The sequence below is a fragment of the Saimiri boliviensis genome, chromosome 7 (genome assembly GCF_048565385.1).
Source record: "Saimiri boliviensis isolate mSaiBol1 chromosome 7, mSaiBol1.pri, whole genome shotgun sequence".
Classification (NCBI taxonomy): Eukaryota; Metazoa; Chordata; class Mammalia; order Primates; family Cebidae; genus Saimiri; species Saimiri boliviensis.
In genome coordinates this window covers 23,188,795-23,310,690 of record NC_133455.1, presented here as the reverse complement: position 1 = coordinate 23,310,690, position 121,896 = coordinate 23,188,795, and the positions used below count along the sequence as shown (strand labels likewise).

The window sequence follows — 121,896 nt, the reverse complement described above, 5'->3', positions numbered from 1 at the left end:
GTAAATACACTATGATAAGATGCACGCAACTAATATCTTAATCCAGAGTTTAAAGAAAGCTATTTGCTAAGCACAGAGGAAGAAAAAGATCACCATTACAGTAAAACTGCTGGATCCCCAAAGCTATGAAACACTGCATCTCACTAATGATGGCGTTATGGAAGAACTTTCTCAGACCTTTTACAGAGTATCTGGAAACATCAACTAATTGATGGGGAGCACGGCATTACCACAAAAACACTTGTAGAGCCTGTTTATTGCATAACTAGCAGGCACAAATTCCAAAACGATTTTACAACACTTAAAGGGCACAATAATTACAGGAATACAATGTACAATAAAAAGTACAGAATAATGAGTGACAGGGATCAAACATGTTGGAATAAAAGGCATCTCAGTTTTCCTATGCAGCATTTTCTTTTCTAAGAACACGTGTTACCTTCAACCAGAAGAAGGAAAGAAAGAAAATTACACTATTGGAAAGCTCATGGGTGCCACTGAGGACAAAAACAGGAGAGTTTTGCTCTCAGTTCTGCAACTAAATCGCTGGAGGAGCCCTGCACAGCTCCTGAGTTGTGCGTTTAGAGTTCCGATTACATGAAATGCTGTGTTTGATCTTTGGGCCCAATTCAATGTTCTTTGGCAAATAAGAACTATTTGCATTCCAAGGCAGATGACGATTTCTGTGAAAGGAGCTTAGGGGTAGAGCTTTTTCCTTCTGTTCAGCCAAGTGCCAGTTTCATAAAGTGCACCTCTGCCCTATTGGCTTCAGGGGAAGGGTGGCATACAGGGAGGAAGGGATCATTGAGAATATAGGGTAAAAAAATGACGTTACCAAACTCAGACATTGCTAGTGCAAGGTACGGAATCCACGTGCAAAAGGTGGCTGGAACAAATGTTCAGACAAGGTGCGTTTTGCCAACAGGAGCAGAGAATTCTGACACCAGATCTCAGATGAGGCTAAGGAAATGTGCGGGGCACATACGGAGAGGACGATGGCAGCCCTCCACTGGCTGCATGACTCCACTGGCTGTGGCGCGGGGGAGCTTCTGTTCGGAGTTTTGGCACCAGAGGCTAGCTGAGCACTCTTCTGAAATATTCTTACAACTTTGTTGGTCCCCATGTTCCTTGACTTTCTCTAGGGCCATAAAGACAACATCCTCTATTGCAGGTCCTTAAACGTTCCAAGGAAAACAGTGCTTCACCTCCTGCAGACAGCTCATCTTCCAGAGGCCTCTATAGAAACCTGTCCTCCCTGGGACAGCAGGGCCAGGGGTTGGCAAGAAAAAGGAGGGTCAGCGCCGGGCGCGGTGGCTCAAGCCTGTAATCCCAGCACTTTGGGAGGCCGAGGCGGGTGGATCACGAGGTCGAGAGATCGAGACCATCCTGGTCAACATGGTGAAACCCCATCTCTACTAAAAGTGCAAAAAATTAGCTGGGCATGGTGGCACGTGCCTGTAATCCCAGCTACTCAGGAGGCTGAGGCAGGAGAATTGCCTGAGCCCAGGAGGCGGAGGTTGCGGTGAGCCGAGATCGCGCCATTGCACTCCAGCCTGGGTAACAAGGGCGAAACTCCGTCTCAAAAAAAAAAAAAGAAAAAAGAAAAAGGAGGGTCAGCTAAGTACATGAAGTCTGCAGAAAAGGCTATGAGATGGTGCCTGAACTTAAGGTAGCATGTCCCGTTCTAGAAGGCATCCCCGGAGCATCCAACAGCAATGTGGCACTTAGGGCTGTGCGACAAACAAGTGGAAGAGTCTTTTGGAGATGTGGACCCTTTTCCCATGCTACTCACAGTGTAGCAAAATGCGACAAAAGCATCCACACACTGTGACTTGGTAAAGCAAGCACCGTTGGGGTGCTACTTTCGTGACAGCATACGGTCAAGCTATAAAGGTGTGCGTGAATCAGTCCTGTGAAAATAGAGGCTTAGTTATTAGGATGTATTGAGGCAACTTGTACTTTGATTCTTGTGTCTTCTTTATGTGAATGAATGACCACTATGAGACAGAACATGCGGGTAAAAACAGGAGGGACAGCAACGTAACGCGCAGGGTAGGCCGGCTCCCTTATGGGTAAGGCTCAGAGGCTGCTCCAGGCGTGTCTGGGGAAGCCAGGCCCTCACACTGCACAGCTTACAGGGCCCCGGGGCTGTAAGCTGGGAGCCTGGAGGCCACAGCTCACCTGCACATGGTCACTGAAAATGTTCAAATTGGTTGCCAACATTTATAAATGGAGAGATGGCACCAAAAAAAGAAAGAAAAAAAAAATCTAGGTTTCTTGTCTCTTGAAAAACCAAAGCTGTGGCTGCCCTAGGCCCACTTTTCCACATGGCAACAGGAATGGAGCTGGTGGCTACTGCCCCTACTGGGTAGGCCATGGGCTCCCCATAGTCCCATCTGTCCCGCTGCCCTGTACCTGGCTCCCTTCACTCATCCACAGCACCAGCCCTAGGTCAGGGTCTGAACCATACACAGAACAGCTCCAGTAAGCAGGAACAGGAAGATGCTTTAACATTCAGAAGAAAAAGGGGCTTTTTAGTAACTAAAAAACAATCTGAGCATGTTCCAGCACTTATATCTTACTCTTTCAGAGCTTTGGGGCAGCAGGCAGTCAGCTAGAGCATACTCTCTAGGGGATTATTGAAAGTTGATGTCTAATTTAAGTACTCGTGAGGTGATGGAGGAGACTCGTTGATGTCTAATTAAGTACTCGTTTTAAGTACTCGTGAGGTGATGGTGGAGACACTAAGTCAGATGACTGCATACAATACATCTTTCCTTATAAGAAGTCCTTAAAGATGATGAAAGATGCAAAGCAACTCATGTGAGCAAGCTATAAGTGGTTAGAGACGCAAGCTGACTGGATGAAAGGTACAACACAACATCAGCGAGTAGATGATTTTTCTTCCTACATTTCACGGCAGTGATTCCTGAATGTGTGGCACAAAATTAGTTCTGGCTTGTTAGACTGACACTTCTCTTTGCTGCAGGTTTTGAACAAACTGTTTGGCTTACAGGGGTGAGGGAGAGCACCTGACAATGGGTGGTGATGTGGGTGGAGCTCCTACCCTGAACATGGCTTCATGAGACGTGCTGTGGCAGGTGAATGCTTTATCTCATTCCATGGAGCCTTCAAGATGACAACAAAATATCAAGAGATAGGAGCTTGAGATAACAAAATTAAATGATAGAACATGTAACAGGGTAAAACAGAAGAAATTCATTGTGTCCGTAATTGATCCGGTAAAACAGGATCAATTCATTGTTTCCTCCCAAGAGAGATTGTGACACTAGTTTTAAAAAGTGGCAAAGTCCTTTCTCTACAGACATGCTTGGAGATACCCCAAACTTAGCTATTCTGAAGTAGGCTGGGAAATTCACTTATTGCACGATGCTTGGTAGGGAACAAATGATTTTTTTTTTTAGCCGAACTCTCTCAAGAAAATGTTTTACGAAAAATCTCATTTATAGTTTTAGGCATAGGCAGGGAGTTTGAAGGGACCACAAATTTTAGACAGTGAAACTATACTTTTGGATGTATGTGATCAACTCAACAGTTGTTGACAACACAGCCAAACATCAGAAACTAAATTGGCAAATAGGCACAAAATAAGGCAAGTGGGTTAAATTAATAGTTGAAAATTTGTTAGAAAACATGCAAAAATAATACTGAGTTTTCTTTTAAAAAGTTTTAAACCGTCATTAAATGTTTCTTTTTGTAGAAATCGGAAGAGTTCTGTGTCTGAATTTGAAATTGGACTTTAAAAAGCCTAGAAAAGCAAGGAGGCGGCGCCCTGCCTGTGTCAGTTGTTGTTCTCTTTGGTGGTGATGGTGACCAGCTGCTTGGCAGCCTTGGCGATGTCGTACGCACACTGGATGACCTGCTGTGTGACCAGCTGGACGTCTGTGGGTGAACCTGGGTCCCCTGGGAGGGTCTTCTTGCACTCTGACTGCAGTCGGTAGGCACTGGATGTCAGTAAACGAAGGGAAGTCCTCACCATGTCAGACTTGGGTTTCTAAAAGGAAAAAGATAGCTGTTCACCCTGAACTGCAGGGCAGTCATCCAAGAGCAGGGGACAAACTTTTTTCTAAAGCAAACCAAGCCAGAGTAAAAGGCAGTTTGGTCCTGCCTTTTCTCAATGGGGTTACTTTACACACTCCAAGCTTCGCAGCCCATAGCGTAAGAGATGCTGAAATATTCTGATTCAAAGATCAAAGTACATGCAGGGTAATTTTAGTAGTATGTGCTATTTTGAGGTAGTTCTTGAAAAATATTAGCCCATGTGGATAAAATATTCCAGAAAATCCTATAAATTTAAAAATTAAAAATTTGCCTTTTAGCACATGATCTGTACTTCCTTGTCTGATTAAATCAACATTCATGTAAAAGTAAAAGATTTCAAAGCTCTATACGACTGCAAATTTTAAAACTTCATGTACTACAAAAAGGCTAATATAATATATAGGTCATAAAGAAATTTCTTGCTATTTATTTAAAAGGATTTAAACCAAGCGAGTAGGAAGTGACTTACTTTGGGGAATAATGCTGCCATTTCTGTAACAGCTACGTGTATCCTCTCTGAGCAGGGAATATAACTGCAACAATATAGAAGAAGTTATTCAGTCACAGTAAAAATGATTCAGAGGCAAAGAGTACTCAAGTGCTAGAACAGCTTCTACATTCCCTTGATGAAGGGACTGGGGCTGCAGCCAGCTGGCTGTGCATCCCACATCAGTAGAGGGTGCACAGTCGTAAAGCAGGGCTCCCATTGCTTCCTGGAAGTTCAAGCTGATGAAAAGGCTCCAGGTATGAAATACGGCAACATAAACTCCTGGCCAGGTGAGGCCACACAACAGTACAGAAACATAATTCACCCTCCTTACATCAGTCATTTACTTCTCATGTGTTTCATTGTCCTAATTTCTAGAAAGAGAAAAAATTTCCATGCAAAAGTCCACAAAAATAAAAAGTAAAGGACTGAAAACATTCCTTAAAATTATAATTGGAGCCTCTCAAGTAGCTAGAACTTCAGGCATGCGCTGCCATGCCTGGCTGATATTTAAATAATTTTTTGTAGAGATGGAGTCCCACCCACTATGTTGCCCAGCCTTGTCTTGAACTTCTGGATTCAAGTGATTCTCTTGCCTTAGCCTCTAAAGTGCTGGGATTACAGGTGTGAGCCATGGTGTCTGGCCCTTTCCTCATTTTTTAAACCATGAAGTTGGCTTCTGAATAGACTGTCATAAGCAACTTATGTACTTCCCCTTTGTAATAAATCTAGTTTCAAAACAATTTTAATTAAAACTGTTGGCTGGGTGTGGTGGCTCATGCCTGTAATCCCAGCACTTTGGGAGGCCGATGTGGGTGGATCACCTGAGGTCAGGAGTTTGAGACCAGCCTGGTCATTATGGTGAAACCCCATCTCTACTAAAAGTACAAAAAATTAGCCGGGTGTGGTGGTGCACGCCCATAGTCCCAGCTACTCAGGAGGCTGAGGCAGGAGAATTGCCTGAACCCCGGAAGCGGAGGTTGCAGTGAGCCAAGATCATGCCACTGTATTCTAGTCTGGAGGACAAGAGTGAGATTCTGACTCAAAAAAAAAAAAAAAAAAGACTGCTTACATTTTAAATTAAACCATTTCTTTTCAATAAAATGGTTTATATTATCCAAAAATGCCTCCATGGGAAATCCTGACTTTTACCTTTGTGAGCAATTAGAATCATAAACCATGTAATAACACAAATTCCAATGCATAAGGAGTTACTTAACTTGTAAATATGAAGGGGCAACAACCAATCTGCTCACACAGATTTCAGAAAGAGAAAAAAGCAATGTCCACAGCTATCACTTGTATCATGCTTACTAACAAACTGTGTGTCTGTTCATATCACAGTGACTGAGACCCACACTGCAGAATTTTATATTCTGTTGGTTACGGTTTCATTTTTGAGAAATACAATTCACCCTTTCCTCCTGCTACACAGAGAAGGAATCTTTCCTAAGGCCATTTCTCAAAAGCTCACTCATTATGAACTATTTTGGGAAGTCCTCGACAAGACAGAAAAGCAAGCACACCCAGTTAAATGAGGAAGCCCTCCTCCTCTAACAGAAGGAGTCCATGTTCACAACTTCACACTGGTATCTTTCCTCAAAAAGGTTTTCATGCACATATGTCATAATCCCTGAATTGTATGTGTGTTTGTGTGAGGCCAGGAATGAAGCTGGAGGCTTAGGAGACAAGACTAGACTTCAGGAATGTCAGGGGCTGGGGCTGCTTGCATGGATTAAGAGGAAAAAGGCATTGATTTAATTAGTATAATTCAAGGTTATAAATAAAAGCATCTCAGGTATCTAAGTAACCAGCAATTTTATAGCATTGAGCAATTAATTAAATGTAAATTCTTTTTTTTTTTTTTTTGAGACAGAGTTTCGCTCTTGTTACCCAGGCTGGAGTGCAATGGCGCGATCTCGGCTCACCACAACCTCTGCCTCCTGGGTTCAGGCAATTCTCCTGCCTCAGCCTCCTGAGTAGCTGGGATTACAGGCACGCGCCACCATGCCCAGCTAATTTTTTTGTATTTTTTAGTAGAGACGGGGTTTCACCATGTTGACTAGGACGGTCTTGATTTCTTGACCTCGTGGTCGACCCGCCTCGGCCTCCCAAAGTGCTGGGATTACAGGCTTGAGTCACCGCGCCCGGCCAAATGTAAATTCTTTAGACCAATTCTGGTTTTAAACCAAAAGAATGAGCTAATGATTAAAATATCCACATCATTCTTTCATGATCTTTTTTTTTTTTTTTGAGACAGAGTTTCACTCCAGGCTAGAGTACAGTGACGCAATCTCAGCTCACCACAACCTCCACCTCCCAGGTTCAAGCAATTCTCCTGTCTCAGCCTCCCGAGTAGCTGGGATTACAGGCATGAGCCACCACACCCAGCTAATTTTGTATTTTTAGTAGAGAGGGGGTTTCTCTGTGTTGGTCAGGCTGGTCTCCAACTCCCAACTTCAGGTGATCTGCCCACCTCAGCCTCCTCCCAAAGTGCTGGGATTACAGGCATGAGCCACCATGCTTGGCCTACGGTCTTAAAAAAAATCAGATCATGAAATATGCTATCAAATTAATTTGTATATTTTATTTTTATTTATTTATTTATTTATTTTTTGAGACGGAGTTTCACTCGTTACCCAGGCTGGAGTGCAATGGCGCGATCTCAGCTCGCCGCAACCTCCACCTCCCGGGTTCAGGTAATTCTCCTGCCTCAGCCTCCCGAGTAGCTGGGATTACAGGCACGTGCTACCACATCCAGCTAATTTTTGTTTTTTTTTTTTTTTTTTGAGACAGAGTTTCACTCTTGTTACCCAGGCTGGAGTGCAATGGCGCGATCTCAGCTCACTGCAACCTCCGCCTCCTGGGTTCAGGCAATTCTCCTGCCTCAGCCTCCTGAGTAGCTGGGATTACAGGCACACGCCACCATGCCCAGCTAATTTTTTTTGTATTTTTAGTAGAGACGGGGTTTCACCATGTTGACCAGGATGGTCTTGATCTCTTGACCTCGTGATCCAGCCGCCATTACAGGCATGAGCCACTGCGCCCGGCCAATTTGTACGTTTTAAACAAAGAAAGGAAAAAAAGAAACTTCCCAATTGTACCAAGTACCATATTGCATCTTTGAAGCCAGAAATGGCCTCAGGGCAGATACTTATATTTCTGACAACCATCAGGGACAGCAATATAAAGCAAGTACAATTTTTAGTTTGAAATACAAGCACAGCACTTCTGAACTAGAGGAAATGAAAAGCAAAGCACATTGACAAATGGCGTCATGGTCCTTGGGAAGGAAGTATTAATTGTATCACGATTACATTAAATGCAGCCAAAAACTGTACTTTGGCTGGGAACGGTGGCTCATGCCCATAATCCCAACACTTTGGGAGGCTGAGGTAGGTAGATCACTTGAGGTCGGAAGCTCAAGACCAGCCTGGCCAACATGGTAAAACTCCATCTCTACTAAAAATACAAAAAAATTAGCCAGGTATGGTGGCACATGACTATAATCCCAGCTACTTGGGAGGCTGAGGCAGGAGAATCGCTTCAACCTGGGAGGCAGAGGTTGTAGTGAGCTGAGATTGTGCCACTGCACTCCAGCCTGGGTGACAGAGCAAGACTATGTCTAAAAAAAAACCAAAATCAAACAAACGAAAAAAACTCTTGTACTTTGGAAAGCCAAAGGACACTTTGCTTTCTGTAATCAAATATGAAGTCACTCACTGCTAAGACTATGGTCCTGAGCAAAGTGACTCTGCTTATAACTAGTGAGGTCCAAAAGTTGTGGTATGAAGAGGATGCCTGGGAAAGGAGGGAGGAATAAGCCAAACCATTATACAGTTTTTACAGAAGGAGGCTAAAAAGTTATGCAGGTTTCTCTTTTTCTCAAGGAGCTTCCAGCAGTCCTTCCAGAAAAACTCTTATCTTTCAATAAACATGGATTATTCCCCTCTTTCCTAGTGGGAGATAAGGACACTGGGAGATGTGCGAGCCATATAAAAAAGGGTAGAGAAAGGGGAAGTTGGCCCAGCAGTGTAAGGACTACCAAAGGGAATACAAAGGCCCAGATGCATGTCTGTGTGGAAGAAAACAGAGAAAAGACTAAACAGTACAGCATCCCTTGAACATGTTTTGGTTGTGCAAGGCGTAAAGAAAAGTCCTAAGCTTTCCTGAACTAATGGAAAGAATAAGATTATTCTTGGATTTGACTGAACTCTGCTGCTTTAGCTAATGTTTTATAAGTGTCTACATCCTGCCAACTATGGGAAGCTAGGATGTTACCCCAAGCAGTTTACAACTCACCAGAAGCTTTCAGAGAATTCACTCTCAAAGAACAAAAGGCTAAGTTGGAGCAAGAGCCAGTCCCTTCCTCAGGATAAGAATTAACTATAGGATATGCTTCTGGTCAGAGTAAGCAGCCTCTCCTCTCATGTGCAGAGAAGGATGTAGGTGATGATGAGATCAACTTTTCTTTCTTCCCTTTTTTTTAGATAAGAGTTTTGCTCTTGCTGCCCAGGCTGGAGTGCAGTGGCATGATCTCGGCTCACTGCAACCTCTGCCTCCCAGGTTCGAGCAATTCTCCTGCCTCAGCCTTCTGAGTAGCTGGGATTATAGGCACACGCCACCATGCTTGGCTAATTTTTATATTTTTAATAGATACAGGGTTTCACAATGTTGGCCAGGCTGGTCTTGAACTCCTGACCTCAGATGATCCACCCGCCTTGACCTCCCAAAGTGCTGGGACTGCAGGTGTGAGCCACTGTGCCCAGCCCAGGATACCTTTTGTGTCAGCAGCCTTGTTCCTAGTCAGGCCAGGGTGTAGCTGTGGCTGGCAGTGAGGTGTAAGGCAGCCCCTTGCCCCCTCCACCTAGAACTAGCACTGTCGCCACCCTAAATACGCCACAATCCTATTTCTAGAAGCATTTATTTTTGGAGTTCCGTAACAAGATTAAAAAAAAAAAAAGAAAATACCATGTAAATCAAACAAGACAAACCAAACCAAACTTGACGTTGTTCTTAAGCCTGTTATGTAGACTTAAATTTTCAATGACCTTGAAAACTTGAAGTCAGCATGCTGGGAACAGCTGTCATTGAGAATGTGGGCAGCATCCCCTTCTGGGTACCTAACACATGCTCTCCCAAAGCATGGTCTTCAGCCCTGCTTACCTGTCATGTTTATTTTCTTGGGCTGCTCTTAAGAGCTCCTGTATGTTTTTGGTGATCTGTTCGGTCTTCCTGATGACATCTTCCGTGCTAGGGAGAGTGGGGCTTGGGGCCACGTGGGGTTCTGCTGTGTCTGGTACCAAGCCATCGCCTGGCCATACCATACTTCTTTGCCGTCCCTTTCGGCTTGACCTGTGAACATTAAAGATGCAGTTAAACACAGGAGGGGCTTATCAGCTGCTCCTCTGCTTCTAGGAGCCACTTTGTATGCACTGGCTGAATGCCAGCTGAATGCAGGCTGGTCTCTTCGTTTCCTTTATCCTGTCTAGCAGGAGACTCAAGGTAAGGCTCCAAAATCTGCTATTTCATTCTACCACAGAGTTGGAAGTGTTGACTCTCATGGGAAGGGTGAAGGAGGGAAAAAAGGAGGGAAATACCTGGAGCAGGGATGGTGTATGGTTAATAAGCCATCCCCAGGTGGGCCAACTTCTTGGGTTCAAATGCAGAATGTAACCTAATGTTGTCTTCATGATGAAGTGGGGTAATGACTTTAAACACACTTCAGATAGCTAGAGATACATAATGTGCTGGTACAAAGAAAAAGGCCTTTAGGCAATAATGTGAGATGACAAGACAAGTAAACTATGAGCATATGCTTGAATATTTTAAGACTTTATAAGTCTGAAAATAGAGGAAAGGGGTGTGGGTGGTGAACTGCTTCTGCTGGCCCAGGCCTGCCAGGTCTCTGGCCCGGGGGAGTCCCTCCCCTGGTGTGTACGTCCTGCAGATGTACCCTATGCCATCTGGCTCCATGTCGTTGGGAGTGTTGTCATAGTCACTCTCAGGTGTGCTGTTCTGCTTCTCCAGCCTGGATGCCTATAAGAAAGAAGACGGGACCCTCATGAATTTGTAACATGAGACCCTTCTCAGGAGTCTTCCCCAGGAATCATTACCTGTTAGGCTACTGGCCTTCACACCCCAAATCTCATTTGGGACAGGGGCAAACTCTCTAGTGAAAATTTAGTAAAAGATGAACACTGGATCCAGAAATGGCTTCTTTCCTTCTTTGCACCATTTTCTTCTTAGCTCAGTGGCTACTCTGTAATCAGATCCTTGGTACAAACTAACAGAGACATGCAAGGCAACACACCTTCGTCTAGTTCTCAAATTTGTAACATAATGAAATACAGTTAAAATATAGGCAGAGCGTAGTGGCTCAGGCCTGTAATTTCTGTATTTTGGGAGGCTGAGGCAGGACGAATGCTTGAAGCTAGGAGTTTGAGACCAGCCTGGGCAACACAAAAAAAAATATATCAGCCAGGGATGGTGGCATGTACCTGTAGTCCCAGCTCCTTAGGAGGCTGAGGGGACTGCTTGAGCCCAGGAGTTCAAGGTTGTATTGAGCCATGATCACACCACTGTACTCCAGCTTGGGCAACAGAGTGAGACCTTGTCTCAGAAACAAACAAACAAAAAGACATGCCAGCACTTATATGACCACAGACCTTCAGTATTGGAAGCCACGTTCAGATTAAACCCCATATAAGAAAATGAAGGGCCAAAAAAGCTGGTGGCCCACCAAAGGCCACAAAGTCCGCAGAAAAACAGGACAAAGCACCAGGTTTCCTGCCTTCTGCTGCCTTCAATAGTTCATGTCTGGACTCAAATCTACCCCTTAAAATATAAAGATTTAGTACAACTGTGGAGATAAGAATTGGGATATAGATTCAAAAGAGGAATCCTAAAAATGTTTTGAACAAATGGCAGCACTGCTAAAAAGGATCTTTTAGGGTGACAAAATTTGAAGGGGACTATATTCCTTTGAGTGGGACTATGTTCTGAGTATTTCATAAAAACTATTCCCTCAGTATTTATTTTACCCATAATGTTTGAGAATTTCTTTGGAACAGATATCAATGGAGGCTAATTTAAAATCTAAACCAATTACCTTGTAAAATACAAATGTGAGCTATTTCTAGCTTTACTCCTTGAATTTCATCCAAGTTAATCAAAACATGTGACTAAGTAGAGTTTTATTGATGCTGCAATAAAATGTGGCTAAGGACATAGATATAGACTAAGAACTTTGTTTAAACATATGGAGACCCTGTAGCTTCATCCAAAAGAATGATACTTTTGAGTAAACTGGTCTAAGAAGCTCTACATGGCCAAGAGTGGTGGCTCATGGCTAAACGTTGGAGGCCAAGGTGGGCAGATCACTGGAGGCCAGGAGTTTGAAGCCAGCCTGGGCAACATGGTGAAATGTCATCTCTACTAAAAGTACAAAAATTAGCTGGGTGTGGTAGTGGACACCTATAGCCCCAACTACTCGGGAGGCTTAGGTGAAAGGATCTCTTGAGCCTAGGAGGCAGTGGTTGCAGTGAGATGAGATTGCACCACTGCACCCCGGCCTGGGTGACAGAGCTATACCCTATCTCAATTAAAAAAAAAAAAAAAAAGCCTCCATAAAGCCTGACTGTCACTCCTTCCTAGTAGGTACGGGCAAGGCAGCTGGCCCCACGTGGAGGAACCCCACTTACTCACGCCACACTTTGTTTGCTATCCCCATAAACTCTCCTTCTGCTCCCAGGCAGGGCACATGTTCTCCTTCTCTGTCGGTTGAGGTCTTCCATCCACACCTCCACACGTGCTCTGCTCAGTTCCCAGCCACTCAAATACAAGACACTTCCTATGGGCTCCTAAGATTCACTATGAACTCATGCATCCTGCAGCCACTCAAATCCATCTGGCAAATGATTAAATGTTGGCTTGGAACCATATGGGGAGTCTGTAAAGCTAGTTTCTATAGAATCTACAACTTTGATGATCCCTTTGTTTATATCTTCTACCAATAAGTAGTTCTGCTTCTCTTGCTGCATTGTTTTGATCTGGCTTTATGAAGTCAGTGAGTTTGGCTCCCAGAGGTCTGTAACAGGAAGATCATGGGCAAGCACTGTGGTCTTCCAGAGATGAGCTTAGAAAACCAAAAAGAAAGAAACGCTTTGGGAGGCCAAGGTGGGCGGATCACGAGGTCAAGAGATTGAGAACATCCTTGGCCAATGGGTGAAACCCCATCTCTACTAAAAATACAAAATTAGCTGGGTGTGGCGGCATGTCCTGATAGTTCCAGCTACTTGAGAGGTTGAGGCAGGAGAATAGCTTAAACCCACGAGGCAGAGGTTGCAGTGAGCTGAGATCACAACACTGCACTCCAGCCTGGCAGAAAGAAGAAAAGACAGAAAGACAGGGAAAGACGGGGAAAGAGGGAAAGACAGAAAGAAAGAAACAAAGAAAGAACCCCCAAACCCTTCATATCTTTCACAGAAAATACCTTTTTCTTTTTGAGGTGGAGTTTCACTTTTGTTGCCCAAGCTGGAATGCAATGGTGCAATCTAGGCTCATTGCAACCTCTGCGTCCTGGGTTCAAGCAATTCTCCTGCCTCAGCCTCCTGAGGAACTGGGATTACAGGCATGTGCCACCACACCCAGCAAATTTTGTATTTTTAGTAGAGATGGAGTTTCACCATGTTGGTTAGGCTGGTCTGAAATTCCTGACCTCAGGTGATCTGCTCACCTTGGCCTACAAGTGCTGGGATTACAGGTATGAGCCACCACGCCCAGCCAACCTTTTTCTTTTTTTTTTTGAGGCAGGGTTTCGCTCTGTTACCTAGGCAGAGCACAGTGGTGCAATCTCAGCTTGCTGCAACCTCGACCTCCCAGGCTCAAGTGCTTCTCCCACATCAGCCTCCCGAGCAGCTGGGACCACAGGCACGCGCCACCATGCTCAGCTAATTTTGTATTTTTTTTTTTTTTGTAGAGACGAGGTCTCACTATGTTGCCCAGCCTGATCTCAAACTCCTGAGCTCAAGTGATCCTCCAACTTTGACCTCCCAAAGTGCTGGGATTATAGGTGTAAGCCACCTGGCCCTAACTAACGTTTAACTTTTGTTTTGGTTTTTATATATACACTCACACATAGGTGTGTGTGGATACATACACACATATATGAATAGATAAAAAAACTTGCATTTAAGTAATTATACTGAAAAATTTGCCCAGAGCTGCTCCAGTGGAAAACAATCTAGAAACAGAATTAAACCCAGAAAATTCTACATTTTATAATGAATCTTTTTGCCTTCCCTGATGAAAATGTGATAATCACAAATCAAATGCACTACCCTCGATGATCAAAAGTACCAAGTTTCATTTAAACATTTTAGAAGAGTAGTGACTCATATACCTAATGAATACATTCAGTAAATGTTTCTCAAGTATGGAAAACAACATATAGCAGCAACCACCCAGGAAATCAGTTACTTACAGGTTAGTTAATTTCTTCACCGTTGTCAACAAAAGCATAGGTACAGAATTTCAGTGTAGCAGCATTTAATTGTATCAAAATTATTATAAACATGCAGAGCCAAAAGCTATTAGTTAAGAGTGCTGCTCTCCCAAAGCTGTTAATACGAAGGTTACCTTATAGCTGGTGCTGGTTCAATTTACTTAATAGATTTGCAGTTTTCTCTGAATAAAGACACGCCATAAAAATCTAGACTCATGATAAAGCTGTCAGGAACAATCAGGGTGATCAGTTTAAATGATTTTTATACAAAACTTTGTCTCAGTAAGCAGTCCTTGCAATGATTTTCAAATTTGCTACCATAACAAATTAAAAAACAAAACAATTTCACAGTAACCAAAAGAGGTTTGACTTACAAAATTTGTAATCAGATATTTAACTGTCTAACTGTCCTTTAGTTGTAATTCGGATTTTCTTTTCTTTCCTTTTTTTTTTCTTTTGAGATGGGAGTTTCAATCTTGTTGTAATGGTGCGATCTTGGCTTACTACAACCTTTGCCTCCTGGGTTCCAGCAATTCTCCTGCCTCAGCCTCCCAAGTAGCTGAGATTACAGGCACATGCCACCACACCTGGTTACTTTTGTATTTTTAGTAGAGACAGCGTTTCTCCATGTTGGTTGGGCTGGTCTCAAACTCCTCACCTCAGGTGATCCACCCGCCTTGGCCTCCCAAGTGCTGGACTATAGGTATGAGCCACTGCACCCAGCATAACTGGGATATTTTCATGAAAACATTACAGTTCAATTTCAGAACTGCTCAGGTGACTTTTTTTTTTCTTGAGACAGAGTCTCACTTTGTTACCCAGGCTGGAGTGCAGTGGTGTGACCTCAGCTCACTGTAACCTCCACCTCCCAGATTCAAACAATTATTGATTCTTGTGCCTCACCTTTCCAAGTAGCTGGGATTACAGGCATGCGCCACCACGCCTGGGTAATTTTTGTATTTTTAGTAGTTTTGTATTTTTAGTGGAGACGGTTTTGCCATGTTGGCCAGGCTGGTCTCAAACTCCTGGGCTCAAGTGATCCAGCTACCTCGGCCTCCCAAAGTGCTGGGATTACAGGTATGAGTCACTTAACTTTAAGTACAATTTATCAAGAATTCTTTTTTTTTTAATTTAGTATAATAATATTTCTTTTTTTTGAGATGGGGTCTCACTGTATTGTCCAAGCTGGAGTACAATACCACAATCATGGCTCACTGCAGCCTTGACCTCCAGTGTTGAGCTCAAGTGATCCTCCCATCTCAGTCTCCCAAGAAACTGAGACTACAGGTATGCATTACCACACCCAGGTAATTTTTTACATTTTTTGTAGAGGTGGGATTTTGCCATGTTGCCGAGGCTGGTCTTGAACTCCTGGGCTCAAGCAATCCACCTGCTTAGGCCTCCCAAAGTATGTGGGCCACTGCACTCAGCCAAGATTTCTTAATAGACTACTTCGCAAGTGAAGTAAAGAATTCCAAAGGGGTCAGGGCGCAGTGGCATGTGCCTGTAGGGTCAGGACGTGGCAGCACATCTCAGCAACTCAGGAGTCTGAAGCAGGAGGACTGCTTGAGCCCAGGAGTTTGAGGCTGCACTGCGATATGACCATGCCTGTAAACAGCTACTATACTTCAGACTGGGCAACATAATGAGACTCTATCTCTGAAAAATGAAAAAACAAATCCTGAAAGGGCCTTGGTGATCCATATGCCACTGGAAATAGGAAAGAAAGGTTCTCCACCATTCCTAGGTGTAGAGGGAATGGCAAAGGCCCAGTGCAAATCCCACCTTACCAATACCCAGCTTCCTCCTCTAACCTTAGTTACATTATCCTTCCATTAAAAAATAGATGGAGCCAGAATTGGGACAGGGATTTTTCTTTTTAAAGCCTACAGCACATGGTATTCTCAGGAGGTCTCCCATCCAAGTACTAACCAAGCCCAACCCTGCTTAGCTTCCAAGATCAGACGAGATCGGGCACATTCAGGGTGGTATGGCCTTAGACGGGACATGAATTTTCAAAGCCTGTGCTCTGTCCATGGCTTTCCCAGGATGTGGGTATGTACCACTCTTTGTGAATGAAAGTTTTGTTTTTTGTTTTTTGTTTTTTGAGATGGAGTCTCACTCTTGTTGCCCAGGCTGGAGTGCAATGGCATGATCTCGGCTCACTGCAACATCTGCCTCCTAGGTTTAAGCGATTCTCCTGCCTCAACCTCCTGAGTAGTTGGAATTACAGGCATGCACCACAATGCCCGGCCAATTTTTATATTTTTAGTAGAGACAGGGTTTCTCCATGTTGGTCAGGTTGGTCTCAAACTCTCAACCTCAGGTGATCCACCCGCCTCAGCCTCCCAAAGTGCTGGGATTACAGGCATGAGCCATTGCGCCTGGCCCATGAAGGTATTTTTTAAACGATAGTGCCTTTGGGAGCAGGGATTGTGCCACCTAAGTCCTTAGGACCCTTTCATTGACTTACCAAAAGGCTGTATATGCAGAAGTGCTTAATAAATACTGCCTGACTACTCTAAAAGGGGCTTATCTAAATCATGCACTGCTATTGAGACCGTAAATTATATACCAGTAGGTGGGGTTTAACCAATCCGTACAAGTGAACAGCTTTATGCTAACAGCTGCTTAGACAGGTCCAATGCCACGAGATATTACAATTCTGATTCAAGATGCAGGGACTTATAAACCTTGGTTTGTCAAGTATGGTGCTGACATAAAATGTGTCACAGGTTTAAAAAAAAAAGGTATAACATTTTAGTACTTCAGTGAGTCCACATATAGCAGTTTCAGTCTGACAACTGTAGCTCTGAACAAATTGAACAGATCTGTTCCATTATAATATCTAACCAGCAGCCAGCTAATTTTCTGGTTCGTTAAAAAGACAGTATGCTCAGAATAAATGCTGTAGGGTGATTTGCAAACTTTGTTAAATATGATGTGAACATGAGCACTGTGGGGTTAGAGAAAGGGAGGCGCCCCTCAATGGGTGAGCGTGTGTGTGTGCACAAGTGTGCACCTGATCCACTGTGAGAATCCAGGAGGGAAGCGCTGCCTCATGCAGGATGGAAGGGCAGTTAGCAAGGGACAAGGGACAGGAGGGCCAGAGCCCAAGCACAAAGCGCCCAGGAGCATGGCTCCTCCTCCAGAGCGCAGACCATTCAGAATGTACTTAACCCTTCGGGCGCTTTCATCCCTCGACCAGGAAAGTGTGGAGGGGAAGGAAGGCAGAGATGAAGAGGAGGTCACAAGCGCACTCCTCCCGATCTGGAATGGGAAAGAGAAACACACTTGGGAAAATACAAAACAAACCAAAACCTACCACCTCAGCACCTTCAGTAAAAGAATCCTAGAATACCACACACTATGTGACATGAGTGCTGTAATTTCAGTGACAGCTGGTGATAGGGCCCCCAGAGATGTTTAAACTCTTGGTGAAACACCTCCTGAAAATTACTCTAAATTTCATAAAGGCTGCTTTTCCATTAGGGAATAAAGATAATACCTAACATAATTTGTCAAACTTGTCAATAATTTTTTTTAATGGATAGTGTGAAAGGCCTGTTTCTTTTTGAATCAGGACTGATGTGAAATGAGAAACTATACAAATGATTCTAAGTTGCTATACACTATCAATCTAAGTTTTAGTACAGTTATAGAGCCTTCCTGATATGATATCCTTATATTCTAAATTTTTCTAAAATTAAAGAGTACAGTGAAAAATAACAAAGCTGCTTTTCCTAAATTTTGTCTTCAGGTATACAAAAATAAGATTCTTAACTTAGGCTGGGCATGGTAGCTCACGCCTGTAATCCTAGCACTTTGAGAGGCTGAGGCGGGCAGATTGCCTGAGCCCAGGAGTTTGAGACCAGCCTGGGCAACATGATAAAACCCCATCTCTACTAAAATACAAAAAAATTAGCTGGGCACTGCAGTGTGCGCCTGTAGTCCCAGCTACTCAGAAGGCTGAGGCAGAAGAACTGCTTGAACCCAGGAGGCAGAGGTTGCAGTGAGCCAAGATCACACACTGCACCCCAGCCTGAGTGACAGAGTGAGACTCTGTCTCAGAAAAAAAAAAAAAAGAAAAAAGATTTTTAACTTAGTTTAATGGCATTCCCTTTACATCAAATATATAAAATCAATTGACTTAGAATGTTAAACCAAATATCTTAAAAAGAATTTGGGATAACAAGACTCCCAATTACAGTAAAGTAATATTGTAATTTGTACCACAATGAAAATTGACAAAATTAAACTAGGGCTTAATTTACGAAACCTTGTCTTTGCTTTGCATCTACCTTGAGAATTTTTTTGAAAATTCTCATAAAATTTGACTAAAGAAATAGTAACTTTTGACACTCAAAAAGACAAAATATTACTCTGAAAAAGCATCACATGAAAAAGTTTAAACTTTGTGACATCTTGGGCAAAACATGTATTTTTATAATAAAGTAATCCAGAAGAAATACATTTGAAAACCTTACAACATAATATGTATCTCAAAGCAAAATAAGATTGTGAGAACCCTGCTACAGGACACAATCTCTGGAATTCAGCACTTCTAAGACTGATGTAGAGCATTACATCTCCTTTTCTGAGATGACAAAGCCACACTTCCCCCACCACAGGGGAGGAGCAGGGTGCAGAAGCGTACCTAGCAGCACACTGAGCGCAAGTGGAGAGGCTGCGGAGGCCTGGAGCCTTATAGACTCGCTTGGGTACCCTACCTGGGCCACAGACTCAAGGCCAGCTGCTTGAGGAGGAGCTGAAAAGGCATCTGAGATTCTAAAGGCTCCAGTCCTTAAAGGAACACATCCCTGTCTAGCTCCAAGAAGGAGACACTTCCTTCTGAAAGTGACCTTTATGATTTATTTTTGTTTTTGTTTTTGGAAGTGGGGAAGGAAGGAAGCTTTACTAAAAAAAGTTCACACAGTGGCTGCTTGAGAAATAATCATGGATACGGGGGAGAAAAAAAGGAGCGGTTCAGGCAAGAGCCAGAATCCCCAACTTGGTTAGGAAACCATCAGCTCCTGGCCCTGTGTGCTTGTGGGAACATCGCAAGCATCTGTTGACATGTTAATACAGCAAACACGATGGTACCTCTCTTAGCCCGATTTGGCAAAGCAGAGGTGTAGGGACCTGCAGGTTCAGAAGAGGGAACAGAGTAGTCAGGCTGCACAGAGTGAACAGCGGAAGCGCCAGTGGTGTTACTTACGTGCGTGGGGAAGGGCTGGAGTCTCGTCCTGCTCTCTTCGGGGCGGCTCGCTTCTCCCATTGGGAGATACGGTTTCTGACCTGATCCGGTCTCATACATGGACATGGGCCTACTGCCCCGGGCAGATGGACGTCTCTTTAAGGAAGAGTGGTTGGAAGTGTCTGTGTACTCAGAACCAGTTTGCACCTGATATATATTGGTTGTGGCCTGTTTCCTGAGGTTCGAATTTTCACTCTGGAGTGTTTGAAGCTGAAAGAAATGTTTGGCAGTGGGACTGTGTTTTTTTATAGCAAGCAGAAAAAGCAAACACCAAGTAAATGAATACAACTACCAGTTTTAAACAATAAGGACAGTAACAGCTAGCTGGGCTAAAAGTAAAAAGCCAGTACACACAAGGACCCTTTCTTCTGGATTGGGTGAGACATAGTCAACTCCCTTCATCACATAAACAAATTAAATAGCTTCATTTCTGAATCCAGAAAAGTTATGGTTTGGACTTCCTAAAAACAAAATGTCTAACCACTTAAAAATTTGTCATGGTGGGGCTGGGAAATGTTTGCAGGCAAGCTGTACTCTGGATTATTCTAAGGCTGTTTCAAGCAAGAGCTTGAGATCATTAAATCATCATTTAGGTCACTTGCTTTTCAGATGAGCCCCTAGCAATTTGCAAAGGCCAAAAATGACAGCAGACACCATGGAAGCAGCACAAAGATGACTAGGGTTGCTTTGCAAAGCAAGAAAGACAGTGAAGTTCAGCTTACGAAAAATCAGATCGGCTACTGCTTTCCAAAAAGCCAACAAGAAAAATTATAATCAACAAGTTTTTATTACATAATACTCTTGATATTCCAAACAACTCAGCACTTTGTTAAAAAAAAAAAAAAAAAAAAAAAGAGAGAGAGATAGAAACCAAATCATGGTACGTTTGCTATATTAACACATCACAAAGAGAACTGGAAACCTATTGATCTATGATCGACATCTTCGCATGGATGCTCCACGCAGCACGCTTGCTTCCGTCTGGTGAGTGATCATCTTTCGGCAAGGGCTGGAATATTTGGCCTTTCTCTCCTTTGGCTTTGTCACCCAAAAAACACGACCTCGGTGGTGTCAGCTTTGAACACGCTAATCTGCCTGGCACCACCCCATTTTAGGGACTGTCACTTGGAGGCCCTGAATGTTCCTTCCATTCCTCACATGCAGGCTGCTTCATGGTGCTGGATGGATTAGAGTTAAGGGGTCAGCAAGGAATCGTGTTACTCTTTGGCATCTGGCATTTTAAACACCATTAACTGCGTCCATTCTGCACAGGGTCCTTCCCTTCTGGTGCGCCTTCATCTTCCATGGGCATTTTATAAGCTGGGTGTGGTAATGAGTTCAGCTGTCTACTCTTTGACAGATACTGTAAAATCTGACCAAATTCCCCACCAGTGCCAAGGTTTAAGTCCACAAGCAACTGTCTGCACCAGAAGATCATTACTGTTTCAGTAGCAAACCCATTCAATGTTAGGAGTTACTTTCAATTATTTAGAGAGCACCAATCTGTGAAAAATACACCAATAGTAGTTGCTCCTCTTCATTAATTAGCATCTTTTCCAAGCAACTGTTAAATGTGAAAGATCAGATACAAATCATGCTCCTTTGTCAACTTGATGCATATTAAAAAAACTTTACCTAACTTTGAAATAAAATCAACACATCTTTGCTAAATAAACAAATTCCATATACTTTATATTAATCATGCCAAACCGCTGTGAAAGTGTGATTTACTGCCTCTTTCACAAAAAGACCACTCATTCTGTTTCCTTGAAGAGCAAGCCATTACAGAATGATAGACTGCTTTTATACCACAAAGGCTGGCAGGGTATAACTCATATCTGCAATTTCCTTTCCAGAGAAAGAACAGCTGCAAAGTGACAAAGCAGCCCTGAACGTTTCTACATTCCAGGATACAGACAGGCATGAAGTGCCTGTTGAAACTATTCATTAGAGAACCCAGAGCCTAGAGTGAAATGGTCAACGTTCAAAGACTGAGGCGTGTACCTGACACACGTCCCTCAATGGGGCACTGGTGCATCTGATCACATTTGTCTGTGTAAAAAGCCTCTGTGGCAGTTTTTTAGTTAAGGCCTTGAAATCTGAAACTTTATCCTAACACTTTTCATGCCTAGATTTTGTCTGAATGTGTTCTCATGAGCACAAGTTGCTGGTTTCAATTTCTAAAAATTTTGATACTCTGAATTTAGAGAGACAGTCTCAGATAAATTTTAATGATGTTTATCTTAATAAGAACCAGGCTACACTTTTTTGTTTGGAAGGAGTATAAGGGAAAATAAAAAGTTATAGACAATTCAATAGTTTCAAAAATCAAAAGCATTTCTTTTTTTTTTTTTTTTTGAGACGGAGTTTCGCTCTTGTTACCCAGGCTGGAGTGCAATGGCGCGATCTCGGCTCACCGCAACCTCCGCCTCCTGGGTTCAGGCAATTCTCCTGCCTCAGCCTCCTGAGTAGCTGGGATTACAGGCATGAGCCACCATGCCCAGCTAATTTTTTGTATTTTTAGTAGAGACAGGGTTTCACCATGTTGACCAGGATGGTCTCGATCTCTCGACCTCGTGATCCACCCGCTTCGGCCTCCCAAAGTGCTGGGATTACAGGCTTGAGCCACCGCGCCCGGCAAATCAAAAGCATTTCTAAGAACTGATGAGATAATCAATAAGCAATGGCAAATAATTTCACTTTGTATTTCTCAAAGAGGTTCAAGACATTTGCTTTCAGAGATATGAGGCTCTCTCTGGTGATTTCCAAAAATACCAAAAGAAGCATTATTAGATTTTAAAAGGTGATGTGCAGCAGATTGATTTATAGTGGCAAAATCAGCATGTTTCAGAAATAGTCACCTGGTCAAAATTACTAGTCCAATTAATGGGACAAACTATAATTCATTAAATAAAATATATTTCAAAGAAGGCATAGAAAGTGCAGGTCCTGCATGTTATGACAAAGGGGCTCTTGGTTTGTCTCATTTACAGTTGCACGGCAGTCCTAGACAGGGCTGGGAGACATAGAACAAGTCTGTTCATTTAAGGCTGACTAATCTTCAGGCATTCTTCATTCCCTGCTACTACAGGCTTTGGAGCCATTTATTTCAAAAAGTCTCAAAAATGCTCTAGAATTCAACATCAAAAGAATCCTAGGCCAAACCCCAGGCAAAAGTGCAAAGCAATTTCCTTCTCTAGTAAGTAGAGGGCATGGGCCCCTCTTTAGTTCTTCAACCTTCCTTTAGGAAGCAGCACTGAAAAGGGGCCAGGCACACATGGAGTATACCATGTCTTCAGGTCTTGAAAATGATTTGAAAACCTTACTTCTCAAATGACAGCCTAATATAGATTATATATTTCATTTTGTTTCTAGTTAAGGAAAGTGTCCAAATCTCATTTTAGAACTGAATGATGGGAGGATACCCACAAAGTCATGGGCAAAATTTGGAATTTTTTGAATTCCCTTCCTTAGCCTTCTCATAGAGTTGCATACACAATCCCTCTCCTACTAAAGGTATTCCTTGCTACCATCAGCCACACTCCTTTTAGGGATTAATATATTCATACAGGTCTGATCCTCTTGAAAGGTAATAAATGAAAAAATACTGAGCAAATGAGATTGTTTTATACCAGTGCGTATCTCCTGCTAGTACAAATGAAATGTTTTTTCTTATTTTTTGAGAACCTACTCTGTGGCAGGCCCTGCTGTAGGCTCTGGGGATAATACAAGTTAGTAGTAAAAACTGGTGAAAAATAAGGTGGGGATGTGGGATAGTGCTGCCAGGGTGGGGGCAGGGTTTGAATGCTGATAAACACATGTCCCTGCCCAGCGCTCTCATTGGCTCTGTCTCCACGGTGTGATCATTATTCCCTAGCAATGAAAAGAATCACATCCATGGAGTGCCATCCAGGTTTCCAGGAAGCACAGAATAGTGCAAGGGTTATTCTAATGGGCACAAATGCTTAAATAGAATGTTAGGTTTCTCCTACCTGGGGAACTTATTCTGGATATATTTCATTTCAAATATCCAAATACATCCTGCTTCAAAAAGACAACTTGGCCCAAAAGATTTGTAATAGACTGTTATGATAACAGTTTTTCTTCCCTCGGACCACATCACAGTGCCTGGGATTCTTCCTTATACTATGGGATTAAAGCGTCAACCGTCCTGGCATTTATTAACATGTTACCTTTTTCTGCATAATTCTCAGCTCGTCACTCAAGTTGTTATTCACCTTCATTAGCTGCTGTATCTTGGCCTCAGAAGCCACTAGAGCGTTTTTGACCTCCATAAATTCCTGTACAGTGACTGGTCCATCTGATAAATCTGAATCTAGGCTCTAAAAATAAATTGGGGAAAACGTTCACAATCTGAGACGACGAGAACATTAAAGTCTAACAGCTCAAGAATTTCAAATTCTGACCAAGCCAGCTGAATTGCAAAGTTGTCAAACCAAATCAAGGCCTCTGAGGGTCACTATCCTATTTAAAAAATTGGAAAGTCAGTATTTTCTAATGGAATAGGCAGTGGGGCTACACATCTGTGCTGACAATGAGTGTCTAAGGAGGTCTGTCCTGTCTTGTAAGCCTTTCTCTCGTTCACTCGTTTCGTTTTTATTAATTCTTTTATTAATTCATTCATTCCAACATTTTCACTGAATATTAGATAGTGTTCTAGGTGCTTGGGATATATCAGAAAAGACACAAAGATTCCTACTTCCATGGTGTTTATATCCCAACAGCATGATAGAGGAAAAAAATAAATATAAGTATATATATTGTATGATTGACGACGATGAGTGCTGTGGGAAAAGATAAGGCAGAGCAGGGCAGGGGACTGCATGTTAAGCGGGGAGCTGGGGTAAGCCTGTGAGTGGGTGAGAGGTGAGCAGAGCCCCGGGAAGTGAGGGGATCAGTCACATGGATCCAGAGGAAGAACATTCCAGCCTGCAGTGGAGCTCAGCTAGAGGGAGCAGGTGTGTGGGATGGAGCAGGCAGGAGGCCAGGCAGTTGACAGAGGGCCTGGTCACAGAGGGTCCTGGAATGACCTCGGCTCTCAATTAGTAAGCCAAGTGGCTTCCAAGAAGTCTGGGCAGAAGTATCCCCTGCATCTGCTAATGGGCGCCATCTTTCTCACAGTCATGTGGGCCAGAGAACTCTGAACACATCTTCTATAAGTCTGTCTCCCCATTTCAACCTTCTGACTTATTGCCAAGACTTTTCTATTCTACCTTCCCATTCATCCATTCTCAAATGATTGCCAAGCCCCCTCCATGGGTGAGTCCTGCGGATCAGCAGAGGGTGCACAGCCTGGGGCCCTGCCACCCTCTTGCTGGCTCACACTCTGGTGCCGAGGTCTCTCCCACCTGTACCATCCTAGCCTGGGTCCTGGGGTGGCCTGCATCAGCTCCTGTTTGGATCTCTCCCTCCATTCTCTAACCCACCAGAATAGTCCTCCCCAGACATGGCATCCTGGGCTCTGCACTGCCCACAAGGCCCATGCTCTTCCGTCTGGCGTCATACCCTTCTGGCTGCAGCTTCGAGTCCCATCCTTTTTAGGCTGTCCCTATGCATGACCAGCCTCCCCTTAGATGCCCTGATTTCACTTTCTTTCTGCCTCTTCCACATGCCCCAATCCCAAGCATCCCCTGAGGCACATCTTAAGGGCCGTCCCATGACACAGTCCTCCCTGATGCTCCCAGCCATAGGTTCTCTCTCTGCTCACTCCCTTAGCCTGTGTGTGCTTCATATGACACACATCACTTTGTGCCTCCTCCTGCAGTTCTCTCCTAAGCAGTGAGATCCTCACAGGAAAGGGTCGAGCCTCATTTAGGAGAGTAATATCCAGAGAAGTTACTCAGTAAACACTTGTGGAAAGAATATAACACACCAATCACTCCTCACAAGTTTTATAAAGTCTCAGCTGCAGCAGGGCTGTGATGCAGGGACAAGGACCCCTATTTTAAAACCATTTAACCTTGTTTCACCTTTGCTTGGCCTGAGCTAGTAGCAACCCAACCTCACTGCAGAGCAGCTTTGGCAGGGATAGCCCTCAGCTGATGCATGCATGCCCTTCTGTGGGACACACGGCCTCTCACCTTCTGCCGGTTTGCTTTGCTTGCAGTGGTTTCCAAGTCCGTGTCTTCATCTGATGCCACACTGTCATAGTCGGGCTGGTCGTTGTCTTGACTCTCAATGCTGTGCTGGTTATTGATTGTTCTCAGTATGAGCTCCACATTTTCTAATAATAAAAGCAAACAACTTTACTTCAGGCTTAAAACAATGCTTTTCTTCCAAAAGACTACCAAAAGGATTTCATTGGTTTAACCATTTAAATGACTTAAAGGACTTGAATGCTGTGGCTCTCTGTCTGTAATCCCAGCACTTTAGGAAGCCAAGGAGGATAACTACTTGAGGCTAGGAGTTTGAGACCTCCTAGGTAACATAATGAGACTCTATCCCTACAAAAAAAATTTTTAATTTTAGCCAGGCCTGGTGGTACACGCCTGTAGTCCCAGCTACTAGCTACTTGGGAGGCTGAGACAGGAGGATCGCTTGAGCCCAGGAGATTGAGGCTGCAGTTAACCATGATTGCACCACTGTACTCCAGCCTGGGCATCAGAGTGAGGCCCTGTCTCTAAAAGCAAAAACAAAGTAAACAAGGACTGAAAGAAAATGTTATATTCACACCAATATAGAGGTAACAGAAAACGTTTTCAACCAGGTGGACAGCTACATAGAGAGACTTCAGCATTCCTCTCATCTACCTGCCAAATATGAGCAAATTAAACAAATGGATTACGAAGAAACTGCTCAGATAAAGGAGGAAGGTTCCCAAGTTTCTAGAGATAGAACCTACCTTCAGGTCATGACAATAAGGCTGTAGGTAATGGAAGATAAAACTGTAATTTGATTAACACCTGTAACATGTTTACAAGGTAATGTCAATCAAAACAGAAAGCAAATTGTTAAACTGGAGCCCAGAACTGAGGCACTCAAAGAATAGGAACATTGGCATTTAGTCAGTCACCTGCATCTCAGTGAAAAGAGATAGAGGAGAATGAATAAAACGAATACACATGTGCATGTGAAAGGGAGTGTCTATTCCATAGGGGAGCAGGGATGATTCTACAGCCTCTAACACACTTTGAACAAAAGATTTCACAAACCACCCAAGTCTCCCTGATTTCTTTCAGGCAACTCAAACTAACCTCTAACTTCTGTTTCCCAGAGATGTTGAGGAAACAACGGATGGATGATAACTGAGTGATGAATTGTGGTTATTTAAAAGGAGTAGGTCCTAGCCTGGCATATCCCAGCACTTTGGGAGGCCAAGGCAGATGGATCACTTGAGGTCAGGAGTTTGAGATCAGCCTGGCCAACATGGCAAAACCTCATCTCTACTAAAAATACAAAATTTAGCCAGCATGGTGGTGCACATCTATAATCTCAGCTACTTGGAAGGCTGAGGCAGGAGAATCACTTGAGCCTGGCAGATGGAGGTTGCAGTGAGCCGAGATTGTGCCATTGCACTCCAACATAGGTGACAGAGCGAGAGTCTGTCTCAAAAAAAGAATAAAAATAAAAATTAAATAAATAATAGCTCCTATTTTAGCTTTCTAAATTAAAAGTTTAAAGCACATAAATATAATGATTACAGAAGTTATAGTCAATACAATTTAGAAACTAATGAACAAGTAAGATAATCACTTATAGCCGTTGTTATTTGTTGATCTATTTCTTTCTAGTTTTTTTTCTGAGTACTTATATCAATCCACACAGTCAATTCTTGTTATTCTTGGTAGTTATGCTCTAAAAAGTTGCTGTGAATTGGCCAATATTAAATTGGTGCTCCTGGGGAAAATAGAGAGTTAGGTTCCTAAGAGCCTCTGGTCACATTTTCATCAACTGATCAATACATAACCTTGTTCTATGTGTGTTTCTGTTTAAAGACACCTTATTTAACACATATTATTGATTCATTAATATTGAACTCATGGCTAACAGGACTATAAATCATGCCTGAATGATGCTTATTTAACAAACATTTTTCCATAGAGCATATCACAGCCTTCTTGCACTTAGAAACACTAGACATTGCTTCAGCCCTATGCTTGGAGGCCATTTTTTTTTTTTTTTTTTTTTTTTGAGATGGAGTCTCAGTCTGTCGCCCAGGCTGGAGTACAGCGGCATGATCTTGGCTCACTGCAACCTCCACCTTCTGAGTTCAAGCAATTCTCCTGCATCAGCCTCCAGAGCAGCTGGGGTTACAGGTGCATGCCACCATGCCCAGCTAATTTTTGTATTTTTAGCAGAGACAGAGTTTCATCATGTTGGCCAGGCTGGTCTCAAACTCCTGACCTCATGATCCACCTGCCTCGGCCTCCCAAAGTGCTAAGATTACAGGCATGAGCCACTATGTCTGACCTTTTTCTTTCTTTTTTTTTTTTTTGGAGATAGGGTCTCACTATGTCACCCAAGCTGAAGTGCACTAGCATAATCATAGCTCACTATAGTTTCTAACTCTTGAGCTGAAGTGATCCTCCTGCCTCAGCCTCCTGAGTATGTAGGACTACAGACATGTGCCAACACACCTAGATAATTTTTAGATTTTTTGGTAAAGATGGGGCCTTGCTATGTTGTCCAGGCTTGGACACTTTTGAGACAGTGTCACCCAGGCTAGAGTGTAGGCATGATCATGGCTCATTGCAGCCTCAACCTCCTGGGCTCAATAAATCCTGGGGCCATTTTTAAACAGTGAAATCACCAATGAAAAGCACACAAATGTGAATAGCATGGCACTAAATAGACCACTGACACTTGCTTATAACCTGAGTGCAGAAACAGGAAGTCAAGGAGTCTCCTCCCTGTTCAACCTCAGCTGTGAACATGTGCTTTTGGTGACTCAATTTTCTCGATGCTCTGGACATTTCTTAGAATAACCCTGAAAATGCTGTATTAGTTTTGAGGTTACAAATAAATTTTAGGAAGCAGATGAATTTGCAAATACGGAATGTGCACATAAGGATAAACTGTATATTTATACTTACAGGTGGTATCTCACTTGTACACATATATTTACATAAATATGTTTTCCATACAAAATTGGGGTTACACGAAACCTTTTAAAAACTTTATTACAAGGCTGGGCACAGTGCTTCACACCTGTAATCCCAGCACTTTGGGAGGCTGAGGCAGGCAGATCACCTGAGGTCGGGAGTTCGAGACCAGCCTGATCAAATGAAGAAACCCCATCTCTACTAAACATACAAAATTAGTTGGGCGTGGTGGTGCATGCCTGAAATCCCAGCTACTTGGGAGGCTGAGGTGGGAGAATCATTTGTACCCAGGAGGCGGAGGTTGTGGTGAGCCAAGATTGAGCCATTGCACTCCAGCCTGGGCAACAAGAGCGAAACTTCGTCTCAAAAACAAAACAACTTCATTATTTGGTCTCCTGGGGATGGCCAGGCACGGTGGCTCAGGCCTGTAATCTTGGCCAGGCACAGTGGCTCATGCCTGTAGTCTCAGCACTTTGGGAGGCCACGGCGGGCAGATCGCTTGAGGCCAGGAATTTGAGAATTGCCTGGCCAACATGGAGAAACCCCATCTCTATTAAAAAAATACAAAAATTAGCTGAGGCACAAGAATCACTTGAGTCTGGGTGGCAGACGTTGCAGTGAGCCAAGATCATGCCACTACACTCTAGCCTGGGTGACAGAGTAAGACTCTGTCTCAAAAAAAAAGAAAAAAAAAAAAATCAAACTTTATTACTTTATCTCATATAATTACTATTATAGTATAGATGTTTGTTCCCTCCAAATCTCATGTTGAAATGTGATCCACAATGTTGGAGGGGAGGCCTAAAGGGAGGTGTTTGAGTCATGGGGGTGGATCCTTCATAATGCTCCTCCCTTGGTAGTCAGCATAAGCCATCGCGCCCAGGCCATTTTAAGACTTTAAACTTATGCAAAGACTCTTTTCTCTGTGCCTTCACCAAAATCTAATAAACCTTTTCAGAACTTCCTTATTCCTGGTTGAACAGATAAAATCAAATTCTTGAATAGGCAAGAAGAATGAATGAGTTGTTATCAGTTAATGATTATTGTCTTTGGAGAATGTGATATTGACTGAAAACTTTTTTTTTTTTTTGAGACGGAGTTTTGCTCTTGTTACCCAGGCTGGAGTGCAATGGCGCAATCTCGGCTCACCGCAACCTTCACCTCCTGGGTTCAGGCAATTCTCCTGCCTCAGCTTCCTGAGTAGCTGGGATTACAGGCACGTGCCACCATGCCCAGCTAATTTTTTGTATTTTTAGTAGAGACGGGGTTTTACCATGTTGACCAGGATGGTCTCGATCTCTTGACCTCGTGATCCACCCGCCTCGGCCTCCCAAAGTGCTGGGATTACAGGCTTGAGCCACCGCGCCCGGCCGTGAAAACTTAATTTTTATGGTACATATTTCTTTTGCTTAAATGATTTACAATGAAAAATATCTAATTTCTATAATTTAAAAAAACCAGTATGGATGCAGTAACAGGGCTGAGGAGGAAGGACATTCCTAAGCATGCAGACAGGACCTGGGCTACTGAATGAGACTCAACAGGGCACCTGTGAAACAGATGTTCAGGGCTTTCCTTATAATTGTGTATCACAGTAATTCTCACTGAAGACACTTAAAAGTTTACAACAACAAATTTTAATTACGTTGAACTCAGTTTTGTAGGTAAGCAACAGCAGATATTATATGGTTTCAATCAAGAAGAGTTTATTTTCTTGTGTCCTGTAAACAAGATCTAAGTCAGACTTTTGGGTTAATTTCAGGATGCAATTTTATAGGAAAGGTAAATGACCCAAAATAAGACAGAGATCATATATAAGATAAATACGAGTAGCAGTTAGTAACTCTGAAATATTTTTAATTCACCAGGGCTCAGACAGGCAAACTATTTATCACAATATGCTACCAATACAACTTATAGGGGTAGGGGTTGATGGGAGGGAACCTAGAGGACAGGTCATAGGTGCAGTAAACCACCATGGCACATGTATACCTATGTAACAAGCCTGCACATTCTGCACATGTATCCTGGAACTTAACAAACAGAAAAACAAAAACTTACAGAACTTTAAGCTGTCATGTTGATGACTACTTTAATTAGTTTACAACTTTGAATTTAACACGTGAGTCCAATTTAGAAGGCCAAAAATGCAAATGTTTAGAGGTTTGAGCAGTTACCTTTTGAACCCGAGAGAGAACTGCCCTGCTGTCTCCTCTTGGCGTCACTGAGAATGTCAATGACCAGTGTGGCAAACTCATGGGCGTTGAACCGAGCTAACTTCTGTCTGCCCTAAAGGTGGGAAAATAATTAGAAATATTCCCCAGTGTAAAAATACATACATAAATAGTCACATAAAACTAGTCAGACTATTGACAGACTTCTGCAAAGACCTTCTTCTGGCATTATCAAAGTACAATTAATCCCGGCCATAATCAAACCAAGTCAATGCTTGTTTTTCCGTGTGAACAGTTTAAAACCATTTATATAAGAGAACTCCATAACATTTAAGTTCTCACAATGCATATCTATTTTGGTAAGCAAAAATAAAATGGTTCTACTGAATGTTTTTCTTCTATTATTGATTCAGTTTGGAAGTAGACCCAGTAATGAGAAATTAATTTTGAGGGGAATTTTTAAATTAATTTTGAGGGTGCAGTGGCTCATGCCTATAATCCCAGCACTTTGGGAGGCTGAGGTGGGAGGATCACTTGAGATCAGGAGTTTGTACACAAATTAGCCAGGCTTGGTGATGGGTGCCTGTAATCCCAGCTACTCAGGGAGGGTGAGTCAGGAGAATAACTTGGGTCCGGGAGGTAGAGGTTGCAGTGAGCTGAGATGGCACCACAGCACTCTAGCCTGGAAGACAGAGCAAGACTCCACCTCAGCCTCCCAAAGTGCTGGGATTACAGGCTTGAGCCACCACGCCTGGCTGTGTAGCCTGTTTTTAATGCTCTGTTATTATATATAGCAGTGCTTTGATGAAAATCACTGTGTATAAATCTATTTTTATTAGAGCTATTCTAAAATGAGAAATTCCCATGTAAAAGGATGTACTTCATTTTGAGGCTTCGGAAACTGGTAAACAAATTGCTTTTCTAACATCTACAGCAATTTAAAGTCCTATCTGTTGCAAGAGAAAGCCCATCTTACCGTATCCTTACCAGCTTGGAGTATCCTTTATTACATATTTTATTAATCTGACTGATAAAACTTGCACTAATGCCTTTAGGTTGCTTTCTTAGATCACTGCCAAGGTTAAACATTTCTTTTTTTTTTTTTTTTTTTTTGAGATGGAGTTTCACTCTTGTTACCCAGGCTGGAGTGCAATGGCGCGATCTCAGCTCACCGCAACCTCCACCTCCTGGGTTCAGGCAATTCTCCTGCCTCAGCCTCCTGAGTAGCTGGGATTACAGGCACGTGCCACCATGCCCAGCTAATTTTTTGTATTTTTAGTAGAGACGGGGTTTCACCATGTTGACCAGGATTGTCTCGATCTCTTGACCTCGTGATCCACCTGCCTCGGCCTCCCAAAGTGCTGGGATTACAGGCTTGAGCCACCGCGCCCAGCTAAACATTTCTTTACACTTATAAACCATTTAGATTTCTTCTGTGAATTGTTTCATATTCTTTCCCAGTCATTTATTTATATTCTATTGTTTTCTTTATATTCTATTGTTTTCTTATCATTTTGGGGGTTGTGTGTGTATATATGCATAAAGGATATTACATTTTAATAAATCAAAAAATTTAGAATACTTGTCCTGGGAATATGAAGTATCATGACATCAGCCATTCCCCAACTACTATTCCTAGTTACTTTCCAAACTGAGCCACTTGCCTGGTTCCGTGTTGATGAGTACTCAGGATTGACCGGAAGAAAGGGGACGACCGTTGTCTCGGTTACCAGGGCGCTGTGGTTTTGTGTGGCAAGCCAGACTAGCCAGAGGAAAGAACAGAAACAAACCTCATCACACCTGTGTGCCGCTGCTCCTGGGAGGTATAGCTCACGCATTACGAGGGGAAGCACTCTGAAGCCAACACACGCAAAGGCAAACGCTGACATTCGCACCATCAGGACAGCAGAAATTGGGCTAGTAAAACACTGAGGCTAGCAGCTCTTCACTGCCCACTGATAACAGAAGCTTATTAGATAAAGCCACGTCAAGTCACCTGCATCCGTCTCTCGCCTGTCAACTTCATCGTACACATCCATGGCAAGTTCTTCAAACAAATGATTACTTAGCTGAAAGTAAAAAATATCAGGGACACAAGGGACAACAATTAACACCAGGAGGACAAGAGGGAACTGCGACTCAGTCACCCCTTTATTGCCTACATCTTATCCAAAGCCAGCACTTGGTACATACCCACTGTTAAACTGACATAACATTTTCAAAATCGTACAGAGCCTCTAGAAATGTCTGCCAGCCACAGAAATCTCACTACTTTATGACACAGGACCGCTGCTATTCAGGAGCTAAGCGGCATCTAAAGTGCATCATCTCAGAAGCAGGTTCTAGTTCTCTACTCTTCTTGTATTATCTCCCTGTAAGCCTCCTTCTGCACTTACGAGTGCTTGTCAGTGCCCCAAAGTGTAATGGATTCTATACCCTTGCAAAACATCCAGGCGCAGTACTGCAGACCTGTAATCCCATCACTTTGGGAGGCTTCAGCAGGCCGATTGCTTAAGCCCAGGAGTTCGAGACCAGCCTGGGCAACATGGTGAAAACCCAACACTACAAAAAATACAAAAATTAGCTAGGCGTGGAGGTGCATGATTGTAATGTCAGCTATTCAGGAGGCTGAGGTGGGAGGATCACTTCAGCCCAGGAGGTCAAGGTAGGTGGATCACCTGAGGTCAGGAGTTCAAGACTAGTCTGGCCAACATGGTGAAACCCTGTCTCTGCTAAAAACACAAAAACTAGTGGGGTGTGGTGGCGCATGCCTGTAAACCCAGCTACTCAGGAGGCTGAGGCAGAATTGCTTGAACCCGGGAGGCAGAGGTTGCACTGAGCCAAGCTTGCGCCACCATATTCCAGGCTGGGTGACAGAGTAAGACCCTATCTCAAAAAAAAAAAAAAAAAAAAAAAAAAAAAAAAAAAAAAAGTGAAAAACATGCTATTTGAAAAGGATAAAATGTGCCTGTGCACAAAAACATGACCCAGACCTCAGCTGAGTTTCTTTGCTCTCTTTCTCAGGAGCAGTCCTACTGCTTAGTCTTCAAAAGGAAGCTTCCTAACAAAGCACAGCCTGACTCTTCAGCACACAACAACCACCTCAAGGCCTGCAGTGCCTCCCTGGGCACATGGAGGATAATCGAGGTCTTCCTGGCCCAGATGAGGCTGAGCCCCTACTGGGGTGGCTCCGGCTCTCTCTGCACTTTTCTGCCTCATGAAACACCTTGACACATGGTAGCTGTGATCCTTAAACTGACTGACATCTGCTTTGGAAGGGCAGATGCTGAATCTGTTCCATTCTCTATTGGGTTCCTTACATCTACACATGGTACCTCACACTTTAAGAGGGGCCAGAAAAGAGGCACTGACTGGCCAGAAGGTATTTAATGCAGCAATTTAAAATGCTGGCTACAGGTTGGGTGTGGTGGCTCATGCCTATAATCCCAACACTTCGGGAGGCAGAGACAGGAAGATCACTGGAGCCTGGGAGTTCAAGGCTGCAGTGAAGCAGTGAACCGTGATGGCACCACTGCACTCCAGCCTGGGTGACAGAAAGAGACTTTGTCTCAAAAAAAAAAAAAAAAAGAAAAAGAAAAACAAAACAAGTGCTGGTTACAGAGAACTCATAGGAACATGTTAAAACAGGTAAATTTTATTATTGAGTCAAAAAAGCCTGGTTATAAATGTCTATAATTATAATTGAGTTCCAGTTTTTAAAAAAGATATGCATCTAAAGTAAGAACTGAAAGAAATATACCAAAATATTGAGCCTGACTCCATTAAGAGTATAGCAATTGAGGATGGTCCCCACCCTGCCCCACTTCTCCATTTTCCAAATCTTCCCAAATGTGGTCGCACTATAATTAAAAACAAACTCCGGGAGCCTGTTGCTAGATAAGATGATGAAGGATTGGGAGCTTGAACTTGCTTCATAAATATCCAGTTTTTTCTTCTATGAGACTACAAGCTAATGTTATTATTACTAGCAACAACTACAATGGCCAATTGCTGATTAAGGGCTTACATTCCAGGCACTGTGCTAATAGTCTTGTACTTCATACTTATAACACCTCTATGAAAACAGGAACCACTATTGTCCCATTTTGCAGACAAGGAAACTGAGGCAGAGAAGATAGCAGCTTGCCTAAAGTCCCAAAGCTAGGAAGTGATGGACCTGAGATACAAGTTCACATCTTTCAAAATGCTAACATTAGGCCGGGCGCAGTGGCTCACACCTGTAATCCTAGCACTTTGGGAGGCCGAGGTGGGTGGATCACCTGAGGTCAGGAGTTCAAGACCAGCCTGGCCATCATGGTGAAACCCCATCTTTAAAAAAAAAAATGCTAACATTTACTCATTCAAGGAACACATTAGCTTTTATTATATTTCTCTTAGCTTTTCATCAGGAGGGAGGAAGGAAAAGAGAAAGGAAAGAAAGGATGGAGGGAGGAAGAGAGGGAGGGACAGGAGAAAGACACTGGAGGATAAACACTGACCTGGCACTGATAAGACAGTCACCTGTGAGAAGGAGACCACAGGGTGAGGGTCAACAAGTAATGGTGGCAGCCCACCCTGAGCAATTCTGGTCAGCAGCCCCTGCAGCATCCTTATCTCCCTTTTTTGTGAGAGGACACCAAGGCACAGAGAGGCTAGGAAGCTTGGCAGGGCCGAGATACATACTGACCAGTCTGACCCAGAGCCCCAGCTCTTTAGAGCTACACAGACTCTGTTCCAGGTCTTATTTCATGCCTGCCACATGGTAGAGATATTACAGGCATAATCTCAGCTTTCATGCAGCTTCCAGTGAAGCAAAGGTAGGATAGTCAAAGAAAACGTGGGTTTTTATCTAGATTTATTTATAATAAAATTTACTTACAGATTGTGAGTAATTAAAAGGAAATCACACAATATTTAGTGCTATCTGACTCCAAAGCTTATCATCTTGATCATCTTAGTCTACAATTTTTTTAAGGCAATAAAACACATAGACACATAAAACTGTAGATACAGAACACAGAGACACCAAACAAATTGCATAAAACACATTTATTTCATAATACAGTTAAATACTAGTAAGGATAAATTCATTTTATGTAATATTTAATACTGAGTATTATATGAAGTTTTGATAAAAAGAATTCTGTGAAAACAGAAATGAGGAGAAAGTCATAAATGAGGGAAGCTGCAATGTCAGTCAGGTTTTGGGAAAGCCACTACCTACACTGGTCAATTTCAGGAAGAGGACATGAATGTGGAGCTCATGGCCTCAGGGCGCGTTCACACACACACACACACACACACACACACACACACACACAGAGAGAGAGAGAAAGGGAGAGAGAGAAAGAGAGAGAGAGAGAGAGAGAGAGAGAGAACCAGATGTAGGGCAATCTCTGAAAGGTGAGAGTTGAATGATGCCCTTACAGGTACAAAAAGAAGTTAAGGATCTTGGTTCTGCTCCAAAGACCAATGGGAACAGCTGAGGAGTGTAGTTTGGTGGTTAAGGTGGTGAGAAGTACCCTGGTCAGGCTTCATGTGAGAGGACCAGACAAAGAGACGTCAATCCCACAGAAGTAGATTTCCCAGGGCCTTGGCAGAGGCTGAGGTGGACAGTCAAGAAAAAAGACATAGGCTGAAGGGAAGCTGTGGCCTGCAGAGCCGGCAAACTCTGAGCACACATTGGGAAAGACCACCAGCTTTTAACAGCAGAAATTTAAAAAGCGCTGATGAATGGCATGGGATGGGAAAGAGGGTTACAGTATGGCTGGATCCAAATGGCAATGAGTGAATCTATGGGACTCATTCCAGTATCAGCATTTACCACACTCTAGAACCCTACGTGGCTAAGGTAAGTCACCCCAAGAACGTGTGCCCTACTTACTCATAATGCTGAGAGGAACTAGGGAACTCTCCTGAGGAGAACAACTGCCTAATGCTAAAGGTGCCGTCTGCGTTTCTTATATGATAGAGAAAAATGAGATAATCTGAAGCAGAGCTGATTCATTGAACATACTGAACTTAGAAGTCCTTGTGGTCATCACTGCTGTATACTCAGTGGTCTGCTTCTAATTTAACAAATAAAATATGAAACAAAGTCATCAGGTGCAATAGGTAACCTGCACTGAGAGTGGGTATCAGCAGGGTGCACTGATTCTCATACTGGAGAAAACCAGTACAGAGAGGTACTCACAGACTGAAGTTTCTTCTTAGCAGCTTTTGCCAATTCAGACAAATCCAGGCTGCTGGGAAAATATACAAAGCTAATAAGCAAATAAATAAAGCCAGGTTTGTGAACTCTGTAAAAGTTTAAGACACTCAAGAAATAAAAATATTAATTACAGTTCATGGACCATGTTAGAACCAAGCATTCTACAGCCTGATAGAGCCAGTGAGAAGCTCTGAACAGAACAATCTGGTGAAAGTAACTCCTAGAAATACCACAATCATATAAACGTTAAAGAGAAAAAAAAAAATTGTCCACCAACTAAACAACAACAGCTATTGCCAAGTTACCTTCCAGGCACTTATGTGAGGAGTCACAATTTTTGAAGTATTAAAAAAGAAAAGCATGATATAAGAAAATACGCTGGGTGTGGTGGCTCATGCCTGTAATCCCAGCACTTTGGGAGGCCGAGGCAGGCTGATCACGAGGTCAGGGGTTTGAGACCAGCCTGGTCAACATGGTGAAACCCCACCTCTACTAAAAATACAAAAATTAGTTGGGTGTTGTGGCATGTGCCTGTAGTCCCAGCTACTCCGGAGGCTGAGGCAGGAGAATCACTTGAACCCCTGAGGCAGAGGTTGCAGTGAGCCTAGACTGCACCACTGTACTCCAGCCTGGGCGACAGAGCAAGACTCTGTCTCAAAAAAAAAAAAAAAAAAAAAAAAAAAAGAAAATACAAGGCCAGGTGCAGTGGCTTGTACCTGTATGAGCACTTTGGGAGGCCAAGGCAGGTTGGATTGCTTGAGCCCAGGAGTTTGAGATTGGCCTGGGTAACATAGCAATAACCTGTCTCTACCAAAGCAAAAAACCAAAAAACAAAAAGGGAAGATATAAAAGATCAGGATGGCAAGATTATATCTGGAATAGCAGTTAGTCATTTCAAACCTTTTGACAGTTTCTGTGCAAAGGTAACTTGCAAAATAAGGGTTTAAGGTTCATTCCTGTAGCAATGAACTCATCTGCTCTTATAGACCAGGGGTCAGTAAATTATGGCTTTCTTTTTGTTCAGTTGAGCTAGGAATAGTTGTTACATTTTAAAATGATTGAGGGGCAAAAAGAAAGAATAGTATTTCATAACATGAAAATTATGTGAAATTCAAATTTCAGTGTCCAGAAATAAAATTTTATTGGAATACACACACTCATTCATCTACAGAGTGTCCACAGATGCTTTCATCTACGACAGCAAAGTTAAGCTGTTGCAAAAGAGGCCATATTGCCCACAAAGCCTAAAATTTTTATTATTTGGCCCCTGAGAAGAAAAGTTTGCCAACCCCTGTCACAGATAAAGAATATAATCTGCATTGGAATCGAATCATTTTCTATGTGCAAAGAAAAAAAAAGAAAAAAAGAATATAATCTCCTATAATACAGAAGTATTCTGTAAATATAATCTATAGGCACATAAATACTGGCTAAAACAGTGACAATATCACTGGCTTCAATTTTCCTATTAGTCAAATTGCTACTTGTGCACTTTGAAACTTAAGTTTTATATGGTGGTTTACTTACAGCCGTCTTATTTCCAAATGGTATAGCCATAAAAGAGAAAAATGTATGGGCTTTGTTAAACACAAAATATAACATACTTAAACATAATATAGCCAAGGAAATATTAGCGATAGACAAAACAACTGGTATTTCAAGGGTCTTACCTGTCTGCCATTTGAGGTATTATAAAGTGCTGTCCATTTTTGTGATCTGAAACAGAAACCAAGTCAAAGTTTTGTTCACAGAAGTATTAAGATCTGTAAAGGAACATCACCATTATTTTCTGAAACTAAGTTTTACAATTAGTATTTTTGTATAATTACGAGTCATGTCGGAGAAAACAAGCTGCTAGACTGGCTACACATTCCTGAAGACCCACCCAGTAGCAAGACTCATAGCCTTGTTTCTTTCTGTTACAAAGATCCAAGCATCATTTAGCAGAAACCTATGCTCACCCCAATCCTTAAGATTAGTTTGCCCTCAGTGTAACTGATGATCTTTGGTCATGGAAAGTGTGCTGAGGGAGCTCAATCAGCTCAGAGCAGGCTTTCATTAGCCCACTGTGTGGGACAGTGGATGAACTCTGGGCCTCGCTCAAATGAATCTATTAGTACAAAACAGTCAGGGCTGGGGCAGGTGGCCTTTGCAGATCCAGAAAGGAACTCCATCTGCAAGGAAGCTTACTGACTCAGCCCTAATCTAGCTTCTGGAGGATACTGATCCATGTGCCAATGAATAAAGCCACTATCAGCATTCCTATGCGGGTTTTTCTGTCAACATAAGTCTATCTTTATTCTGGGTAAAAAACCCAGGAGTAGAAATGCTGGGTTGTATAATAAATGTATCTTTAACTTGGTAAGAAATTGCCAGACTTTTCCCCTCGAGTAGCGCTATCACTTTGTTTTCCAAATGGCAATGTGTGAGATTATAGCTGCTTCCTGTCTTCCTTAGTACCTGTACTGTGAGTTTTGTTTTTGTTTTTGAAAGTTTAATCATTCTAACAGGTATGCTATGACATCTCATTGTGCTAATGACTAATCATGCTATGCTTGTCTTCATGTGATTTTTTTTTTTTTTTTTGCCATCCCATATCTTGTCTTTGCCCAGTTTTTATTGGGCTGTTTTCTTACTGTTGAGTTTTAATTTTAATATTTATTTATTTATTGACAGAGTCTCACTCTGCCCCCCACAGCTGGAGTGCAGTAGTGTGGATCTCTGCTCACTGGCAACCTTCACCTGCTGGGTTCAAGTGATTCTCATGTCTCAGGCACCCAAGTAGTTACAACTACAGGTGTGTGTTGTTACCCCCAGCTAAATTTTTTATATTTTTAGTAGAAACAGGGTTTTGCCATGTTGCCCAGCATGGTCTCAAACTTCTAGGCTCAAGAAATCCACCCACCTAGGCCTTCCAAAGTGCTGAGATTACAGGTGTAAGCCATCATATCCAGCCTGAGTTTTAAAAATTATTTAAATATTCTGAATATGAGTCATTTGCTGGATATGTGATGTCCAAATACCTGTATTTTCTCAGTCTGTGTCTGGTCTTTTCACTTTCTTAACTGTAGTTTTCTCAGAACAAAAATGTTTCTTTTTTTTGAGATAGAGTTTCACTCTTGTTGCATAGGCTAAAGTGCAATGGTGCAATCTTAGCTCACTGCAACCTCTGCCTCCCAGGTTCAAGCGATTCTCTTGCCTCAGCCTCTCAAATAGCTGAGATTACAGGCATGCACCACCATGCCCGGTTAACTTTTTGTATTTCATAAGAGACAGGGTTTCACCGTGTTGGTCAGGCTGGTCTTGAAGTCCTGACCTCAGGTGATCCACCCACCTTGGTCTCCCAAAGTGATGGGATTACAAGTGTGAGCCACCGTACCTGGCCAAATATTTTCAATTTTGATGAAGTATAATTTATCAATATTTTCTTTTATGGATTCTGCTTTTGGTATCACATCTAAGAGTTTTTGGGGGTTTTTTTCCCCTTGCAGAGGCAAGGTCTTGCTCTATTGCCCAGGCTGGAGTGCAGTGGTGAGGTCATAGCTCACTGCAGCCTTGACTTTGTGGGCTCAAGTGATCCTCCTACCTCGGCCTCCAAAAGTGCTAGGATTACAGGCATGAGCCACCATACTCAGCTGATAGTTAACAGCTTTAATCCAAGACCACAAAGATTTTCTCTTATGTTTTCTTTTCTTTTTCTTTTTTTTTTTTTTTTGAGACAGAGTCTTGCTCTGTCACCCAAGCTGGAGTGCAGTGGTGTGATCTCGGCTTACTGTAACCTCCCTGTCTTGGGTTCAACCGATTCTCTTGCCTTAGCTTCCTGAGTAGCTGGGACTACAGGTGTGCACTACTACACCTGGCCAATTTTTTTATTTTTTAGTAGAAATGGGGTTTTACTATGTTGGCCAGGCTGCTCTCAAACTCCTGACCGCAGGTGATCTACCCACCTCGGCCTTCCAGAGTGCTGGGATTACAGGTGTGAGCCACCATGCCTAGCCCTCTTACGTTTTCTTCTAGAAGTTTTACAGTGTCAGGTTTTACATTTGGATCTATGATCTTTTCTAGTTTTTGGATAAGGTGTGAGGTTTAGGTTGAAGTTCACTTTCCTGCACATGGATGTCCAGTTGTCCCAATGCATTAAAAAGACAATCCTTCCTCCACTGAATTGATTACCACCTTTGCACTTTTGACAAAAATAAATTGAACATATTTGTGTGGGTGTATCTCTGGATTCTCTATACTGTTTCAATGACCTAAATGTCTGTCTCTTCATTGGCATCACAGTCTTGAGAACTGTAGTTTCACAGCAAGTCCGAAAAATTGGGTGGTGTACTTCCTCCCACATTATTCTCCTGCAAAATTGTCTTGGCTATTCTAGTTCTTTCACATTTCCATTTGAATTTTAAATTATTATTATTATTAATATTTTTGGAGATAGGGTCTTACTCTGTCGCCCAGGCTAGAGTGCAGTGGCATGATCATGGCTCACTGCAGCCTCAACCTCTCGGGCTCAGGTGATCTTCCCACCTCAGCCTCTTGAGTAGGTAAGACTACACGCATGTACCACCACACATAGCTAATTTATTATTTGTAGACATGCGGTCTTGCCTGCTGTCCAGGCTAGTCTCGAACTCCTGGGCTCAAGTGGTCTTCCTGCTTTGGTCCCCCAAAGTGCTAGGATTACAGGCATAGGCCACTATACCTGATCTCCATTTGAATTTTAGAATCAGTATGTCTATGTCTATGAAAAATCCTCAATTCAAGTAAATGTATACGTTTATTAATTTGTGGAGAATAAACATGTTACTGAGTCTTCCTATCAATAAACCCAGTATATCTCTCCATTTACTCAGGTCTTCATTAATTTCTTTCATCAGCATTTTTTGGGATATAGGCCCTACATGTATTGTGTATTTCGTTAGATTTATACCTAAGTATTTAATTTTGAGGGTTTTTTTTTTTTTTTTTTTTTTTTTGAGATGGGAGTCTCGCTCTGTCACTCAGCCTGGAATGCAATGACGAGATCTCAGGCTCACTGCAACCTCCGCCTCCCAGGTTCAAGCAATTCTCCTGACTCAGTCTCCCAAGTAGCTAGGACTACCGGCATCTGCCACCATGACCAGCTAATTTTTCTAAGTTTAGTAGAGACAGGGCTTCCCCATCATGGCCAGGCTGGTATTGAACTCCTGAACTCAAATGATCCACCCGCTTCAGCCTCCCAAAGTGCTGAGATTGTAGGTGTGAGCCATCATGCCTGGCCAATTTGGAGCTTTTTTCTTAGTGGTATTGTTTCTCTAGATTCAGTTTCCAATTGTTCACTGCTATTCTAAAGAAATATGATGGATTTTTGGCCGGGCGCAGTGGCTCATGCCTGTAATCCCAACACTTTGGGAGGCTGGTGGATCACCTGAGGTCAGGAGTTCAAGACTAGCCTGGCCAACATGGAGAAACCCCATCTCTACTAAAAATACAAAAAAATTAGCCAGGTGTGGTGGCACATGCCTGTGATCCCAGCTACTCAGGAGGCTGAGGCAAGAGAATTGCTTGAACCCAGCAGGCGGAGGTTGCGGTAAGCCGAGATCGCGCCATTGCACTCCAGCCTGGGTAACGAGAGCGAAACTCCGTCTCAAAAAAAAAAAATGTTGTATTTTTGGCTGTGGACCATGTATTCCTGCAATCTTGTTTAACGCAAGGTTCTCGAAACCTTTCTATAGGTTTCTTGTGATTTTCTGCATAGAAATCAACTCATTTGAATGGGGACGGTTTGACTTCTTCCTTTTCAATCTGTATGCCTTTTATTTATTTTTCTTGCCTCTTGGCACTGGTTAGGATTTTCAGTGTGATGTAGAAGAGGAATGGTAAGAGTGGACACCCTAGTCTTTCTCCCAATCTGAGAGTAAACACAGTCTTTCATCATTAAATAGATACTCTGTATCAGGTCAAGAAAGCCTTATCTATTCCTAGTTTGCTAAGATTTTTAAAAAACTGAATGGATGTTGAAGTTTGTTGAATGCTGCTTCTGCATCGACTAATATTATATACTTTTTCTTTTTTATTGTTAATGTGACAGATTACAATAACTGATTTTCTTTCTTTCTTTCCTTTTTTTTTTTTTTTTTTTTTTTTGAGATACTGTCTTGCTTTGTCATCCAGCCTGGAGTGCAATGGTGTGATCTCAGCTCACTGCAACCTCCACTTCCTGGGTTCTAAGCGGTTCTCCTGCCTCAGCCTCCCGAGTAGCTGGGATTACAGGTACACAACACCACGCCAAGCTAATTTTGTATTTTTAGTAGAGATGGGGTTTCACCATGTTGGCCAGGCTGGTCTTGAACTCCTAACCTCAGGTGATCTACCCACCTTGGCCTCCCAAAGTGCTGGGATTACAGGCATGAGCCACTGTGCCCGGCCTGATTTTTCCTTTCTTTCTTTTTTTACTGGAGACAGAGCCTTGTTCTGTTCCTCAGGATAGTGTACAGTAGTGTAATCTCAGCTCACTGCAACCTTTGCCTCCCGGGTTCAGGCAATTCTCCTGCCTCAGTAGCTGGGATTATAGGCACCTGCCAACATGGCTGGTTAATTTTTGAATTTTTAGTAGAGATGGGGTTTCACCATGTTGGCCAGGATGGTCTTGATCTCCTGACCTCGTGATCTGCCTGCATCAGCCTCCCAAAGAGCTGGGATTACAGGTGTGAGCCACCGCACCTGGCCTCTGATTTTTTAATATTGAATTAATCTTGCCTACCTGGAAATCTCACTTGGCTATGTTGTATTTCTCTCTCTTTTATTTTTTTGAAACAGGGCCTCAAGAAAAAACAAAAAAAAACTCGAGTACAGTGGTGTGAACATGGCTCACTGCAGCCTCGACCTCCTGGGCTCAAGCAATCCTCTCGCCTCAGCCTCCAGAGTAACTGGGACTACAGGTGCACGCCATCATGCCAGGTTAATTTTCTGTTGTTGCAGTTTCGTAGATGGAGTCTTGCTATGTTGTCCAACCTGGTCTCAAACTCTTGGCCTCAAGTGATCATCCCACTTTAGCCTTTCAAAGTGTTGGGATTACCACTGTGAGCCACAATACCTGGTCTGTATTATCATTATTTTTTCTTTTTCTTTTTCTTTTTTTTTAAGACAGAGTCTCTCTCTCTCTCTCTCGCCCAGGCTGGAGGGCAGTGGCACGATCTTGGCTCACTGCAACCTCTGCCTCCCGGGTTCAAGCGATTCTTCTGCCTCAGGCTCCCAAGTAGCTGGGACTACAGGCGCACGCCACCAGGCCTGGCTAAGTTTTTGTATTTACTACTAGTAGAGACGGGGTTTCACCATGTTAGCAAGGATGATCTCAATCTCCTGACCTTGTGATCTGCCCACCTTGGCCTCCCAAAGTGCTGGGATTACAGGCATAGCCACCACGCCCGGCCTATTATTATTATTTTTTAAGATGAAGTCTCACTCTGTTGCCCAGACTGGAGTGCAGTGGCACGATCTTGGCTCACTGCAACCTCTGCCTCCCAAGTTCAAGCAATTCTCCTGCCTCAGCCTCCCGAGTAGCTGGGATTACAGGCATGCGCCACCACACCCACTAGTTTTTGTATTTTTAGTAGAGACAGCATTTCACCACGTTGGCCAGGTTGGTCTCAAACTCCTGACCTCAGGTGATCCACCCTCCTCGACCTCCCAAAGTGCTGGGATTACAGGTGTGAGCCACCATGCCTGGCCTGGTCTGTATTATTTGAAAATTATCCTTTAATGTTTGTGTGGTATATAGTGATAACTCCATCTTTATTCTCTCCTTTTTGTCAGTATTGCTAGACATTTATGAGTTTTACCAATCCTTCTGAAAAACCAGCTCTAGTTTCATTGATTTTTCTCTACTGTTTCTTTTTCCAGTTTCATTAATTTCTGATCTTGCCGGGCGCGGTGGCTCAAGCCTGTAATCCCAGCACTTTGGGAGGCCGAGGCGGGTGGATCACGAGGTCGAAAGATCGAGACCATCCTGGTCAACATGGTGAAACCCCGTCTCTACTAAAAATACAAAAAAAAACTAGCTGGGCGTGGTGGTGCATGCCTGTAATCCCAGCTACTCAGGAGGCTGAGGCAGGAGAATTGCCTGAGCCCAGGAGGCGGAGGTTGCGGTGAGCCGAGATTGCGCCATTGCACTCCAGCCTGGGTAACAAGAGCGAAACTCCGTCTCAAAAAAAAAAAACAGCGCCGGGCGCGGTGGCTCAAGCCTGTAATCCCAGCACTTTGGGAGGCCGAGGCGGGTGGATCACGAGGTCGAGAGATCGAGACCATCCTGGTCAACATGGTGAAACCCCGTCTCTACTAAAAATACAAAAATTAGCTGGGCATGGTGGCGCGTGCCTGTAATCCCAGCTACTCAGGAGGCTGAGGCAGGAGAATTGCTTGAACCCAGGGGGCGGAGGTTGCGGTGAGCCGAGATCGTGCCATTGCACTCCAGCCTGGGTAACAAGAGCGAAACCCCGTCTCAAAAAAAAAAAAAAAAAAAAAATTTCTGATCTTTACTATTTGCTGCCTTCTGTATAGCTCAGGTTTAGTTCAGGTTTATTTTGCCTTTTTTTTTTTCTTTTTTAAAGTTTCTTAAGGGAGGAGTTTAGATTAACAATTTGGGGCCAGGCACAGTGGTTCATGCTTGTAACCCCAGCACTTTGGGAGGCTGAGGCAGGCAGATCATTTGAGGTAGGGAGTTCAAGACCAGCCTGGCCAACATGGTGAAACCTCATCTCTACTAAAGATATAAAAATCTTCCAGGAGTGGTGCTACATGTCTGTAATCCCAGCTCCTCGGGAGGCTGAGGCGGGAGAATCACTGGAACCTGAGAGGTGGAGGCTGCAGTGAACCAAGATGGCACCACTGCACTCCAGCCTGGGTGACAGAGCAAGACACAATCTCAAAAAATAATCCTAAGAGCCGGGCGCGGTGGCTCAAGCCTGTAATCCCAGCACTTTGGGAGGCCGAGGCGGGTGGATCACGAGGTCAAGAGATCGAGACCATCCTGGTCAACATGGTGAAACCCCATCTCTACTAAAAATACAAAAATTAGCTGGGCATGGTGGTGCATGCCTATAGTCCCATCTACTAGGGAGGCTGAGGCAGAAGAATTGCTTGAACCCAGGAGGCGGAGGTTGCGGTGAGCCGAGATCGTGCCATTGCACTCCAGCCTGGGTAAGGAGCGAAACCCCGTCTCAAAAAAAAAAAAAAAATCCTAAGAATAACTTGAGATCTTTCTTCTTTTCTAAGGCAAGAATTTAAGAATATAAAATTTCCTCTAAGCATTGCTTTGGCTGTGTCCCAGAAATTCTGATATGCTGCATTTTCATTTTCATTCAGTTGAAAATATTATTTCCCGGCTGGGCGCGGTGGCTCAAGCTTGTAATCCCAGCACTTTGGGAGGCCGAGGCGGGTGGATCACGAGGTCGAGAGATCGAGACCATCCTGGTCAACATGGTGAAACCCCGTCTCTACTAAAAATACAAAAAATTAGCTGGGCATGGTGGCACGTGCCTGTAATCCCAGCTACTCAGGAGGCTGAGGCAGGAGAATTGCCTGAACCCGGGAGGCGGAGGTTGCGGTGAGCCGAGATCGCGCCATTGCACTCCAGCCTGGGTAACAAGAGCGAAACTCCGTCTCAAAAAAAAGAAAAAAAAAAAAGAAAATATTATTTCCCTTGAGACTTCCTCTTAGACCCATGGATTAATTAGAAATGTGTTGTTCAGGGCTGGGCGCAATAGCTCGAACCTGTAATCCCAGCACTGTGGGAGGTCGAGGCAGGTGGATTACCTGAGGTCAGGAGTTTGAGACCAGCCTGGCCAACATAGTGAAGCTCCGTCTCTACTAAACATGGAAAAACTAGCCAGGTGTAATGGTGCGTGCCTGTAATCCCAGCTACTAGGGAGGCTGAGGCAGAGGAATTGCTTGAACCCGGGAGGCAGAAGTTGCAGTGAACTGAGATTGCACCATCACATTCCAGCTTGGGCAACAGAGCAAGACTCTGTCTCAAAAGAAAAAAAAAAAAAAAAAAAAAAGAAACATGCTGTTTGACTTCCAAGCACTTGGGTATTCCCCAGTTTTATTTGTACTAAGTATCTGTAGCTTAATACTATTATGGTCTGAAAACATACTTTATAGAATTCTAATTCTTTTAGATTTGCTAAGGTTTGTTTTATGACCCAGGATATTGTCTATCTTGGTGACTGTTCAGTATGTACTTTAAAAGAATGTGTATTCTAATGCTGCTGAGTAGAAGAGTCTATAAATGTCAATTAGATGTAGCTGAGTTTTCGTCTGGTTTAGTTCTAGATCCTTACTGATTTTCTATCTACTAGTTCTATTACTAAAAGATGAGTGTATAGTCTCCAACAATAATTGTAGATTTGACCTTCTCTCTTTTTAGTTCTATCAAAGTTTGCTTCATTCTTTTTTTTTCAGATGGCGTTTCACTCTTGTTGCCCAGGCTGGACTGCGATGGCACAATCTTGGCTCACTGCAACCTCCGCCTTCCGGGTCAAAGGATTCTTGTACCTCAGCCTCCTGAGTAGCTGGGACTACAGGCATGCATCACCACACCTGGCTAATTTTGTATTTTTAGTAGAGACAGGGTTTTACCATGTTAGTCAGGCTGGTCTTGAACTTCTGAACCTTAGGTGATCCGCCTACCTCTGCCTCCCAAAGTGCTGGGATTACAGGTGTGAGCGCACCCAGCTCCTTCATGTATTTTGAAGGTCTGTTGCTGCATGTGTACACATTTAGAACTGTTACACCTTCTTGATGAACTGACTCATTTATCATATTATGATAAATATGATATCATATTTATCTCTATCCCTACTATCCCTCTCTATCCCTACTAATATTCCTTGCTCTGAAGTCTACTTTGTCTGATATTAATACAGCCATCCTTGCTTTCTTTTCCTGAGCCTTTGCATGGTATATCTTTTTACACTTTTTGGTCTTAAAATTATTACCTATATGTTATAAAGTGGGTTTTTATAGATAGTATATTGTTAGGCCTTTTGGCTTTTTGTTTGTTTCTTGAGTCAGGGTCTTGCTCTGTCACCCAGGTTGGAGTGCAGTAGCATGATCAGCACTCACTGAAGCCTTAACCTCCTGAGCTCAAGTGATCCTCCCACCTCAGCCTCTTGAGTAGCTGAGACGACAGACATGCACTTCCATGCCTGGCTGGTTTTTTGTTTGTTTGTTTGTTCATAGGTTTTGAGGACAGTTTTACTCTTCTTGCCCAGTCTGGAGCACAATGGCGCAATCTCGGCTCACCATAACCTCTGCCTCCCAGGTTCAAGTGATTCTCCTGCCTCAGCTCCTGAGTAGCTGGGATTACAGGCATGTGCTACCACACCCAGCTAATTTTGTAATTTTAGTAGAGACAGGGTTTCTCCATGATGGTCAGGCTGCTCTCGAACTCCCGACCTCAGGTGATCCACCTGCCCTGGTCTCCCAAAGTGCTGGAATTACAGGCGTGAGCCACCACACTCAGCAACCTGGACAGTTTTTATAACATTTTTTGAGGGGATCTTGCTCTGTTGCTCAGGCTGATCTTAAACTCCTATGCTCAAGCAATTAGGAGAATTGCTTCAGGCTCCCAAAGTGTTGGGATTACAGGCATGAGCCACTGCTCCCAGCCCCTTTTGTTTTTTAATCCATTCTGACAATCTCTGCTTTTTATTGATGTGTTTGGGTCCTTAACATTTAATGTAATTATTGATTTAAGTCTATGATGTTATTATTATTATTACTTTTTTTTTTTTTTTTTTTGAGATGGAGTTTCGCTCTTGTTACCCAGGCTGGAGTGCAATGGCGCGATCTCGGCTCACCGCAACCTCCACCTCCTGGGTTCAGGCAATTCTCCTGCCTCAGCCTCCTGAGTAGCTGGGATTACAGGCACATGCCACCATGCCCAGCTAATTTTTTGTATTTTTAGTAGAGACGGGGTTTCACCATGTTGACCAGGTTGGTCTCGATCTCTCGACCTTGTGATCCATCCGCCTCGGCCTCCCAAAGTGCTGGGATTACAGGCTTGAGCCACCGCGCCCAGCTATGATGTTATTATTTATTTTCTATTTGGTTCTTTGTTTTTTGTTCTCCCCATCTCCTCTCTTCTTTTGAATCAAAATATCTTTTGATGATATGAGTAATTTTTCATTTTCATTTATCTCTAGCATTTTTGATCACATCTTTGTAGTCTTCTTTTGGTAGTTATGGTAGAAATTACTACATATATATACATACACACACAAACACACATATACACACACACACCTAACTTTTCACAGTCTACTTAGAAATACTATTTTACATTTCCAGTAGAAGGTAGAAATCTTACCATTATATTTCTTTTACCCTATCCCCTTTTATGTTACAGTTGTCAAATGTATTACATTGACATATGCTGAAAACCCTACTAGATGACATTATATCTTCTTTTTGAGATGGGAATCTCCCTCTGTTGCCCAGGCTGGAGTGCAGTGGCACAAGCTCGGCTCACTGTAACCTCGCCTCCTAGGGTCAAATGATTCCTCTGCCTCAGCCTCCTGAGTAGCTGGGATTACAGGCATGTGCCACCATGCCCAGCTAATTTTTATATTTTTAGTAAAGACAGGGTTTCACCATGTTGTTCAGGCTGGCTCCTCACCTCAGGTGATATGCCCACCTCAGCCTCCCAAAGTGCTGGGATTATAGGCTTGAGCTACCACACCTGGCCGAGGATATTATATCTTTAAGATAGGTATGAAAATTTCAACTTTTGTTTGTTTGCTTCTTGAGACAGGGTCTTACTCTGCCAGATACTTGCCATTTCTGTTGTTTTTCTTTCTTTCTTAAAGTTGCAAGATTCTTTCTGGTATCACTTCCCTTTCACCCAAAGAACTTTCTCTAGCTTTTCTATTAGAGCAAATAATTCTCTTATTTTTTTTCCCCCCCTCTTAGAATGTCCTTATTTTGCCTTCATTCCAAAGGTTATTTTCATTGGATATAGAGTTCTGGGTTGATAGCTCTTTTAGCACTTTATTTTTTTATTTTTATTTTTTGAGATGGAGTTTCGCTCTTGTTACCCAGGCTGGAGTGCAATGGCACGATCTCGGCTCACTGCAGCCTCCGCCTCCTGGGTTCAGGAAATTCTCCTGCCTCAGCCTCCTGAGTAGCTGGGATTACAGGCACGCACCACCACGCCCAGCTAATTTTTTGTATTTTTAGTAGAGACGGGGTTTCACCATGTTGACCAGGATGGTCTTGATCTCTTGACCTCGTGATCCACCCGCCTCGGCCTCCCAAAGTGCTGGGATTACAGGCTTGAGCCACCACGCCCGGCCTTTTAGCACTTTAAAAGTATTGTTTCTACTGGTCAGGCATGGTGGCTCATGCCTGTAAACCCAGCACTTCGGGAGGCTGAGGTGGGCAGATCACCTGAGATCAGGAGTTCGAGACCAGCCTGATTAACATGGAGAAACCCCGTCTCTACTGAAAACAGAAAATTAGGCAGGCTTGGTAGTGCATGCCTGTAATCCCAGCTATTCCAGCTGCTCGGGAGGCTGAGGTGGGAGAATCACTTGAGCCCAGGAGGCAGAGGTTGCGGTGAGCCAAGATTGTGCCATTGCAGTCCAGCCTGGGCAACAGGAGTAAAATTCCATCTCAAAAATAAATAAATAAATAAAAAATAAAAGTATTGCTTTTACCATCACAAAGAAGACAAGAAAAAAATGATAATAAAAAAGTAGGTCAGAAATGGTGGCTCATACCTGTAATCTTATCACATTGGGAGGCCAAGGTGGGCGGATTACTTGAGCTCAGGAATTCAAGACCAGCCTGTGCAACAACGTAAACCCTATCTCTATAAAAAATACAAAAATTATCTGGGCACAGTGGCGTGCACATCTGTAGTCCCAGCTACTGTGGGTAGTGAGGTGGGAGGATCATGGAGCTCAGGAGGCTGAGGCTGCAGTTAGTCGAGATCATGCCACTGCATTCCAGCCTACGAGATGGAGTAAGACCCTGTCTCAAAATAATAATAGTAATAATAATAAAAGTATTATTTAATTTCCTTCTCATCTCCATGGTTTCTGATGAGATATCTGCAATCATTCAAATCACTGTTTTTCTATATATGTTACATGCCACTTTTTCCTGGCTGCTTTCAAGACCTTTTCTTCAACTTTAGTTTTCAGTAGTTTGGTTCTGATGTGTCTCAAGTGTGGATTTGAGTTTATCCTCTTTGGAATTTGCTAAGTTTCTTGAATCTGTAAGTTTATGTCTTTCACCAAATTTAGAGTTACTGGCGGTTATTTTGTTTTTTGTTTTTTTGTTTTTGAGACAGAGTCTTGCTGTGTTGCCCAAGTTAAGTGCAGTGGTACCATCTGGGTTCAGTACAACCTCCACCTCCCAGGGTTTAGGCGATTTTCCTGCCTCAGCCACCTGAGTAGCTGGGATTATAGGTGCGCACCACCATGCCCAACTAATTTTTATAATTTTAGTAAAGATGGAGTCTCACCACGTTGGCCAGGTTAGTCTCAAACTACTGACCTCAAATGATCCACCCTCCTTGGCCTCCCAAAGTTAGGAGATTACAGGCATGAGCCACCAGGCCCGGCCCAAATTCAGAGGGTTTTTTTTTGCAATATTTCTTTAAATACTTTTTCTGCATACCACACTCTTTCTCATCTCTTATTGGGAATCCAATGACATAAATGCCAGACATTCTAGTATTTTACCTAGTATAACAGGTCTCTGAGGCTCTGTTCAGTTTTTTTTCTTCCTACTTTTTTTCTCTGTTGCTTAAATCAATTAATTTCTAGTGATCTATTTTCAATTTATTGACTTCTCTTTGTCATCTCTATTCTATTAAGCCCATCCAGTGAGTTTAAAATTTTTTACTTATTGTATTTTTCAGTTCTAAGTTCCTATTTGGTTCTCTTCTGTAACTTTGATTTCCCTGATAGGATTTTCTATATTTCTGTTTGTTTCAAGAATGTTTGCTCTTACTTCTTACAGCATGGTCTTACTACCTGCTTTAAAATCTTTATCTGATAACTTCAACATTGTGTCATCTTGGGGTTGTTATCTGTTGATTGCCTTCCCTTACAAGTACATGAGAATTACTCGTATGTCAAGTCATTATGGATGGTATCTTAGATATTGTGAATGTTATGTTTTAAGACTCTGGGTCTTCTTTATGCAGAATGTTAACATTTTTGTCTTAGCAGGCAACTGACCAGGTTAGGTTCTGCCTCCTGAGCAGAAGGTGAGAAAATAGAAAAAGAAAAGCAATCAGGATCTCCCCTCATCCTCCTGGGTCAGAGATTTAGGAAGCTGTACTGCCACTGCTGCAGCTGCTATTGCAGCCACAGGCTTGCCTATGGGCTGGGTTAGAGAGATCAGAAAAACGAAGGAGGAGGAGGAAAAAACCCCAGGTAAATCCCCTTCCTCTCTGTCCTGTAGGAGTCCCATTTCCTGCTCTTTAACCAGAAAAAGGCTTTTTTTTTTTTTTTTTTTTTTTTTTTTTTTAAGACGGAGTCTTGTTCTGTCACCCAGGCTGGCACGCAGGGTCGCAATCTTAGATCACTGCAACCTCCGCCTCCCGTGTTCAAGTGATTCTCCTGCCTCAGCCTCCCAAGTAGTTGGAATTACAGGTGCCCACCACCACACCCAGCTATATTTTTTTGTATTTTTGGTAGAGGTGGGGTTTCACCATGTTGGCCAGGATGGTCTCAATCTCCTGACCTCATAATCCACCCACCTTGGTCTCCCAAAGTGCTGGGATTATGGGAGTGAGCCACCGTGCCCAGCAGAAAAAAAGAGTTTTTTGCATTCATTACGCACTTCCAGGTTTCAGGCTGTCAATAAAGTTCTATCACAATTAAGACGAAGAGGACACTCACCACCAGCTTGATGGCACTTTGACTTCACTAATCCACCAACTCGAATTTACTTTTCAGAGTCCTTAGCTAGCCAATCCAAGCATTTGGCCCAGGTTTGTTAGTTCTATTTAGCAGGAGGGTGGGGTGTGCTTACTCCATCTCACCCAGAACTGAAACTACACCAGAGGCTCTTAACTCTATTGTACAACCAGGATGGAGAACCACTGCCATACATGTATGTAAAAGTGGTACATCAGGAGTTGGCCAGTATTTTCTGTAAAGGGCCAAATGGTAAATACTTTAGACTTTGTGGCTATCTGGCCTCTGTTGCAAAAGCTAAACCTATTCAACTCTGCTATTGTTATGTGAAAGCAGCCACACACAAGATACAAATAATTGGGCATGGCTTTCTTGCAATAAAACTTTATTCATTTATTTTTTAGAGAGATGGGGGCCTAGCTTTGTCACTGCACCCAGGCTGGAGTCCAGTGGCACAATCATAGCTCACTGCTGTGTTGAATTCCTGGGTTCAGTGATCTTTCTGCCTCAGCCTCCCAAGTAGCTGGGACTACTGGTTCACACCACCATGCCTGGCTAATTTTTTAAAAAAACTTTTTGTAGAGATTGGGTCTCACCCCTCTTGCCCAGGTTGGTCTCGAACTCCTGGGCTCAAGTGATCCTCCTGCCTCAGCCTCCCAAAGTGCTAGGATTACAGACAAGAGCCACTGCACTCAGTCAAAGCTTTACGTATTTATTTTTTTGATTTTTTTGAGACAGAGTTTTGCTCTGTCACCCAGGCTGGAGTGCAGTAGTGTGATCTCAGCTCACTATAACCTCCACCTCCCCAGTTCAAGTGCCTCTCTTGCCTCAGCTTCCCGAGCTGGGACTACAGGTACGTGCCACCATGCCTGGCTGATTTTTTGTATTTTTAGTAGAGATGGGGTTTTACCACATTAGCCAGAATGGTCTCTATCTCCTGACCTCACGATCTGCCCACCTTGGCCTCCCAAAGTGCTGGGATTGCAGGCATGAGCCACCATGCCTGGCCTATTTTTATTTACTTTTTTGAGACAGAGTCTCACTCTGTTACCCAGGCTGAAGTGCAGTGGCATGATCCAAAACTCTATTTAATAAAACAGGCAACAGGCTAGAGTTTTAGTTGGCTAATGGCAAAGCATACTTCTGGACTTTTTTTTCCATTTAAAAGGTTATTGCTTTGCTCCTGCATTCCTAGTCCCACCATGTTTAGGAACTGTGGTACACATTCAATTTTGCTTCGATTATTCAATCTGATTCTTGAAAGTCATTTCTCTAGAGCTAAAGTTTTAAAAATGAAAAATCCAAAGATATTTCTCCAACTTTCATCTTTTACATGTAACTGACAATTCTGCAGTTATCCTTTCAAATTAAAACCCATATTCACAGCTTTCTCAGGGATACGTTAAAGCAGAGGAGGTCATAGAAAACAGTGTTCCAACTTGTTTTTCTTTTTTTTTGTTTTACACAAGCCTTAACATTAGCACACAGCCAACTTGTTTTTTTAGAACTTTCCTGACTGCAGACATGGAGAGGTCATTCTCTGTCCACTCACCTGGTTTCCTGCCACAGAGATAGAAGGCTAGTCTGTCTGTCAGCTCATACTGTATTTCCACAAGGCGCTCTGCCAACTCATGGTGCCCTCCTTGCCTACCAAAAGAAAACAAAGTACCATTTATATTGCTCACTATTCACTGGCTTTAAAACAGAGAAATACAAAGACGTCTCCTTATTCTCTGAATAGGTAATAAAAGAGAAAAGAAAAAAAAGAAAAAGAAAAAGAAAAGATGTCTCCTAAGACACCTGAGCAGTTTATCACACAAGGCTTTTTAGGATAATCAACCTTGCTATGAAGGTAGATTTCTGAAGTCTACTTTACATCCCACTTTTATAAACTGTTTTCACCATCTGAACTATCCCCTTTCCTTTATTTATTTTTATATTTTATTTTTTTTTTGAGGCGGAGTTTTGCTCTTGTTACCCAGGCTGGAGTGCAATGGCGCGATCTCGGCTCACCGCAACCTCTGCCTCCTGGGTTCAGGCAATTCTCCTGCCTCAGCCTCCTGAGCGGCTGGGATTACAGGCACGCGCCACCATGCCCAGCCAATTTTTTGTATTTTTTTTTTTTTTGAGATGGAGTTTCGCTCTTGTTACCCAGGCTGGAGTACAATGGCGCGATCTCGGCTCACCGCAACCTCCATCTCCTGGGTTCAGGCAATTCTCCTGCCTCAGCCTCCTGAGTAGCTGGGATTACAGGCACGCGCCACCATGCCCAGCTAATTTTTTGTATTTTTAGTAGAGACAGGGTTTCAACATGTTGACCAGGTTGGTCTCGATCTCTCCACCTTGTGATCCACCCGCCTCGGCCTCCCAAAGTGCTGGGATTACAGGCTTGAGCCACCGCGCCTGGCAATAATTTTTTGTATTTTTAGTAGAGACGGGGTTTCACCATGTTGACAAGGATGGTCTTGATCTCTCAACCTTGTGATCCACCCGCCTCGGCCTCCCAAAGTGCTGGGATTACAGGCTTGAGCCACCGCACCTGGCCTCCCCCTTTCCTTTATTAAGGCACAAAATGGAATACTTAATAAGAAATTCAAAGACTTATGAGAGGGAAGGATAAAGAATGACTTATCTAATGAGGTAAAAAAAATTAAATTAATCAATGGTTTAGCATAGAGGGTCTCAAAAATTAACTAGCATGTTTCTAGAAATATATAATGTGCAGGCCCTACCTTGGAAATTCTGAATCAGTGAGGACTTATCTTCAATTGCATAACAGAAAATATTAAGTTTACCTTTCAATATCCATGAAATAAATATTTAGGCCACTTAGAATTCTTTTAGTAACAAGGCATACAAACAAATTATAATGATATTATATGCAAGGTACAACTATGAAAATTCTAAGGTAAGTGATAATAAATACCACTTATCCAGGGCTCTCTTCCAAGATCAAGTATATTTTGTGGTTTTTGTCCTTAAAAGTAATGGCAAGGCCGGGCGCGGTGGCTCAAGCCTGTAATCCCAGCACTTTGGGAAGCCGAGGCGGGCGGATCACAAGGTCAAGAGATCGAGACCATCCTGGTCAACATGATGAAACCCCGTCTCTACAAAAAATACAAAAAATTAGCTGGGCATGGTGGCGCCTGCCTGTAATCCCAGCTACTCAGGAGGCTGAAGCAGGAGAATTGCCTGAACCCAGGGGGTGGAGGTTGCGGTGAGCCGAGATCGCGCCATTGCACTCCAGCCTGGGTAACAAGAGCGAAACTCCGTCTCAAAAAAAAAAAAAAAAAAAAAAAGTAATGGCAAAAACTGCAATTACTTTTGCACCAACCTGATAGTTTCAGCCAGCTTCACTTCCCACCATGCAATGCACTCACAACACCCTCCAACCTACCACACAGCTTTGAGTTGTGAGAGGCACATCTTATTCTTTCATTTTTTAATATCTGTGAAATCAGGAAATATCCTACAATTGATGATGCACCATAATGTAACTGGCTGGGCTCTTTTCTTTTTAGCGCTATGTGAAATAATGAAGCACTGCGCAATACTATACTCCTGCTGTTATTCCCAAATCCACTCTGTTCTTTCCAGTCAGGTCTCCTGCTGTGCTGAACATGCTTTGTCCCTCCCTGCATCCTGATCTTGACTCCTGCCTTTTCTCCTACCTGGAATGCTTTAGCACCTCCTTCACACACTCAAATCAAACCCATTCTTCAAGATCAGCTGAAGAAATTTCTTAAATGATTTAGACCACAATGAAGAAACCCTATATATGTTTTTTAAGACCAATTATCCATTTAGGCAATGAATCACATACGGTCTTGCCTCCTTGAACTCTTTCAGGCATTTATTAATCATCTTTTCCCAGAGAGTAAATTCTGGGAAGGCAGAGTTTTGTTATTCACCCATTTTATCCTCTGTGAAGCAGAGTATTGTGCTTCACAGTAAATAAAGGTAATTTGGAAAAAGAAGGAAAGATGATTGATTTTTGGTTATTTAAATTATATTCAAGGCTGCGCTCAGTGGCTCACGTCTGTAATACCAGCACTTTGGAAGGCCGAGTCAGGTGGATCACCTGAGGTCGGGAGTTTGAGACCAGCCTGACCAACAAGGAGAAACCGTGTCTCTACTAAAAATACAAAATTAGCTGGGCATGGTGGCGCATGCCTGTCATCCCAGCTACTCCGGAGGCTGAGGCAGAAGAATCACTTGAACCAAGGAGGCAGCGGTTGTGGTGAGCTGAGATTGCGCCACTGCATTCCAGCCTGGGCAACAAGAGCAAAACTCTGTCTCAAAAATAAATAATAAAATAAGCGATATTCAAGACTAACCTATAGATTTTTTTTTCAAAGACTTTATTGATAATAAAGAAAAACAAAGAATTTTACAGTGAGCATTTTTTTTTTTTAATTGGAGACAGAGTCTTGCTCTGTTATCAGGCTGGAGTGGAGCTCGGTGGCATGATCTTGGCTTATGGCAACCTCTGCCTCCCAGGTTCAAGTGATTATCCCACCTCAGCCTCCCAAGCAGCAGGATTACAGGCACCTGCCACCATGTCTGGCCAATTTTTTTTGTATTTTTAGTAGAGACAGGGTTTCACCATGTTGGCCAGGCTGGTCTTGGACTTCTGGTTTCAAGTAACTCATCTGTATTGGACCCTCAAAGTGCTGGGATTACAGGTGTGAGCCACTGCGCCTGGCCTAGAGTGAGCACTTAGATGTCTACTACCCCAACCTTACAATTAACATTTTACTATACTTGTTTAATCACATAGCTATGTATAGATTTGCTTTTAAGTTCAAGCAATAACTAAGAGTATTAAAAATTGAAGAGTGGCTGGGAGCGGTGGCCCACACCTGTAATCCCAGTACCAAGAGGCCAAGGCGGGCAGATCACCTGAGGTTGGGAGTTTGAGACCAGCCTGATCAACATGGAGAAGACCCGTCTCTACTAAAAATACAAAATTAACTGGGCATGATGGCACATGTCTGTAATCCCAGCTATTCAGGATGCTGAGGCAGGAGACTCCCTTGAACCCAGGAAGCGGAGGTTGCAGTGAGCCGAGATTGTGCCATTGCACTCCAGCCTGAGCAACAAAAGCGAAACTCTGTCTCAAAAAAAAAAAAAAAAAAAAAAAAAAAAAAAAAAAATTGAAGACTGCATTCTATAATTCTTGATAGTTGATTTGGAATCTAACTACAGCTCAAATACCACTGCATCATAAAGGATCAAGTGAAAGACTGGAAGTTTAGCATGCTGGTTCATGATTCTAGCCTGCCTCAACTTTGTCAAGCTGAGCTTATATGTGTTTGGAATGTATTCATCTGTAAAATAAAATGACGTAGGCCGGGCACAGTGGCTCACACCTGTAATCCCAGCACTTTGGAAAGCGAAGGTGGGAGGATCATCTGAGGTCAGCAGTTCAAGACCAGCCTGACCAACACGGTGAAACCCTATCCCTACTAAAAATATATAAAATTAGCCAGGTATGGTGGGGGGCACCTATAATCCAAACTACTCCAGAGGCTGAGGCAGGAGAATAGCTTGAACTCAGGAGGCAGAGGTTGCAGTGACCTGAGATCACGCCATTGTACTCTAGCCTGGGTGACAAGAGCAAAACTCCATCTCAAAAAATTAATAAAATTAAATAAATAAAATGAGATAAATCTTTAAAGGGATTAAATGTTTTTTTTTTTTTTTTTTTTTGAGATGGAGTTTCGCTCTTGTTACCCAGGCTGGAGTGCAATGGCACGATCTCGGCTCACCACAACCTCTGCCTCCTGGGTTCAAGCAATCCTCCTGCCTCAGCCTCCTGAGTAGCTGGGATTACAGGCACACGCCACCATGCCCAGCTAATTTTTTGTATTTTTAGTAGAGACGGGGTTTCACCATGTTGACCAGGATGGTCTCGATCTCTCGACCTTGTGATCCACCCGCCTCGGCCTCCCAAAGTGCTGGGATTACAGGCTTGAGCCACCGTGCCCGGCCAGGATTAAATGTTAACATACACAATTTAGCTACCCAACAAGGAATCATACCCAACCAAAAAATCTCAGAGAGAAGTAGTAAGAATGTAGGTCTCTTACCTTGCATAATCAACAGGAGTTTTCCCACTAGAATCCTGTGTGCCTGGGTCTGCTCCATATACTGCCAATAATTCAGCCTGTAAAATCTGCCCTGCCTTGGAGGCAACATGGAGTGGGGTGTTTCCTTTTTCCTAAGAATCATAAATAAAAAGTAGACAAAAGAGCACATTAAATAAACTAAAGGCTACACAAACACAACTCACTTAGTTTCAACATCTGAAGCAATTCATGATTTCTTACAGGATGAAAGAAGTTGGCTTGTGCTCCTAAAGATAACAGTCTCAAACAGGTTTCAAGATTCCCTGTTCTCACGCTTGAATGGAGTTGCTGAAAAACACACAAACAAAAAAGAAATCGTGGTTAGAGACATAAAGAATGATGTCCTAGGGCAGCTGACAGACCATTTTAATATACATTACATCAGTAACACATAATTATTTGTCTCAGTAAAGTGCATGGACTAGTCTCTCCTTTGCCAGTCACAACCGTCCCTGGACTCTAAGGTGGGGTCAGGCCACTTTACTGATAAGGAAACTAGGGCTGTGAAGCCTGACCTGCCCAAATGCATGACTTGTCTAAGAAGTGGCAAAACCAGAACCTGAGTGAGAGGCAGGACTGTGTGAAGAGGTGACTGTGTGTGGCTCTGACGTCTGATAGACCTTAATTTCAAACTATACCCACTTCAAGCTGTGTGACCTTGAGAAAGTTCTTTAAATAATCTGAACCTCGGCCAGGCATGGTGGCTCAAGCCTGTAATCCCAGCACTTTGGGAGGCCGAGGCGGGTGGATCACGAGGTCAAGAGATCGAGACCAACGTGGTCAACATGGTGAAACCCCGTCTCTACTAAAAATACAAAACATTAGCTGGGCATGGTGGCGCGTGCCTGTGATCCCAGCTACTCAGGAGGCTGAGGCAGGAGAATTGCCTGAACCCGGAAGGCAGAGGTTGTGGTGAGCCGAGATCGCGCCATTGCACTCCAGCCTGGGTAACGAGCGAAACTCTGCCTCAAAAAAAAAAAAATAATAATAATCTGAACCTCACTTTCCTCATCTCAAAAATGTCAACAATGGTAGGATGCAGTGCTCATGCCTGTAATCCTAGCACTTTGCAGGGTCAAGGTGGAAGGAACACTTGAGCCCAGGGGTTTGAGACTAGCCTGGGGAGCATAGCAAGACCCTGGCTCTAGAAAAAATAGAAAAATTAGTTGGGTGTGGTGGCACACACTTGCAGTCCCAGCAACTAGGGAGGCTGAGGTGGGAGGATGACCTGATCCTGGGAAGTGGAGGCTGCAGTGAGCTATGATCATGCCACTGTACTCTAGCCTGGGTGACAGAGCAACACCCTGTCTCAAAAAAAAATTTTTTTTAAATAAAAGGTGGTATTTTTCTTTTTTTTTTTGACGGGGTTTCGCTCTTGTTACCCAGGCTGGAGTGCAATGGCGCGATCTCGGCTCACTGCAACCTCCGCCTCCTGGGTTCAGGCAATTCTCCTGCCTCAGCCTCCTGAGTAGCTGGGATTACAGGCACGTACCACCATGCCCAGCTAGTTTTTTTTGTATTTTTTAGTAGAGACGGGGTTTCACCATGTTGACCAAGATGGTCTCGATCTCTTGACCTTGTGATCCACCCGCCTCGGCCTCCCAAAGTGCTGGGATTACAGGCTTGAGCCACCGCGCCCGGCCGGTGTTTTTCTTTTTTAAAAAAGAAAGGGTCTGGCTTGCTTTGTTATCCAGGCTGGAATGCAGTGGAACAATCATGGCTTACTATAGTCTCAGTATCATGGGCTCAAGCAATCCTCCCACCTCAGCCTCCTGAACAGCTAGAACTACAGGCGCCAGCCACCATGTCCTGCTAATTTTTTATTTTTCAATACAGGTAAGGTCTCACTATGCTGCCCAGGCTGGTCTTGAACTTAGGAGCTTAAGTAATCCTCCCAACTTGGCCTCCCAAAGTGTTGGGATTACAGGCATGCGCTACTAGGCCCAGCCCTATTTACAGGGTTATAAGGAATTAGTGATATAATAAAGTGCTCAAAGAATACAAATGCTGTAATAGTAACAGTTATTATTAGTAGTAGTTACTGTAATTAGGGCTTTAGGACTTCAAATTCTACACTATGTAAGCTATAGGATCCTGCCTTATACCATACCCTCTCTACCACATTATTCTTGGCCTGTATAATATACTTTAATAAAGTCTTTCAGGGTGGGAAAAGGTCTGTGATATACTGAATTCTGTATTACTGCAGAAAATCTCTTAAACATTCAGAAGATGAGCCGCCTTCCTTCAAATCTAACCTAGAATTGTCCAAGATGCAGTAACCCTTATCACAGGAATGAAGAAATCTACTCTAACATCTATTTCTAAGTTTTGTTTACTTTTTAAAATAGTTTTGGTTTTTTAAACACAGGGTCTCATTATGTTGCCCTGGCAGGACTGAACTCCTGGGCTCAAGCAACCCTCCCACCTCAGCTTCCCAAGTAGCTACTGCTACAGGCATGTGCCACTGTGCCTGAGTAATTCTTAAAACTTTGTTAAGAAAAAAAAAAAACCTAATACATACCAAGTCTCATTAATCAATGGAAGTAATAAGTATATGCATTTTTACACAAAATGTCAAATTCTAAATTCTTTAGCCAGATTCTGCTGGAGATTAAAAAAGAAAAAACAAAGGCCAGATGCAGTGGCTCATGTCTGTAATCCCAGCATTTTGGGAGGCCAAGGCAGGCATATCGCTTGAGACCAAGAATTTGAGATCAGTCTGGACAACATGGTAAAACCCCATCTGTACAAAAAAATACAAAAATTAGCCTGGCTTGGTGACACATATCTGTGATCCCAGCCACTTGAGAGGCTGAGATGAGAGAATCATTTGAGTCTGGAGAGGTTGAGGCTGCAGTCAGCCATAATTGTGCCACTACACTCCAGCCTGGGCAACAGAGTGAGATCCTGTCTCAAACAAAACAAAGCAAAACAAACCCCTTAAAAAGTAATTTAAAAAATTTTCTTTTCTTTGATACAAAGTCTCACTCTGTCTTTCAGGCTGGAGTGCTGTGGTGTGGCTCACTGCAACCTCCATCTCCCTAGCTCAAGAGAGTCACAGCTGAATTCTACCAAAGAAGAACTAACATCCTACTGAAATTATTTCAAACAATCAAAGAGGAGGGGCTCCTCCCTAACTCATTCTGTGAAGCCAGCATCAGCCTGATACCAAAATCTGGCAGACATACAACAAAAAAGGACAACTTCAGGCCAAAATCCATGATGAACACAAATTAAAAAAAAAAAAAAAAACAAACAACTCTCAACAAAGTATTAGCAAACAGAATCTAGCAGCACATCAAAAGTTAACCTAGGCCGGGCGCGGTGGCTCAAGCCTGTAATCCCAGCACTTTGGGAGGCCGAGGCGGGTGGATCACGAGGTCAAGAGATCGAGACCAACCTGGTCAACATGGTGAAACCCCGTCTCTACTGAAAATACAAAAAATTAGCTGGACGTGGTGGCGCGTGCCTGTAATCCCAGCTACTCAGAAGGCTGAGGCAAGAGAATTGCCTGAACCCAGGAGGCAGAGGTTGTGGTGAGCCGAGATCGCGCCATTGCACTCCAGCCTGGGTAACAAGAGCGAAACTCCGTCTCAAAAAAAAAAAAAAAAAAAAAAAAGTTAATCTACCATGATTAAGTAGGCTTTTTTTTTTGCTGACATTCAAGGCTGGCTCAACATATACAAATCAATAAATGTGATTTACCCCATAAACAGAAGCAAAAGCAAAAACCACATGATCATCTCAATAGATGCAGAAAAAGTTTTCTTTTCATTTTTTGAGACAAGTTCTTGCTCTGTTGCGCAGGCTGGAGTGCAGTGTTGTAATCTCAGCTCACTGCAACCTCTGCCTCCTGGGCTCAAGCCATCCTCCCACCCCAGCCTCCCAGGTAGCTACAGGTGCGTGTTACCATGCCTGGCTAATATTTGTATTTTTTGTAGAGATGGGGTTTCACCATGTTGCCCAGGCTGGTCTTGAACTCCTGAGCTCAAGTGAGCTGCCTGCCTCAGTCTCCCAAGGTGCCGGGATTACAGGGGTGAGCCCCTGCACCTGGCCAAAAAGTAGTAATAAAAAAATCTGAAGAGTAAATCCTCATGCTCTGTGTGAGTAAGCATTTAACCAAGGCAATCCTTTGAAAATAAATATGCACATTTCTTATAGCATCTCTTAAAAACATGCAAAGGCCCACGGAAAGACAACCACCCCACTCATTTTATAAGTATGATAAACCATTCTGTGTACTATAGCTTTGAGTCATACATTGCTTTCTGAAGATCATACCCACTGTTCAACCTGGAAAACTGAAGAAGTAAGCCCTCTTTCTTGAATACTTTTTCTAGTCCTTATTAGAAAGAAACAATTGTCCTATAAACTTTCTTGTCTCTTCTAGAAACAACTCTGAGATGGTTCCTGTTTCAAAGTTAATCAAACAAAAAACTTACCAAAATATAATTTAAAAGCCATATTGGAAAAACACAAATAGCTTTCCAGAGACTTACTTTTCTTCTTTGCCCTTTACCTCCACTACATGAATGGCTGCCAGCTGAATTCAGAGTAAAGATAAACCAATTGAAAAAAAGCTATTAATTACTTAATGTGCAGAAATTTTGTTTTCCTTTATTTAAAAACTTTTTCAGCCTGGGCAACATAGCAAGAACCCGTTTCTATGAAAAATAAAAAATATTAGCTGGGTGTGGTAATGTGCCTGTAGTTCTAGCTACTTGGGAGGCTGAGGCGGGAGGACGGCTTGAGCCTGGGTGGTTGAGGCTGCAGTGAACACGATCGTACCACTGCACTCCAGCATGGGCAAGAGAGCAAGACCTGTCTCACAACAAAAACAACAAAAAAACCACAACCAAATCTTTTGCCCCCCCAAATAAAACAGTATGCTGCCTCGGCCAGCTCTTTTAGGGATTTTGAAAGGTGCGACCCACCTTGCTAAGATCTTTGGCAGTTACACTATCGTCATCCCGGCAGGGCAAGCGATGGACAAATGCTAACATCTGATACTTGGCTCTGATGAATTCTGCTTTATTGGGACTGGTTCAAAAACAAAAAAGAAAACAGTTCACTAGTTCAGATACGACAATCCCCATTCTTTGTAATGTAAAAAGAGGAGGAAGTGACCCACATCCCCCACTGATAATAAAATGAACAATGTTCAAGGAAGCTTAAGCAAGGTTTAAGACCTGAGGTCTGAAAACATGCATTACTCATTATAATGGCTGGGACTGCAGAGTACCTACCTGCTTTCTATAGTGGCTCTCTTTTCTAACTGCCTAACTAACCGAGCAACTTTGGGAGAAAGCAGCATTTTAGTCCCATTTTATAGGTGAGGCAACAGGCAGACAGGTGCCCAGACCTAGATTTCTGGTCTGACTGCCTCTTATTTGAGCATAAGTTTAAATCTGATTACATTTACAGCCTCCAAGCCATGGTTTCCAACTGAGGAAGCCACTTATTCCTGCTGGGTAGCCATGCTAAACAGATGGTCCTGCCCCGCCCCATTCTGCATTTCTAATAGCAAAGAGCCTGATGCAGAACTGGGGTAACCCCCTCCTGTGCTGACTTTGTGAAGGCTGACCAAAAATAGCTGCACTCCTTTCAGTGGGCCCCATTTGTTATGAAGAAATAAAAGTATTTATAAACATTCCACTCACTGTACTTTATCCTGTGGATTAGCTTTACGTCTTCCACTCATAATAGACGCGGGGTCCAGCAAAGAATGCTCCCATATAGAGTTAGCACCATTATTATACAAGGTCTCAACCATCTAAAATCAAGCAGGATGATATAAGACTTTAATTTCTTTCCACAAATATTCAATGGGGATCAGTGACTGAAGAGGGTAAACAAAGCCCTACTATAAACACTGTGTTAGGAATATCATTCATATCAGTTTACTGATTTGAGAATGAGAAAGATGATCAATCTGTACGCAGGATTCAGGTTTGACCAGTAGGATAGTTAAGTACCTAAAGAAGTGTGTCTGGAAAAGAAAAAAGTATTTCTGAATTGTTCTAATACAGTATGAAAGAAAAGTACTTTGACATGTTAGAGCAGGGTCTCCCAAACCTAATTAAACACTATTTTCAAGATTCTTAACAACCCATGTACTGTCTGTACTATTCACTTAATATTTATCTTTAAAGCCACTTACTTTTAAAAACAACAACGGTTTGATGTGCTAGTTATAGTTTGCCTATACATAGTAAAACAAGGCAACCATTAAAAAAACATGTATTACCTACATCTGTCTTGCATACCACTGGTGGTTCCACACTTGGGAAATTGTTGCTTTAGGGTCAACTCTGGCATTCCAAACTACTCATCTCTGGACTTATACTGAGATTCAGTAATACAATCTGGCTTTGTAAACACAGATCAGAAAGCAGTAATAGCCCCTTTCACATGAGCCTGAGCTCTTAGAAACTTCTAGGCAAAAGTTAGTAATAAAGCATATCTCCCAGTTTCATTTCAAGGCATGACTCCTAAAACAGCCCCATCTGCTTTTTTACAGCAGTGTAGTTATTTTCACATCGGAGATCCAAACTCACTTATTTTGGCTCCTTGGGTTACACAGGCAAGTTTAAGGGATATGTACAGCTGTCATAGATTCAGTGCCATGTTTTAATCAAGATAAATGAAGGCAAAACATACATTTAACCTTGAGTTCCAAGAGAAACTTGAAGAATGTGTACTCCAAAATAGAAGTAAAGGTGACGTGACACTGGACTCCAAATATAACAGCCCATTTAACAGGGTATTTGACATCCAATAAAAACATGTTAATTTAATTTAGTCTCTCGGACTAGTAACAAGAACTTCAAGAACACTTAAAATGTTTCAGAAATTTCTGAGGAATCCCAGCCCATGCTGTTAACAAAGCAGAAAAGCATATTTAAAAAATATTAGCAGGTATTCAGGAATAAGTACATTAAAGAAAAGTTTCTCAGGCAGTAGCTTTCAGAAACATTAATTATCATGCACAGAAAAGATGGACTACTTAAAAACAGTTTCTTGGCCGTGCATGGTGGCTCTCGCCTGTAATCTCAGCACTTTGAGAGGCTGAGGTGGGCAGATCACTTGAGTTCAAAAGTTCCAGACCAGCCTGACCAACATGGTGAAACCCCACCTCTACTAAAAATACAAAAAATTAGCTGGGCATGGTGGTGCACACCTGTAATTCCAGCTACTTAAGAGCCTGAGGCAGGAGAATTGCTTGTACCCAGGAGGCGGAGGTTGCAGTGAACTGAGATTGCACCACTGCACTCCAGCCTGTACGACAAAGTGAGACTCTGCCTAAAAAAAAAAAAAAAAAAAAAAAATTCTGGTGACAGTCTAGAAAGTCAACAGTGCAACATTGCCAAGGTATTTTAATGACTATCCATCTATCTACCTATAATTGAGGTGTCTGGACAAGATTTATGTCAGGTAGGAAGAAAAGTCTTAAATGATGAATTCAATACAGATAATATTTATAAACAGCATTGATGGGCATGGCATCTCTATTCAATTATGAAACAGTTTTGTCTTACGGAAGAAGTATACCAGGAGAAATTTTAGTTGTTAGCAAGATGAGTCCTACCAACCGTCAGGAGAATTCTTCTTATCCTTTACCTGAAGCAGTGTTGGAGGCCATGGTGTGTGTTTCAGATGCCTCACTTGGGAGATATGGCGCCCTAGACTCCGATGGACACTGCAGCACTCATCACATATAAATGTTCCCCTATTTACTGATGCCCAGGAAGGATCTGGAAAGAGAGTGAAATCTCAGTGGCAGGAATACCAGCGGGTTGCTATACTGCCAGATGGCGAAAGACGACTGAGGTGTGGTTTGTCAGAAAAAGGAGCCATTTTTGTTTCAGTATGCTCTTCAATGCATTGAGCTCGTGATCTTGTTGGATGTTACGACCTACCTTGCCTGATTAAGTACAATATTAATTGAGACTAAAAACGTGAGTGGGAGCCGAGGGTAAGCAGTTATTTTCTTACTGATTCAGGGCCACAGTTTGTAACCCTAATGTGTATCTAGCATTTCAGATGCATGCTCTTTCATTCAAACTAACAAAAGCAAATTGAGAGGGTACAGATGAATGATTTCGGATCCATCTCCATAAACACCAAGATAATACAATTTTTCTTTTTTGAGACTGAGTCTCATTCTGTAACCCAGGCTGGAGTATAGTGGCACGATCTTGGCTCACTACAACTTCTGCCTTCCAGGTTCAAGTGATTCTCCTGCCTCAGCCTCCCCAGTAGCTGGGATTACAGGTGTGCACCACCATGCTTGGCTAATTTTTGTATTTTTAGCAGAGATGGGGATTCATGGCCAGGTTGGTCTTGAACTCCTGACCCCAGGTGATCTGTCCACTTTGGCCTCCCAAAGTGCTGGGATTATAGGCGTGAGACACTGTGCCTGGCCAAGATAATATAATTTCGACAGTGAATTATGCAGATAGTATTTTATGCAGTAAATGGTGTAAAGACTGCTGTCCTAATTCACTGCTACGAATCAACATGCCAATATGCTTAGCAGAAAGCTGCAAGTTACAGAATCATAAAATCACTCAGCTGCTACGATTCTGAGGACAGGGAAACGTGGCTTCTTCCACTAGGAAATGTTCTATGATATCCATTAATTGCTTCTTGTGTGGTGTTTTGTTTTGTTTTTGAGAAACAGTCTCGCTCTGTCCCTAGGCTGGAGTGCGGTGGCACAATTTTGGCTCACTATAACCTCCACCTCCCGGGTTCAAGAGATTATCCTGCCTCAGCCTCCTGAGTAGCTGGAATTACATGTGTGTGCCACCAGCCCAGCTAATTTTTGTTATTTTTAGTAGAGACAGGGTTTCACCATGTTGGCCAGGCTGGTCTCAAACTCCTGACCTCAGGTGATCTGCTGCCTCAGCCTCCCAAAGTGCTGGGATTATAGGCGGGAGCCACCGTGCCCAGCCAATTAATTGTTTTATATAAACTACCAAATCCAATCCTGCAACTGATTTGAAAAAAAAGAAGCTGCAATAACACCAGCTTCACAGAGGCAAAGATGTAAAATAGAAATGAGTAATATTTTTGGTGTGTGTATAACACTTTTTCCCTTTAAAATCATCGAGCTTCATTAGATGTCTCTTGAAACAAGGAATAATTTCATACTTGGCAAGCAGGATGGATCTGGGTAAGTAAACTGAATACTTAGAAACCTCAAATAAAGAAAGACCTACATTTCATCACACTCATAATGGGGTGACAATAGGTGCCACTTAAGCTGCCTGGTCTAAGGGTTACATTTTAAAATTCTTCAATGTCCACAAAAATCTCTAAAATGCATATATACCATCTTTACCATTTTTTAGGAGTTTTTTGAAACTCTTTCAAACCATATAATGAAAAGTTATATGCTTTCAATCAAAGATGAATCCTGGGAGTCAGTGAGTGTGGTGCTTAAGAGGGCTGGCTCCAGAGACAAACAGTTCAAGGTTTGAACCCCAACTCTGCCACTTCTCACAAAATGATCTCAGACAAGTTACTTCTTTGAGTGTTCTCACCATGGATCAAATAAGAATAATAACATATCTCAGGAGAGTAAGGATATAGAGAGTAAATGAAGTACTTCACACATAGTAAAGTTCTCAGTAATGTTAGCTGTTTTATCTTTTCTAAATTATTTTCTCAGTATTCAGATATTTTTTAGAGTCCACAAAATTCATGATCACTGGAAAAAGTTTTTGATGGGAAATACTTAAAACATTGAACATTTCATGTGACCACTATATTACTGTAGTGAAAATCTCCATGAACTTTTCAGGTAATTGAACTCAGAGTGTGATGTCTTTGAAAGGAACTAGATTCAATAAAAAATAAAACAAGAATATTTAAGAAGATGTGATCATGGTTAAACATTTGCCATAAAGCAGAATCAAGATAATTCAACGAAGTATAACTGTCACTATTACTATATCATCCTAAAAAACAGAGATTGGAAATACCCAGATGAAAGAGCTCAATAAAAACACATAACAGGCCAGGCGCGGTGGCTCACACCTGTAATCCCAGCACTTTGGAAGGCCAAGGCAGGTGGATCACGAGGTCAGGAGTTTGAGACCAGTCTGGCCAACATGGTGAACCTGTATTCTCTACTAAAAATACAAATATTAGTGGGGCGTGGTGGTGCACACCTGTAATCACAGCTACTCAGGAGGCTGAGGCAGGAGAATCGCTTGAACCTGAAAGGCAGAGGTTGCAGTGAGCTGAAATTGCACCACTGCACTCCAGCCTGGACAAGAGCAAAACTCTGACTCCCAAAAAAAAAAAAAAAAAAGATGCATAACAACACTGCTTTCCGAAGTATAGTACTAACATTAATGACAAAAAAAAAAAAAAAAAAAAAAAAAGACTGTTTTGAAGCACAGCTTTGGTTTTCACTTATCATTCAGAGGATTTGCAGTATTCCTGAGGAAATTAAACAAGTAAAGACAGCAAGAATTTAACACATATTAATTAAGACAGGTATTCGAGTAACCACTTTAGCATCCTGGATCAGAATCCCATGGAAAGAATATTAGAATGTTAACATAGTAAAATAAAATTATGTTTGTATGATAAGATTGGGTAAAACCCTCTAAGTTCATCTGGAGGCTTTATGCCAGGGCTCCAGGGACACCACAAATGCACTTCAAAAATGTTTGTGACTCCCCCAGACAAATCTTACATAAATTCTGTGTGAATGAGAAAGTTCACATGCATTTTAGGGGAGAAGGCCTTATCATTCATCAGAATCTAAGAGAGGTTTCCAACCCTCTAGGTAATTCTCTCAGTAGGGCTTTGCAGAAAAGGCAGTACAAATTCCTAACTGCTCAATTTCACAGAGCATTTCAAGGTAGCCTAATTATATTCAAAACAGGAAGGAAGTGACTCAAGTCTCTGCAGAGTAGGCATATGAGACAACAACTAAAGCGATACAATGGAAGAAAAATATTCTGAAATGCACAAAATGCTGCAAAAGTATATTTAGGGTGGCAATGGAGAAACAACTTTGCTTTTACCCATACCCCATCAAGAAGCAAACAAATATGCATTCCAAGAGGAAGTTACAAGCTAGACACACGTGAATTAAACACATCAAAGTTCAACTGAAAATAAGCAAGAAAATAAGGAAGTGGAACAAATAACATTTTTAGAAAAAACGACGGAGTTTGTATAACTCACACTAACTTGGTTTAGAAAATACTTCTTGAACTCCTCCACACCCCCTCCCCATCTTCAAAGGAAATTGGTAACAGCACCTGCACTTTACGGGCCATAAGATAACCACGCAACGTTTAAGTTATCACAGTTCTATTCAAAATCAGTCTCCACTTCCAAATAACAAGCTGAAGATCAGAACAGTTGCAAAGCCAGTGGTGTTCAATGATTTAATTAAGATTGTTTACTGGACACTATTGTGCCAAGAAAGCCAAGCTATCTTCAAATTACTCAAAGCCAATACATCCACGCACCTAAAATTGCACGTAATAATCTATTCAGAGACTTGTCAATTCACTTGCAATTGCTAAGACACATTTGATCTCTACATGTGAATATTATGTATAAACAGTTATACATCATTATGAAGGAATGGTTTTAGCGTTTCAATGCTCCTATATTGCTGGTGATTTTGTGTTTGTTTCCGTTGTAATTAACGTATGATTTATACAGCCAATTCCAGTTTTAAGGGACTGCAAGGGTTCTACGGTAAACAACATAATACCAAAAAGAAAAGCTTCAGATGATGTGATCCTACGGGTATTCATTGACTCTTCCTCACCACTGAGAGTGACACTCCCGATTATCCTCATCGAAAAAATGAGGAAATCAAACCAAGTCACCAAGTGAAGTCAACAGCCCAAGGTCACCCAGAAGCAAAATCTAGTTTGAACCCAGGCCGTTCAGATCCTCAAACTTGAGGCAAGCACTGCCTCTTAAGTGCTGGTTGTGTTTGCAAGCCCCAGATCTCCTGGCGCTTCTCCCAAGCGGAGTAGCTGTCAGGATGTCAGGAGCGGGGAAATCATCTATGGGGACTCTCTGGCGAGTCTAAGGGAGTGTCGCCCTTCCCGGGCAGGGCCCCCAGGCGGAAAGAGGGTCTAGTGTGCGAGGTGACACCTGCAGCTCTGGAGGCTGCAGCCGGGAGGACGCTCGCATTTTACTTCTGTAATTGGCTTTCCTGTGGATTGCCCAAGCCCCTTCCTGTTCGGGGAGCAGCTCTGGCCCCCGTCACCTCCCCAGTTGGCACGGGACAAGGGAACCGGAGGGAACGAGAAGGAAAGGAGGGCCGCGAGGGACCGGGAGGGCGGCGGCCCGCCAGGCTCTGACAGGCCCGGGACGGGTCCCGCCCCAAGGCCGCCCCGGGACCCGTTCGTTGCGACCCCAGCCGCGGGCTGCGGACGCCTGGCGGCGGGATGCCGCCTGACCTGAGGGGGCGGCCCCGGGGTAGGGGTCCCGGCCAGGAAAGCAGAGGGGAGCGGGCCCGGCCGGTGCGACTCACCCGGCCCGCTGCAGTCAGCGCACACCTCGCTGCTCCGGAGCCGTTTCGACATGGCTCGCGCTTTCCACCTGCCGGGAACTAGAGGCCCCGGGACAGCAAAGGCGGCGGCGGCGGCGCTTCCGCTCTAACGGGTCCCAGCGGCGGCAGGGCAGCTGGCGGCGGCGCCTCTCCCCTCAGCGCCTTGAAGCCTTGGCACAGCACGCACGCGCGGGGAGGAGCCCTTCTGCGACTGTCAGGTCATGTGACCGGAAAGGGCACACTGCCTTGTCGCCATCTTGAGTGAGGGCAGTAGACTGCCCTAGCATCATCTGTCCGACCTTTAAATATTGAATTTGGGTCTCCCTCTCTGGCAGAGATTCCCCTCGTCCCGACTGATTAATACCAGCGGAAGCAGCAATATCTTGTGATGAGAACCCTGGAGCCACAACCTTCCTGAGGAAATCAGCGGTCAAGTTCATTCATTCATTCCTTTATTCAACAAATATTTATCAAGCACTTACCATGTTTTATACATTGTCCCAGCCACTAGAGAAACAGCAGTGAGCAAAGACTGAATTTCCAGTCCTTATGAAGCTTGTATTTTACTGAGGTAGCTAAAGTAAACTAAGAATATATTATATGATTCCAGCGTGGGCGCTGTGGCTCACTCCTGTAATCTCAGCAGTTTGGAAGGCCGAGGCAGGCAGATCGTTTGAGGCCAAGAGTTCGAGACCAGCCTGGGCAAAAGGGTGAAAATACAGAAATACAAAAATTAGCCGGGTGTGGTGGCGCATGCCTGTAATCCCAGCTACTCCAGAGGCTGAGGCATGAGAATTGCTTGAGTCTGGGAGGCCAAGGTTGCAGTGACCAGAAATTACATCACTGCATTCCAGCCTGGGTGACAGAGCGAGACTGTCTCAAAAACAGCAGCAGCAACAACGACAACAACAACCAAAAAAAAAAAAACCCAAAACAATAACAAGAAAGAATATGTTAGATGATTCCTTCTTTGGGTTTCAGTTTTAACCTCATCTTCAAAATGAAGATAATGTGTTGTTTACTTCTAGTCACGACTCGTTTTTGTATGGCTTGCTATTTAAAAATGATATTTACATTTTTAAAGGGTTAGGAGATAAAAATGAAGGAGAGAGGAAAAGAAAGAAAAAGAGGAAGAAGAATATGCAACAAAACTTGTATGTGACCAGCAAAGTTAAACATTCATTCTGGCTAAGGACAGATGGAATAAATTATGGAAAAAATGTGATATACCTGCTCAATAGTAATCCCTCATTATGGAGCTAATAGTAGCTCCCATGATTACGGATATTGCTATTATTTTCTAATTACTGTTTTTCTTCATATGCTAGGAATTTGAGAATAAGAATAGCTAACCTGGGGTAATTTACAGAATGGTATGAGATAAACACAATGAAATGAAGTGAATCAGTGTGAAGGAGAAAAGAGATGTGACCCTAATACCAATGATTACTTATTGTCAGTCTTACATATAAATACAACTATGATCTCCTTTCAGCAAATATTGGATACCTGTTGTGAGTCAGGTACTATTTTAGTTTTAGTTACCCTGGTAAGCAAAACAGATGTGGTTCCCGTCATTGTGGGGTTTTCTGATTAATGAGATAGGGAGATGTTCAATAAACGAGATGATAAAGAAGAAGACTAAGTTGCAAAAGTCTGATAAAATGAAAAGTGCTGGTAGAGGCCTCAGAAGCACTAGTCTTGAGTCCATCTCTCCAGTTTGCTAAATGTGTGATGTAGGAATAATCACAGAATTCCCATGCATTCCATAGTTAAGAGTCTCCGGGTGCCATACTGGGGATCCTGCATCCTGTTTTGATTTAACAACTCACAAATCTTCTGGGCTCCACATCTGTGGAGAATGGATTAGGCTGGGATTCTTGAACAGCTGTTGTTGCAGGCAACGGAAGAGCTGGATGTGCATACACTCAGAAGGCAGAGGGAATGTTTTCACAATGCATTAAATAGCTTCACCCAGCTAAGTGGTCTAGTTGTAGACAGCTGAGCTGAAGAAGCAGCAGAAAGTGCAAGCCCACAAGTAGCTAGCTGTAAGTTGATTTGGTTCCATTGAGTCAAGGAGGCATAGTGCCCGAAACTCAAAGGATAAACTTCGTATTCGCAGAGTGTGGTCAAATATGGGTGTTATTTATCAGTCTTTTCAGCCATAACCTTAAATCCAAAAAGCTAACTTAAAAATGATGTTCATACATGGACTAAATCACCACCATAGTTAGCCATCGAATCATAGCCTGGTTTGGAGTTTAAATAGAACAGCGGTTCTCAACTGAGGACGATTTTTCTCCCCGAGGGGACATTTGACAATATCTGGATAGACATGTTTTGGGGGGTGCTCCTGGCATTAAGTGGGGAGAAAGACCAGGGAAATTGCTCAGCATCCTGCAAAGGACCGGACAACCCCCACACAAAAACTGCCCAGTTCAAAATGTGCCGAGGTTGAGAAATCATGAAGTAGAAATATCCCCTTCTATGCAAATACTATATTTGAAGCCACTTCGCCAAGGTTTAGAGATCCTCCTTCAAAAATTGTCTGGTGTTGCCCACTTCCAAAATGGCTTCTGATCCATCGTGGAAGCATCTGCCCTGCTCCAAAAAGGATTCAAGGGTGTCAGCAGCTGGAATGGTTTGGTCCAGGCCTCAGTTGTCACCCCTGGCTGCAGAGCAAATGGAAGAGGCCCAGTTGTGGACTGAACCACATGGGGCCACTGGAACAGGGGAAAGAAGCTGGGGATAGACAGACCAAACCTTCCTCGTGGAGATCTTCAGCCAAGAGAATTAACCGCAGCTCTGCTCTGTGGGCTGCAGTGAGTTTCCTGGTGTGAGCTGGAGGTGGGTGAAATGGCGCGGACCCCGGACCCGGTGCCCGAGGTCGCCTCCCCCCGCTGCGGCATGCGGTGGTTCGCTCTCCACACTTCCCTGTTTGGGGCAGTTTGGTCCGCAGAAGTCGGTCCGCGAGCTGTCAGCGCGGGCGGGAACGCCGCGGGGCGCGGGGTGGGCGCGGCCGACCGGGTCCCAGAGCCGGCCCGCGACCCCGAACCTCCCGCGCGCCCCGCACCCGACCCGCTCAGCCGGCCAGCCGTGTAACGCGCCCTTGGCTCGCTCACTCACCGGCCGCAGGGCAGGCGGGCGGGCGCCTGAGACCCCGCTGGGGCCGAGACTTGGGGCGGGCGGGCGGCGAGGGCCCGATTACGGCCTCCTCGCCATGTCCTCGGCCTGCGACGCCGGCGACCACTACCCCCTGCACCTCCTAGTCTGGAACAACGACTACCGGCAGCTCGAGAAGGAGCTGCAGGGCCAGGTGAGGGGCGGGGTGGGGGTCCGTCTCCCGGAGGGGATTGCGGGAAATCGGGCGGGGTTGTTTCGCCTCCCTGAGCGCATTTTCAACCCTCTGTCCCCGGGATCCCCATGCCCTTTCCACTTTGCAGGTGTGGGACAGTCCTAATAATAGGACACGTATCGAGTACTTACCGTACCCCGGGCTTTTTGTACATCTTCGCTCTTTCACCTTTCCAGTAACGCTGGGGGGTCGTTACTCTTACTTTCCCACTGGACAGAGAAGGAAACTGAGGCTCTCAGAGGCTACGTGCCTTGTGCGAGGCCACCCCGCTGATAAATGCCAAGTCGGGATTTTAACTCGGGCCGTCTGGCTCCGGAATGCACCGTCTTAACCATTTTTAGGTTTTGCTGCCTCAAAGACGTAGAAATAGCACACCCTCCTTGTTGTAAGGAAGGGCTTGGTTGGTTTTGGAAGCCAAGTTCTAACTCGCCCTGTGACCTTGGGCAAGGCATTTTCCCTCTCTGGCTCACGTTAACTTAGCTGTAGAATGAGGATGTGGGTGCTGGGGCAAAACCCAACACTCAACTGTGTTGATAGGTCTGGGGTGAGGTCCAGGTGCCGCATTTTAACAAACTCCCCAGGGAGGCTGATACCTAGCAAAGTTTGAGAATCACTGTTTCTCAGGCTCCTTAAAATCCTTCCTGTTCTAAAGTGCTTTGATGCTTTAATCCAGGCGTCCCCAAACTTTTTACACAGGGGGTCAGTTCACTGTCCCTCAGACCGCTGGAGGGCCGCCACATACTGTGCTCCTCTCACTGACCACCAATGAAAGAGGTGCCCCTCCCTGAAGTGCGGCGGGGGGGCCGGATAAATGGCCTCAGGGGGCCGCATGCGGCCCATGGGCCCGAGTTTGGGGAGCCTGCTTTAATCTTTTCATAATTGCCATCTCTTTAAGGCAGTGGTGCTCTCAGTTGGAGGTGATTTTGCACCCCCAACCCCGATTCCCCCGGGGACATTTGGCAATGTACGGGGACATTTTTGGTTGTTGCAAGTGGGAAGTGGGTGCTACTGGTAGTGTGTAGAGGCCAGTAATGCTGCTAAACATCCTGCAATGGCCAAGACAGCCTCCCACAACTAAGACTTATCTGGCCCCCAAAGTCAGTGGCATCTCTGTTGAAAAACGGTGCCTTTTTTTGTTTTTGTTTTTTGTTTGTTTTTTCTTCTTTTTTTGAGACAGTTTCACTCCTGTTGACCAGGCTGGAGTGCGGTGGTGTGATCTTCGCTAACTGCAACCTCTGCCTCCTGGGTTCAAGTGATTCTCCCACCTCAACCTCCCAAGTAGCTGGGATTACAGGCGTGTGCCACCACGCCCGGCTAATTTGTATTTTTAGTAGAGACAGGGTTTCTCCATGTTGGTCAGGCTGGTCTCAAACTCCAGACCTCAGGTGATCCTCCCGCCTCTGCCTCCCAAAGTGCTGGGATTACAGGCGTGAGTCGCTGTACCCTGCCCAAATCCTGTATTCTTAACCCCTACTTTAGTTCTTTCAGTAAATATGACTTCATTTCAGGATTATGGAAAATAAATAAGGAAGATAATGGACCTGAAAGTACAGGCATATAGTAAATGGAAACAATATTATTTACCAGTAGCTGCTGTTATTCTAATCATCATTTGTAAACCTGGGGATTGAGCTTCTTTTCTGTATACAAGGAACATGTATTGATTGCATAATTAAAAACAAAAAGTTCTTAAGGCCAGGCGTGGTGGCTCATGCCTGTAATCCCAGCACTTTGGGAGGCTGACGTGGGTGGATCACAAGGTCAAGAGTTTGAGATCAGACTGACCAACATGGTGAAACTCTGTTTCTACTAAAAATACAAAAATTAGCTGAGTGTGGTGGCACATACCTGTAATCCCAAGCTACTTAAGAGGCTGAGGCAGGATAATTGCTTGAACCAGGGAGGCAGAGGTTGCAGTGAGCTGAGATCGTATCACTGCACTCCAACCTGGGCGACAGAGCAAGACTCCATCTCAAAAAACAAACAAAAACTCCTCGAAAATTATTATCACCCCAGCAGTAAAGTGGCTGTTTCCCTTGACGTTTTGTTTGCTGGTGAGTTTCTGCTGTCGGTTTCTTCATTCCTCCTAACCCTGAGTGAGACTTGCAGCATGTACTGATAGCTGTAAGAATTTTTTTCCAGGTTTTTTGTTCCTGTTCCAGGAACAGCTACACAAGAAAGAATCAAGTTTATCCAGATGAAGAGGATAAGCACATGTTTTGAGTGTGTGTGAGCCAGCCCTTATCCCACTGTCAGTGTCACTAATAGTGGGCAGTTGTGTAACTTTGCCAACTACGAGATTGTTTCAGGCCTTCATCTGATCAACAGAGACATTTAATAAAGTGCCTCTTAACCCACCAGCTTATTAATATTCAGTGGGGCCTTGAAGTTGGTTGTTGAAGTTGAAACTATTTATGTTTCTAGTTATATCATTTGCCACTTAGCTAAAGAAGTCTGCTAAACCTCTTTGGCCTTTTTACTGATGCTGAGACATGAACACTTAAGAGGTCAGATGCAAAGGTGAGTCAGTGTACCTTAGAGAGGGTTGGAAAACCTGGGTTGGGTGAGATGGAGGATGGCAGATGAGGCCTGACTCTAGAGCCAGGCTCCTGGTTAGGAAGCCAGCGGTTGAAAAGCACAGCATCTAGGTAAGAGGAGAACATTCCTGGGGTTCTCACTGCAGCCCCGGGTAGGCTAGGTGAGGCCTCTGGGCAGATTTAAGTCGCTGAGCCATGGGCTAGGCATCCAAGATGAATAGCCTAGAGCCTGCTCCCTGCATACGCCCCGTTGGTCATCAAGGGCTCAGGGTCACCTTAGGAAACTGGCCTCTGGATTCCTATTCCCACCAACTGAGGGTGGTGGCCACACAGAAGACCAGGACCGTCTGAGATTGAAGAGGAGCAAGGGCCTTTGACTGTGTTGAGAGAGAGGAAGGCTAGCCAGCAGCCTCTTGCTGGAGGCTCCCTAGAAGTGAGAGTGATAGTTTATGAAGCACTTCCTGTATGCCAGGTACCAAGGCACAGGGAAGCTGATAATTCACCTGAGGCTAGTGAGGAAGCTGGAAGGGGCACCCGGTTGTCTGGTTCTGCAGCCTGGCCTCAGAGCTCGGCAAGAGGACGGGAAAATGGTAAAGAAGGCTTTTGATTGAGGAGGCTGAGGCAGGGCAGCTGATTGAGGACAGGAGTTCAAGACCAGCCTGGCCAACATGGTAAGACCCCATCTCCTTAAAAAGATTTTTTTTGGCTGGACACAGTGACTCATGCCTGTAATCCCAGCACTTTGGGAGGCCGAGATGGGCAGATCACGAGGGTCAGGAGGTTTGAGACCTGCATAGCTAACATACTAAAAATACAAAAAATTGGCTGGGCACAGTGGCTCACGCCTGTAATCCCAGCAATTTGGGAGGCTGAGAGGGGTGTATCACAAGGTCAGGTGTTTGAGACCAGCCTGGCCAACATAGTGAAACCCTGTCTCTACTGAAAATGCAAAAAATTAGCCGGCCGTGGTGGCGGCAGCACCTATAATCCCAGCTACTCGGTAGGCTGAGGCAGGAGAATCGCTTGAACCTGGGAGGCGAAGGTTGCAGTGAGCCAAGATCACACCACTGCACTCCAGCCTGGGTGACAGTGCAAGACTCCATCTCAAAAAAAAAAAAAAAAAAAAAAAAAAAAAAGCAAAAAATTAGCTGGACTTGGTGGCAGGTGCCTGTAATCCCAGCTACTCCGGAAACTGAGGCAGGAGAATCGCTTGAACCTGAGGAGGCAGAGGGTGCAGTGAGCTGAAATCATGCCGTTGCACTTCAGCCCAGGCGACAGTGTGAGACTCCAACTCAAAAAAAAATTTTTTTTTAAGGGTTTTGAGCAAGAAAAGTGGATGGGCTGAAATGAGCAAGTAGGAAGGAAATTCCTAGTTAAAAGGGGATGGATTTTTATTTGGTTATAGCTCCTGGCTAAAGAAATTTAAAAACCTAAATGATCAACTTCGAAAGTGAATTCCAGCTAAATTCTGAAAGTCCTTGGTTTCTGAGCTGATATTATTAGTTGAAAATTCTAAGCCCCACTATTAACTGTAATGAAATTTGAACAAATCCCTTTTTTAGGAAGAAAGTGACAGCTTATATGAAACTACATAGTGTGGGCGTATGATAAAACAGATAACTCTTCTCAGTGCTTACTGTGGTGTCAAGCACTGTGCTAAGTTAAAGCCTTTCCCCCCTTGTAAGAACTGTAAGGTAGGTGTATTTTAATTGTTCCATTTTACAAGCAAGCAAACTGAAGCTCAGGAGAAATTAAGCAACTTGTCAAACAGTAGATGATAGATTAGTTTTATGTATTATAAATAAATACACACTGATTTTTTTCACAACATCTTTATTGAGATATAGTTCACTTATATAATTTACATTTAAAGGTTATTATTCAGTGGTTTTTAGTATATTTGCTGAGTTGTGCAGCTATCACTACTGTCAAATTTCAGAATGTTTTTTTCTTTTTTTTTTTTTTTTTGAGACAGGGTTTCACTCTGTTGCCTAGGCTGGCACGATCACAGCTCACTGCAGCCTTCACCTTCTGGGCTTAAGCGATCCTCCCACCTGAGCCTCCCAAACAGCTAGGACTACAGGCAAGGACCACCTCACTTGGCTAATTTTTAAAGATTTTTTGTTGGGGAAAATGTGTCCCTGTGTTGCCCAGACTCATCTCAAACTCCTGGGCTCAAGCAGTCCTCCTGCCTTGGACTGCCAAAGTACTGAGATTACAACAAGTGTGAGCCACTGCACCCAGCCTGTAACGTTTTCATCACCCAAAAAAGAAATCTCCATACCCCATACAAAGTCACTCCTCATTTCTTCCCAACCCCTCCAGCCCCAGGCAACCTGCTAGCCTACTTCCTGTCTTTAGATTCGCCTATTCTGGACATTTAATAGAATCATTTGTTCTTTCACTTAGCGTAGTGTTTTGGAGGTTCATCCATGCTGTGGCATGTGTCAGGTACTTCATTCCTTTTTATGACTGAATATATTTCATTGTATGGATGTACTGTATTTTGTTTGTTAGATAAAAATGTTTCTCCATTTGTCAACTGATGGACATTTGGGTTGTCGACACTTTTTGGCTATTATGAATAATGCTGCTGTGTGTATTTGTGTATATGTTTTTGTGGGTTTTTTTTTTTGAGACAGTCTTGCTTTGTTGCCCAGGCTGGAGTGCAGTGGCACGATCTCAGCTCATTGCAACCTCTCAGCTCATTGCAACCTCCACCTTCTGGGTTCAAGTGATTCTCCTGTCTCAGCCTCCTTAGTAGCTGGGATTATTGTCACGCACCACCACACCCAGCTAATTTTTGTATTTTTAGTAGAGATGGGGTTTCACCATGTTGGCCAGGCTGATCTTGAACTCCTGACCTCAAGTGATCAGCCCACCTTGGCCTCCCAAAGTGCTAGGATTACAGACATGAGCCACTGCACCCAGCTCCATATATAAGTTTTTGAGTGGATATATGTTTTCATTTCTCTTGGGTGTATACCTTGGAGAGGAATTGCTGGGTCATGTAGATACTCTATGTTTAACTTTTTGAGGAACTGCCAACAATTTTTCAAAGTGGCTGCACTATTTTACATTTCTACCAAAAGTGTATGAGGGTTTCAGTTTCTTCACATTCTTGGCAACACTTGGTATTGTCTGTTTTGTTTGTAGCCATCCTAGTGGGTGTGAAGTGGCATCTCATTGTGGTTTTGATTTGCATTTCTCTAATACTTATTGAGCCTCTTTTCATGTGCTTATTGGCCATTAGTGTATTCTCTTTGGAGAAATGTCTACTCCAATCCTTTGCTCATTTAAAAATTGAGTTATTTGACTTGTTGAGTTGTAAGGGTTCTTTGTATATTCTTGATACTAAGCTTTTATTAGTATATGATTTGCAAATATTTTCTCCCATTCTGTGGGTTGTCTTTTTACTTTCCGCATGGTATCATTTGAAGTGCAAAAGTTTTAAATTTTGGTGAAGTCCAATTTATCTGTATTTTCTTCTGTCACTTACACTTTCAGTGTTATAGCTAAGAAGTCTGAGGTCATGAAAATGTACCCCTGTTTTCTTCTGAGTTTTTCTTTTTTTTTCTTTTTGAGATGGACTTTCGCTCTTGTTACCCAGGCTGGAGTGCAATGGCGCGGTCTTGGCTCACTGCAACCTCCACCTCCTGGGTTCAGGCGATTCTCCTGCCTCAGCCTCCTGAGTAGCTAGGATTACAGGCATGTGCCACCATGCCCAGCTAATTTTTTGTATTTTTAGTAGAGAAGGGGTTTCACCATGTTGACCAGGATGGTCTCGATCTCTTGACCTCATGATCCACCTGCCTCGGCCTCCCAAAGTGCTGGGATTACAGGCGTGAGCCACCACGCCCGGCCCTCTTCTGAGTTTTTATCAGTTTAGCTCTTACTCTTGGGTTTGTGATCCATTTTGAGCCAATTTTCATGTATGGTATATGCAAAACAATTTTTTTTTTCCTGAGATGGGGGTCTCACTGTGTCACCCCAGTCTTGAACACCTGGCATCAGGCGATCTTCCCACCTTGGCCTCCCAAAGTGCTGGGATTACAGATGTGAACCACTGAGCCCAGCCAAAATTTCATTCTTTTGCATGCAGATATTCAGTTGTTCAAGTGCCACTTGTTGAAAGGACAGTTCTTTCCCAATGAGTTATTTTGGCACCCTTGTTGAAAATCAATTGACTATAAATGTGTGGGTTTATTTCTGGACTCTAAATTGTATTCCATTAACCGATATGTCTGTCCTTATGCCAGTACCACATTGTCTTGATTACTGTAGCTTTGCGTAGTATGTTTTGAAATTGGCAAGTATGAAGTGTGAGTCCTCAGACCTCTCTCTTCAAGGTGGCTGTTCTAGGTTTCTTGCATTTCCATATGAATTCTAAGATCAGCTTGTTAATTTCTGCAAAAAAAACAGCTAAGAATTTGATAGGAGTTGAATTGAATCTATACCTCAGTTTGGAGGGTTTTGTTATTTTAACAATACTGTCTTTTAAACCGTGAGCTTAAGGATGTTTTTCAGTTTATTTAGGTCTTCTTTAATTTTCTTTTTTTTTTTTTTTTTTTCTAATGAGACAGAGGTTTTGCTGTCTTTGCCCAGGCTGGAGTGCAATGGTGTAATCTTGGCTTGCCACAACTTCCACCTCCCAGGTTCAAGCGACTGTCATTCCTCTGCCTCCTGAGTAGCTAGGATTACAGGCATGTGCTACCACACCATGGCTGATTTTGTGTTTTTAGTAGAGACTGGGTTTCTCCATGTTGGTCAGCTGGTCTGAAACTCCTGACCTCAGGTGATCTGCCCACCTCAGCCTCCCAGAGTGCTGGGATTATAGGCAAGAGGCATTGTACCCGGCCAGGCCTGATATAATTTTTCTAACAATGTTTTATGGTTTAAGAATATATGGCTTTATATTTATTTTGTTGTGTTTATTCCTAAATGTTTTTTTTTGATGCTATTATAGATGGAATTGTTTTCTTAATTTCATTTTTGAGTTGTTCATTACAAGTATATAGAAATATAATTGATTAGTTATTGATCTTGTGTCCTGCAACCTTGCTGAACACTTGCTATTTAATAGTTCTTTTTTTTTTTTTTGAGATGTAGTTTCACTCTTGTTACCCAGGCTGGAGTGCAATGGCGTGATCTCGGCTCACCGCAACCTCCACCTTCTGGGTTCAGGCGATTCTCCTGCCTCAGCCTCCTGAGTAGCTGGGATTACAGGCACGTGCCACCATGCCCAGCTATTTTTTTTGTATTTTTAGTAGAGACGGGGTTTCAGCATGTTGACCAGGATGGTCTCGATCTCTTGACCTCGTGATCCACCCGCCTCTGCCTCCCAAAGTGCTGGGATTACAGGCGTGAGCCACCGCGCCCGGCCTATTTAACAGTTCTAATAGATTTTTGGTAGATTCCTTAGGCTGTTATACACAAGATCATGTCATCTTCCTTTCCAATCTGGATGCTTTTTATTTCTTTTTGTTGCCCAGTTGCTGTGGTTAGAACCTCTAGTACAGTGTTGAATAGATGTGGTGAAAGAGAACATCATCATCTTGTTCCTCATCTTGGGCGGGAAGCATCCAGTCTTTCACCATTAACTATGATGTTGTGGGTTTTGTAGAGATGTTCTTTGAGGAAGTTTTCTTTAATTCCTAGTATGCTCAGAGTTTTGGTTTTTTCTTTTAATCATGAAGGGATGTTGGATTTTTGTCAGATGTTTTTGCTACAGCTGTTGAGATGATCGTGTATTTTTGCTTTATCCTATTGATATGGTGTGATACGTTAATTGAATGAAATTATACCATTCTTGTATTTGTAGGATAAGTCTCACTGGGTCATAGTATAAAATAACGCATTTTATACATTCTGAATTTAGTTTGCCAGTATTTTGTTGAGGATTTTTGAATTTATATCATAAGAGATATTAGTCTGTGGTTTTCTTTTCTTATGAAGCATTTGTCTTCAGGATAATAGTGGGCTCATAAAATGAATGGGAAAGTTTTCCGTCTTCATCTGTTTATTAGAAGAGTTTGTGAAACATTGGTATTCATTCCTGTTTAAATGTTTGGTAGCATTTGCCAGTGAAGGTCAGGCTTGGTGGCTCATGTCTGTAATCCCAGCACGTTGGGAGTCTGAGGTGGGTGGATCACTTGAAGTTAGGAGTTCAAGACCAGCATGGCCAACATGGGAAAACCGCAATTCTACTAAAAGTACATAAATTAGCCAGGTATGGTGGCTGGCACTTGTAATCCCAGCTACTAGGGAGGCTAAGGCACAAGAATCACTTGAAACTGGGAGGTGGAAGTTACAGTGAGCTGAGATTACATCACTGCACTCCAGCTTGGGTGACAAGAGAGAGACTCAATCTCAAAAAAAAAAAAAGCCACATGGTGGCTCACATCTGTAATCCCAGCACTTTGGGAGGCTGAGGTAGATGGATGACAGGATCAGGAGTTCAAGACCAGCCTGGTCAATATGGTGAAACCCCATCTCTCCTAAAATACAAAAATTAGCTGGCCATGGTGGCATGTGCCTATAGTCCCAGCTACTCAGGAAGCTGAGGCAGGAGAATTGCTTGAACCCAGGAGGTGGAGGTTGCAGTGAGCCGAGATCGCGACACTACGCTACAGCCTGGGTAACAGTGGGAGACTCTGTCTCCAAAAAAAAAAAAAAAAGAGAATTCAGCAGTGAAGCCATCTGGGCCTGCGTTTTTTGGTGGGGAGTTTTTAAATTACTAATTCAATTTTTTGTTACAAACTTACTCGGATTTTAAGTCAGTTTTGCTGGTTTGCATTTCTGTAGGGACTTACCTTGTTCATTTAAGTTATCTAATTTGTTGGCATGCAGTTATTCATAGTCTCCTTTTATAATCCTTTTTATTTCTGTAGAGTTGCTAATAATATCCCATCTTTCATTCCTGATTTCAGTAACTTAAAGTCTTCTCTTTTTTTTCCCTGATCTAGCTAACTAAATGTTCGACAATGTTGTTGACACTTTCCAAGAACCAGCTTTTGGTTTTGTTGATTTTCTTTATTGTTTTCTCCTCTCTATTTTACTCGTTTCCTCTCTAATCTTTATTCACTTACTGTTTTAAAATCACTGTCACCATAATACAATTACAGAATTTTTTTTTTCTACTTCCTCTTATTTCAAGTGAGAGAGGCACAGGAAGGTCTGAAGAGTTATAATTATCCAAGAAAAGTGTGCTGCTCTGTGGCTTAGCTATAGGTGCTTCTCTGTGGTCCAAACTAGAAAAAAAGTTAACATTGTAATGTATTTGGCTTTTATGTTGTACAGCATCTCTAACCTTTGCCCAGGAGTTTGAGTGTTTTTTGTTTGTTTGTTGAGACAGAGTCTTGGTCTGTCACCCAGGCTGGTGTGCAGTGGCACGATCTCAGCTCACTGCAACCTCCGCCTCCCGGGTTCAAGGAATTCTCCTGTCTCAGCCTCCTGAGTAGCCAGGTCTATAGGCACTCACCACCATGACTGGCTAATTTTTATATATATATATATATATATTTTTTTTTTTTTATGTTTTTTACAAACCCTTGTGTCGAGGGCTGACTTTCAATAGATCGCAGCGAGGGAGCTGCTCTGCTATGTACGAAACCCCGACTAATTTTTATATTTTTAGTAGAGATAAGGTTTCATCGTATTGGTCAGGTTGGTCTCGGGTTCCTGACCTCAGGTGACTCACCTGCCTTTATTTTTATTTATTTATTTATTTTATTTTAATTAATTAATTAATTAATTTTTTGAGATGGAGTCTTGCTCTGTTGCCAGGCTGGAGTGCAGTGGCACAATCTCGGCTCTCTGCAGCCTCTGCCTCCACTCCGGTATTCAAGTGATTCTCCTGCCTCAGCCTCCCAAGTAGCTGGGCCTACAGGCGCACGTCACCACACCCAGCTAATTTTTGTATTTTTAGTAGAGATGGGGGTTTCACCATGTTGGCCAGGATGGTCTCGATCTCTTGACCTCGTAATCCACCCACCTTGGCCTCCCAAAGTGCTGGGATTACAGGCCTGAGCCACCGTGCCTGGCTCGCCCGTTTTTAAAGTGCTGAGATAGAGGTGTGAGCCACTGCGCCCGACCAAGTTTGAGTGTTAATCCTTACTCTGAGCTGTTAGTTTTGCTCTGGGGTGTGAATTGTAGTAAGTAGTTTCCCTTTCCCATGGTAAACGTTTTTACACACCTCCCCTGTGACAGGTAGTGTACTAAACCTAGCACATTTTATTTAGATTGAATCGGTTAGGTAAGAAAATACCTAGTTTATATAATAGATGTGTAGGAAGATAATGAGTTTGCTAATTATTTCTTTCCTGCTAAACTTCAACTGAATTCATAGTTCATAAGTTCATTGCCTTGTTACTTTTAAGAAAGCATTTAATGCAAGTTAGAGACTAGGGTAAGAGAATCTAGAAGATATTAATATGAGTTAGATCCTACCCTTTGGAATTCTCCATCTCTTTGGTGCGATGGACAAGTCCTACCTACCCTTGAGAAGAGTCAGAGAATCATGGGAGGTGTGTGGACTGGGCTTCAGGAGACAGGAATGTTTTTAGCACTGGGGGAACATTGAGGCCTGGGATAGGTTCAGGAGGACTTGTGTTCAGCTTGCAGGTGTCTTCAACCATGTCTCTTATTCCTCGATAAGAGTTATCTTCACCATATAATAGCCGTAACATAGTTTTAGCAAAACAAGGAGATTTGACAGCTATTGGACTGTGGTGGTTTATGCATGATCCTGCTGCACTTTACTAAGTGGCACTTTCTGTGTATCTTCAGAGACTGCAGGGGTAGTGCCTGCACATTTTCTTTATCTTGAATAATAGCTAGCATCTTGACTCAAGATAAAGCGCATTTTCTATGATGTATTAAGGTGTTTAAAAAGTTTTTACAGGCTAGGCATGGTAGCTCATGCCATTAATTCCCAGCTACTTGGAAGGCTGTTATGGAAGGATCACTTGACCCAAGAGGTCAAGCCATTGCACACCAGCCTGGATGACAGAATGAGACCTTGTTAAAAAAAAAAAAAAGTTTTGCCTTCCAAAAGTCCATAGCAGTTTATTGTATCCTTGGAAGAACTTTCAGAGTCATATTTTGCAGGCAGCGCCCAGGCATTGCGACTTAGCGCACACTAGAGAAACTGCTGCGTGGCTCTGGAGACACAGTGCAGGTGCCAAAAGGGGGCCAAGAGTGGCAGAATAGGAATGAAGAGATAAAAGCCAGATGTGTATGTCTACCGTGGGGAAGAAAATCCTCAAGGGGATGGATGGAAGTGACGTGTGTGCACTTTGCCTATTTCTCTGTGAGTAGATCCACATACATGCGCGGCAGATCATGCTTGTGGTCTGACGGACCACAGATGCTGCTACTTAAGGGCATGTGAAACTCAATACACAATAATGAGAGTGGTGTTTTGGTGGGAATCCAGCTAGCGAATGTAATTTTATTCTGACCTAAATTATCTTCTGTGCTTTCAGTTTTGATTAAGGTCCTACACTTCCTGTTCTAGACTTGAATGCTGATATGTGCTTGAGAAATCTCCCATGTTCTATGTCGTCTGGTGATTGCATTTCATGAAAGCTCCTGGCCTTATTTAGACTTAATTTGAGTGCTGTCAAGAGCTTAAAGTTGTGTTGGATCCTCTGGGGCCTGTTGCCAACGTTTATTAGGCACTTTACAGAAAAAGGAATTCAGGAACTATCATCTTTACATATAATCCCCAAATTCATATTTTAACGGTGCCCAAATGTTTGCATTTGTGTCACAAAGGTTGGGCTGTGACACAAAACCACAAATTGTGTCCCAGACCAGAATCCCTCGATAGAGAATTACTCCTTATCCAGAAACAGCTCTCATACCTTCTTACATGTGTTGCTGTAATTAATGTGTAAATATGTTTTCTATTTCTTATACTTAAAATATCTGTCAAACACATTTTCCCATTTTAATGTAATGTATCCAGTTGTATAACTGCCAGTGTTTCCTTCACAGAATGTGGAGGCTGTGGACCCACGAGGTCGAACATTATTGCATCTTGCTGTTTCCTTGGGACATTTGGAGTCTGCTCGAGTCTTACTCCGACATAAAGCAGATGTGACAAAAGAAAATCGCCAGGGATGGACAGGTAAGTATACTTTTATAATAATTGAAAGTTCCCCTGGGCAACATGGTGAAACCCTGTCTCTATAAAAAATATGAAAATCAGCCAGGTGCAGTGGCGCATGCCTGTAGTACCAGCTACTCAGGAGGCTGGGGTGGGAGGGCCACCTGAGCCTGGGGAGGCTGACACTGCAGTCAACTGTGATTGTGCCACTTCACTCTACCCTGGGCAACAGAGCAAGACCTTGGCTCAAAAAAAAAGTTCATTCATGTTGGTTTCTCTTTTTGAATAAAGGCTAGTCTCAATCATACTTTTCCTCAGAGTCATCTTTATCTTAAGATTTCTCTCTTGGGACGAGGGATGGGGGCAAGGAAATGGGAGCCCAGGATGATGCAGGTTGGGCTGTGACACAAAACCACGAATTGTGTCCCAGGCCAGAAACCCTTGGTAGAGAATGACTCCTCATCCAGAAATAGCTCTCAGTGCAAACTTCTTCCACTGTACATTAACATGGAGGCCATTATTCCCCTGAAGAATATGGTTACTTCCATTGAATCCATCAAAATAGGCAAAAATCAAAAAGAAATTGTGGCTAAAAGTAGCCTCTTCCTGGGAAATCCTGGCATTTCACTTGTTTGCAAGCTCTTCTACTATTGGTCAGAGTAATTTTGTATTGACTGAGCAGGGATACTGTAGGTCAAGCCCTGCCTGCCAGGTCTACATGTAAACACAGTTGTGTGATCGTATAGTTAAAGCCAGCTCTCTAAACACATTGTCAAGATTTTGGAACCAGTGGTAAGGACAGAGCTTGGGGAGGTAGAAGGGGTTGATCAAGATGGTAAGAGTACTACTCTATGTTTTTTACTCAGTGAAGAGCTGGCAATCAGAAGTCATGATTATCATGGTAAGGTTGTACTGCAGCCCCTTTCCTCTGAAGAAAATACTGGTCTTTGATCTAGACGCTTTTTCAGCCTGGTTTTGGAATTTGCCAGAAAGTACAAGAATTAAATTTCACCCTTTTGTTTTCCAGTTTTACATGAGGCTGTGAGCACTGGTGATCCTGAGATGGTATACACAGTTCTTCAACATCGAGATTACCACAACACATCCATGGCCCTTGAGGGAGTTCCTGAGCTGCTCCAAAAAATTCTTGAGGTATCCGTGAAAATGTGGTTAGGCCATAATCTGAGCTACATGCTGATACAATTACTGGAGACACAGTTTGACATCCTTGTGTGCCTTCCCAAAAAGTTTTCTGAATAGTGAATATGAAATACTGAATACTGATCACATTATTCCTTGCCCTTCTAATTTGCGGAAATATGAGGTCTTTCACAAATTACACTGCTAAGTCACTGGGTTTACCCTTTTAAGTACTGTTTAAAAATTATAATTTAGGCCAGGCAAGGTGGCTCACTGGTGTAATCGCAGCACTTTGGGAGGCCGAGGCGGGTGGATCCCCTGAGCTCAGGAGTTCAAGACCAGCCTGGCCAACATGGTGAAACCCCTTCTCTAAAAAATAAATAAATAAATAAATAAAATAAAAAATTATAATTTAGCCAGGCATAGTGGCTCATGCCTATATTCCCAGCACTTTGGGAGGCTTAGGCAGGAGGATTTGCTTGAGCCCAGGAGTTTGAGACCAGCTTGGGCAACAAACAAAGCAAGACTGTCTTTAAAAAAAAGGAAAAAAAGGCCGGGCGCGGTGGCTCACGCCTCTAATCCCAGCACTTTGGGAGGCCGAGGCGGGCGGATCACAAGCTCAAGAGATCGAGACCATCCTGGTCAACATGGTGAAACCCCGTCTCTACTAAAAATACAAAAAATTAGCTGGGCGTGGTGGCACGTGCCTGTCATCCCAGCTACTCAGGAGGCTGAGGCAGGAGAATTGCTTGAACCCAGGAGGTGGAGGTTGCGGTGGGCCGAGATCGCGCCATTGCACTCCAGCCTGGGTAACAAGAGCGAAACTCCGTCTCAAAAAAAAAAAAAAGGAAAAAAAGTACGGGATATTAGTGCACACCTGTAGTCTGAGGATTGCTGGAACCTAGGAGGTTGAGGCTGCAGTGAGCCGTGATTGCACCCCTGCAGTCCAATCTCGGAGACAGCAAGACCTAAAACAATAATAATAATTATTATTAATTGATAACAAAGTAAAAATTAGAACTTAAGGAAAATAGACATCAAACAATTAATTTGTTTAGGTGCCTGTTTTGTTGAATGTAGCCTCCTGAGCATCAGTAATCTTAAGGAAGTTGTGATAGGCATCACTTACTCTGCAGGAATTTTCAGGTCCTGTTGAGGCTTAGAGGTCCATGTGTAGCTTCTCCTTGCCAGTCTTGTCACTTCCAGTCATTAGTATTTTGAGACCTTTAGTCCATTGACCTAATTCGTTTGCAGAGATAAACTAATAGCTGTATTGAGAAAAGGAACAACTTTATTATAAAAAAGACAATCATTGGTCATTTTTTGAGCCATCTTTGAAAAGAAATTTCTAAGTTAAGTCATGTTCAAGGTATTCATTTCCCATATATACTACAGTGAAATCTCCCGTAAAATACTAAATGTGTGCATTGTTTTAAAAATAGGTATGTATTTTTGAGTGTGCAAAGATCACATGAATATATTGTTTTCTTCCTAACTGCAGCAGGAACTAAAAACATCATCTGCCCATTTGGCAAAGTGACTTTTTTAACATGAGATCACCCTTCACTTAAAAAATTTATTGTCATGGATTTTTATTTTTTTATTCATCTTGGTCCATTCCGATGGACTGCACTGAATTGTATTCTCTGCTTCCAGTTATAGAGAGCCCATAAATGACCTGTGTACTTAATGGCTCCAGAAGCTGTCATTGAGGTCTTAACTTTCAACAGTATTATCTCCTTATAACATACGCCAGCCTTTCTTGCCACCTGTCTCTTGGAGGTTGTCTTTGCTCATCATTGGAATGCTGGCAGATTTTACTCCAGGGTAGATTCTTTGCCCTGTGCTTTGGTAAAAATCATGGCAAAGCCTTGCAAGTGTGTAGGAACAAGAAAAACACCTGGAATTTCTAGCATTTCTCTTCTTGAAGGGTAGCTGTTAGATTTCTGAATCTTCAGGAACCTGTAAGAATGGTAGGTAAGAAAATAATCCTAAACGGGCTGCTCTGGTGGTTTAAAACTTCAGAAATCCAAATTCTACATGTTTTGGAGGAAAGTGGAGAAAAATGTTCTTTTAACTGGAGGGAAGATCAACTTCCTGAGGAAGTGAAGTCTAGCAACCTCTTTCGGTTTCACAGAGCAGTTCAATAAATAGGAAGCACTTGCCAGCACATAAAGCCTTTTACAGTCAAATTCCTCATTGAATGTATGGAATTGACATTCTCTGCTGTTTGCCTAGAATAGATGGTTACCCACATTGCTTGGCAGTACTTAAGCCCATCTTCCCAGGCTTCTCTTTCTCTTACTGTTTGGAACCTGACTGGGACCCCTGAATCAGGTTTGATTTTTATCCTCCTCCAATCCTCTTATCTTTTTTCTTTTTCTTTTTTTTTTTTTTTTTTTTTGATAAAGCGCTTCATTATCGATGCAGACAATCCTCTTATCCTCTTGCTTGCTGTTCACTTACTTTTTTTTTTTTTTTTATTTGATATGGGGTCTCACTCTGTTGCCTAGGCTAGAATGCAGAGTGCGAGATCTCGGCTCACTGCAACCTCTGCCTCCCAAGTTCAAGCAATTCTCCTGGCTCAGCCTCCCCAGTAGCTGGGATTACAGGTGTGTGCCACCATGCCCAGCTAATTTTTTGTTTGTTTTTTTTTTGAGACGGAGTTTTGCTCTTGTTGCCCAGGCTGGAGTCCAATGGCACAATCTCAGCTCACTGCAACCTCTGCCTCCCGGGTTCAAGTGATTCTCCTGCCTCAGCCTCCCAAGTGGCTGGGATTACAGGCATGTGCCACAACACCTGGATAATTTTGTATTTTTTAGTGAAGATGGGGTTTCTCCATGTTGGTCTGGCTTATCTCAAACTCCTGATCTCAGGTGATCTGCCCGCCTTGGCTTCTCACAATGCTGGGATTACAGGCATGAGCCGCCGTACCTGGCTGATTTTTTTAGTGGAGACAAGGTTTCACCGTGTTGGCCAGGTTGGTCTCGAACTCTCTTGACCTTAACTGATCCACCTGCCTCAGCCTCCCAAAGTGCTGGGGTTACAGGCGTGAGCTGCTGTGCCCGGCTGTCTGTTTAGTTTCTTAACGCCTATACATATTTTGTATCCAGGTAAAATAACACTCTGAATATATAATAAAATAAGTAATGGGCTTACACTTTTTTCTTTCTTTCTTTCTTTCTTTTTTTTGAGACAGTGTCTCACTGTGTTGCCCAGGCTAGAGTGCAGTGGTGCAGTCTTGGCTCATTGCAGCCTCCACCTCCTGGCCTCAAACAGTCCTCCTACCTCAGCCTCCTGAGTAGCTGGAGTACTACAGTGAGCCACCATAGCCACCTACTTTTTGTAATTTTTGTAGATACAGGGTTTTCCCATGTTTCCCAGGCTGGTCTCAAACCCCTGAGCACAAGTGATCCACATGCCTCAGCCTCCCTAAGTGCTGGGATTACTGGCACGAGCCACCTCACCAGGCTTAGGGGCTTACACTTCGTTTCTTATTTTCTCTGTTCTCCCTTAATTTTTTTTAAACCTGGGGTTTTTAAGAACCTGTTAACCCCTGCTTATGTTGTGTTGATAGTGCCAAGGGTAATCTGTTTTAAACCTTTGTCTGCCCTTCAGGCTCCGGATTTCTATGTGCAGATGAGATGGGAATTCACCAGCTGGGGTGAGTGGCTGTGGGCTTGTTATTTATTTCTCTTTCTAAATTTGCTTAGCCTGCATGTAGGTTTATTTTTCCTTTGTAAAAGTTAGATGTATTTTTTTCTTTTCATTTTTTTTTTTTTGTCTCTTTTCTCTGAATTGAACCAAAGATGTATTTTTTAAAATCAATGAAATACATAGTGAAGAATAAGGAAAAATGATCACCCATAGTCCCATTTAAACATGACTGTTAATGCTTTGGGTGTTTTTCATCCACTCTTCTCCCACCATGCATAGGACTTTTCCTCCCAAGCATTCATGAAGATAGTATATAGACAGTTTCATTTCCTCCTTTTGTCATTTGTAGCCAACATCTATATTATTAGTTTTAAAATGTCACTTTATTTATATTAGTATTTCTATTGTTTTGAGACAGTGTCTCACTCTGTTGCCCAGGCTGGAGTGCAGTGGTGCAGTGGTGACTCACTGTAATCTCTGTCTCCCAGGTTTAAGCAATTCTCTTGCCTCAGCCTCCTAAGTAGCTGGAATTACAGGTGCACACCACTGTGCCCGGCTAATTGTATTTTTAGTAGAGATGGGGGTTTCACCATGTTAGCTAGGCTGGTTGGTCTCAAACTCCTGACCTCAGGTGATCCACCCGCCCTGGCACCCCAAAGCTCTGGGATTACAGGCGTGAGCCACCATGCCCGGCCTAATTTTTGTATTTTTAGTAGAAACAGGATTTCATTATGTTGGCCAGACTGATCTTGAACTCCTGACCTCAGCTGATCTACCCACCCCAGCCCCGCAAAGTGCTGGGATTACAGGCATGAGCCACCTCACCCAGCCTAAAATGTAATTTTAATAAGTAGATTTACCATAATTTACTAATTTCCTTATGTAGTTTAGCTTGATTCTTTTAAACTTGTTACTCTAAATAAGATGAGGTGAATATTGGAATAGCTTGCTTGTTTTTTTTTTTTTTTTAACAAAATGGATATATTTCTCTAAAGTATTAACATAAGGCAATTGACTGACAGTATATTTCCATAGATGTTCTACTTTAATTTCTTGTAGATAAGTTAAGGATAACTTCTAACTTCCAGGGTTTCAGCTGTTTCCATTTCCAGACTTCCCTTTCAGGCAAGAAGTCATATTTGTAACGAAACATTAAGTGAAATAAAAGTGCATAAAAGAGTAGTACTTCAGAAAACAAAAATAAAAACAAAACAAAAAACAAACAAAAAGAGTAGTACCTCAGATTGTTTTGAGAAATGAAGTTTTTTCTTAATGCACGTAATCACTCTAATTTCTGGTTTTGTTAAAAACTGGCATACTTAGGCTGGGTGCGGTGGCTCACACCTGTAATCCCAGCACTTTGGGAAGTTGAGGTGGGTGGATCACTTGAGGTCAGGAGTTCAAGACCAGCCTGGCCACCATGGTGAAACCCCATCTCTAAAAAATACAAAAATTAGTCAGGCATGATGGTGGGTGCCTGTAATTCCAGCTATTCAGGAGACTGAGGCAGGAGAATCACTTGAACTCGGGAGGCAGAGGTTGCAGTAAGCCAAGATTGTGCCACTGCATTCCAGCCTGGGTGACAGAGAGAGACTCTGTCTCAAAAAAAAAAAAAAAAAAGTGGCATATTTAGACATTTGATATTCTGAATGGTGGATATGACAATATGGTAAGCCACAGCTATATGGCAAGAGGTGCATGTGTGAGTGAGGAAGGCCAGATGGACACATCCTATATCACTGGTGGGGGTTGAAAAGTGGGACTCATTTTGGGATTGAGAATACTCTTGGGAAATGTATTTAGACTTTTTTCTGATGAATGGAACTGAAGGTTCATTTTTGTTTTTCAAGAGTGATTTCTTGTATGGTAAAGTGTGAGAGCCAAGAAGTCCAGTTCTGTTTGATGGTCACCATCTTGCCACTCCCTTCCTTTTATTAAATCAGAATCCTGATTTCTGCTTGGCCATTGGATTTTTTTCAATAGTACACTTCTCTCTTCCAGTGCCCTTAGTTTCCAGAATATGCCCAAATGATGTCTGTCGCATCTGGAAGAGTGGTGCCAAACTGCGCGTCGATATCACATTGCTGGGATTTGAAAACATGAGCTGGATAAGAGGGAGGCGTAGTTTTATATTTAAGGGAGAAGGTGAGTGACTTCTCTTATAGTAATCCTGAAGTGAAATTACAGGGTGGTTTTTAACCATCAAAATGCATTCACATTCATGTGCCTTTTCTGTCTGATCCTTCCTAGGGCATGTTTTTTGGTTATTCTTATTAATTATTCAGCTCCCCATCCCTGTCTTAGTTCTTGTCTGGCTAGTTCTCCTTCATGTGTCCTTTACCACCCAGTAGTTACCTTTGTGATGTGTCTGCTTCACTTTCCTGAGCCTTTGAGCACAGGCCTTCTGTGTGTATCTCTGTATATACCTCCACAGTCAGACATGAGAAATGGCATTGCTCACCCAATGTTGTGCATACATAATTTCTATGAATTCTGTAATAATATATTTTATAAAGGACATTGAAGGAACATATTGCTAATAATACAAATTCTTAAAAAATTCTGCATCTTTGGAGAAGACGGCTCAGAGCTTCCTGTGTGTTGTGGAAATCTGGTCAGATAATCCCTGTGCAAATAGATAGTTGATAATCAGTACACCATAGGTTTTGTCAGATAGCACCTGGGAGGACACATATGAAAGATGCTGCATTTTAACTTATGAAGCTACCTTGTTTTTGCATCTTCCCTGCTTTGCACTTGGTTACTCCTTTTTTTCCATTAACAGACAACTGGGCAGAGTTGATGGAGGTCAACCATGACGACAAAGTGGTCACCACTGAACACTTTGACCTTTCCCAAGAAATGGAGCGCCTCACTCTGGACTTGATGAAGCCAAAAAGCAGGGAAGTTGAGCGGCGGCTCACAAGCCCAGTCATTAACACCAGCCTCGATACTAAAAATATTGCTTTTGAAAGGTATGAATTTAGACTCTGAATTTTGATGTCTAATTCCCATGCTGCCATCTTGAGTGACAAGTATGTATTAATTGGAAATTATGGATGGATTGGGATTTTTCTGATATGACGTAATAAACACTAGTGGGTTTTAAGATCTATAACCAGTAGAAATTGTAGTTGACACTCTACACCATCCATCATTTTTATAGCACGTGAATATGAAGAAATATCTTCCTTTTCTTTTATGGGCCCTGTCTAGTGGATTTTACTTGAATCTTATTTTCGTCTTGGTGTTTATGGATCCACAACACTCAGTCCCAGAAATGGAGCTCAGAGTTTCTAGAGGTTAGAATTGACTCAGTTCAGTTGTAGTGACTTTGGTCAGATTCACACTTACTATACAGTTAAATGTTTATTTGTTTTTAACCCACTTGTGAGGTTTAATAGTTTAGAGTAAGAATCTGGGGTGGGTTCAGTTCTATTCCAGACTCATAAAGAATTATCAGCTGGGTGCTGTGGCTCATGCCTGTAATCCCAGCACTTTGGGAGGCTGAGGTGGGCAGATCACGAGGTCAAGAGTTCGAGACCAGCCTGACCAACATGGTGAAACCCCGTCTCTACTAAAAATATAAAAATTGGCCGGGCATGGTGGTACATGCCTATAATCCCAGCTATTCAGGAGGCTGAGGCAGGAGAATCACTTGAATCTGGGAGGTGGAGGTTGCAGTGAGCCGAGATCGTGCCACTGCACTCCAGCCTGGGCAATAGAGTGAGACTCCGTCTCAGGCAGAAATAAAAAGAATTCTCCAGAGAGGTCTGTGCCTTGGTTAATCCAGATGAGAACACCATCACTGGTCATGTGCCTCTGGGCCACATGGAGGGCTTGGAAGGCCTTTGAGTAGAGGCTGTCAAAGTTGTTTGCCTGTTTCTGCAGTGGAGAACAGTGACCCCAGGGAGTCCAAAGAGTGCTGATAGTATTTGCCTAGGATGCCACATCCAGCTGTCTGCAAGCCACGGTAGCTTAGCCTAAGAAAATGGAAACTATTATCCTGATAGTATTTGCCTAGGATGCCACATCCAGCTCTCTGCAAGCCACAGTAGCTTAGCCTGAGAAAATGGACACTATTATGCTGGACTTAGGCCTTCTTTTCTCTTAATGAATGTTAACAACTATCCTCTCATGATATTTTTCTTTTCTTCTTTTTTTCCAATATAAAATTGATTAATACATTTCTGTTTAGTCAAGCATAAAACTTGTTAAGTATCCTTTTCTTCTAATTTAGATTGAGCTGTGGAATTAGGACATCTGTTTGTAGCAGCAGAAGAAACCAGAGTGTCCATCATGTGTGTCCAGGGCTGCTGCTAGGGCAGAAGTGTAGCATCCCTGGAGGCAGGGTCAGTCCTCTTCTGCCAGCCTCCTTGTACCAGCCTGCCAGTTGACACTCGTGGTCTTTCAGGGACAGCAAAATTTAGGGACTGACTGGCTTTCCCTGGAAGGGTCTTGGAAAGACATTTCCAGGCTTCTGTATAGCCCTCTGCAGACAGGGAGGGCCCCTTCAGTTTAGGGCTCTGTTTGTAACCCCAGAGGCAGAGGAGGCTGCCTTTTTTGCCACTGTTCATCCGTGGAGATGAGAGGGGGAGGAACTGAGTGCCATCAGCAGGGCTCCTAAATAACTGTGTGACTTTGAGCAAGTGGCCTCACCTCTCCAGTTTCTTGTTTCCTTAGTGGGAAGAAATAATAGAGTGAATCTGGAGATGAAGTCTCCAAAGTCCGTGACTCTAAGGGGTCTTGAGAAGAGACATTGTTCCCCATATTGTTCAACAGTAGAGTTGCCAGAGTCGTTGTTTGTTGAAGTGCGATTTATGAAGAGAGTGTGACAATTCCTGGCTGTTACCTCACTGAGTGTAAATAGGAAATGATAGCATATTCCATTTGTACCGAGGACTAAGGCACATTTTGTACTTACGTGTTCACAGGGTTTTCTGAGTGCTCAAGCTAACTATTTTGCAACCGACAGTGTGTTGCTGAGAGAGGAATTTTTGAAGACAGCTGCTTTGTTTTAATGGTGCTCAGAATTAAATATTGCTTGTCGTGCATTGAGCAAGAATTGAGCCACTCCTTAGGATTAATACCAGCTACAAAAAGAATATAGCTGCTCTTGAATGTGAGATTTGTTCGTACAAAAAGTGTGTGAATTTACTTCTGATCAGAGGTGTGAGTATTCATTTGATTTAATTTGTAAGGTGTGGCCCTCTCATTTTTTTTTTTTTTTTTTTTTTTGACATGGAGTCTTGCTGTGTCGCCCAGGCTGGAGTACAGTGGCGCGATCTCAGCTCACTGGAACCTCTGCCTCTGAGGTTGAAACAATTCTCCCGCCTCAGCCTCCCAAGAAGCTGAGATTACAGGCACTCACCATCATGCCTAACTAAGTTTTATATTTTTTGTAGAGACAGTAGTTTCACTGTGTTGGCCAGGCTGGTCTTGAACTCCTGACCTCAGGAGATCTGCCCACTTTGGCCTCCCAAAGTGCTGGGATTATAGGTGTGAGGCACTGTGCTTGGCCCCCTCTCTCATTTTATGATAGTCTTGTCCACTTTTTTCTGTTGTGTGTGTGTGTGTGTGTGTGTGTGTGTGTGTGTGTGTGTTTGTCCACTTTTTTCTAATTATTACTCAGAGCTTGATGTATGCAAATTAATACCCTGCCCTGATGAGTTTTTGGCCTGTAGCATATACACTATGGTTGCAGTTTGAATTTTTCCCTTCTCTGAAAGATTATGCTTTGCCCACCTCAAACAAAATATTCCCTGCCACTTTCAGAGACTTTCTCCAAATTATGTGGCAGCCACCAAGACACAGTGCCTGTGAAGTGGCCTTTGGTGTGGTGGTCTCAGTGGAGACAGGCAGAGGTGAAAATGGCACAAGAGGGAAGCCAGGTGTTCTGTCATCTTCGGATGCTTCTGCATGCAAAGTTACCAATGGCCACAGAGTCATTAGGAAACGAAAATTTAAAACAGGGTGTGAACATTGAGGTGAATAACTAAACTGCTTCCAAGAGTGGAAATGCTGAGGGCAGAAGGGGCAGGATTGCTGAAGGAGCAGAGCTAGCTCAGTGAGGAGCTTGGTGGCTCCTTGGGAGAAAAGCATAGTGCTGTCTTCCCAGCGTTCATGAAGGGTGCAGTGGAGCAGATGTAGTTATCCTTCCATCCCTCAGAAAAATCCGTGACAGAAAACAGTGACTTCCTCTGCCAAGACATCCAGTGACTTAAGCAAACAAGGAATTGAGGATTGAAAGAAAAGGAGGAGTATCTCGATTTTCTGGTATTGATGATAAAAGGGGACTGTGACTTACTCTTCAGTTGAGTGTGGTTCCTTACTCCCTGCCCCTGTGACTGTTGTCTTTGTTTCTGAAGTCTAAGCTGGAGATAGCATTTGGTGTAATCCTTTTAGGATTCCTCTGTTTCCATCCATGGGTTGTGCTGTCCTACTTGTAGACAACTAGTAGGAAAATGGGAGCTCTGATCCCTCCTGTTTTTATGGGCTAAAATATACACGTAAACTCGTTACACCATCTGGACTAATTTCATTGACCAAATCCCATTAGAAGAAAACCAAACTATTTAGAAACACAAAATGCAAATAACCACATATGTTCTTTGTAACATGGCTAACCTGCTGCTGTTCCCTGAGCTTACTGCATGGTGTCCCAACTCACTCAGTGGTCAGGGCAGAAGTCAGGCTGTTGCCCAAGCCAGGGCCAAGAGGAGCTGGGATGTGATGTCCTAGACAAAGGGTAGGGCTGGTCAGGAGTCCCCTGTAAGAGGCAGCATTTCCCAGGGTTAGCTGCTTTGAAAAAGAATCAGAGCCTCCTGACTGCTCTTGGCTCCTAAATACATTTTCTTTCAGGAATATGTTGAGTTAAATAACTGAGTTTTTGGGCATATTACCAATGCTGCATCTGCCACTGGAATGCTGGGCTACTTTAAAAGGAGTTCCACAGAGATGGAATTAACAGCTGGGCTAAAAAAATCTATTTTTCACATCCTTTCCCCTGCTGCACCAAACCTGCCCAAACATGTGACTCACAGCCATTTTGCAGGCTTAATGGTATCTCCAAGCAGCTCACCGCAGTGATGAGTTTCTGGCCCACCTGCTCTTTTGCAAGGAGCAGGATGGTCTGTGCCTCATTGTTCTAAGAATTCCTCGATTGAGATGTGGCTACTTGTGGAGATCCCACCACTGACATCCATGCCCCCAGTGAAGATGACCCAGATAAATGCTCTGACATACCTGGATACCACCTTGTGGCGAGCCCTTGGATGTTGGTCATCTTCACTCACAAATGTCACCATCTTTGTCCTCAGTGCTGGCAGTTTTGTAAAGAAGCCAAGATTGGAGGCTTTCTATGCCTGGGGTGAGGCAAATTGATTAATAACTGTGGGAGGAGGGTGGAGGGTACAGAAGCCATCTGTCATTGCTAGCCTACTTCTGTGGAGAATAGGGCCATGATTTCCAAGTGTCCTTCACTAACTTAAGCTGGGGGGGAAAAAAACTATAAAGGCTACAGATATAAATCTGAATGGCATATTGTACATGTAGAAATTTGTGGTGTTCACTTTTTATCAGAACTAAATCCGGATTCTGGGGCTGGAGGACAGATAAAGCAGAAGTTGTTAATGGTTACGAAGCAAAGGTAAAAGGAAACTCTTAAAATAAGATTTAATATAGCTATTTAGCTTCTATGCAAATGAGGAGTCTGTTCCCATTTTTTTTCATGCATCTGTGCCATGGAGATGCTCTGGGGAATGAGAACTGTCTAATGTGTCTCTCACTTGGATTTTTGATTTTGTCTTATTTGACTTTCAGAAAATGGGATAGCATGTGCTGAGGAGGTCTGTAGCTATGCCAAAGAGAAATAATATTGTAGAGAAATGAGTACAGGTACCAGTTTTTCTGGTAGGAATGACAAGCTAGTCATTCCCTTAATTATTTAAAAAAAAAAGAGGAAGGATTAGACTTCACATGTGTTCAAATATTGTGTAGTAGCTTTTGAGTATCTTTTTTGTTAAATCAGCCTAATTGTAATCAGCATGCTCACAGCCCATTTGCATGACATCAGTGCTTTTAAAACATAGTTGTAATAGTGGAGACGATTGTCAATCCAGTCATCTGGCATTTTGTCAGCTGGAAAGCTCTGTTTCCTGGCCTTTCCTCAGTCCCGCAGTATAACAGGGATTGATGGCTTTTGGTGATGGAGCCCCATGCTGCAGGGTCCTCTGGTGGCCTCTGAGTGAGCACAGAAAGCTTATGTCATGCTCATCAAGATACATTCAGAAGCACTCATCCTAATGCTGAGTGTATTTTCTGCAGCTTTGAATGTTGGGGCTCCTCATGTGGCATGTAGAGAGAATTCTCTGTTAACTGCAGTTACATTTGATTTTCCAGACCACCATATTCTCCAGTCATCCTTGATAACAGAGCATTTACTCTGGCTGTTAAAATAATTTTTGTCAATGCACAGAATGCCTTTTAAATAGTGATTTTCTGGTTTTCTCTAAAGCTCATGTGTCTAGAGAACCTTGTGTTCATTCCTTTCCCTTCTGCCCAGCAGATGGCTGTCTGAGTCATACCAGTATTATAAGATTACTAGCAGAGGCTGTGCGCGGTGGCTCACGCCTGTAATCCCAGCACCTTGGGAGGCCAAGGTGGGCAGTTCGCTTGAGGCCAGGAGTTTGAAACCAGCCTGGCCAATATGATGAAACCCTGTCTTTAGTAAAAATACAAACATTAACCAGTCATGGTAGCATGCGCCTGTAATCCCAGCTACTCTGGAGGCTGAGGCACGAGAATCGCTTAAACCCAGGAGGTGGAAGCTGCAGTGAGCTGATATCATGCCACTACACTCCAGCCTGGGTAACAGAGGGAGACTCTGTCTCAAAAAAAAAAAAAAAAAAAAAAAAGGATTACCAGCAGAAGTACAGGATCCTGATTTGGGTACCTTAGTTTAATAGAAACCCAGGTGGATAGATTGCAGGACATTTGTTTGAGACCGTTTAGCTACAGCAGGGCAAGCAGGAAGATGCAGCCTGTCACTGCTAACTCCTCGGTAGTAAAACTGTCAAACATGGGAAGTAACTGCTGATGCATTTTTCAGTTGATAGTTTATATATTTTCTCTGAAGGATCCTCATGATTGTTAACCATTTCTCATTTTTATTTTGCTGGATTTTTTTTTTTTTTTTTTTTTTTTTTTTTTTTTTTTTTGCTTCAGCATTCTTGCTTTTGCTGTTCTTATTTTTGAAGTTTTGATTCCCTGTCTCACTGTTTTCTTTTGCATACTTCTCTCAGGTTTACACAGTAAACAATGTGAATGTGATCACCAAAATACGCACAGAACATCTGACTGAGGAGGAAAAAAAGAGATATAAAGGTAATCACCATCACCCTCCCACCTTCTGTTTTGTTGTTGTTTTTTAAGTGTAGAGGGAACTCTTTATTGATTGTTAAGTTTAAGGTTAATGTGATTGTGATGGGTTAATCCTAACCCTAAGTAGTTAGTAAACGACTACTTTTTTTTTTTTTTTTTTTTGAGATGGAGTCTAGCCCTGTCACCCAGGCTGGAGAGCAATGGCTCGATCTTGGCTCACTGCAACCTCCACCTCCCAGGTTCAAGAGATTCTCCTGCCTCAGCCTCCTGAGTAGCTGAGATTACACGCACCTACCACCACACCCAGCTAATTTTTTGTATTTTTAGTAGAGACGGAGTTTCACCATGTTGGCCAGGCTGGTCTCAAACTCCTGACATCAGGTGATCCACCTGCCTCGGCCTCCCAAAGTGCTGGGATTATAAGCATGAGCCACTGTGCCCAGCCCCCAACTTATTTATTTATTTATTTATTTATTTATTTATTTTTTTTTTTGAGACGGAGTTTCGCTCTTGTTACCCAGGCTGGAGTGCAATGGCGCGATCTCGGCTCACCGCAACCTCCGCCTCCTGGGCTCAGGCAATTCTCCTGCCTCAGCCTCCTGAGTAGCTGGGATTACAGACATGCGCCACCATGCCCAGCTAATTTTTTGTATTTTTAGTAGAGACGGGGTTTCACCATGTTGACCAGGTTGGTCTCGATCTCTCGACCTCGTGATCCACCCGCCTCGGCCTCCCAAAGTGCTGGGATTACAGGCTTGAGCCACCGCGCCCGGCCCAACTTATTTTTTATAAGAATTTCCTGGCCAAGTGCAGTGGCTCACACCTATCATCCTAGCATTTTGGGAGGCCAAGGTGGGTGGATCACTTGAGCCCAGGAGTTTGAGACCAGCCTGGCCAATATGGTGAAACCCCATCTCTACTAAAAATATAAAAACTAACCAGGCATGGTGGCACACTCCTATAGTCCCAGCTACTTGGGAGGCTGAGGGAGGAGAACTGCTTAAACCCCACAGCAGAGGTTGCATTGAGCCAAGATTGTCTCACTGCACTCCATCTGGGCAACAGAGCTAGACTCTGTTTCAGAAAAGAAAAAGAAAAAAGAATTTCCTTAGTCTGACTCATTCTTGGAGGTGTTTCCCCATAGTTGGCCTCACCTGTAATTAGAGCTATTCATGAGGGCTTGTTTATGTGTTATTGAAAACAGTTGTTGAACTCAGCCAAAAAATGAGATAAGGACATTTGAGAATATTTATCATTGTAATGAGTGATTTAGTCCAAATTATTGTGATGAAAGATTTGGACAGAACTTGGGCTCTGAACAAAAACATTGCCAGTATGTGGTTGCCACATCCCAGCCCCACCAGCAAGGTGGCCTTGTGAAATTACTTCTGCTCTGTGCCTCAGTTTCTTCAGCAGTGAAATGCAGGTGATACCCAATCTTCCTTAGAGTTGTTGAGAGGATTAGATGAGTTACAACGTGCAAGCCTTTAGAATGGCACCTGCAGTATGTGGTAAGTGTGCAGTAATTGTTCACTAGCACCACCACCACCATTGCCTGTACTCCACTTTGACAGATGAAGAAACTGAGACCCAGAACACATGGGTACCGAGGGGCCAAAGTGGGATTGGAATCCAGGTCTGGCTCACTCCAAAATCCAGACTCTTCATTATTCTGCTTTAATTCTTACAACTGTTCATCTAGTTTAGAGATCCTTAGGAAAAGCACCCTATAAAGGATAAATTAGTTTATGGTTATTGTGAATGATTTGATCAGCCAGTCTGTAATTGCATTTCCTAATGCAGGTAGCTTGGACCAGAAATTTTAAGGAAGATCTTTTTTTATAGCCGCAAGTAAGATATAATATTAGACTTTAAACTTCCCCCTTCTCTGCAGCTGACAGGAACCCGCTGGAATCTTTGCTGGGAACTGTGGAACACCAGTTTGGTGCTCAAGGGGTAAGTTGAAGCAGTGAGCCTTCAGTGCAGTTAAATGAAAGGAAACAACATGACTGTGCCGGGGGTGGCATTTAGTGGATCCTGAACAGCCCACTCTGAAAAGACCAAAGATACTCCCAAGCTGGAATTTGAGATACTCTTTTGGAAGAGAATCAGATGAGTGAATCTTCACAAATAAACAAAGATTTTAGAGGAGGGGTAGTGATTATAGAAATCAGGTGTTTTTCCTCTTATAAACAAGGGGCCTCTTTATAGAAATGGAACTTAAAAAGGATTCAGGACTTGATACTGCAACAGAGCACCTTAACAAATTTTTTTTTTTTTTTTTTTTTTTTTGAGACGGAGTTTTGCTCTTGTTACCCAGGCTGGAGTGCAATGGCGCGATCTCGGCTCACCGCAACCTCCGCCTCCTGGGTTCAGGCAATTCTCCTGCCTCAGCCTCCTGAGTAGCTGGAATTACAGGCACGTGCCACCACGCCCAGCTAATTTTTTGTATTTTTAGTAGAGACGGGGTTTCACCATGTTGACCAGGATGGTCTCGATCTCTTGACCTTGTGATCCACCCGCCTCGGCCTCTCAAAGTGCTGGGATTACAGGCTTGAACCACCGCGCCCGGCCCAACAAATATTTTCTTACTCGATGTTCACAGTAACTATATGAACTTGGTACAATGGATGTCCCTACGGGTCAGAAAAATGAAATTACCTTTCCACTGTCAAATATACACAGTGAAACAGCTAGAACTTAAACTCCAAGTTTTCCAAGTCTCATGTACTTTCAGATATTTGTCTCTTTTTTTTTCTTTGCTATAATCAGGGGATAAAAATCCAAAGGAGAATAAAGAAATATTTTTAAATGAAGCAATCTATTAGACTTGCCTTTAGTTTGGTGATACCCTCATAGATTTTCTTGTTCTGTGCAAAAAAGTTAGTGAGTAGAACTTCCTGGTCGGCAGCTGGTTAACATGTCCACTCAGACACTGAGTGCCATAGGCCTTCACTTGTGAACATCATTTGGCATTTCTGACTCTCCTAAGTTCTGGGTCAGCAGGACCTCACCACGGAATGTGCTACGGCAAACAACCCCACAGCCATCACGCCTGACGAGTACTTCAATGAAGAGTTTGATCTGAAAGAAAGGGATATTGGAAGGCCGAAAGAGCTGACCATTAGAACACAGAAGTAAGAGAGGTTCAGCTGCCATTTTCAACCTATGTATGTTTCAGAAGTTGTGCTGTTTTAATGGTGTTATGTTTGATCATTCCTCTGCTCCTTTTTATAAAAAATAATTTAAAAATTAAAGCTGCCGGGCGCTGTGGCTCACGCCTGTAATCCCAGCTCTTAGGGAGGCAGAGGCGGGAGGATAGCTTGAGCCCAGGAGTTCGAGACCTGCCTGGGCAATATAGCGAGACCCCGTTCTCCACAAAAAGGAAAAAAAACCAAAAGACAAAAAAAAAAAAAAAAAAAAAAGCGTAAAAATTAAAGCTAACAGTAGATTGTCATGTTATTAGCTCTTTTCCAAATAGAATATAGATTGGATGTAAGAATTCCTTTTTTTTAAATTGCCAACAAGCTTCAGCTGATCAAATTCAAATGAAACTATTTCCAGCAGCTATCATTTCTTGATGCCTGCTATGAATTAAGGCTGTGATAGCAGCAGGTTGTAATGCAAGTCACTTGCCTTGATTGCCAGATTTTAGGGTGATGAGAATTCCTTGTGGCCCTAGACACTTGACCCTTAATAGGTGTGAATTAAGAGATGACTGGGAAGGGTGTGGAGTGAGGCTGCTGTTGTCTAGCCTACTGCATAGCAGTAATCTCCTTTTCCCATCTGGTGGAGATGGCCTCAGTCTTTTTCTCGGTTGAATTCTACAGGTTTAAAGCAATGCTGTGGATGTGTGAAGAGTTTCCCCTCTCTCTCGTGGAGCAGGTCATTCCCATCATTGACCTAATGGCGCGAACTAGTGCTCATTTTGCAAGACTAAGAGATTTCATCAAATTGGAATTCCCACCTGGATTTCCTGTCAAAATAGGTACTGCTAAATAAATGTCAGCAACACTTAGAGGTCTGCCCTTGTATGTGGGTGGCAGGATGCTTCAGGGAATTGGAGTGCTTTAGATCCAAGTAGCTTATAGACATAATGGAGGAGGTCAGAATTCTCCTGTGGTTTAATTTGAACTAAAGAAGTGTGATGGGTGGTTCATTTTGCATATCAAAATTAAGAGATCTCCAACCATCAGTTTTATTTGCAAATGGTCTGACAGGTGTAAAAAGGCATAAAAACATGACAGTCATTGTTTTAATGTCAAACCTTATTTCAGTGAGACTTCAAATTAGATAATTATTTGAGAAAGACAGTTGACACCAAGATCCTTTGATACATAAGTATGATCTGTGTCCCAAGCTGGTATACATAATGCAGTATATGTCTATATTATACGTATTACTCATGAACAATATTAATTTTGGATAGTTGTATGTTCATGATACTTGAATCCTGGCTCAATCACTTACTATGATCTAGGAGAAAATACATAATTCTTTCTCTCTCTCTCTTTTTTTTTTTTTTTTTTTTTTTTTTTTTTTGAGACACAGTCTTGCTCTGCCACCCAGGCTGGAATGCAGTGCTGCGATCTTGACTCACTGCAACCTCTGCCTCCTGGGTTCAAGTGATTCTCCTACTTCAGCCTCCGAATATCTGGGATTACTGACACGCATCACCATGCCCAGCTAATTTTTGTATTTTTAGTAGAGACAGGGTTTATCATGTAGTTCAGGCTGGTCTCAAACTCCTGACCTAATGATCTGCCTGCCTCAGCCTACCAAAGTGCTGGGATTACAGGCATCAGCCACTGTGCCCAGCCAAAAATACGTAACTCTCAACCTCAGTTTTTGGAGAGGGCTATTATGAGGCATAAATAAAATCATACTTATCAAAGTGCTTGGCATATAGTAAGCATTTAGTAAATTATAACTATTATTGTTATTCTCAGTAAAGTTTACTTAACAAAAGTTTTTATTTTGTTAGAAATTCCCTTGTTTCATGTCTTAAATGCACGGATTACATTTGGAAATGTTAATGGCTGTAGCACTGCTGAAGAATCTGTATCTCAAAATGTGGAAGGGACCCAGGCTGATTCAGGTAAAATAAATAAATAAATAAAAAGTTGAGTTTTGTTATTTGAAAAAAATGTTATAATAGGGTTGTCATATTCATAATTCACTCTGAAGCTGGACTATCTGAGGGAGTAGATGTCTGTTGGATGAAAGAAAATTTCAGATTTTGTTTAAGCAAAAACATGTAGAATATGTATGATCCTAGTTATATTAAAAAGACAAGATGTTCTTAAAAATCAGCTTTATTAAGGTGTAAAAATAAAATGCTCTCATTTTAACTGTGACAGTTGAATGCATTGCATTTTTTAAAAACAGAATCTTTCTCTGTCACCCTGGCTGGAGGGCAGTGGCATGATCTTGGCTCACTATAGCCTCTGTCTCCCAGGCTCAGGTGATTTTCCTGCCTAGGCTCCCAAGTAGCTGGGAATACAGGTGTGTGCCATCACGCCTGGCTGATTTTTCTATTTTTAGTAGGGACTGGGTTTCACCATGTTGGCCAGGCTGATCTGGAACTCCTGACCTCGAGTAATCTGCTCACTTTGGCCTCCCAAAGTGCTGGTGTAAGCCACCATACCCAGCCACGGTTTGACAAATGCATCTATGTAACCACCACCACAATCAAGATAGACAGCATTTCTATCTGCCCCCAAATTTCCTCACGCCCTTTGCCAGCCATACAATTTGTATGTTTAAGTGCAATTGTAAATGCACTTATTTTTTAAATTTCATTTTCTAGTTAGTATATAGAAATATAATTGAGTTTTATATTTTGACCTTGAATCTTTTTAAAAAAATTTTTTAATCTTTTTTCTTGCACAATTGCATGGCCAGGATTGACCTTACTTATCTTGTAATATGGCTGAATTTACTTGTCTTAACACTTTTTTGTAGAGAATTTCTTACATATATGGTCATGTTGTCTATTAATAAAATTTTACTTTTTACTCTCCAATCGTTAAGCTTTTTAATTCTTTTTCTTTCCTAATTGCACTGGCTAGGACTTCTAGTACAATGTTTTTGTTTTTGTTTTTGTTTTTGTTTTTTTTTTTTTGAGATGGAGTTTCACTCTTGTTACCCAGGCTGGAGTGCAATGGCACGATCTCGGCTCACCGCAACCTCCGCCTCCTGGGTTCAGGCAATTCTCCTGTCTCAGCCTCCCGAGTAGCTGGGATTACAGGCACGCACAACCATACCCAGCTAATTTTTTGTATTTTTAGTAGAGACGGGGTTTCACCTTGTTGACCAGGATGGTCTCGATCTCTTGACCTCGTGATCCACCCGCCTCGGCCTCCTAAAGTGCTGGGATTACAGGCGTGAGCCACCGCGCCCGGCCGACTTCTAGTACAATGTTGAGTAAGAGTGTTAAGAATGGCTGTCCTTGGCCGGGCGCGGTGGCTCAAGCCTGTAATCCCAGCACTTTGGGAGGCTGAGGCGGGTGGATCATGAGGTCGAGAGATCGAGACCATCCTGGTCAACAAGGTGAAACCCCGTCTCTACTAAAAATACAAAAAGTTAGCTGGGCATGGTGGCGCGTGCCTGTAATCCCAGCTACTCAGGAGGCTGAGGCAGGAGAATTGCCTGAGCCCAGGAGGCGGAGGTTGCAGTGAGCCGAGATCGCGCCATTGCACTCCAGCCTGGGTAACAAGAGCAAAACTCCGTCTCAAAAAAAAAAAAAATTAAATAAAGAATGGCTGTCCTTGTCTTGTTCCTGCTTCTACGGGAGGAAGGATTGTTGTGCTTTTAGGTATGATGATAGCTGTGTAGGTGTTTTTGTAAATGTCACTTACTAGTTGGAGGACAATATTCTCTTACATTCCTAGTTTGCTGAGAGTTATTACCATTTTTAAGTATTGATTTTTGTGAGATGTTTTTTGAGACTATTGAGATGGTCCTTTGTTTTTCCCCTGTAGTCTACCAGTAGGAGGAATTAAAAGATAGCATTTTAATGTATATAAATTAAGACTTCAAATAAAAACAGTTGAACTCAACAATAATATATAACCTTACTTTCCCATATGGCAATAAAGTTGGGTGATTGGTGTTCATGAAGTTGCACAGCTAAGGAACACGCATGCGCTTTTGGCAGGAAGAGGAAATTGGTATAGGTCCTTGAAGAAAATATTTGGCATTACTGTGTAAACTGAAGATATGTATGACCTAACAATTCCGAGATGTGTACCCTAAAGAAACTTAGGCACGTGAGCATCTGGAGACCCCAATATTGGGCAGCAGCATCCATTCATAACAGCAGAAACCTGGAAACGACCCAAATGTCCTGAGATGATAGAATGTGCTGTTGTGCTCTATTAATACAACAGATTAACATATAGTACTGAACATAAACATTTATAGCTATATTTGTCTAAACTTTTGGATTTCAAAAACTTGATGAATGAAGAAAATCCAATTTGAAGAATAAATTTCATATGATTCCATTTATGTAGAGTTCACAAACAGGCTAATGCAAACTATTAGGATGATATGGCGAACTCCAGAGAAGAGCTAGGCAGTGAAAACACTATTTGTATTATGTGTTTACCTCTGGAGAGGAAGAAGGGGATGTTGTTAACAAGGGATGTGCCTGCGGTATGGTGTTGATAGTGCTGTGTGTCTGAGGGTAGGTAGAGGGCACACAGGCATTTGTTTTATTAGTATCATTTTTCTTTTAAGTGTTCAGATAGTTTATATATACTGTCTTTTATATATTTACCATGTATCTTCATGCAAAAGGAAGAAACACATCAGTATGACTGTGCATATGTGTTTAGGGGGAGAAATTTTCACTTTTCATTTTACAGTCTTGTGTATTTTTTTATGACTGTATTCATTTTTTTCACTAAAATCAAGGCAAAAAGAAAAAAGCTGTATTCTGGCACTTTTTTCTGTCATGCTTCCTCAGAATCTCTCATATAATAGTAAGCCTTGATTATTATAATTTTGAGCCTTTTTTTTATAATGTAAAACATGTTTGCAAAAAGTTGGAGTGGAAATGTATTGTAATTGACTCAGACACTGGACAGTTACCTTTTGTGTTTCAGCTTCCCACATCACCAACTTTGAGGTTGATCAATCTGTGTTTGAAATTCCTGAATCTTACTACGTTCAAGACAATGGCAGAAATGTGCATTTGCAAGACGAAGATTACGAGATAATGCAGTTTGCCATCCAGCAAAGTCTGCTGGAGTCCAGCAGGAGCCAGGTGTGTTTATCAGAATAAATGGCAGGGCTTGGGAGGTCTTACCCTATGGGTTAGCCTCAGTATTTGGCTAATCTGAAAGACTTATTCTAAATATCAAGTTTGACACATTCATGGTATTTGCATAGATTATACTTTATGCATCTGGTCTTCTTGCAAAAGCTTGTTATGTAAGAGACCATCTACGTAATCCCAGTCAGCACCATTCACAAGATGTCTTCAGGCAGACTTTCCTTTCCCTCATATTCATGTACATAGCTTGTAATTCTGTACTTTTCTAGATGTGCTTTATCTTCTTCTAGTACGCAGTAAATTCACGCTGATTCACACTATCATATTTTTCCTAGAGGATTATCTATGTGTTAGTAGTCTCAGATGAAGGTAGTGAAGTGGATTTGAATCGCACTCGCTCCACAACGGGTACCATCTCCCTGAACTCTCTCTGGGTCTATAGTGAAACAGAAAGCGAAAGATGGGACAGACCTGTGTAAGCAGAGGGATGTGTGTGTGTATTTGTGTGTGTGGTCTCCCTATGCTGCATGTGTGTGTATGTGTATGTGATTAGTCTCCCTATGCTGTGTGTGTGTGTGTGTGTGTGTGTGTGTGTGTGTGGTCTCCCTATACTGCATGTGTGTGTATGTGTGTGTGATTAGTCTCCCTATGCTGTGTGTGTATTTGTGTGTGTGTGTGTGTGTGTGTGTGGTCTCCCTATGCTGCATGTGTGTGTGGTCTCCCTATGCTGCATGTATGTGTGGTCTCCCTATGCTGCATGTGTGTGTATGTGTGTGTGATTAGTCTCCCTATGCTCTGTGTGTGTGTGTGTGTGTGTGTGTGTGTGTGTGTGGTCTCCCTATACTGCATGTGTGTATGTGTGTGTGATTAGTCTCCCTATGCTGTGTGTTTTTGTGTGTGTGTGTGTGTGTGTGTGTGTGGTCTCCCTATGCTGCATGTGTATGTGGTCTCCCTATACTGCATGTGTGTGTATGTGTGTGTGATTAGTCTCCCTATGCTGTGTGTGTGTGTGTGTGTGTGTGTGTGTGGTCTCCCTATACTGCATGTGTGTATGTGTGTGTGATTAGTCTCCCTATGCTGTGTGTATTTGTGTGTATGTGTGTGTGTGTGTGTGTGTGTGTGGTCTCCCTATGCTGCATGTGTATGTGGTCTCCCTATACTGCATGTGTGTGTATGTGTGTGTGATTAGTCTCCCTATGCTGTGTGTGTGTGTGTGTGTGTGTGTGTGTGTGTGGTCTCCCTATACTGCATGTGTGTATGTGTGTGTGATTAGTCTCCCTATGCTGTGTGTGTGTGTGTGTGTGTGTAGTCTCCCTATGCTGCATGTGTGTGTAGTCTCCCTATGCTGTGTGTGTGTGGTCTCCCTATACTGCATGTGTGTGTATGTGTGTGTGATTAGTCTTCCTATGCTGTGTGTGTGTGTGTGTGTGTGTGTGTGGTCTCCCTATACTGCATGTGTGTGTATGTGTGTGTGATTAGTCTCCCTATGCTGTGTGTGTGTGTGTGTGTGTGGTCTCCCTATACTGCATGTGTGTGTATGTGTGTGTGATTAGTCTCCCTATGCTGTGTGTGTGTGGGGGGGGTCTCCCTATGCTACGTGTGTGTGGTCTCCCTATGCTGCGTGTGTGTGTGTGTGTGTGATCAGTCTCCTATGCTGTGTGTGTGAGTGTGTGTGATTAGTCTCTCTGTGTTGCCCAAGTTGGAGTGCAGTGGCTGTTTACAGGCATGATCATAGTGCACCCTCAAACTCCTGGGTTCAAGAGATCCTCCCACCTCGGCCTCCCAGGTAGCTGGGACTAAAGTCATGCACCACTGCGCCCAGTAGAATGGTTTCCTTTTATGGTTGTATGTGGTTCTCCCTCCACATCTCTCCTTCCTGGCACAGACCAAGCCTTGAGGTCCTCCTCCCCTAACATCAGCTCCTTCCATCTCCTCCCTTCCATGGCTCCTGGTTCTACTAGGGTAGAGTCTGGTCTGCCTCCAGCACCCTCTGGTGTGTCCTGGGTTCCTGCAGTCCATTTATTTGTTAATTGGCTTTTTCTTTCCTTCCATTCTTCATTCAGATGTTTGCAGAATACCTACTCTGTGCCAGGCTCTGTGCCAGGTGCTGGGAATTAATTCTCTGGGGCAGCAGCCCCTGCCCTCACAGGGCTGCTGCTTTAAAAACAGTACTCACACTCCAGCATCCTCACTGGCTCAAGCTTAACGGCTTTCTGGTTTTATTCCTGAGTCTCAGTGCTTGTGTAATGTGAATCTACCTTCTTCACTTACCCCGCCACCATCATGGCCCTATTCTCAGACCTATTCAGTTTTCGGAGGCTGCTAGGCTGAGGGCCTGGCCCTACAGCAAGCATGTTCCCTTTGGGAGGCCTCCTGGGAGAAGACCCACCCCTGGACATCATTGTCAGCCTGGTATGCTTTTCCTTTTTCTATGTAAGTGAACTTAGCTCCCCCTGCCAGCTCCCGAGTAGCTACATAAAGCTTGTTGACCATAAGTTTTAACAAGGGGAATAGCCAGTCAAAGACCACCACTATTGAATTGCGTCTTCTTATCTTGCCCTAGAAGAATTACTGACTGGGTGCAGTGGCCCATGCCTATAATCCCAGCACTTTGGGAGGCTGAGGTGGGAGGATTGACTGAGCCCAGGAGTTTGAGACCAGCCTGGGCAACATAGTGAGATCCTATCTTTACCAAAAAAAAAATTTTTTTTTTTTTTCATTTTTGAGACAGAATGTCATTCTTTTGCCCAGGCTGGAGTGCAGTGGCACAATATTGGCTCACTGCAACCTCTGCCTCCCAGGTTCAAGTGATTCTTCTGCCTCAGCCTCCCAAGTAGCTAGGATTACAGGTGGCCACCACCACACCTGGCTAATTTTTGTATTTTTAGTAGCAATGGGGTTTCACCATGTTGGCCAGGCTGATGTCAAACTCCTGGCCTCAAGTGATCTGCCCGCCTTGGCCTCCCAAATTATTCGGTTGAGGTGTGAGCCACTGTGCCCAGCCTCTACGAAAAATTTTTAAAAACCAAGTATGGTGATGTGCACCTGTATTCCCAACTAGTCAGGAGGCTGAGGTGGGAGGATTTCTTGTGTCCAGGAGGTCAAGGCTGCAGTGAGCTACAGTCACACCGCTACACTTGAGCCTGGACAAGAGTGCGACCCTATCTCTAAAAAAACCCGAAAACCTGCTTGGGTCACTTGAACTTTGCCCAGAGTTAGCTGTGGTTTTGTTTTTCGTTTTGTATATCTTCCATGTGGGTTAGCTGTATTTAATAGATTGATTTTGTAGAAAAGAATGAGAAGGTTGTGGCTGTGAATTAGGCTGTGGCATGTTACTACCTGCCACTTAGGTGTTGTTTTTGAGGTAACCCAAGTCCCTGTTAATTTTTTACACAGCACTCTCAATAATGGGCATGGAAAGACTTTTAATTTGGTTCTTGCTGCCATCGTTTCCTTACCAGAATGGCACCAATTTCTCCTAAGACGTATTCATGTCTGTCACATTTGTCTTTGCCAGGAACTTTCAGGACCAGCTTCGAATGGAGGGATCAGCCAGACAAATACCTATGATGCCCAGTATGAGAGGTGATTGACATGACTCTGGTTAAGCCAGGGTGGACACAGGCACTTAGCAGGCGGGCAGACGCATGGCACTGTGCATTTGGTCCCCAGGCAGATGCATGGTGCCACACACTGGCAGGAAAGACTAGAAAAGTGTTGGCTCTCCTGCTTCCTCTTGTGGCAATTACTCATATAATAAACTTGCTAGACTCTTGATAGCAAGTTTCCAGGAATGGGTGATAGAATTGCTGACTGGTTCACAGGTCAGTGCCACTGGGGACGGGTATTGAGTCAGTGTTTTTTGATTGGTTTGATCTCCTGTGAAGGATGTATGATCACAGGGTCTAGATGTCCTCAGTGGGAAGTTTATATAATTGTAAAGATAAAGAAGTTTAGGGAAACAGCTCCAGAGATTACAGGAGAAACTGCAAGGATTCATTTTACAATGACTTTTCTTATACTTTAGGGGTCTGTGAGAGCCTGTTGGTGAAGAACCTGAGTTTTGCTTTAAAACAGATTCAAGTTTAATTCCCGGCCCTATCACTTACTGGTTGGGTGGTCTTGGGGGGCAGGAGAGTGGGGTTTCTTACCTGTACACAGCACCTATGCCCCCAGAGTTATTTGGGATTCAATGGCATCATGCATATTAAATGCCTGTCACAGTGTGCCCCTGGTAAGCAGTTAAGAAATGCAGTTGTTGCTGCCACCATGATGATGATAGTAGTGACTCTCCCTTTTTTCCTGTTTTCCAACCCAGGGCCATCCAGGAGAGCCTCCTCAGCAGCACGGAAGGCCTGTGCCCCAGCGCCCAGAGTGAGACAAGCCGTTTTGATAACGACTTGCAGTTGGCCATGGAGCTCTCTGCCAAAGAGCTGGAGGAATGGGAGCTCCGGCTCCAGGAGGAAGAGGCTGAGCTCCAGCAGGTCTTACAGCTATCACTCACTGACAAATAGACCTTTCGGTCCATAGGCTGCACAAAGCAGAGGCTCTGGGCTGTCACAGATGCTGTGCCAACCAGGGCCCTGGGGCTGAGGGCCTGTACCTCACATGCACGCAGCAGACAACAGCTGCCCCTTCTTTATGCAGAGGTGCAGAACCAGGGACTCCCAGGCCCATCCAGGCTGCTCCCTGAGGTGGAGAAGGGACCAGGGATTGCAGGCCCCATCTCCAGGCTGAGGGGAGGAGAGCATCGTCACTTTCCATTAGCTATATTGGCTTGCAGGTCACATTTTTACTACCAGCTTTAGACAAAACCCCAATCCCCGCAGGTTTGTAGATAAATTTTTATCAGAACAAGTTATTGCAGAGTCAGGGTGCTTTTATATATGAGAGCAGCAGCAGCAGCAGCCTTTGTGGAGTGTGGTCTATGAGAATTGGAGACACTTCTTTACTATTCACCAAAGAAATGGGTAATCTGTGCTGATCTACTCTTTACCTTTTTACAGGGTTTCTAGGACATTGTCATTATTCTTCCTTCATCTCCATCTGATTCCATTCCTTCCACACCTAGCTAAAGTTAGAGGAGATACATATAGGATCTATTTTAGATTATTATTAACTATTTGCATCAAATTAAGATACACAAATGGCCATGGATGTTGCCTCAGCCTTAAACATTACTAATAGTTTCATATCACCTCACTGCATGCATCAGGGGATCAGATTTGAATTTGTAAAGGCAATTCTTTTGAGAGCAGGATTCTCCAGGTTAAATCAAAGGCAGCTAATCCTGTCCCTGAAGGAGCAGCTAGGAGAAACTGAGGCTTATTCTTGAAGTAGGCAAGCTGGCCAAATATTGGAACACACAGAACCAAACCAGGTGTGTTCTGCTCCGGCACGAGTGAAGGCTTTCCTCGTAGACACCTAGGAAGAGCCCACTGCATGCCCTAGACTCACTCCAGAGAAAGGATGGACTTGCAACCAGAAAGGGAGCTGAAAACAACGGAGCTCCAGGGCTCTTCATTCAAAAGGGAAAATGATGATTCCACGTTGCTTTTTAGAGTTCAAATCAACATCCTTTCTGGATAAATATATTTTTTAAGAGAATCTTTTTATTATTTGTAAAAGGTATAAAAACAACTACTCCCATCAGTAGCAATACAAGGTTACTCATTTTAACCAGATTTTCTCAGGCCTTTTTTGGATAACTTTAGTAGTTGACTCTCTTTTGTCAAATCCTCCTGTAAATAACCATCGCGGCATAGCGCAACATACAGAACCCTGGGGTTACAGCTGAGGGCGCTGCTCGCTGTGGCCCGTGTATTCATTCCCACAGGCTGCACTGAAATCACCTGGTAAACAATACCCTCCTCCATTTTGCGTCTATTTCCTCTGTTGTGCTTCTTTGGGGATAGGAAGAGAAACATAAACTACTGTTCCAGTTAACGTCTGTATCATACAGTTAGTATTGCCAGTGAAACGTTCCTAGACACAAAGAATTGTGCTCTTAATTCCACTTCACCATCTGCCTTTTCTTTTCTTTTGTCATGGTCTGACCAAAATTCCTTCTCTGCACGTGAGGCCAGTATAGGCAACGTCATATTTATTTCGAATACACAGTGTGGCTTTTGTTTACCTGGTGTTTACCGTGAGCAAAGACACTTCTTGGAATGGCTGCAGCGAGGCCATGTCCTTGGCTCACGAAGGTGACGCGTAGATAATTTCTGTGTCTGCATTCCACTGCTCTGCTCCCCAAGGCCCTTGCCTTTCTCCCCAGGAATTCACTTAAAAAGGGACTGAGCGTTGTGTTAAACTGTTGCAGCGTTTTTCCTATGTGTTCACTCTAAAAATGCAAATAAAGACTGCTTCCTTAGAGGGTGCTTCTACAATATTCCAGTCTTTGAGTCGTTTTTCTTTTCAGTTTTTTCTAGTCACTGGATGTACCCACACTTCCTGTTACGTATGTCAGTAGAACCTTAAAATGCCTCACTCACATCACTCAGTTCATCACTGCAAAGGTGGCATCCTCCTCCCGGCCTTCCTACCCAGGTTAACAGGCCTCATGCTGCTCGTTTCAAATGGCAACTAAAAACAAGCCAGCGTCGGGCTATTTGGGCACCCCTGTGGTCCTCCTGGAGGTGAACTGGCTCTCATGGGGTAAGGGAAGGCCAGCCAACATCAAAGCTCTGCATCAGTGCTCTCCCTTGAAGCCAGACTGCTTTGTGAGGCTGCTCCTAGAGGTCCAGATGATAAGTCTTCTACCTCTTCCTATACCTAAATAGGCTGGTACCAAAAACAACAATGGTAGTGGCCAGTAGAAATGAATGGGTTCCAGAAACAAGGCTGTATTTCCAGGAAGATGTAAAGGAGCTGCTTTGCTTTTGGGGGAAAGTAAAGATCAATACTTGAAGCCACAAGGACACTGTGAAGAAAACCATTACTCTTTAAGGTCAGAGGTGCAATGCCTATGGATTACTTAACTAAAAACTAAAAAGCTAAGTTTGAGTGGCCCAGTATCAACAGGAACTTTTTTTTTTTTTTTCCTGAGATGGAGTTTCACTCTTGTTACCCAGGCTGGAGTGCAATGGTGCCATCTTGGCTCACTGCAACCTCCTCCTCCCAGGTTCAAACGATTCTCCTGCCTCAGCCTCCCAAGAAGCTGGGATTACAGGTGTGTGCTACCATGCCAATGTATTTTTTTGTATTTTTAGTAGAGATGGGGTTTCACACATGTTGGCTAGGCTGGTCTCAAACTCCTGACTTGTGATCCACCCGCCTTGGCTCCCCAAAGTGCTGGGATTACAGGCGTGAGCCACCTGACCCGGCCAGAAACTTTAATTGAGCAACTTCTGCATATTAGACCACTGCTAGGAACTAAGTTCCTAAGGCACTCTGCTGTTAACAAGCTTGTCACACTACATAAATGCGGGATGTCAAGGAAGTGGGGAAGTCTATTCTAAATAATGACAGGAAAGGGAAGTTGTCATAACTGCCAGCTTGGTCGCACAGTCTCCTGCTCACAATGACCTCAAGGAAGATGAACTGGATGTGGAAATTTCAAATGACTCAGTGGTGCAGTGAGTGATGGAGTTCGAAGTCCCACCCAGACCTCTATCTAGAAATGTGTAGGTTTAAGCCTGAGGTCCTGGTGGAAAAAAATACAACATGCAAATGACTCCACAGCCCCTAAATCACAGGCAGCACTAGGAGACTTCTTAATCTCAACTTTAGGCCAGACACGGTGGCTCACCCTGTAATCCCAGCACTTTGGGAGACCAAGGTGGATGGTTCATCTGAGGTCAGGAGTTTGAGACCAGCCTGGCCAACAGGGTAAAACCCTGTCTGTAATAAAAATACAAAAAAATTATCTGGGCATGGTGGCTCATGCCTATAATCCCAGCTACTTGGGAGGCTGAGGCAGGAGAATCACTTGAACCCAGGAGGTGGAGGTTGCAGTGAGCCGAGACTGCACCATTGTACTCCAGCCCAGGCAACAAGAATCGAACTCCATCTCCAAAAAAAAAAAAAAAAAAAAAAAAAAATTACACTTCACAGGGCTTCCTTAAGTGATTAGATCAAATTCAAACATCTGCATTTCAAACACTTGGGAAATAATTGGTGAAGTAGAACAGTATATAGGATTTAACTTTAATTGACATTTTGCTTAAAAGCACAGAACAGTGAACATTTTAATGGTTCAATGTTACAAGATTACAAACAAAATCCTTAAGTTAAACAGTTACATCTTATTTCAGTTATTTCACATTAAATGCAGGTTGTTAAAATCAGTGCTGTTTGAATGAACACAAGATAAGCATTTCAATGTAATAACAAAATTAAATCTAGCACCTTAAAATAAATATTGATGACCACTCTATAAGTATGAAAGTATCATTTCAATAGGAGGAAAAATTCCAGTTCACCAACAGTGCAAACTAATAGCAGCATTTTCAAAGCTGAGATGAAATTTGTGTAAACACACACTGGCCCGCACAGTGGACGTGCATTTCTGTTGGCTGGGCCCTCCCCACCCAGAGATGAACAGACCACCTGCTGAGCCTTTTAGATTCTAAATCTGGAAAGTTACCTCAAGTTTCAGACCGTGGGCTAGAAAGACTCAAAGGCAGGGCAAGGGAGATTAATGCGTCTGAGCAGGACAGAGTCCTTTTTGTGAGGGACCAACCTGGTAACATTTCCAGTCCAACCTCAGAGCTTTCCAGGCCAAATGTGCATGTAGTAACAGGTCTACCTGATGTGACTCTGCCTTCGGGGTGAGGACCTGAGTGCAGGGCTGGATGCAGGTGAGAAATGAGGGCCCAAGATCCTCGCAGCTGACACCACTTTGCAACCAGCGCATTCTAGGCCAACTCAGGTGAGAAAAAACATCTGTGATTCTTAACCCGTTGTGACCAAATGATTCTTAAATACAGAAAGTCTATATTGTAAGTCTCCCTCCTATTAACATTTTCAAGCATTTAATGGTTAGTTCTTTCCAGTGTGGTTCTCACAGGCACTCATAAGGTTACCATGTTTTCTTTCTAATGAATGAACACTCCATTTTTACACTGACCTTTGGAGCTTTCAGGCCTTACTTTTAACAAGTACAGTCAGAAAAAGAAACACTGAGAAGCAAACTGAGGGGCCAGTTCTTTGCACTACAGTGTTAGGAAAAATAATTGCTAGTAGATGTTCTAAATCATTTAGCGTTTATCAACCGTCCAGACCAAAGGTCATTTCCAGGTAGGAAAGTTTTTGATTCCAACTTCTCCACTGGCCCATGTGCAACACAAGTTATCCTATTCCCAAATACTCATTGAAGAACTGGCTGTCACCGATGCCATCTGGCTGTCACCGACGCCGAATGGGCTTGTAGACACAAAATGCCATAAGGATGACAGTCACCAGCAGGATGCTGAAAATGGTCCCCATCAACACTGCAAAGGGAAAACAGGTTACTTCCAAATGGCAGTTCCAGGTCATCCATTCACTGTCAATGATTGATCAAATGCCACTTGCTGCCAGGCACTGTGTCAGGTGCTGTACAAACAGCTGTAAACAGACCCTCTCTCCAGGTGTCTCCATCTATTGTCACAGGAGAAACATACAGGTGACAGCATTTCACACAGCTTGATATACCGTGAAAAAACAAACAAACAAACAAAAAAACAGTAACATGCTGGGGATGGAGATGGTGGGCAGCAGGAGGTGGGATGGTCAGGAAGCATCCGAGGAGGAGACTCTCAAGCTGAGACAGGCCGGGTGCAATGGCTCACACCTGTAATCCCAGTACTTTGGGAGGCCTAGGTGGGTGGATCACTTGAGGTCAGAAGTTCAAGACCAGCCTGGCCAACATGGTGAAACCCCAGTTCTACACAAAAATTTGTCAGGCATAGTGGCATGCGCCTGTAGCCCCAGCTACGCAGGAGCCTGAGGCATGTGAATCGTTTGAACCCAGGAAGTGGAGGTAGCAGTGAGCCGAGATTGTGCCACTGGGCCACAAAGTGAGACTCCATCTTAAAAACAAACAAACAAACAAACAAACAAAACCAAGCTGAGCCCTTATAAGTGAAGCTCTGCAGGGAGCTCACTACAGGCCCAAGGATCAGCTGAGGAAGAGCCTTGAGTCCTGAATCAGCCCGACACACTCAGTGAACAGAAAGGAGGCAACCAGGCAAGGAGTACAGGAAGAGAGGCAGGAAATCAGGCTGGAGAGGAAGGCCGGGGCCAGTCTGTGCAGGGCCTTGGAGACCATGAAGGAAACATAAATTTTAAGTTTTAAGAGAAGCCATTGGGGGGTTGTCGGCAAAAGAATAACATCCTCTGATTTAGTTGGAAAAAAAAAAAGATCCCTCTGGATTTTGTGTGGAAAATTGTCTGATTACAGGGGGACAAGGGAGCAGGAAACCCAACTATGTCTTTAAAGCCATTAATAAAGATCTGGGGATTCATTCAAGTATTTCAGTCCCAAGGTGAGTCTTGACAAGGGCCTTTTGACCAGAGAAGCAACTAACTCACAAATCTGTTATGTTTTTAAGACTAAATATCACACCTGAAATTTTCAAGGTGCTCAGGTGAGAAATGGGAACTACAATTGATTACACAAGCTGAGCCCTGGTGGTACAGGATAAGGAACTGGGCTTTAAACTACTACATAACAAAAAAAGAAAAAATAAACTACTAACGTAACCAGCAACCTGTCAGAGGTTTATTCAATAGCAGCAGTGTTATGCAATCTTGTTTCTGTGACTATCTCAGCAATCTTGGGAAGCATTCAAAACAAACAAATGTACACTGATGTGTGTTTGTAGGGACATCGGGTTCCAGACCAGGGTTGTTCTTAAGTCTCATTACTGTTCTTTTGAAAAACCAAGATGTGACCGTAGTTTTACTTAAATCAGTAACTGTGTAGTATCTGTGATACCCCCTTTCCCTACCCTCCATGCTTAAACCAGTTATTATTTTAAAACTGACTATATGCCGGGGGCGGTGGCTCAAGCCTGTAATCCCAGCACTTTGGGAGGCCGAGGCGGGTGGATCATGAGGTCGAGAGATCGAGACCATCCTGGTCAACATGGTGAAACCCCGTCTCTACTAAAAATACAAAAATTAGCTGGGCATGGTGGCACGTGCCTGTAATTCCAGCTACTCAGGAGGCTGAGGCAGGAGAATTGCCTGAACCCAGGAGGCGGAGGTTGCGGTGAGCCGAGATCGCGCCATTGCACTCCAGCCTGGGTAACAAGAGCGAAACTCCGTCTCAAAAGAAAAAAAAAAAAAAAAAAAAAAACTGACTCTATAGAAAAGTCATCTTTTTTTGGTGAGTGAGGGGGAGGAAGGAAGGAGAAGGTGACAAAGACAGCATGTCATAACTCCAAAGGCTAGAAGTAATTTTAAGATCTTTGTCAAACAAAATCTACAACCTACATGAACTAAATGTCGTGTCTCAAAATAGCCCTTGTTAAATAAATATCTGCCCTAATTTCCAAAAGTCTTGGATTCTGAATTTCTAAGGTTTGGACTACAATTGAACTTAAAGTTCAATTTATAAAATTTCATGTAAATCAACCATTTTCTTGTATTTTGCATTTTAGAAGGGCTCTAAAAAAATTTTAAACTCCCTTTGAAGAATCCTCTTCACCGAAAAAAACAAATGAAAAACCCCCCAAAGCAGGAATGCAGAAGACTGAATTGGGGGATGGAAATCTACCTTTAAGAAATAAAAATGGCTGGGCACAGTGGCTCACACTTGTAATCCCAGCACAGGCCGAGACAGGTGGATCATGTGAGGACGGGAGTTTGAGACCAGTCTGGCCAACATGGTGAAACCCCATCTCTATTAAAAATACAAAAATTGCTGGGCATGGTGGCTCACGCCTGTAATCCCAGCACTATGGGAGGCTGAGGCAGGCAAGTCACGAGGTCAAGAGATCGAGACCATCCTGGCCAACATGGTGAAACTCCATCTCTACTAAAAAATATAAAAATTAGCTGGGCATGGTGGCACGTGCCTGTAGTGCCAGCTACTCAGGAGGCTGAGGCAGGAGAATTGCTTGAACCTGGGAAGCAGAGGTTGCAGTGAGCTGAGATTGTGCC

General features: G+C 43.1%; 2 protein-coding genes, 1 long non-coding RNA gene and 1 other non-coding gene across 16 annotated transcripts in view; 1 reads left to right on the top strand and 3 right to left on the bottom strand.

The window, feature by feature from the left end:
- Positions 1-226: 226 nt before the first annotated feature.
- Positions 227-71,522, bottom strand: GIT2 (GIT ArfGAP 2). Of its 11 annotated transcripts, none has more exons than XM_039471796.2 (20): positions 71,327-71,522; positions 66,427-66,560; positions 64,467-64,579; positions 63,741-63,846; positions 59,005-59,091; positions 58,765-58,895; positions 54,225-54,319; positions 38,429-38,474; positions 36,741-36,792; positions 32,544-32,616; positions 32,212-32,309; positions 30,551-30,662; positions 25,413-25,555; positions 23,505-23,654; positions 19,273-19,521; positions 17,235-17,324; positions 10,506-10,588; positions 9,716-9,904; positions 4,532-4,595; positions 227-4,015 (listed from the first exon to the last, which is right to left on the bottom strand). In XM_039471796.2, exons 1-20 carry the CDS (start codon positions 71,376-71,378, stop codon positions 3,803-3,805), a joined length of 2,280 nt encoding a protein of 759 aa, XP_039327730.1. In that variant the 5' UTR covers positions 71,379-71,522; the 3' UTR covers positions 227-3,802. The 11 variants fall into 11 exon arrangements, with proteins under 11 accessions (XP_039327730.1, XP_039327731.1, XP_039327734.1 ...); XM_039471797.2 differs by having other exon boundaries at positions 36,741-36,789; positions 71,327-71,514; XM_039471800.2 differs by lacking the exon at positions 17,235-17,324.
- Positions 15,938-16,056, bottom strand: LOC120365096 (5S ribosomal RNA). The gene has a single exon (XR_005580117.1). It is a non-coding gene; the product is annotated as a 5S ribosomal RNA (ribosomal RNA).
- A 2,571-nt stretch (positions 71,523-74,093) lies between the features above and the next one.
- Positions 74,094-116,197, top strand: ANKRD13A (ankyrin repeat domain 13A). 3 transcript variants are annotated; one of them, XM_074402258.1, is made up of 15 exons: positions 74,094-74,191; positions 87,236-87,368; positions 88,375-88,499; positions 92,106-92,151; positions 94,146-94,289; positions 94,930-95,119; positions 99,726-99,792; positions 101,447-101,528; positions 103,420-103,481; positions 104,529-104,662; positions 105,356-105,513; positions 106,510-106,623; positions 109,637-109,797; positions 113,324-113,391; positions 114,125-116,197. In XM_074402258.1, the coding sequence occupies exons 3-15, from the start codon at positions 88,410-88,412 to the stop codon at positions 114,318-114,320; spliced, it is 1,512 nt and encodes a 503-aa protein (XP_074258359.1). In that variant the 5' UTR covers positions 74,094-74,191; positions 87,236-87,368; positions 88,375-88,409; the 3' UTR covers positions 114,321-116,197. The 3 variants fall into 3 exon arrangements, with proteins under 3 accessions (XP_074258359.1, XP_039327916.2, XP_039327917.2); XM_039471982.2 differs by lacking the exon at positions 74,094-74,191 and adding an exon at positions 74,293-74,660; XM_039471983.2 differs by lacking the exon at positions 74,094-74,191 and adding an exon at positions 74,294-74,660 and having other exon boundaries at positions 104,532-104,662.
- A 1,743-nt stretch (positions 116,198-117,940) lies between these two features.
- Positions 117,941-121,896, bottom strand: part of LOC101036750 (uncharacterized) — a 6,867-nt gene continuing 2,911 nt past the window's right edge. The window contains exon 2 of the long non-coding RNA XR_005580041.2: positions 117,941-119,240. This is a non-coding gene — a long non-coding RNA (uncharacterized LOC101036750). The remainder of the gene's footprint in view (positions 119,241-121,896) is intronic.

Bases quoted from the DNA above. Each gene is read 5' to 3' on its own strand.
- GIT2 (XM_039471796.2), bottom strand. From the start codon at position 71,378: ATGTCGAAACGGCTCCGGAGCAGCGAGGTGTGCGCTGACTGCAGCGGG. The intron at 36,793-38,428 runs GTAAGACCCTTG...ATATTTTCCCAG, and splicing joins ATACCTCAAATGGCAGACAG to CAGCCTGGATTTGTCTGAAT. The intron at 25,556-30,550 runs GTAACTGCTCAA...TTTTATTATTAG, and splicing joins TTCTCTCTCGGGTTCAAAAG to AAAATGTGGAGCTCATACTG.
- ANKRD13A (XM_039471982.2), top strand. From the start codon at position 74,565: ATGTCCTCGGCCTGCGACGCCGGCGACCACTACCCCCTGCACCTCCTA. The intron at 103,482-104,528 runs GTAAGTTGAAGC...GTTCTGGGTCAG, and splicing joins ACCAGTTTGGTGCTCAAGGG to CAGGACCTCACCACGGAATG. The intron at 104,663-105,355 runs GTAAGAGAGGTT...TGAATTCTACAG, and splicing joins CTGACCATTAGAACACAGAA to GTTTAAAGCAATGCTGTGGA.